Source organism: Rhincodon typus, chromosome 6, assembly GCF_021869965.1.
Source record: "Rhincodon typus isolate 14 chromosome 6, sRhiTyp1.1, whole genome shotgun sequence".
Lineage (NCBI taxonomy): Eukaryota > Metazoa > Chordata > Chondrichthyes > Orectolobiformes > Rhincodontidae > Rhincodon > Rhincodon typus.
The window spans coordinates 41,386,261-41,504,912 of record NC_063337.1 but is presented as its reverse complement, the minus strand read 5'-3'; the positions used below and the strand labels follow the sequence as shown (position 1 = coordinate 41,504,912).

Sequence of the window (118,652 nt, the reverse complement as noted above, 5' to 3'; positions counted from 1 at the left end):
GGATGGGATGCTCTGTGGGTCGGTGTGGACTTGTTGGGCCAAAGGCCCTGGTTCCACACTGTAGGGACTCTATGATTTATCATTCTATTATCTATAATGAACTCAATCTCACCTCATAAGGCAATTGTGACAATTGTGGTGAACCACTCTTGCAATCCTTCTATGGCAATTATAGCCTTCCCCAAAAAGAGGACCAAAACTGTACACAATACTCAATGTGATGTTTCACCAAGGTCCTATACAACTGCAGCTTTACTCCTATATTCAAATCCACTTACGATGAAGGCCAACAGACTGTTATCGACCAGACCAAAGCTCCTCAAAATATATTAAGAAGATAGCCTAGGCCCTATTTTTATTATTTTAAAGGTAAGTGTAAGGTACTGCATTCCAGATGCAATTCAATTGGTCAAACTACTTGACGTTAAGCAAAACATACAATTTTTACACTATTTTTGAAATACAGGCAATATAAAAAGGAAAGAAAAGAATTGGCTTAACTGTAGTTCCATTGAAATGCTTAACAAAATCATATATATGTTAACTACTACTAATTATCCATTCCAATATGGTAAAAAATCCCATAAACACACCCTTGGCAAAGGTAAATTCAGTAACATAGACTGTCTCACATGCAATTCTAGCAGCAAGAAGAGAACCCCAACTTTTAACTATAACAAAGAAAGGAGTAAGAGTTTCCACATCCAGCATCAAGACTCCAGCAACTGTTGAAAGCTAAAACTAAAAATCCTGGCTTTGTGGGAGCTTGACCCCACCCATTCACCCACCTGCTTCCTTTGTTCTAACTTATAGAAAAAAATCAAGGCCTCACAAGCTGTTTTACTTTATTGGCTTTGAGCAGACGGCTCAATACCTCTGTCTCAAATTTTCTTCATAAAAATAATGAGGACAAAATACACCTCTTAAAGCTATAGTATTGTCACACAACCTTCTGCATTTTTAATTGCTTACTGCATCTGCATACTGACATATGAACATGGACACCCAGGTGCCTTTGAACAAACACAATTCATAGCTACTCACCGTTTAAAAAATATTCTAACTTTCTATTTCTTTTGACAAAAGTGAACAGTTGCATGCTTATTCTCATTATATTCCATCTGCCACATTCTTGCCCATCATTTAGTCTGCCCACGTCTTTGCGAAGCCTCCTTGCATCTTCTTCACAACTTATATTCTCACCCAATTTGGCATGTTCAGCAAATTTAGAAATATTACAATTGACATAAAAGATAGTCATGAATATGCAGGAATGTAGAGTTAAGGTTAAAATCAGATCAGCCATGATCTTATTGATTGGCAGAGCAGCCTCAAAGGGCCTAGTGGTCTTCTCTTTTTTCTTGTTGATCTGTCTTTATATCCAAGTAGTTAACATAAAATGTAAACAGCTATGGATCTAGCACTAAACCTTGCAGTTATCCATCTGTATCAACCTGCCGTCCTGATAATGATCCATTTATTCCTACTCTTTGCTTTCTGTATGCTAATCAACTACCAATACATTTTTATACATTTACCTCAATCCTATGTGCTCTAATTTCACTTACTAAACTCTCTTTGGAACCTCTCAAAGGCCTTCTGAAAATCCCAACACATCACAGTGGCTGGTTCTCCTGTACCTGTGCTACAAGTAATAACCTCAGAACACTCCAGTAAGTATACCAAACATGATTTTCATAAATCCATGTTGACTCTGCCCATTCTTCTATTTCTTTCTAACCGTCCATTTATCACATCTTTTATAATAGATTCTTATATTTTTTTCAACTATTAATCTTAAACTATCAGGTCTGTCAATCTTCATTCTCCCTCTTCCTTCCTTCTGAAATAGGATGGTTATGTTTGTACTTTTAGCCTGAAACAATCTTCCCAGAGCCTATCTGAATTTTGAAGCGTAATCACAATGCATCCACTATCTCTATAGTCACTTCCCTCAATCCCAGGGGATTATCAATCCAGTTAACAAAGTTTCAAAGATGATCTCTTTAATTATACTAGGTTCTTTTTGTTCCTCATTTTCACAAGTTCTTAGGTTACCTGGCATTTCTGGGAGATTTTCTGTATCTGCTCCCATGAGTAGAGAGATGAAGAAACTTCAATTTCTCTGCCGTTTCCTTGTTCTCTATTAAAAATTCTCTGTCCCTACCTGTATTGGGCTCATTTCTGTCACACCTTATCTTTCCAGAAAAGTTATTATAGTATGCCTTTGCTTCTTTGCTTGTTTGCATTCACATTCTCTTTTCCCTTTCTAAATCAATTTCTTGATCCTTTTTTCTGGGCTCTAATTTGCTCCCAACCCAAAGACTAACCACTTTTCTGGCATACTTTTCAACCACTTCCTTTGATTTAAAGCAATGTTTGTTAACATTCCTTAACCACAGCTGATTTACCCTTTGGGTGTTTTGTGCCTTAGCATGTATATCTTTGTAAACAGTGTAATATTTCATTAAACTCTAATCACATTGCTTTATATCGCTTTATCATTATCAACCTGCCATAAGTACTTCTGGCTTTCATTAGATGTGCACAAAAGTACACTTTTCAACATGGTGTCCGGTGTGCTCTGTATTGGACATATATCTGATTTCATTTTCAAGCATTAGGAGGCCAATTAGCACCTAAGAAATGAGTATTAAAGAGCCCAATTCCTTCCACCCATGTCTTTTGTTGGTCTCTTTTTCAGAATGCCTTGTGCAACTTACACACAGATCTGAAGTTCTCAGCAGTTCTAATTTAGTTTTTTAAAATTTGGAGCTGCAATACATTCTTTCTAGCTATAGAGTGATAGAGTCATACAGCACAGAAACAGACCTTCAGTCCAACTCATCCACTCCGACCAGAAATCCCAATCTGACCTAGTTCCTTTTACCAGCATTTGGCCCATATCCCTCTAAACCCTTCCTATCCATAAGCCCATTGAGATGCCTTTTAAATGTTGTAATTGTACCCGCCTCCACCACCTCCTCTGGTAATTTATTCTGTAGATGGATCACCCTCTGTGTGAAAAAGTTACCCTCACAGGTCTTTTTTAAATCTTTCCCCTCTTACCTTAAACCTATGCCATCTAGTCTTGGACTCTGCCACTCTATGATAAAGACCTTTGTTATTCACCCTATCCACGCCCCTCTTGATTTTATACACCTCTATGAGTTCACCCCTCAGCCTCCGATGCTCTAGGGAAAAGAGCCCCAGCCTATTCAGCCTCTCCCAATCCTGACCTCCAGCCCTGGCAACATCTTCCCATGAACTATACTGGTTTCAAATTATTCCTCAAAGATATTGGCAAGGGTGTAGTTGGTTTTGCTTTTCAGTCTTACAAGATCTCCATCTGGTATCATGTCTTGCCTTAATTTCAATAACAACTTGCTCATCTATCATGCCTTTAGCATAAAAATAGCCCAAGATGCTTTACAGAAGAGTAATCAGATGAAAACAGATGTTGTCAAAGAAGGAAATATTAGGACAGATAACTAAATGCTTGTCAAAGAATTGTGTGTAAAAGGAAGAAAAGAAATTTACAGTGGAAATTCCAGACCAGAGGATGGAAATGATTAATGGCAGCAGCACCAATAAGGGTGCAAGGAGCAAGATGCTGAAGAAGCAAGAAGGGAAAGAATTGTTGGATCAAAGGAGGTTGGGGAAATAGGGACAGATGAGTCCGTGGATAGATTTAAACTTTTGGATAAGAATTTTAAAATAGAAATTTTGGTGGAGTAGAGCCAATGTTGATCATTTAGTGTAGGTCATAGGTCAATGTTGACACTTCATTGTAACTGTGCTTAGCTAGCATCTAATATTGCAGCTGGGTCATGAAACATGGAGCAGCGCTGCAGAGGATAGCCTTGCTTATGACAGCCACATTTATCAATCTCATGGTTTGCATATAATGTTTTATTTTTCTTATTTTACTTATATAGCTCCAAGACCAACTGTTGAAGAGCAGTGAAATGCAAGCAGAAATAACAGAACTCAACAGGAAAAATGAACAGTTACAGATAGTTATTGAAGAACTTCAGAGCGTAAATGGACAATTTTCCACAAATAATTTAGATAGAGATGTCCGAATGCATGAGTTCAAAACTAAAAATGCTAACCTGAAGAAAAGGAATACAAAGATGCAATCTACAGTCACAGATCTGATTAAAAAATCTTACAAGATGTGGAACCATGTGGCTGATGTGCAGGAGTCAATTACTGATTTGAAAATTGCAGTACATGAGGTAAAGGAAGATAATAGCAAATTGCAATCAATGATTTCTGAATTGCATTTGAACAGTGAACAGCTTCAATCAGTTGTTATGGAGTTGCAGGGCAATATCAGTCCAATGGAAGCAGCTATTCGAGAAAAGCTTTCTAAACTAGTGGTTGCCGGAACCGAAGATAAGCAACTTCACCTCAAAATCTTGCACTTACAAGAACAGAATGATCAGCTGAAAACTATGATAACGGAGTTAGATAAGAAGCAAGGCTGTCAAGAAGCTTTAAATTTGCAAATGCAGGATAATGTCACTCAGGTTAAAGACATAATGGAAAAATTACATGAAGAAAGTAAACAAATGCAAACCATAATCACAGAACTTGATGATAAAAAACACCAACTAGAGGTTTTCATTGCAGCACTACAGGAAAATAATTTCAAACTGAATGCAGCTATTCCCCACAACGGTCAGTTTTTTGCATTTTCAGAACAGCAGGCCAATTTGACAGAAGAGAATTTGAAGTTAGAACATGAGAACTGGGAATTGCAATCCACAATATCAGAACTTTGCAAAAGTAAGCAGCAGCTTGAAGCTTCTCTTTCAATGGTCAAAGAAAAAATCTCTAAACTTGAAGCAACTGAGCTTGACAATAAAAAGCTTCAACTCATAATCTTAGAATTTCAAAACAAAAATAATGAATGTACAACCAATATCATCAAACTTGAAGACAAGAATATGAATCTACAAAAATGTTACAATGACCTTCAGGACTATAAAAATGAATTGTTAACAACAATTTCAGAATTACAAAGTAAGGTATTGAAGTTAGAAGGTGTTGAATTACAAAACAGACAATTCCAAGTCCTAGTCAAAGAATTACAGGGTAAAAATGCACAGTTAAACATCAAAATCTATGAACTTTTGGGAGAAAATAACTGTTTAAAAGAATATATTTCACAAGTTCAATGTAATGTAACTCACCATTGGACTGCTAATGTTGACTTGAAAGAAGATGTGAGATCCCATGTGGTAACAGCTGAAAATAAAAGGAGGAAACACCAGTTTGGAAGTTCACCATCAGAGTTGCAACCAGTATTAAGTCTCTTAAAGATTACTGATGCCATGAAGCAGAGACTTTGTACCTCAGTCTCACGGGTGCACGAAAACATTTTTGTAGCTCAAGCAAGCATTTTCAAACTGCATGGAAGAATCAACCATCTTCTCAAGATTGTTGTGGAATTACAGGAAAATAGCCATCAATTTATTTGTATTATTCCAGAATTGCAAGACAAGATTTGTATTTCTGACATAAGGAAATCACAAAGCCAGCACCTAGGAATCTATCATGAGAAAACAAATTATAATGAAGAAACGATCTTTATTCCAGAACTCAAAGCCATAGTTGAGTCATCAACTGCCGGGTTATCACCTTCTGGAGAGAGTTCTCTTATACAAGTAATCCTTAGAGTGATACTGGTGAGCAAAGAAATTAAGATCGCTATTGAGAATATTATGGTTGAGACCAAAGAACTTCAGACTTCATTTTTTGATTTAGAGAGCAAGTTCAGTGAAATACATTTACACAAGGACAGCTTATTAAATGCAGAGGAGTGCACTCTTCAGGAAATTATTCAGCAGATGAAGCAATATAAATTTGTACTTGAGAAACTTGAAGAAGAAAATATTCTACTGAAACAAAAAGTATCTAAACTGGACAAAAGACTTGCTGAGGAAATGTCCTTCTCTAATAAAGCAGAAGTTCAAATCGAGAAGCAGCGGCAGATATCTAACTCTGCAATTTCAAAATTGCACGAGTCAATAAAGGGCCTTCTGAGTAGTAATATGAAACTCGAAGAAACAATTATTTGGTCTCTGGAACGGAATGGAGTATTAGATGTCAAACTTGCCACCCTTAAAAATATTCTCACAGAGGAAGAATTTCACTTTAGTGAGAAAGAAGCCAAGATAAGTCACCAGTGGAAGATGTACATCAATCAGGTTAACAGAATGCAGGGTCTGTTATCAGAAATGTTTACAGAAAATATAGCTCTTAAGGAAACAATTAAGATTTTTGACCAGGAAAATGTCCAGCTACAAATCACAATATCTGAACTGCAGTCCAAGTTAAAATCAGAAAAGTTAATTCTGGGTGTTCAGCAGGGTGACTGGCTGGGTACAAATTATTGTGGCAGTAGTCTGCAAGAGAAATGTCCAAAACTGCAAAAAAAATGCATCAAATTCATAAAAAACATGGAGAAAATTGAGGAAGATAAAGAACCTCCTCAGGATACAATGAACATACCAGAGACAAATGTCACCACAGAGAATGAGTGCTTTGATGAAAAATGTACCCAAATGAACAGTCAACAAAAGATACTAGATTGTGATGAGAATAATCACCCAGAGCACATAATGGAGGAACTTCCAGACAACAATAATACAGTTTGTGAGCCTCAGATTCCCATTGCAAAAGCAAAGGAAATGATTGATCATGTAAACTCTGAAATAAAAGTCAGATTTACAGGTGAAATGCCATGCTGCATTGGAAATGATATACCAGATATAACTAATCAGTCCACATTAACAAGCTTTAAGAATAATCATCTGTTGGAAATACCAGATGAAATGATAGAGAGAAACAAACATCTTCAGGCATACATTGAAAATCTTATGGAAGAAAAATGCCTGCTGACAGCTATGGTGTCTGAACTGGAAAATAAAGTGAGAGATGTACAACAGCATATTAATGAAAGTGAGGTACAGAAGCAAATTCCAATTTGGGAGTGCATTCCATCAATTAATGGTCCTCAGGAAAGAGAATGCAAACAGCTGTTAGACCAGAAAAGTACATTTATGTTTCAAGGTAATGACAAACCCTCCCCAGATGTTATTGTTGTTGATTTGAAGAAAAGGATTGCAAGAGAAAAATTTCGTTCTAATACACTCACCATTCAAATGGAGTCCCAAAGAAAACAATATAATGCAGAAATAGAACGCCTTCAAAACAATGTTAAAGATATTCAGGAAAAGAATAAAGAGCTAAAAGAGACTGTTATAAAACACGAGGAGGAAAATAAATTGTTAGAGATTGGGCTAGCTGAGAAAGAAAAGATGCTTTCTATGGATCAAATGCATAACTGTGAAATACAAGCTCAAATGAAATATCAAATTCAGTTACTTGAAAATCAGAAATGCCAGTTAGAAGGTTTGTTTGATGATCTATTTGATGAAAGTGGAACTCAAAATGTTGATGTGGATGAATCATTATCACAAGTCATAGTTGATGAAATATGTAGTGATCTTAAACAGCAACACTGTTTCAGTGAATTTAAACTTAAAAATAATGTTGAGCCTGCTGGAGGAGTTTATAAAAGGACCAAACTTCAAGGAGAAACTAAAGTACTGGAAGAGAAAAATAGACTGTATGAGTTGGTTGTTGAAGGGTGTAGGTTAGAAAAAGAATCCCTTACGGAGTCTCTTGCAAAGTTTAAACACCTGTTTAGAAAACAGCAAATGTACTGGAGAGAAAATGTGGCAGATCTAGCTGATCAGTTAAAGGAATCTAATACAAAAGTGCAACAGCTTCAAGAAAAGCTAAATGTACTGACACAAAATAATGCAAGACCTGAGGACGTTACTTATAAATCTGGAGAGCGCATCTTTTCTCCTCAAGTCAATAGCATACGTAATTCAGAAGGCCAATATAGTAAGTCAGAGCAAATGGAATATGAGAACCACTCAGGTGACATAACACACCCAGATAGCTCCAGAGAACAGTCCAAAAATTGCCCAGAGAATAAAAGATGTTCAAATTCATATCTTCAGATAGCTGAAGAAAGGAATGATAGCAAAACCTTAGATCTAAAGAACATTCAACAGCATGAAACAATTGAGGAACTACAGAAAGGTAGTGAAACAAAACACGATATCACAGAGAACCCTGAAAGAGAGAAAAACATGCTTGAACTAAATGTGATTCACCTCAAGAAAATGCTAGATGTTGAGCAATGCACATCCAGTAAAATGAAAGCTTATCTGAAAAGCAAATGCAAGTCATTAGCAGATCAAAATAATGGTCTCCAGGAAATTATCGCAGAACTGCTGGAGGAAAATGCAACTTTTCAAGTTTCAATTGATAATCTGGAGAAAGAAAAAGAGCTATTGACGTTTAAAATCTCTGAGTTGAAAGATGAAATGAAATTGAATCAGGGATGCTGCACCATCAAAACAGTGCAAAAGGTTTTATCAAAAACCATTGACCTGCAAGATAAGTTAAAGGGATGTGAGAACAGTAACATGAATTTCCAAGGTACTACTCAGAAACTGGACAGTGAGGTGATGCTTGCTAAAGTTGTAGTTTCAAACTTTGAGAAACAAAACGAATATCAGAATTATCAACTAAAGGATGGAGACATTGTAAACAACCATGAAGCAGGTCAAGAACTTCAGAACAGCAACACAAAATTTCAAGAAACTAGTGTTAGTGAAAATGATAAAATTCTGTTGGATGAGACAGCCAGTGGTTTGCAAGATAAAGTAACTGATGAGCAAAATTTCAGCACTGGGAATTCTCAGACTGAGGCCCATTATTCTGGAAACATTTGCCAACAAGAATCGAATGAGAATTTACTAAAACATTCTCATTTAACCCTTGAAAATCTTGCAGAAGAGAAGTTGGAAATCATAGACTCTCAAATCAATGATGACCCTACAGAAGGAAAGTTGTATTTAAATGAAAATGTAGTTCAACCAGGTAGTCAAAAAGATATAACACAGGAGAGGAAAGAAATGAGTGAGAGTATTTCAGGAGAAATAAGTGTTCCAGCAGTGGCCATGCTTAAAATAGAAAGATTAAATTCAGATGAGCAACTGCACTCCCAAAAACCTGAGTGGTTAGCAGTAGACAGTACCCCTCAGCATGAAACACTAAACAAAGCAATTAGTAACAGGCAAGACACTGTCAGTCAGATGTATCAACAGGCCACAAAGCAAAAGGATTTTTTAGCTCCTGCTGTCATGAGTACAGTTGACGAGAAAGATCTTAACCCAAGTTATGCTATGTCTCAATGTGACATCGACTGGAATAGTGCTGATGTTGAATTAAAGAACAACTGGCTACCCAAAATAGCTGACTCCCTTGGCAATATGGAAGATCTAGAGCTCATACATAATGTTAAAATGAAGAAAGAACCACAGCTGGCTGCAGAATCCAAACTGCAGGCCAAAGTAGAAGAACCTTCTGATGGTGAAAAAGCAGCACGTATTTGTGTTTACAGGGCCCCAATAGGACACACTGAGGACATCCATCATCAAAAACAGGCCCTATCAAAGTTGAAGAGAATGCCGGAAATCAATGAGCTTAGCAACAATCATCAGGAACAGAAAAAATTGCAGAAAGTAACTCCCTCTGTTCAAGAGATAGAACATTCAGAGGAAGAAGTGAAAAACACATGGTACATTAATCAAAGGTAGGAAATATATCAATCTGAAAGGTTTACAGGTTTTAAAAGAATCTGCAATTTATCTTTGATAAAGAGATAACAAGGTGTAGACCTGGATAAACACAACAGGCCAAGCAGCATCAGAGGAGCAGGAAAGCTGATGTTTTGGGTCTGGACCCTTCTTCCATTTCTGAAGAAGGGTCCAGACCCGAAACTGCTCCTCTGATGCTGCTTGGCCTGCTGTGTTCATCCAGCTTTACACCTTGTTATCTCAGATTCTCCAGCATCGGCAGTTCCTACTATCTCTGATGCAATTTATCTTTAACATCTTTACTATAACAGCGAGCCAAATTCTTAAACTTTCCCTTCATGTTAAATTTATTATATCCCATTCAGCAACAACATTGTAAAATTTGTATTCTTGCCCATCTGTAAATATTGTTCAATATAAACAATGTTCTAATCCATTTTTTAGAAAATCAGAGGGATTATTTTGAAAAATCTTCCATTTGGATGTAATTTTTTTAGAAATACTAAGTGAATATGTTGATAAGTCTTCAATTTGAATGTAAATTTATATCTACATGAGTATGTAATTATTACTGAAATCATATTTCACAAAATTATTCTTAAGACCTAAAGAATTTTTTACCAAATGGTATTACCAATACCAGTAACTCAATTTACCAATGTTCTACAATTGCATGCCACCTCATGAAAAATGTTTTACTGCTTATATGTTATTCTGAATGGTGAATTCACAACATTCAGAAATACATTAGAACTATAAATGTTGTTGTACAATTGTCTGTAGCAAGAGGTCAATACCAATGTGTTGGTTTTATTTTTAAAATTTATGCAGCTTATCTGCTGAATCAGCGACTAGTGAGTTTAATAGATCTAAACCAACTGGCAGCGAACAACTTACTGAAGATTCTGAACTCCAGAACGATTACAAAGATGTGAAGGTAAAATTAGAACCAGTGTCTACCAAAGCAGGTCAATAGGAAATCCTTTTTTTCAACGATTTACAATTGCCTGAAGATGCTGATATTTATACATAAGATCATTAATGATTCTGTACAAATTGTTGGATAATGAGATTTGGATAAATCATGATGATATGACTGATTAAATGACTCTGACACCAGTAAGAGAGTAGACATTAGTCTCAATTGAGTATGTGAAGGGAGAAGTGCTAGATCCTTCACAAGAGAGCCAGGAGTTGCATATGGTAACCTACCATTTAGAGATGTAAATAAAGGAGGGTTAGAGTACGTAAGGAGTTGAAGAGCTTTACACAGTGATAAGGAGCCAGCAGTTCCCACAGGCTTGTAAATACCCATAGCCCAAAGACTCTCCAGACTGGCATCTCAATGTGCAGGTAACAGTAGCTTAAAGCACAAGATAAAATGCAAATCAATTGCCTTATCTCTACTAAATGTAAGAATGTTTTTATGGAGGCCAATTATATTCCTTTTTATTTTTGCTTCATTTTGGACTGGCATTTAAATTGCTGGAAATGAAAACAGTGATCAAAAGGTTCTCATGAAGAGAAAAGTTACAAGGACTGGTAGAAACCAACAGCTAACTGCATCTACATTTATTTCCTCCAAATTCTCAACCAGCAGTCAGTGGATTAAAATGCTAAGTGATAACTTCAACTCTCACCATAAATAAGGCAATGTTGTAATGCTTCAAGTATTTGGTGCTCATTTGCACTGTGCTAGCAAATGTTTGGATGTGGTTTTGTGCCCACAGTTCTTTGCAGTTTCACCAGCACTAGCACTTACAGCTGTGCTGGCCACTTACATCTCATTCAATTTCTATCATTCTAGGAGTAAAATAGCTCACTATTGGACAGAAGGAGGCAAAGTGCGTGGTAGGCTATCTACCATTTGGCTCCTAACCCCCTATGAGGAGAGGAACCTGACCCTGACTGCCCTAAGTTGCTGTCTGACCATGCCCTGGTCTCTGAACTGATATTTAAGGCTGCTCTTGACTTACCCCGGACTGAAGGCTGTCTGTCTCTTGACTTGGCTGTGATCCACTGACAACGATGACAAGCTTCCTGCATCTGCACAGAATAACAAGGCAAGACAGAAGTACACACCCCCTCCTCCTGGACACCACCCCAAGGCCTCCTACCCTCCCTCGACCTCTTCATCTCCAACTGCCATCGAGACATCAATCGCCTCAACCTCTCCACCCCTCTCACCCACTCCAACCTCTCCCCCACAGAACGTGCAGCCCTCCGCTCCAATCCCAACCTCACCATAAAACCCGCGGACAAGGGAGGTGCAGTTGTAGTATGGCGCACTGACCTCTACATCGCCGAGGCCGGACGCCAACTCTCCGACACCTCCCCCTACCGCCCCCTTGATCATGACCCCACCCCTGAGCACCAAACCATCATCTCGCAAACCATCCACAACCTCATCACCTCAGGTGACCTCCCACCCACGGCCTCCAACCTCATCGTTCCCCAACCTCGCACTGCCCGCTTCTATCTCCTTCCCAAAATCCACAAACCTGAATGCCCTGGTCGACCCATTGTCTCCGCCTGCTCCTGCCCCACCGAACTTATCTCCAACTATCTCGACTCCATTTTCTCCCCCTTGGTCCAGGAACTCCCTACCTATGTCCGTGACACCACCCACGCCCTCCACCTCCTCCAGAACTTCCAATTCCCCGGTCCCCAACACCTCATCTTTACCATGGACGTCCAGTCCCTCTACACCTGCATTCCCCATGCAGATGGCCTTAAGGCCCTCCGCTTCTTCCTGTCCCGCAGGCCCGACCAGTCCCCCTCCACTGACACCCTCATCCGCTTAGCCGAACTCGTCCTCACACTCAACAACTTCTCTTTCAATTCCTCCCACTTCCTACAGACAAAGGGGGTAGCCATGGGTACCCGCATGGGCCCAAGCTACGCCTGCCTCTTTGTAGGTTACGTGGAACAATCCCTCTTCCGTACCTACACCGGCCCTAAACCCCACCTCTTCCTCCGTTACATTGATGACTGTATCGGCGCCGCCTCGTGCTCTCACGAGGAGCTCGAACAGTTCATACACTTCACTAACACCTTCCACCCCAACCTTAAATTTACCTGGACCATCTCTAACACCTCTCTCCCCTTCCTGGACCTCTCTGTCTCCATATCGGGCAACCACCTCGAAACCGATATTCATTTCAAGCCCACCGACTCCCACAGCTACCTAGAATACTCCTCCTCCCACCCACCTTCCTGCAAAAATGCTATCCCCTATTCCCAATTCCTTCGCCTCCGCCGCATCTGCTCCCAGGATGAGGCATTCCACTCCCGTACATCTCAGTTGTCCTCGTTTTTCAAGGACCGTAACTTCCCCTCCTCGGTGGTCGAGAATGCCCTCAACCGTGTCTCCCACATCTCCCGCACCTCATCCCTCACACCCCGTCCACGCAATAAAAACCAAAAAAGAATCCCCCTCGTCCTCACGTACCACCCCACCAACCTCCGGATCCAACGCATCATCCTCCGACACTTCCGCCATCTGCAATCCGACCCCACCACCAAAGACATCTTTCCCTCCCCACCTTTATCTGCTTTCCGGAGGGACAACTCTCTCCGTGACTCCCTTGTCCGCTCCACACTCCCCTCCAGCTCCACCACACCCGGCACTTTTCCCTGCAACCGCAGGAAGTGCTACACCTGCCCCCATACCTCCTCCCTCACCCCCATCCCAGGCCCCAAGAAGACTTTCCACATCAAGCAGATGTTCACCTGCACATCTGCCAATGTGGTATACTGCATCCGCTGTACCCGGTGTGGCTTCCTCTACATCGGGGAAACCAAGCGGAGACTCGGGGACCGCTTTGCAGAACACCTACGCTCGGTTCGCAACAAACAACTGCACCTCCCAGTCGCGAACCATTTCAACTCCCCCTCCCATTCCTCAGACGACATGTCCATCCTGGGCCTCCTGCAGTGCCACAACGATGCCACCCGAAGGTTGCAGGAACAGCAACTCATATTCCGCTTGGGAACCCTGCAGCCCAATGGTATCAATGTGGATTTCACAAGTTTCAAAATCTCCCCTCCCCCCACCGCATCCCAAAACCAGTCCAACTCGTCCCTGCCTCCCTAACCTGTTCTTCCTCCCACCTATCCCCTCCTCCCACCCCAAGCCGCACCTCCATCTCCTACCGACCAACCTCATCCCGCCCCCTTGACCTGTCCGTCCTCCCTGGACTGACCTATCCCCTTCCTAACTCCCTACCTACACTCACCTTTCCTGGCCCCATCCCCGCCTCTTCGACCTGTTTGTTTCCTCTCCACCTATCCTCTCCTCTATCCCTCTTCTATCCGCCTCCCACTCTCTCCCTATTTATTTCAAAACCCCCTTCCCCTCCCCCTTTTATGATGAAGGGTCTAGGCCCGAAACGTCAGCCTCTCTGCTCCTATGATGCTGCTTGGCCTGCTGTGTTCATCCAGCCCTGCACCTTGTTGTCTAAGACAGAAGTACAGTGAGCTTTGCCTTGCCATTTAGGCTAGGGATTCAAAGCACAAAAAGGCAAGGCAAGATGCTGTGAGCATCCGGGTAGCCTCAAAGTAAGTGAGTACTGAGAGAACAAGAGAGCAGCCCTGAGATTCAGCCTCGTTCAGTTCATGAGCTGGAATCCTGTCTCTGTGTACTGTGTCCTTGCAGCAACATTTCAATGCTAGTTGCCAGTGTGCTACAAAGTGCAGCTCAAAATGCAAATGTAAGTGGACCTGACATGTACCATGATGCTGTGAGAGGCTGGCAGGTGTCAGGTGCCAGCATCCGTGGCCATGGGATGCATGTGGCAGGTGCCTGGAGTGTGCCCTGAGATGCTATCGCTAAGTGTCCAAGATGGCAGTCCAGAGGAGAAAGTAGCAAACTGGAGTTGCCAGCTATCTATTCTGACTTTCATGTCAGGCTTTCTTGGCATCTACTTTCCTCGCAGTGGGTGGTAGAATAGGAAATGACATATTAAAGATGTGATATGCTCAGTTAATGAAGGCCAATAACAAGCTATAATCTCCATTAACAGGCAACTGGCCATAGCCTAGTGTGAATATTCACTCAACGTCTGGAAATTAGTTATAAAATGGAGCTAGTTGTTCCCAGCATGGAGAATGGCCTTGCTGGACTTCTCACATGATTCTCCCAGATTTCATGCCACGGCCAACACAGTTACAAGATTCCATCCCATGGGATTTTCCTATTCCTTAGTTCATGTTGGTTCATTACTCCTTGGAACACTGAACAGGTTAGTTATTCATCTTTTTAGAATAGAATTGGTTGTCCTGGTCGAATGAGAACTGGGGGAACTTTGAATGATCATTCTCCTAAAGGATCATGTCTCAGTCCTCAGAGTCTCAAGTACCGAGTTTAGTGGTGGAATTCTAAAACCCACCCTGTGTCAAAGTAAAGGCCATCTGAAGGACCAATCTAACCCGCCAAGCAACATAAAAACCTTAACAGAAGTAGAAATGATGAGTATAGCTGTTCACACTTACCCGCACTCTTGGTCAGAAAGTGGTTCATGCCAAAATATTTGTTAACTACAGCAAATCAGTGATGAAAGATACTAATTGAAATGGGGCACATGGATAAAAGGCAAATGAATTTGAAAGATGGCATCATTAAGAATTAGTGTAAGAATTTTTAATAATGCAGCTCAAGATGAATATCTGAAAGAGTATAAAATAATAACAATGCTGCTTGATAACTGAAACAAGACTTACTGATCCTCCGACACCTTTTCTTTATAAAATACCCATTAGGAAACAGTCAAGAAACAAGAAACTGCTCTTGTACTCAAGACAAAATGTAAGTAAGTGACATGGCATTTGGATGTATATATGTAAGTGGCAAAGGCTTGTTCCTATAGTTGGGCACACAAAACACAAACTGATATTGCTTTTCTCACCCAAAACACAGTTCCAGAAGCATCCTAGAATCTCCAAAGCTTATTTTCTCTACCACAAACTGTTTTCTTAACTCTGTCTGCCTCTTCTTCCCTCATCTGCAACAAGTGTGAACACCTTATGGATTTGTTTCTCACTAAGATTGGGACTATCTATTCAGCTATCTCTTCTGTTACCCTCCTTTCCCCTAGCCCTATAATCAGGACGATTATACTCAGCCATTGCCATGAACTTGGATCTGTCTGTAGTTTTTCATCTCCACTCATGCTTCTTTCAAGCCCAGCTTTGTTAACATTCAATGTTAACATATGTCAAGTAAGCCCACTTTTTTTTAGTGTAGTATATGGAACAGATACTATTAATGGCCAGTGTGAGTGATCTCAGGAAATATCAACAGCATTAGTGCCTTTAAGGTAATAAAAATTACTGAGGCACCGAAGAAGAGCATTGATCACAAGCTACACAATGAGTTTTTAAACCAAATTCTAAAGCTTTGTTGCTTAGATGAGGTTAAAGAACAACTTAAAAGCATAAAGAGATGTAAAGAGATGGAGGACTATAGGGAGAAAATTTCAGTATTTCAGGTCTAGGCAGTTCAAGGCATGGCACCCAATGATGGACTGATTAAAGTTGAGAATGCTTAAGAAACCAATACTGGCATGGCACAGAGATTTAGGGGAAGAGGGTTAATGGAAATTACAGAGATGGGAAAGGGCCAAACTATTGGAGGCTCCATTGTGCACTATTATTTTGCCTATATCAAAGGTACCTGTCATTAATAAAACTTCATGATGTTTCTACTATCAAATTCTTTGTAAATGGTCTGGAAATAGTTGCTGTTTATCCCAAAACTACTTCCTCAAACAGACTGTTTGTTTTTTCTGCAACCTCTTTCATGGACAGACCCTACCAACCACTATCTTTCTATAGCCCAACTAATAATGGATAGCTTGACCTGTGTTTATTACTCCATACCTGAAGATGCATCGCTAATAACATTACTAAGTATTTTTTTACAGAAGCATTTTACATACCAGAAGAAAGGCTATGCATTCTTCTCATGACACTTCAAAGCCAAACCCAATTATCTTGGAAGGCCTGATGCTCAAGAAATGTAGACCTTTGACTGTTAATCTTTCAGCTCTCTGCAAAGCATAACAATCTTGCCAATGGTATCCACTTTCTATTTCTTCAACTTTACTTGCTCTAAATCCACCCAACTTCCTTTTCTGGCCCCCATGTTAACTGATATTGTTAATGGTTCCTTCTCCTAATTCATTGCTTCTGTCCTCTCCAAATCTGCAGTCATCACCTATACAACCACAGCCCCCTCCAAAAACGTACACAATCCTTGACTTCTCTGTATGTGAAAACTATCATCCTATCTCACACCTCCCTTTCCTCTTAAGTACTTTTAATTCTTATTTAAAAGACCCAAGAATAAGATGCAGTCTACATTGAGCAATATTTTAAGCAAGAGTAAGATCAAATATAATTTGTGTTGTTGGTTACACAATATATAGTACTTACAACTAATTACTACAATCTATTCTAATAATTTGTAGATACCTGTGAAGGCATTGTAAAATGAGGAATAATATAATTGGTTTCTATCGGCCAGCAATGAGCACTTGAATTTCTACAATAAAATGAACTAACGCAATTCAATAATACTGTTTCAGACTTATCTGTTTTATTTACTAATAGTTATAACCTCAGCATGTATAATGATCAAAAAGAAGTTTTAGTCAATTACAAATGCTGAAATCAAATGCTAAAATACTGGGGCATGAAATTCATAGCTGTAACAACACCTATTGTGATGCGACAGAAGCTGACTACACTCCTGGGGTGAGCACTAGGCTGCCTCTGATGCAGCATGTGAACGGCACCCTCTTTAATAGGGTGCTCCCAGGGACTTCTCTTATATGCACTGGAAGCAATAGAACTCACATCACATAGCCCAACTGGTTGATGAGATCTCCATTGTCCTAATTGGGCCACACAAGTCCTGTCAAAAAACATTTTAACTCATTCACTTAAAATTCAAGCACTCAGCTGTAGGAAGGACCCAAAACTAGTATTATTTAAATGGTCAGGCAAACAACTTATGGGTAAAGTGAATTTGAGGAGCTTCTGCTTTGACAAAGTGTGTGGATGTACTCTGAGGTTAGTTTGGTGTAAGTTCCAAAGAGCTGATGCTTACCATCAGGGAAAACAGAAAAAAACAAACGTGCGCAAGTTATGGGGACTGTGGCAGCACCTCTTTGCCTGCAGCACAACGATGAAATGCAGTAGAGCATGCAAAGAGGGAAAGCTCTGTTAAGCAGTAGGAGGAGGGATCACAAAAAGCTAGCATTCAAGTTCAATACATAATGGGGAAGGCAAATGGAATTTTGGTCTTTATATCAAAGGGATTAGAAAACAAAAATGGGAGGTCTTGCTAAAACTTTACAAGCCAATAGTCAGCCCATAGCTGGAATACTGTGAACAATTTTGGCCCCTTATCTAAGAAAAGATATATTAGCATTGTATGTAGACCAGAGAAGATTCATTGGGTTGATTCAGGTATGGAGCATTATTTTAAGAAGGGAGGTTGACTAGATTAGGCCTGTACTCATTGGAGTTTAGGAGAATGAAAGGATACCTTACTGGAATATATAAGGTTCTTAGGGTACTTGACAGGGTAGATGAGGAGAGGTGGTTTTCTTTTGTGGAAGTATCTAGGAGAAGGCGTAATCTCAGCATAAACAGTTGACCATTGAATCAGAAATGAAAATAATTTTTTCTCTCACAGCGTAGTGAATCTGTTGAGTTCTTTACTGCAGAGAGCTGTTGAATATATTCAAGTCTGAGATAAACATATATTGAATCAGTTAGGGAATCAAATGTTATAGCGAAAAGGCAGGAAAGTGGAGTTGAAGATTATTGAATTAGCATAATCTCATTGAATGGTGGAGCAGACTCGATGGGTCGAGCGCCCCACTTCTGCTCTTAGGTCTTATGATCTTACAGAAAGCAAGGAGGTGGTATCGTGGATTCCATGTGACTGGAAAGTTTGTCAGAGAGGGGTGTATTTGGCTCCATGTTCAGCAGACATTTCCCTTAACCAGCATGCACCTAAACATTTCCACTGTTGCGTCCATCTGGGAGGCTCCATCACAATGTTTACTTGACCAGCAACCAACACTAACAACCACCAACAGAAATAGTCACAAAATACCGTGTACAACAAATCCAATTGTGCAAACAACAATGAAACTGCTTATCCCTTAGTGCCTGTGTTTTGGGTGCTTTTGCCTGTCCTGTTCTATCTATAGATTTCTACCTGGTGTGTATGGCTGGTGGAAGATTGCTTACGTTCATCAAACGAAACCACGGATAGCCTGGCAGGATGGCATAGAGCAGCTCCAATTGTCTAGTTTAACTTGCATCCCCTTGGCATGGACAATGGAGCAATGGCATTAGTAAGAACACAATGCTGACATATTTGCAACAATCTTCAGACAGACATGTTGAATGGTTGATTCAATTCATTTTCCTCTGTAGGTCTCCAGCTTCACAGATGTCAGTCTTCAGCCAATTTGATTCACTCCATGTGATGTGAAGAAACAGTTGAAGGCACCAGATACTGCAAAAACTATAGGCCCTGACAACATTCCAGAAATAGTACTAAAAGACATGTGCTCCAGAAAGTGCTGCGCTTCCTACTCAAGTTGTTTCAGTACAGTTCTAACACCTGACAATATGTAAAGTTGCCCTGGCATGTCCTGTACACAAAAGCAGGACAAGTCCAATCCAGCCAATTACTGCCCCATCAGTTTGTCAGTAAAGTGACAGAAGGTGTTATCAACAGCACTATGTGGCAGCACTTGCTCAGCAATAACATGCTCACTGATGTGCGTTTGGGTTCCGCCATGGCCTCTCAGTTCCTGACCTGATTACAGTCTTGGTTCAAATATGGATAAAAGAACTCCAGAGGTGAATTAGGAGTGAATGCATTTGGCATTAAGATTATTTTTGACTGAGTTTGTCATCAAAAAGCCATAGCAAAAGTAGAGTAATTAGAAATCCAGGGGTGAACTTTGCACTGTTTGGAGCCATACCCAGCATGGAAGAAGATGGTTGTAGTTGTTGGCAATTCGTCATCTCAGCTCCAGGGTATCTCTACAGGAGATCCTCAAGGTAGCGTCCTAGGCCAAACCACCTTCTGCTGGTTCATCAATGACCTTCCTTCTATCATAAGGTGAGAATTGGAGATGTTCACAGATGATTGCTCAATGTTCAGCACTATTCATGACACTTCAGATACTGAAACAATTTATATCCAAATACGGAAACATTTGGACAATCTCCCATCTTGGGCTGACAAGTGGCAAATAACTTTCATGTCAGACAGGTATCAGACATCTCCAGTAAAAGAGAATCTAACAATCTCCTCTTGACATTCAGTGGCATTACCAAGGCTGAATGCCTGAATATCAACATCATGGGGGTTACCATTGACCAGAAACTCAACTGATTCACCATATAAATACTGTAGCTGCAAGAGGATCAGATGCTAGGAAACCTGCAGGAGTAACTCACTCCCTGACTCCCCAAAGCCACCACCAACACGGTACAAGTCAGGAATGTGATGGAATACTCCCCACTTGCCTGGATGAGTGCAGCTCCAACAAGTCTCAAGAAGCTTGACTCCATCCAGGACAAAGCAGCTAGCTTAGCATCACATTCACAAACGTTGAGTCATTCTACTACCGAGACTCAGTAGCAGCATTGTGTAGTATCCACAAGATGCACCACGGAAATATTTTGCTCTTCCAGGGTAAAAATCCTGGAATCCTCTCTCCTACAGTACTGTCACCAAATGGTTGGATCAGTATTACAGTGTGCAGTGAGATCCACAGCATTGGTTTGCAGCATTATGCACCTGCATGTTAACAAGCATGGATTCCATTGTCTGTCAGATGAGACATAAACCCGAGATCTTGTCAGTTCGCTCAGTTGGATGTAAAAGTTCCCTTAGCAACAAAAAAAGAGCAGGGAAGTTATCGCAGAGGCCTGGCCATTATTTGCCCCTTAATCAACATCACAAAAAACAGATTATTTAGTCATTAGTGCTTTGCCTTTACTGGGACATTGCAGAGTCACCAAGCCAAGGGAGTTGTAGTGGCACCATCCACTCTCAGGATGAAATTTAAAAAAAAAATATTCAGGGGATATTGGCATCATTGATTGGGCCATCATTTATTGCCCATCCCTTGTTACCCTTGTGAAGGTGGGCATGAGCTGCCTTCTTGAACCACTGCCATCCATTTGGTGACAGTACAGTAGGAGAGGATTCCAGGATTTTTACCCAGTCAATACTGAAGGAACAGCAAAATAATTCCAAATCAGGATGGTGAGAGGTTGGAAGGGAACTTGCAAGTGTTGGTATTTCCTTTTTCTGCTGCCCTTGTCCTGCAAATTGCAAGGGTTTGCTGCATGCACATTAGCTCTCCTACATTACACTGTGGTGTGCACAATCTCCCCTTTCCTCTGCCTGGCTGCAGCTCACTCATGTCTGAAGACAAATCCATATGAAGATTCTGACTATATACTACCCTGAAAGGTAAACACAGTGTCAGTATCCACATTGGTGGTTGCAAGTGTCAGATCAACTGATGGTGCCTTTTCTGCACTGGTGTGGTATTGACATTCTTCCTCCTCCTGGTACTACTCTGGTTGCCCAGGCAGCAGCTCTTGGGTATCTGAAAGCATAGATAAAGAAGGCGAGGGCTAAAATGAAGGAATGGAATCAGGAGGAAACCAGGAGGTGTTTGGTCATACCACCCTGCCGTATCTCAGGATGGATCAGAAGGAAGTTGAGATGGACATTTGTCAGGACCTTAATGTCATCTTTGGTGGACAAGATCACATTGCTTTAGTTTATCCTCCATTGTGCTGTGAGCCTCTACCACAGTCCTAAGTGAGATTGACTTCAAACAGGTCTAACAACTCAAAACTTGGCATCCATGTGGCATTGTGGGCAATCAACAGCAGCAGAATTGCATTCAACCACAATTTTTAATCTCATGGCCCAGTGTATCCAACGATCTACCATTCATATTAGGCTGGAGATAAAGAGGACATGCCAGGATCTGTCCCAGGCATACCTAAAAATGAGGTGCCAACATGGTAATGTTACAACACAGGATTACGCACACCAAGAAGTGTAACGAGTATATAATAGGGCTATGCAAAATCCACGATCAATGGATCAGATCTAAGCTCTGCAGTCTGCCACATCCGGTCATAAATAGTGTTAAGCAACTAACAAAAGGTGGGAGATTTCCAAAGATGGTGTAGACCTGAAATAAGTGTAAAAGACAAGGCTGAAATATTTTTATCCATTTTCAATCAGCAGTGCCAATCCATCTCAACCTCCTGTTGAGGTCCTCAGTGTCACAGATTCCAGTCTCCAACCAATTGACTCACTCCATATGATATGAAGAAACAGCTGAAGACATTGGGTACTACAAAGAGACTATGGGCCCTGACAACAGTCCAGTGATAGCACTGAGAAATTGTGCTCCAGAATCTGCCATGCCTATTGCCAAGATATTCTATTACAGCTACAACATTGGCACCAACCAAGAATGTAAAAAGTTGCCCAGGCATGACTTGCATATAAAAAGCCAGTAAAATCCAACTCAGCCAATTACCACCCTATCAATCTACTCTCAATCAACATCTAGGCTTGCAATGTCAAGTGACAAGTAATTTTCATGCCACATAAATGTCAGGCAACGAACATCTCCCGCATGAGAGAATCTAACCATCTCCCCCACATATTTAATGGCATTGCTATCAGTGAATTTCCCACTCTAAATATTTGGTGGGTTACCATTGACCAAAAATTGACTGGAACAGTGATATAAGTACTGTACCTACTAGAACAAGTCAGAGGATAGGAATTTGTCGCAAGTAACTGACCAGCGCCTATCCACCATCTACAAGGCACAAGTCAGGAATATAATGGAATACTCCCCATTTGCCTTCATCAGTGCTGTTCTAACAATGAAGCTTGACACCATCCAGGACAATACTGCTCACATGACTGGAACGCCTTCCACCTTCAACATTCACTCCCTTCACCACTGACGCACATCAGCATTGTGTGTACCATCTACAGGGTACACTGCAGAAATCCACCAATTCTGTATCCATGATCACTTCCATCCAGAAGGACAAGGGCAGCAGTTACCACCTGCAAGTTCTCTCCAAGCCATTCACCATTCAGACTTGGTAATGTATCGAAATTCTTTCAGTGTCACTGGGTCAAAATCCTTGAATTCCCAACATGACAGCATTGTGGGTCAACCTACAGCACACACATTGCAGCAGTTCAAGGTGGCAACTCATCATCACCTTCTCCAGAGAACTTAGAGATTGGCAATAAATGGTAGCCCAGCTAGAGATGTCCACATCCCATGAATAAATAAAAATTATTAAAACTTTTACCTGGTCCCATGACCCTCAGCACCATTCGCTCCATCTGGTTGATGGACAGAGTCATGGTGGCTCAATTTCTCGCTCTTGATCTGACCTTCTCCTGCGTGAGAGAATGGTTTGTGATGGTGTGACATGGTGATAGGGTGATGTCCATGCCAGAGAGGAATCTAATGGGAGGTGTGCAGATGAGATGTAGGTATGAGGCTGGAATGATTAAAAGGTGCTTGAGGGTGAGATGTATGTTTTGAGTGTTACTGAATGCTGCTGGTGAGTGAAAGGCTGATGGTACACAAAGCAGTCTGCAAAGGTTGGTGCTTTAGTGAGCACAAGTAAAGATATATTCACTGATTTTGATAATGTGTTTGAAATGATTACTCTTCTTCTGTTGCTGCTGCCATTACTTTGGGATTTTACCTACATTGCACCTGCTCCCACTCCTTTCGGAGGATCAGACATGAGGACCAACTAAACCCCACCAGAAACATGGCTCCTTTCCTTGAAAGGTTCCATGGGTAGTATCTCCAGGGTGGCATCAGTGAATCATGCAGCCCTCTACCCGGGTTAATGCTCCATCTCTTATCACTTCCAATCTTCAAATTTGACTTTTTTAACATTCTTCACTTGACCAGTGCATCTTTCCTTTAAGTGGGAAGGGATAGTTTAAGAGCTGGAAACTAGCTGGAACATGTTCTTTCTTTGTCCTTAAGTCCCTATTAGAAGCATAGAAAATAGGAGCAGGTGTAAGCCATTCGGCCCTTCAAGCCTGCTCTGCCATTCAATGTGATCATAGCTGATCATCTGATTCTGTATCCTGTTCCTACCTTTTGCTCATAACCTTTGATCTCTTTAGTAGTAAGAACTATATCTAATTTCTTCTTGAAAACATTCAATGCTTTGGCCTCAACCGTTTTCTGTGGCAAAGAATTCCACAGGCTCACCACTCTTTGGGAGAAGAAAATCTCATCTCAGCTCTAAATGATCTATCCTATGTCCTCAATGTTCTCAATAGTTCCTGTTTAAATATTTCCCATTGTAGACCATCAGTTCTACCTGCCAATTTTTACTTCTATTTAATCTGGGGTGGTTCCTTTTTATCTCATAATAATTTGCCTTTGTTCAGTCAAGTACACTTTTTTTTCCTTTTCTTTTCAAATAATGATCTAAATATGTGATAGTTTCAGATTACCAACTTATTTTGCATCATTCTTCACACAGAGTTTCTTTCTCTGTTTAAATTGCAACATATTGATTGAAAATATTCTTCAGCATACTGCAAAAACTCCCATTCCCACAAACAATTTACCTTTTCAGGAACACTTAAAACTTTTACAAAAATATCTTTATTGTTAATGCAGATCTCTCTATTTTTTTGAATTTAATACTCCCCTGGTAGTAAACCTAGTCATCTTCCAAATACAGATCTCAATATAAAAAGGAATTCTCTTTGGACTCAATCTCCACTTAAATCATTATATTTGCTCACAATAATATGGAGACCTGAATTGTCTTGCAAATTCATACTCACTTAGTCTATACTAGTTTAGAATTTCTGTTCAGGCCAAAATTGTTTTCTTGCCTTCTCTTAGCAAAACACTATGATCGTATCTTACCTAGCCAGTGTTTTGCAGCTCAATATAAGCATATATCATTTATACTTAATAGTTTTAAAATCTGGATAGTCATTTAATGTAATAATAAAATGCTGATACGTTGAAAATAATACAAATTTATTATTGTACATTGAAATATGTACATGAATGTATTAATTTTTTGAAATGTTCATGGTCATTGTTGTTGGGTTGATGGTTGGTCCAGTCATGATGGGTGATCCATTTTGCCAAAGGAACCAGATTATAATAGCATGAAATAAATTCATTTTCTAAAATATGTTCTTGCACGTTTGTAGCTGCCCTGCTTGAGAATGCCAACAACAGTTTGAATTCACTGACATCTGAAGAAATAACTGACAAAGAAATGAAAGAGAAGGAAACTTACTTATCTACCCCATCTGTATGGATGAAATGCGTGGTTCAGTAATCTAAAGCTACATTCTGATGCTGCTGCAAAATCCTTACCAAGAAACTACCAAGATAATCCCCAGGTCAAAGACACTATTCATATGACAGGTTATTTATTCAGATGTGTACCAATAGATTTCTTCATCTGTTTAATCTACCATGCTTTAAAAAGAAACAGCCACATGTTTAATGTTTTTTATCTTTACGTCAATTGACATTTGAAATGAATTTCAATTTAGAAGGGTGTTTACTTCCTGTAACATTTGCAGCTGTAGAAGAATTAAAAGATTCACTGTTGGTAACTCACATCATAGAAGCGAATATGCTTGTTGTACGAATTATGAAATGTTTCTTTTTTATGTGTCTGCTATTTTTTACCCCATTTTCTTTCTCTCTTTCCAAGAACACAAATCACTCCTGATTTGAACCGAGATTGTCTGAAATGCAGCCTTATGGGACACTGATGCTGATCTTATTTAATTTTAGACTAACAAGTCACCGTTTGAAAAAGGGCAGTTGGGATATGTCCACTTACAAAAAATGCAACACTTTCCACAGGGTGCTTGATTGGGGCAGCATGACTAAGAACTGATATGATCTTCATAAAACGAGACAAGCATGGTGAGGTGACCAGCAAAACTGGGTCTGGATTGTGCAGCTTTTTTTGCTTCATAGTCAATCATTTGAACATTCATTTTACCACCTCAGCCACCAATTCTCAATCTGCAGTGAAACATTTAAATTGTATGCATTCTGACTTCGAATGCTTGTGAAATGCCTATTTAATCACCATAGATTAAGTGTGCTGTTGTTCACTCAGCAGTAGCACACCTTTCAAGGTGGAGATGATTCAGGGTGCTAACATTAAAAGGAACAGAAAAATATTTTAGACACATATAAGGTGTAAAAGGATAATTTAAAGAATGGTGGGCCATTTAGGCATAAAATACAAAATCTTACAGAGGCAGAGAATATGGCATGCGACATATAACAAGGTACTTTTGCATTCATACAAAAAGGGAATGATGTTAAGTTGCAGGAAGTAGTGATATCAAATAGAGCAAAAAATAGAGAGGAATTTTTTATTCGTTCATGGGATGTGGATGTCGCTGGCTGGGCTAGCATTTGTTGCTAATCCCTAGTTATCCCAGAGGGCAAAGTCAACTACTTTATTATAGGTCAGGAGCCACAAGTACGCCAGACCAGGTAGGGATGGTAAACTTTCTTCCCTAAAGGACATTAGTGAACCAGATGGGCTTTTACACGATCAACAATGGCTACATGATTCCGATTACAGTAGCTTTTTATTCCAAATTTTCAAAATTGAATTTAAGTTTCACCATTTGCCATGGTAGGATTCAAATCCATGTCCCCAGAACATTAGCCTGGGGCCCTGAACTAATAGTCTAATGACATTACTACCATATCCCACAATTAATAATTGCTATACTAGTAATTGCTAAATTAGCCTTCATCTCTCAAGTTTAACAAGTCACCCATCCCAGGTGAAATGTATCCTATGCTTTTGAGGGAAGCTTGGTAAAACATTTGGAATTTGGAATTATACCTCCTAAATATGTCTCCAACCTCTGCAGTTCAACGGGCCTAGTTCAGATGAGGCTGAACAATTGGAAGTGCAAGTGTCAGCAAAAGAAGGAAAGCAATGCAGCGATGTGACTGGAGGAGTGGCGAGCACAAGACGGACAAGCTATTCCCCCAATCACGTGCCATAATGTGGAGACCTAGCTGTCTCATGTTCACTGGCCCAGCTCCTCCAATCACCCAGAGATAGCAAGAAAGGGCGCGAACACAATCCCCCACTACCACAAATTTTGCAGTTGAGTATCCCACATTTGGGGACATTGCAGGCATCAGCACACCCAAAGTGCATGGGATAGCCTCATCCTGGGAGAACCACCTTGTTCATCATGATATCTCCCCTGTCAGGTAAGTGTACGCATCGAGGTTCAGAAGTTCACCTGCACATCCATCAACTTGGTCTACTGTATCCGCTGCTCCAAATGTGGCCTCCTCTACATCGCTGAGACCAAGTGCAGACTCAGAGACCATTTTGTAAAGCATCTGTGCTCTGTTCACGACAAATGGTAACACTTTCCGGTTGCCAACAATTGTAATTCCCTCTCCACTCCCTGGGTGACATGTCCATCCTGGGCCTCCTCCAGTGCCACAATGATACCACTCACAAACTGGAGGAGCAGCACCTTATATTCTGCCTCGGGAGCCTACAACCCAATGGCCTAAACATGGAATTCACCAGTTTTAAAATCTCCCCAGCCCGGCCTCATCCCATATCCAACCCTCCTTCTCATCCCCACCTCCTTGACCTGACACAACCTGTCCATCTTCTCTCCCACCTATCCACCCCACCCATCCCACTGACCAATTCTGACCACTCCCTACCTGCATCCCACCTACCTTCCCCAGCCCCACCCCTCCTCTCTATTTATTTCTGAGCTCCCTTCCCCCTCCCCATTTCTGAAGAAGGGTCCCGACCGAAACGTCAACTTTCCTGCTCCTCTGATGCTGCCTGGCCTGCTGTGCTTCTCCAGCTCCATACTGTGTTATCTCCTTCAATCACACATTCCCTCCCTTCCACATTTGCTGGTCCTCTAGGATCTATAATTGGAGGAGCAGCAAGGGCAGCAAGGAGAGAGCCAGCGATGGGAAGTCAAAGAGCAGTTATTCTGGACAGTCCTGCTGTTGCCAAGCAGTGGACATTTGGCCACTCCAAGACAAATCACCTCAGACAGAAGCTCGGCAACTATCCAACCCCTTCAACATCCTCTGTAATGCCAAAATCAATAAATAAAACAGTGAAAGATGATCCAAAATGTAGAACTGGGGGTTAGAATAGGAGTCAGGATTGGGGTGAGGGTCTGTACCAGGCCAGGATTGAGGTGAGGATTGTAACAAGCCACCTTTGGGATGGTGCTTTATACTGGATTGGTGTAGGGATCTGTACTGGGATTGAGGTGGGGATTTGTATTGGGACAGGATTGGGGTTAAGGCACAGCACCTGGGTTGGAGTAGAGGTTTTTAACAGAGTAGCTGTTGTTCTGGATGTGCAAGGATCTCTGTGTTGAGAGTGGGAACCACAGCCCAGGAGTATCTGAAATCTTTCTTTTGCTTAAGCAAATCCTGTGCACATTCTTTTAAGCTCAGGCCTCACGATATTTAAAATTGTAAATGAAGGATGATTATATGGTTGTGGAATATGGCTACCCCCAATCCAACATTGTTGCATCAAGCTGAAACTTGAATATATTGATTGTTGGCTGCAGTATAGCTCCAATGAATTGGTCAAGATCAGTCAGAGATAAACAATTTTAAACCTGGCAACAATATGAAACCATTGTGGATAATTTGCTAGGCTTCAGGATCTTGACTGCTACATTTTATGTAAACAAATCTGTGGTGGCGGTGAATAATGAGGCAATGATAAATGAAAAGAGAAATGATCAAACATGCAGAAATTCATTTGGGTTGTTACTAATTTACTTTAATTGTTTCTTAGGTCTCTCTGATTTCTGTTTCAAATGTGTTAAATTGTTGACATTTGAGATAAATCTGATCTTAGTTTATTGTTGTAATTTGGTTTTATATTTAAAATTCAAATTTGAGAGAAAAAAGAACTAGGAACTCATGTTAGCTGCTTTGAATGACTGGCACTGATTCACCTTGACTGTGTAGGTGACAAACAGTGACTTTTCAGATGGCAGCTTTAGCTCATGTGTGGTGACACCTTGTCCCATTACTGAAGCTTGGCTGCCTTATGATGAACATACTCCACCCTGCTCATGTTCTGCTCTTAGTACAGCACATCATCCTGTATTATACCAAATAACTGCATGAACTGCTGAAATGTTAAAAAGCTGAAATAACATGTTGATTTGAGACAAGCGCATTGGTCCAGTCTTGATGGAATAGAAGGTAAAGAAAGGGAAGACTATTTTCTCTATCCACTTTAGTCTAATAAGGAGCAGTGGTTGGTGGAGATGGTAAGAGTGGTTGATATTTCAGTCACGGCGATACTAAGCCAGGTTAAAACCCCTGGGTCCTTCAGCTGAAGCTCCCAGTTCTGTTAACAATAAGGCAGAGGTGGCTGTGGTTTGAGCTCCATTCCAAGGTCAGGCCCAATGTTCAAGCTGCCTGCTCCTTATAGAAGGGCTTATTTACCAACTCTACAGCTGAGCCTTACCAAACAGTTTAAAGATGTTAGAAATACTTACACCTCATGTGAGGGTTCAGCGTTTGTTGTGGAATTCAGGGAAGTTTTAAGAATCTGACTGAACAAAAGTCAAAAATTGGTCAAACCATTACATTAATTCCTGGATTCTTTTCGTCTTCAGTTCTTGCTTTGGCAAAGAGACCATTTTGGTACTTCTGACATTTACTTATCTGCCAGAGGAAGTGGTAGACAGTACAGTTACAACATTTAAAAGACATTTGGACAAGTACATGAACAGGAAAGGTTTAGAGGGATATGGACCAAACGCAGACAAGTAGGACCAGTTTAGATTGCAAAACTTGGTCAGCATGGACATGTTGGACTGAAGAGTCTGTTTCTGTGCTATATGACTCTATGGGTAACTCTATGGGTAATAATACAGAAGTTTGAAGTGGCCTAGAAACATTTAAGTTTCACTACAGATCAAAGAAAGTTCTATAATATTTCAGACCTACATGATGCAACAACTTTGCTACTTTGTGCCATAATGTGTGCAGAGTTGTTGCAATTATATCACAGTAAAATCTTTCAGAGCTTTTTGTCCTCAGCAACTCATGCCTAAATCCTGTCAAACCTGTATGTTCACTCCACTTGTTTCTCTCTGGCAAGAGAAATCCTCAGTGATTTCCCTTATACAGCAATACATGGCACACTATGAAATGTTGTGAATAGCTGAAACAGCAACCAGAAAGGAGCTGGAGATATGGAAGCTCATCTCCAGTGTTACCTTCATAACTACTGGCAAGACACTCTGAGGCCAGTGTTGTGGCTGAAGTAGTTGGAAGATTTCACTTTTGTCAAGTGTGGATATGTCAAATATTAGTTATCACAGGTTCAGGCAGGGGAATGGCTCCCTGAACTTTCGGGATTGATATGGCCTCCCGCTTAAAATTAGAGGGCATAAGTTTAAGGTGGGAGGGGAAAGATTTAAAAAGGACCTGAGGGGTAACGCAGAGGTGTGGTGCATGTCTGGAACAAGCTGCCAGAAGAAGTTGTGGACGCCGGTACAATTACAACATTTAAAAGGCATTTGGATGGATGTACGAATAAGAAGGGTGAGAGGGATATGGGCCAAATGCTGGTAAATGGGACTACGTCAGATTGGGAATGTTTGGTCGGCGCAGACGATTTGGATCGAAGGGCCTGTTTCCATGCTATGTGACTCTACGATTCTGCTCCTTCTCTTTTCTCTTCTAGAAACCTGTCTTGGTTTGAGTAACCACTCCTCATTCTCCTCGTCATGCTCAATGTGTATTTGACAATGACAATGGAGTATTGTGTGAGGTCCCACGGGAACAGCACATTTCTGCAGAAACCTTAAAATCAGCGAAAATGTACTTCAGTCCCCACCATCTTTCTCCCCGTAGATTTATGAAACTTCAGTTAATTATAAAAAGCGCCCAAAATGTGTAGAATTGCAGCAGAAGCTAGATAAAATGATCCAGCAACAAAGCTGTATGTTGATAATTCCTTTCAATGGAAGGATTCAGTCATGTCTTTGAAGCTGTGTTCAGCTGTGGGAGGATAAGTGAGGGCATCATGTGGAGTTCCAATGCAACAGCATTGGCATCAATCAGTGTTACATGTTGACTGGCATCAATGTACATTCTGCCTGTTGCTAATTAACCACATGTGTCCTAACCCTACCAGATGAATGGCACCAGTCCACATCACATCAAAGGTGTGCTCTGCCCTCACCATTTGGAGACTTTGAGGGGCCTTGTATTGACCAAAACAAATAGGCACCAACAAGATGAATGTAACTCCCTATATGTTTATGAAATGTTTTAGAGTTCAGTTCAAAGAGACATTTGCAACAGTGGCCAGAGCTAATGATGTGGCATGAACTACAGAACAGTATAAATTGGAAAGTTAGGGAAACAGAGGAATAAAGTGTTGAGTAGTCAGGAGACTGCAGGTGGTTCAGGTATGAAGAAAGAGTAATTGATCTGAGAAATAAGACTCTTAATTTAGCAACTCTGGTGAGATCATTATGTTGGCTTTGCAGGCATTCCCTGGGATCCAAGGTCTAAGCATTGCTTCCTCAGCAACCTCTTCTGGGACTGTTGCCTGGTTACCTTGGAGACTTTCTGTCCCTCCGTCCATGGGTAAAAAGGAATCTCCCAACCCCACCATTCCCATCATCTAACACTCCACTACAGCTCCTGATGCTACATCACAGAGTATGGGTGCTTTTTCTGAACCATTTACAGGCATTTCATCACTTGCCCACTTTCCCTGTTAACTGTAACCAGGTCCTGCAAGCTTTAATTAATGTGTGTTGTCTCTACTTGTAAAAAGGGAATTATATTTTGGCTCATAGATTTGCCTCAGAAGCAGTGTACAGTATGTCTCAGTGAGTACTGGTTTCAATCTGTGGTTGCAGTTCATTATAGAAGAACTGAGAAATCATTTTCAAAATTCAACATTTACAAAGAGGTAGCTGAGCAAGAAGATTCTTGATTGTTTTGATATGTCATGGAAAATATGAAGATTTACAATCATTATAACATACTATTAGCATAAAATTGCCTATGTTAACTGACGATTCTCACTTCGATAACCTCAAAACCATCATAGGAAAGCAAAGTGGTATATCATCTTAAATGCACTAAATTTTCTGCTGTTCTATAGAATGCAAATGTTTTTCGTAATTTGGTTCGAGTTTTGAAAAGAAAACTGAATTTTCGAAGGACATTTTATGCACTGTTGCTTCTCAGGGTTGTAAACATTATATGCATTTAAACTAATGTGATGGTGCCCCCTAGAGGAACTGCTTCAATAGAGAAGGATTGGTACGTATTATATCATATTACTTTAATCAAACTTGACATTGCCCAAGTGGCATATTTTGGCCTGTATTTCCCTCTCTTATCTAATTATCAGAATAATAGCTTTGCCCAGTTCCCATGGGCAGAAATTCTGGATTTTAAAGCAACCATGTTACTTGCAGCTTGCTGTGTAGAATCACAAGGAGTTTGTTCGGTTGCTGGTAGGAGTTACCGTAGTCCAGGGTACTACTGCCCAAGGAAGCCTGACATCCCCTTCCCATGCAACTCCCAAACCTCCAAGGCTCAGAATCCTCCCTCTCCTCATGTTTCATTTCCACTATGCTCCACCTCTCTTGCCACCCCTCCCCAACACCCAAGTTTCTGGACCCTCCCTCCCTTGTTGCCCTCATCCTCACCAGGCTCTGAACCCTCCCTCCCTTGGTGGCCGTGGAGCTGGGGACCCCTGGTTGCGGGGAAAGTGTGGGTTCAGCATGTTACCCAGCATTGACGGCAGCATTGGCGAGGTGGGCCCAGCAGCAAAGGGATGGTCACTGGGTTCACTAGGCTGGTTTTGGGTATGGAGGGACAGTCTTATGATGGGAAGTTGAGTATGTTTGGCCTGTACCCACTGGAATTTAGAGGAATGAGAAACACCTTATTGAAGCAACACGGATTCTTAGGGAGCTTGATTGGGGGAGAGCTAGGACTAGAGGGAAAAATCTCAATATAAGGTGTCATACTTTTAAGACAGAGATGAGGCAGAATTTCTTCTCTCAGGGTATTGAAGCTGTTGACTTCTTTACCGGAAGGGCTGTCGAGGCTGGGCCATTATGTATATTCAAGACTGAGATAGACAGATTTTTTAATCAGTAAAGAGTTAGGGGGAAAAGGCAGAAAAGTGGAGTTGAGGATTATCAAATCAGTCGTGATCTCATTGAAAGGCAGAGCAGACTCGATGGATGAGATGGCCTGCAACTGCTCCTACATTTTATGGTCTTATCATCATGAATGAGTGCAATCAAATACCGCTGAGGATGAAATGATGATATTTTCTGGGAGATAGTGGCCTCAAGGCACTGTTGCATTTGAGGTTAAGTGGGAATGCATGGCCATTACTACAAACTCAAACAGCCCACAAATGGCCAGTTACTTACATTCTCTAGCAACACCACCCCCTTGTCCAGTGGCAACCAATCAGGCTCTGGTTGTTCCCATATAGGCAAAACAGACAGAATCTGTGAGGAGTTGCTGCTCCAATCACAGTGTGTTTCTTGCCTATACTTGCAACTGATTGGTTCATCAATGTGCCTGTCACCTTGAGATCTGAGGGAGCCAGCCTATGATTAGAGTAGCAGCAGGAAATTAATTGATTGTTGTTGGCCAAGCCCAGGCGAATCAGTGGGGATTGAGTCAGGTCCTGGCCCAGGAGTTGGAGGTGCATTGAGCTGAGTTCAGGTCTTGACAAGAGTGATGCATTGTACAGAGAATGGGCAGGGAGAAGGGATGTGCCTTGAACCATCCAAGTGATGAATATTGTAATGAGCTGACTACATACTAGGACAGGAAATAGTGCATTGAGCTGACTCCAGGAGAAGCAGTGGGGGAAGAATGTTGAGTTGAGTCCTGAGAAAGAGACATTGAGCCAGAAGGGGGCCTAGGGAAGGATGAAACTCTAACTCTGAGCCGAGCAGTGGTGAGAGATATATTGACCTGAGTTCAGGGAAGGGGGGCTACATTGAACAGAGAATGAAACTTGGGGGTTATTGTGAACTGGTCCCAGGTTTGCAGTCTGCTGCTGCAGGTGGGGTAGTGTGTTAGGAGGAGTTTGGAAGGGGTAAGGGAAAGCAAGAGGCTGTAAAAGGGGATGGAAGGAATTATGAAGCATGCAAGGGAGAATACATGAGAGGATACTTCAAAACGGATGAAGGAAAGAAGTCTGAAAGGGATGGAAAAAGAGGGATCTACAAAGTGGAGGCCAAGAGGATGCTGCAAGGGGATGGGAGTGGGAAGAAGAAGGCTAAAATAGAGGGAGAACAATTTTAAGCCTGTCAACAAAAGACTACTCAACTAACTGAGAGCTAGGAAATCTTGAAATCACTGAGGGAATTAATCCGTTAAAAATAAATGTGGAATCCCTAGCTTAAGGCTACATAAGTTCAGGATCTACTATATATGGGAAAATGTAATGAGTGCCATTGTGATGAACACTAAGTGAATCGCTGAGTTTAAATATGAGTTTTAGATCTGTGATGTGGTAAATAGGGCAGTAACTGCCTGGTTAAAATGTCCCAACTTTATTCATAAGCAATGGAAACATGTTAGTTATGACTTCTTCAGTCTGTGGAAGGTTTGTTAGGTGGACTTTTGTGTGTAGAAGAATCCATCAGTTATATGGGGGAAAAGAATTCATTGCTAACTTTTGCATACTGCCATGTATCAATTTAAATACACTTGTGTGTCAGAAATTTGTGCTTTTGTTGTGTGTTAAGATTTTAAATTAATAGAGTTGTGAATCGAAGCTTTGAGTGTTACTAATTCTGATTCTGTGCAAGTCTAAATACCCTCCATGTCAACACAAGTACAAAAGGTGATTACCTCACGACTGTATCACTTAATGAACAAGTGCTGTGAAATAACTTCACCAAGACTGGTATCCCAATGACAAGTCACCCTTTATTTTCATGTGCATAATACTTGACACCAATCTGGCTTCCTCAGAGCCAGCTGTCAGAATGACAGCAGAACTGCTGACTCCCCTGTTAATATCTGTCAGCCAGGGCTCCCTGATTGGACCATTAACAGTCCCAATCAAAGAACTTCTCTTCTGTGAGGTTCACCTGGCTGATCTCATTACAATTGCTGCATACTATACTGTTGAATTCTTAAGGACCCAAAGCACATCAAGCAGCTGCTGGATGGAGCCTGTCAAAGGTTAAAAGTTGGGGACAGGGTTTGGAAGCAGGAGAAGAATGTGGATTCATGATTTTGCACCCCTGGCCCTGCTCTTTCTTCTGAACCCTCAAGCAACTACTGCCAGTCTCACTCCTTTTGTAAAATATTCCAACAGTTATTGTAATATTACAGTACGCAAATTATCGGTGCCACAGTTTTTCATCGTAAGGTGCATTAATGGTCTATTTGAGTGCTTCCGGTCGAGTTGCACACTTTGCTATTATGCATAAAATTGCTGTAAAAGAAAGACAAACCTGGGCCTAATTTGAACTGTTTGAGAGAATAAATTTTCAGTGTGCAAAATTGGCCTCCCAAGATGGTGGTGTGGATTTAACCTTCAAAATAGTGAAGCGATGCTTGGTGAGGGGTGGTTAACATCTGAAAAATCTGCCCTCTGACCCAAGCATACTTCCAAACCACCCCATTTCAGTTTTAACTGACGATGGAAAATGGATAGGCAGTTTATACTACTTCAAGGAGATGAGTAGGAATTTTAAGTACTATAATGAGGCTGAACTCAGGACTGCTGGGTTTCCAGGAAACATGGTGAATTCAGATGATGAGTGAATAAATAGCTTCCTCCTAGATCTACATGCCTACCCAAGGAGCCTCTCCATGAGACACCAGTCTTACACACCCCCCTCCCACCCTCACTCTGGCCCCTCAACTGCCCTTCCTCACTCCGAAGCCTCCAGTCCCAACAGATTCTCCCCTCTTGCCTCAAACCATCGATTCTCCACCCACTATCCTGAAGGGATCTGACACTATCATCACCACTGCCAAATGTCAACCACATCTAACATTATGTCATCACCCAACTCAAGGTCCCTGGAATGCATAGCTCATCCAATTAGACCTCCCCCACTTCCTGATTCACCCTCACCCACTCCTGCCCATTGAGACCCTGAAAAACATTGAGCAGCCCTAACATCTGATCTGTCTAAACTCAAACCAATGCCTGAACAAAACGGAAATTTATCTCCTACTAAGCCAGTAAACGGTAATATTTACATGGAGAGACTGCTGGGAGCAAGGGTTCTATTTTTGAACTGGAACACGATTTGTTTTTTCTGTACTGTAAACATTTGCACAATGTAAAAGATAGTTACCTTATGAGGTTGTTGACTTGCTCTTTGCCAAAACTTTGAATAGTTGCCTTATGTTTATTTTAAAAAAAGGAAGCCTGTTTACTCTTAAGGAATTTTAATTGTATCTGCATGTAAAGAAACAGAAGAAATGAATTTAAAAACACTACAAGCAGTTCTTAAGGATCCTTACAGCTGTACTTCTGTAACCACAGGGTAGTCCATGGAGGTAAAGTGAATGGTAGGTTCTTGGGTATTGATGTAATTTACTCGAACAGAGTCATCAAATCCACTAGCTGCCGTTTGATGTTGAATCTGGACTTCAGCTACGTGTGACGGAGTGGTGTTGTAAAGAACAAATCCAACCATAATGATTGCAAATGCCAGGATATACAGCACTGAAAACTAATAACAAGAAAAGGATTGAAAATTCAACTATTCCAAGGCTTTTCAATTGTTACATATTATTTCAAGTAAATCATACTGACGTTAAACTCCCCAGATATCTTAAACTTCAAATTTTCACCTTAATAGCACATGGAAGCATAGAAACAAATAGGGAACAGGAGCCAGCCATTCAGTCTTTTGTGCCCTCTCTGCCATTCAACATGATCTCAAAACCATTATCCCCCTCACATTGTTGGCAGTTTTAGCTTCTAGAAATCTATTTCTTTCTTAACTATATTCAGTGAACTTCATCATCTTCTGTGTGGTAGACAATGCCACAGGTTCACCATTGTCTGAGTGAGGAAATCTCTCAGCACCTCAGTCGGAAATGGCCTACTGCATATCTTTAGACTGTGACCCTTTGTTTTGGTTCCCTCAGCTGGGGAAACATCAATTCTGCATCGGTCCATCCAGCCCTGTCGGAATTTTATACATTTCAATGAGTTACCCTCTCATTCTTCCAAACACAGAGATAATACAGGCCTGGTCAATCCAATCTCTCCTCATGCAGCAAACCTCTCATTCCCAGAACATTTGCTGTACCCCATCTTATGGTAAGTACATGTTTTCTTGGGGAAGAAGACCAAAACTGCAAACAACAATCCAGATGTGGTCTTATCGAGGCATTTTACAGCTGCAGTAAAACTTTTGTTTCTGTACTCACGCCCTCCTGCAACGAATAATGCACCATACCATTTGCCCTACTAACTGCTTGCTGTACCTACATGCTTGCTTTCAGTGACCAGTAACAAGGATACCCATGTCCCTTTGTACAACAACATTTCTCAATCCATCACTACTTAAATAACATTCTGCTATTCTGTTTTTCCTACCAAAATAGACAACATCACGTTTATCCAAGTCATACTTCATCTGCTATGTATCTACCCACTCACTGAACTTGCCAGTGAGTGAGCAAATAGATAGCAGATACATTCCTTTTGGACAAATGAATACAACAGGAAAAGTGACCTAACCATTGTTAACAAAATAAATTAAGGATAGTATTAGAAACAAAGAGGAGTGATATAAAGTTGCTAGAAAATGTAGCAAGCTGCTGACTGGGAGAGGTTTAAAAGTCAATAAAGGAGGACCAAGAGATGATTATGAGGGTAAGCTTGCAAGGAATGCAAAAATAGACAGTAGGAGCTTAAGTATGTAAACAGAAAAGAAAGATTAATGAAAACAAATGTAAGCCTATTACAATTTTAATTAGGCCCTCTTTACATCCTCTCACTACTGACATTCCTAGGTAGTTTTCTGTCAAGCACACTTGGAAACATTACGCTTGATTACCTCATCCAAATAATTGATGTAAATTGTGAATATCCGGAGCCCAAGGACTAATCCCTACGATACCCAAGTTGTTACTGCTTTGCATTCTTAAAATGATCCATTTATTCCCCCAGTCTGTGTTTCCTGTCTGCTACCAATTCCCAGTCCATGCCAATATATTATCATCAATCACATGCTTTAATTTTGTGCAGTAACCTACTTTCATCAAAAACTTTTTGAAACTCCAAATACACCACATCATTGGTTCACCCTTACCTATTCTATGAGTTACCTCCTCAAAACACTCCAATTGTTTTATCAAACACCATTTCCCTTTCATAATCCAATTGAATTTGTATCATACTGTTGCTATTTTCTAAGCAGCCTGTAATCACATTCTTCATAATATACTCGAGCATTTTGCCTATTACCAATGTTAGGCTAACCAGTCTATAATTCATGATTTTCTCCCTACCTTCTTTTCAAACAGTGGAGTTACATTTGCCACCCTTCAATCTGCTGGGACAATTCCAGAATCTGTAGAATTTTGGAAGATAACGAACAATGTGTCCATGATTTCCATGGGCACTCCTTTAGTACCCTGGCATGTAGATTATAAGGCCCCGGGGATTTATCAGCTTTAAGTCCCATTAATTTCTCCAGCATTTTTTATATGAATTCTAATTTTTAGGCCACTTTTGAAGTAGCATTCAAATCTGTCTCCCTGCTGTAGGAACTTGAAAGGGTTCAGGAAAGATTTATAAGGAAGTTGCCAGGGTTGCAGAGTTTGAGCTATACAGAGAGGCTGAATAGGCTGGAGCTATTTTCCCTGGAGCAGTGGAGGCTGAGGGGTGACCTTCTAGAGGTTTATAAAATCATGAGGGCCACAGATAGAGTAAATAGCCAAAGAATGTCCCAGGGTAGGGGAGTCCAAAACTAGAGGGTGCAGGCTTATGGTGAGAGGGGAAAGATATAAAAGGGACCTAAGGGGCAACTTTTTCACACAGAGGGTGGTGCGTGTATGGAATGAGCTGCCAGAGGAAGTGGTGGAGGCTGGTACAATTACAACATTTCAAAGGCATCTGGGTGGGTATATGAATAGGAAGGATTGGAGGGATATGGGCCAAATGCTGGTAATGGGACTAGATAAATTTAGGATATCTGGTCAGCATGGACAGGTTGGACAGAAGGATCTGTTTCCATGTTGTATATCTCTATGACCCTATGTACAGCTCTATGACTACGTGACTCTAATTTACTTCAGTTTTCCTCCTATCCAAAACGCCTTTGCTTTCTTAGCACTTCTGGTAAGTTATTCATGATTTCTTTTCTGAAGACAGGACAAAAGCAATTACATAATTGTTCTGCCATTTCCTTGTGCTCCATTATCAATTCTTATTTTTCAGACTGTAAGGGGTCTACATTTGTCTTCACTAACCTTTTTGTTTTAATCTTCTTGTCCACTTTTATCTGCCTTGAAATTTTCTCTTGTGCTTTTTTTGCACTTAAGATCTGGATGTGCCAGTGTTGGACTGGGGTGGACAAAGTCAAAAATCACACGACACCAAGTTATAGTCCGGCAGGTTTATTTGAAATCACAAGCTTTCAGAGCGCTGCTCTTCTGTCAGGTGCAGTGAGAGGAGAGCACACAGACACACAGTTAATAGGCAGAGAGATGAAGGGCAGAGAGATCAAAGGATCATACAACTGGTGTGAGTGGAGTGAACCAACCTAAAATGGCTGGCTGACTGTCTCATGTTCAGTCTTTAATCATTCACACATACCTGCATTTGAGAAAATGGAGAAGCAGGGTATGGAGAACTCTGTTAGAAAGCAGACTCAAGTTTCAATTGATTAAGATGCAAATTCCAGAATCTGTTTCAAGTCACTGCCCCGAGATAATTAAAGGTTTCGTCAATGTCTGCCTAATTTGCAAAACTTCAAACAGGCAGGTCAGACTCTGGTCAGACACCGAATTGTAGGTGTGAGGCCTTGCCCAGAATCTGTCTCAGAGTTCTAACCTGGAATCAAGCTGGTTTTGTTCCAAAAGCAGGAATTTATAAAATGCCACTCTGACTGACTGTTACTACAAATTATGTGTTTCTTGAACAAAATAGAATGTATCTGCAAATAAGCAAACTTCTTGGATGAAATGATACACCCCATAGGTTGAGATGTATGTGAATATGTGTGCGTGCTTGTGTGTTTGTACAAACATGCGGGTACTTGTGAGAGAGTAATAAGTAATCCAAAACTGTACAAACTAATGAAGATAGAGAAATCATAACAATTTATCAAGGTGATGCTGTCAAAACAGGACAATAAGGAAGATTTTACAGATACAGAACAGTGTGGTGGTGTCACCTGTAGCATGATATGAACCCAAGATCATGGTTGAGGCCATCTTCCTGGGTGCTGAACTTGGCTATCAGTCTTGGCTCGGTGATTTTGTGTTGTTGCGTATCTCGAAGTCCGCTTTGGAGGACGCTTACCCAATTGGAGCCTGAATGCCCTTGACCACTGAAGTGTTCCTCGGCTGGGAGGGAACAATCCCATCTGGTGGTAGGAATGCATTTTGGTGGTAGCGATCATATCTCTGTTACTTTTACAATAATCATGGAAAAGGATAGGTACATACAGCAGGGTAAGGTTTATAATTGGGGGAACGGTAATTAAAATTCTGTTAGGCAAGAACTGGGTAACATAAAATGGGAACAGATGCTGTCAGGGAAGAGCACTATAGAAATGTGGAGATTGTTTAAGGAATGCATACTGTGTGTGCTCGATATGTTTGTCCCTAGCAGGCAGGGAAGATGCGGTCGAGTGAGGGAGACTTGGTTCTCAAGAGAGGTCGAACGACTGGTTAAGAGGAAGAAGGATGCTTATGTAAGGTTTAGGAAACAAGGAACGGAAAAGACTCTAGAGGGATACAAGTTATCCAGGAAGGAGCTAAAGAAAGACCTCAGAAGAGCTAGAAGGGAGCATGAGAAAACATTGGCAGATAGGATCAAGGAAAACTCCAAGGCTTTTTACACGTACGTGAGGAATAAGAGAATTACCAGAGAAAGGGTTGGGCCGATCAAGGATTGTAAAGGGAATTTGTGCACGGAGCCTAAAGAGATAGGAGAGGTCCTTAATGAATACTTTTCTTCGGTATTCACAACTGAGAGGGACCTAGTTGTAGGGGAGGACAGTGTGAAACAGGCTGGTAGGCTAGAGGAGATAGATGTTAGTAAGGAAGATGTACTAGGAATTTTGAGGAACTTGAAGATGGATAAGTCCCCCGGGCCTGATGTGATTTATCCAAGGATTCTATGCGAAGTGAGGGAAGAGATTGCAGGGCCTTTGGCGATGATCTTTTCGTCCTCACTGTCCACGGATATAGTGCCGGAAGATTGGAGAGAGGCAATAGTCATTCCCTTGTTCAAAAAAGGGAATAGGGATAACCCCGGAAATTACAGGCCAGTTAGTCTTACGTCAGTGGTGGGCAAATTATTGGAAAGGGGTCTGAGAGATAGGATTTATGATCACTTGGAAAGGCACAGTTTGATTCGTGATAGTCAGCTTGGATTTGTGAGGGGTAGATCATGCCTCACAAACCTTATTGAATTCTTTGAAGAGGTGACCAAACACGTGGACGAAGGTAGTGCAGCGGATGTGGTATACATGGATTTAAGTAAGGCATTTGATAAGGTTCCCCATGGTAGGCTCATGCAGAAGGTAAGGAGGCATGGGATAGGGGGAAATGTGGCAGATTGGATTCAGAATTGGCTGACCCTTAGAAGACAAAGGAGTGGATGGAAAATATTCAACATGGTGCTCAGTTCCAAGTGGTGTACCACAAGGATCTGTTCTGGGTCCTCTTCTATTTGTGATTTTTGTAAATGATTTGGATGTAGGAGTGGAAGGGTGGATTAGTAAGTTCGCGGACAATACGAAGGTGGGTCAAGTTGTGGATAGTGCGGAGGGCTGTTCTAGGTTACAAAGGGACATTGATAGGATGCAGAGCTGGGCTGAGAAGTGCCTGAAAAGTGTGAGGTGATTCATTTTGAAAGGACAAACTTGAAAGCAGAATACAGGGTTAACGGAAAGATTCTTAGCAGTGTGGAGAAGCAGAGGGATCTTGGGGTTCATGTCCACAGTTCCCTGAAAGCTGCCACCCAGGTGGATAGAGTTGTTAAGAAGGCGTATGGTGTGTTAGCTTTCATTAATAGAGGGATTGAGTTCAAGAGCTGTGAAGTTATGCTCCAGCTATACAAAAGCCTGGTTTGGCCACATCTGGAGTATTGTGTCCAGTTCTGGTTGCCTCATTACAGGAAAAATGAGGAAGCATTGGAAAAGGTGCAGAGATTTACCAGGATGTTGCCTGGAATGGAGGGAAGGTCTTACGAGGAAAAGTTGAGAGAGCTGGGGCTTTTCTCTTTAGAATGACGAAGGATGAGAGGTGACTTGAATGAGGTGTACAAAATGATCAGAGGTATAGATAGAGTGGACAGCCAGAGACATTTTCCTAGGGTGGAGGTAGCTATTATGAGGGGGCATAGTTTTAAAGTGAGTGGAAGTAGATATAGGGGAGACGTCAGAGGTAGGTTCTTTACTCAGAGAGTGGTCGGGACGTGGAATGCATTGCTGGAGAGGGTAGTGGAGTCAGCCTCATTAGGGGCATTTAAGCAGCTATTAGATAGGCATATGGATGATAGTATAATGTAGGGGTGGAGGTTAGATAGACCTTAGGATTAGTGTAAAAGTTCGGCACAACATTGTGGGCCGAAGGGCCTGTAATGTGCTGCACTGTTCTATGTTCTATGATTGTTGCACAGTGTCCATTCATCTGTTGTCCTAGCAGCTACATGGTTTCACCAACAAAGGCTGCAAAGAACATGGCATAGTTTCTCCACTCCAGGGAAGTACTGGATGACGAAGGGTACTCTCACCACTTGTATGATCCTTTGATCTCTCTGCCCTTCATCTCTCTGCCTATAAACTCTGTGCTGTCCTATCACTGCACCTGATGGAGGGGCTGCACTCCGAGAGCTTGTGTTTTCAAGTAAACTTGTTGGACTATAACCTGGTGTTGTGTTATTTTTGACTTTTTCCGCACTTAATTAACGGTCGTAGTCCTCTGCTGAATTGTAAATTGATCCAAGTCCTCAAGCTTGCTACTTTTTTCTATTGAATTCTTATGACCAAAATGAATGTATAACCGAGATTCAACTGAGCACAAGAGATACAAATTCTGAAATTCTGTATCTGATTTCCAAGAGCTGTATGAGATAAGATTTTCTCGATATAAGGACCCAACTCGAATGTCTTAAATTCAGAAATGTATTTCTTGGCAGTTTGCGGTCTGAGACACTTTTCAGATAGCGTGTTTTTTTAATGTAGAAGCATGAGAATGATTAAATATGTAGCTATGGTAACTGTTGTGCAATGCTATCCACCCACAAATAGACACAGCTGGGAACAGATTCAAGAATTAACCTTCAATAGTTAGCTTAAAAAAGAAACAAGGAAGAATTTTAATGGTAACCTTTCATATTAGTTGACTGGTTGACATAAAGTGGTGTATTAGATCACAGAAGGAGGTTGATGTTAATCACAGTAGTGACTTGATATTTTTCTTTTGGTTTCCATAGCATCCTCCTACACTCTGCTACTGGGAGACACCAACCTTTGCACCATTCTGTAATTATCTAACCAAGAAAATAGCCTGAAATCTTTTATTGGAGATGTAGAATAATACAAGCATTTCAGTGTTGTGCTTTGTATTCTTTAATTATCAATACTATTGCCAAGCACCTTGGAACAACTACATGATACTTTAACAAAAAAAGTTAAAGATCGATCAAATTTAAGTTTTTTATCCAAATATGTAGGACTAGCAAAACTGTGGGTGCATTGAAGTTAAGTTGACTAATGAACACAGAATACTGATTGCAATTATGCTGCATAATGATGTTGCGACAGTATGAATTATTATTTTACAATTATTGAACCTTCAGTTACTACTTCATTAAGAGTTCGCAAATGAACGCAGGTAAATTTCAAAGGAAGTAATGTGTATGGACATCAGTGTTACTGATCAAGTTATGAAATATCAAAAATAAATACATTTTTCATATTTGTCTCAAATTTATTTTTGTCTCCTCCAATAGTTCTCTACTTGCGTTTTGTCAGTGTCTTGCATGTGATGCCCCCTCAATAACTATCAAGGACCCAACACTGGCAATCATCGAATCCCTACAGTGTGGAAGCAGGCTGTTTAGCCCATCAAATCCAACCTACCCTATCCCTGTAACCCAACATTTCCCATGGCTAATCCACCTGCTCATCCCTGGACACAATAGCAATTTAGCATGGCCAATCCACCTAAACTCCACAACTTTGGACATTGGGAGGAAACCAGAGCACCTGGAGAAAACCCACACAGACAGATGGAGAATGTGCAAACTCCACACAGCCAGTCACCCAAGGGTGGAATTGAACCCAGGTGCCTGGTGCTGTGAGGCAGCAGTGCTAACCACAGGAGTGCAAGTCTGAGGACTGAACGAAGACATTCTCCCACCTATTGGAATTGCATTCTGGTAATGTCAATTTATGCAAAACTTGGGAGGAATGAAATTCAAGTGGTCTGAGGTGAAGAATTATTGTTAGTAAACCGCAATTTGATAGTGGCTGATGAAATGAATTCCCACAATACAGAAAATGGAAATTCAAGGACTAAACTTTGATTTGGATTTATGCTTTTTGCTTCTCCTCAAGAACATTGTTCAAAACTGGAAAGAAGAATAATTCAAGTTACTAGCAACCACATAGTCTATTAACTGTGGTGGACTTTTGTAGGATCTATAAATTGCGTTAAAATTGATGAGAAATTTTAAATACAAGGTTTAATTCAAGGACCGCCTACAGATTTGTTAAAGCAAAGTCTTGTTTGCTAAATAAGAACACATGAAATAGAAGCAGGAGTAAGGCATTCAGCATCTGAGTTTGCTCCATCATTTAATGAGATCTTTGACGGCAACACCATTTTTCTGCACTATCCCCATTTCCCTGTTTTTAATACGCAGAAATCTATCAATCTCTGTCTTGAACATGCAATGACTGAGCTTCCTCAGCCCTCTGAGAGGAAAATTCTGAAGTTTCACCACCTTCTGTTTGAAGAAATTCATCCTCATCTCAGTCCTAAAAGGCTGCCCCTTATTTTGAGGCTGTGTCTTCTGGTTCTAGACTCCCCTGGTCAGGAGAATCATCCTTCCCACAAATATCCTGTCAATCCCTGTAAAAATTGTGCATGTTTGAGATCCTATCTCTTTTGTTATTTGTACATGAGCTGTGGGTGTCACTGACTAAGCCAGAATTTATTTCTGCATCACCCCAAAAATAACCAGTTACCAGAAGAAACAAAAGATGACTTTGCAACTTCCAACCCATTGTTGGTATTTGGTTGTCCTTTAGAATGTGGTGGTGAGCTGCCTTCTTGAACTGCTGTATTCCTTGGGGAGCAGGGTCATCCACAGTGCTATTAGGGAGGGAGTTCAGGATCTTGACCCAGTGACACTGAAGGACCAGTGATTTAGTTCCATCAGGATGTGTGTGCCTAGGACAGAAACTTGCAGGTGCTGTTGCTTCCAATCATCTGCTGCCCTTGTCCTTCTAGGTGGTAGAAGTCATGGGTTTCGAAGGTGTTGTCTAAGAAGCCTTTGTGCTGCTAGTGTAGTGCATCTTGTAGATAACACATACTGCTGCTACTGAGGGTTGGTGTTGGGGGGACTGAATGTTTGTGGAAGTGGTGCCAGTCAAACAGGCTGCTTTGTCCTGGACAGTATCAAGGATATGAAGGATATCCAGGTCTTGCTGCACATGGACATGGAATGCTTCAGTATCTGAGGAGCCATGATTGAGACAGAACATGGTGCTATCATCACTGAACATCCTCACTTCTGACTTTATGATGAAAGGAATGGTCACTGATAAAACAGCTGTAGATCATTGGGCCTAGGACACTGTCCTGAGAAACTCCTGCAGTAATGACCTGTGACTGTGATGATTCGTTCTGTGGAGACTGGAAGTAGACCCAGACTATTTACACCTTCCTCAAAGGACAACGCCCTCATTCCAGGGATCTGTTTGGAGAACCTTCATTGTACTTTCTCTATGCCAAGTATGTCTTTTCATGGGTAAGGAGACCAAAACCTCACACAATTCTCCAGGTGTGGCCTCAGTAAGGCTCTATATAATGCAATAGACATTTGAAGAGTACCCTGATTGGATAAACGAAAGATGTTTATATTTTGGCTTTCAAAGCTGTCTCACAAGGAAATACTCAGGTCTGTGATCCCACAGGAAACCTTGTTTGACAGACAAGAAACAATTAGATAATTTAAGGTGGATGTGTAGTTTGGGGGAGAGTTTTAAGGGTCAGTATAGGGCCAGCTTTCGTTCTCAGTATACAGAGATGGTTTAGACTTGAGTATTGGGAATACAATTGTGAAAATGATGTAGAACAACAGAGATCTATGGTTTAAATACACAATTCTATGAAGGTGAGAGCACATATTGAAAAATTTATTTTCTAAAGTACCAATCATATTTTGACTTTTAACATGAAGCGTAGGATACAGGAATGATAAAATTGCACAACACCTCAATTAACCTGTACTTAGAAAATTGTGAGCAGTTTTGGGTACCTGTCATAGAAAGAACACATACAACCAAAACACAGGTAAAACCAGGGTGACAAACTAGTCATAAAAATACTTGAAATACAGGGACAATTTGCAATGATACTAAGAGTGAATGCTAAAAGTGTGTTTCATAAATATTATTTTAATTAGAAAAGATCATGTTAGAGCTGTGTATTCTGAAGTCTTTCCTACTCGATATCGAGGCTTGAAAATTGTTGTAACCTCTCAGCAAGAACTCAGAGTGGGGTAGGAGGCCTGTGAGATTAGGGGGCTTGTTAAAATGGGAGCACATGTGCTATAACTTATCAGAGCTCCATGACTGCTATGGTTGCCTCAGAACTCAGGAGCGCAAAAAGTTCAACTCACGACCCCACTTAGGGTCCCAATCCCATTTTGGGAAGTCCGGCATTAGAGTGAATAGGGAAGCACTATTTCTGCTGGCTGGGGAGTCATTAAAAAGGAATCACCAATTTAAAACTATTATTACCAATGAGAACAAGAGGATTTTTTTATAGAAATGCTACTGCATGAATTCTTTGGATTTGGAGTTGTTGTATCTATGCAGGTCAATTTGATAAATATTCACAACAAAGGAAGAGAAAGTGCTATACACAAGTGTAGGGCAGTGACTCAGACATGACGGAGGAGGTAGGCTGTTTACTTTACCATACTGGCTCTCCTCCTGCAAATCATTTAAAGGAGGTCCTTCATGCTTCAAGATATTTGAAGAACAGTTAAAAATTATTGAACTCTATGACAATAGTATTGACCTTTCTTCAATACAGGAGAACATTTTCCTGAAAATCATTGACATTTCTTGGGCAAAGAACATTAGCATGAATTTGAATAAGTGTCCATGCTGACACTAATTAGGTTTGATATCACTGATGTGCAAATCTAGAAAGTTAATGAAAACTGACAGACTTCAAAGGATGCTGCTGGAGTTCCTCTAAAGTTGATAGCTTGAAAGAAACTATGAATATAGTCCAATGCAGATACAGTCAAAGAGCTAAGCTGAATATGGCAGGACAAGGGTTTATTTTAGCCCAAGCAGCAGGCATACACAACATTTCATCACTTTTATTGTTGTGTAAGTGCTGAAAGTCTGCATATTATGTGGATGTGCTTCCAGGAACATTTTGATTTTTAATACCTGATATGATGCATATATTGATATTTTGGAGGTTACTGTGAAACTGAACCTCGATATAACTGCTTTAAATTACAATTAAAATATGCCATAATTCCAACTCCTCTTATTTTGTTTCTGAACTTTGCCATTCCACAGTACTAGCAATTATTAAATAATACCAGCTCATGTACTCACAGAAAAGAACATCTTCCTTATTTCAAAACTTAACCATTGTAACCAGTATTAAACCACACAGACTTCATGGCCACTTTGAAAGATTCCTTTCAGGAAAATAACAACAAGGTTTTAGAAACTGCCCTTTTTCAGCTTTATCGTCATTTCATCTTTCAAGAGCAAAACTAAAATGAACAAAGCTGTAACTCAAAGTCTGAGAAACCATTAACTCATTTGAAATTCTTCTGCTTCACCTTTGTATGCACCAGATCATGGGAAAAAGCAATGTCTGATTTGATTCAAGTGTACTCTTCAACAATCTTGATTCTCAAAGGATCCAGCCCCAACTTCCAAATGATCTGATTGGATTATGCTTTCAACCTCCACTGCTGGTCAAAAGCTATTTTTTCTTGTTAAACACTAACAAGTTGCCACTTGAATGGACAATCATTACCAATGTACTTTAAGGCTGTAACGAAGGATTCAACAATTTCATCATTTATATACAGCCTTTGGTCACATCATCCAGAAGCACAAATTTCACAATTTCTGTTCAATCCGGTCCAATGTTCAGGTTTTGGATTAAAGCTTTGATCTCAATATTTAACGCTTATAAAACTCTCAGTCACTTTTAACCAAAAAGACCATCACCCCAGATACCAAAGCAAAGTTCCAATCTAAATGTTACAAAAAAAATCTACATAAGACCAACAGCTAACATATTCCAGGAGAGTTAAGTCCAACTCTGCCACATTTTCCTTAACTTGAAACAGACAAAAGTGAATCCGTCTTTGTCAGCTCCTTTCAGTTTAAAGTCCTTAGGATGTTCATGAGGCATAAGGTCTTAACCTAAGACCACAGTCGTTTAGTTAGTGCCTTGAATCATAACAACCTGTCTGCCTTTGGTGCCGTTAGTTTGTGATAGAGACTGTCATTAGATCTTCTCTCCCCCTAGCATCTTACTTATCTGTTATCTTTAGGATGTTTGTAGTGTCCTCCACTTTGAAGGCTGAAGCAAAATATTGGTTTAAGTTATCTGCCATTTTCTTGTTCCCAGTTATTAATTCCTCAGTCATGTCCTCCAAGGGTCCAACTTTTAGCGACTCTGTTTCATCCACTGACTTGCCCTTTAGTCTATTTTTACATTTTCTTCATACCTGTCAAACTGCCTTTATTTAAGCTGAAGACAATGGTTTGAGACTCTAGTTGCTATCCCTCAAACTGAATTCAAACTTCTACAATATTGTTATCGCTACCTCCTAGAGTATCCTTAACCATGCGATCTCTTATTAATCCTACTTCATTACACATTACTTGATCTAAACAGCCCCTTCCTGGGTAAGTTCTGGAATGTGCTGCTCTAAGAAACAAGATGCATTCTACAAATTTGACTTCCATGTTACCCTTCATAATTTGTCAGCCAACAAACAGATTAAGATCACCCATGACAATTGTAGTGCCCATCTTACACATCTTCATTATTTCTTGATTCATCCAACAGTGAGGTTACTCTTAGGGGGCCTAATAGATGACTCCAACACATGATTTCTTTCCCTTTCTAATCCGTATTTCCACATTTAATTTTATCCACTCATGGGACATGTGTGTCATTGGCTGGGCCAGCATTTATTATCCATCCCTAACTACCCTTGAGAATGTGGTAGTGAGCTGCTTTCTTGAACCACTGCAATCCATGTACTGTAGGTTAGACCTACAAAGTCATTACAAGGGAGTTCCAGGATTTTAACCTAAATAGATTCCCTATCATGATCCATTGTATCTGTATCACTCCTCACCACTGCACTGATATCTTTGTTTATTAACATAGCTGCCACACCTCCTTTTACTTCATGCCTGTTCTTGTGGAACATCAAATATCCTTGAATACTGAGTTCCCAGTCTTGCTCACCCTGCAGCCATATCTCCATAATAGCTAATAAGTCATATTCATTTACTTATTTTTGTGCAATCAACTCATCCATCCTGTTACAAATGCTTTGTGCATTCAGAAAAAGAATCTTAACCTTGACTTTTTACCTTTATTGCACTGATTTTAATTTCTTCTGCACTCTTCTGCATTAATTTTCTACACTTTCTGTCACACTTTGATTATCATTTACCTCTTTACTACCTTCCATTTCTGCTCTCATTTTTCCTTTTGAATTTTTAAAAACTCCCTTCATTTGAACTCTCCATTAATTATTTTAAGGCCCTATCTACAGCCCTAGTTATATGATTCATCAGGACACTGGTGCCAACATGGTTTAAATGGAGCCTGTTCCAACAGAACAGCTCTTTCTTTTCCCAGTACTGGTGCTAATCCCCAGTGAATCTGAATCAGAACCCATTTCTCCCATACTAATCCTTCAGCCATGCATTTACCTCCCTAATCTTATTTACCTCACAGTGATTTGCACGTGGGTCAAGTAGCAATCCTGAGATTACTAACTTTGTGATTCTGCTTATTAATTTAGCCCTGAGCCTCTCGTAATCCCTCATTAGAACCTCTTTCCTAGTTCTATTTATGTAATTGCTACCTATGTGGACCATGACAACTGGATCTTTCCTTTCCCACTCCAAGTTTCACACAAGCCCAGGAGAGAGATCCTTAACCTTGGACACAAAAAAATCCTACCAATCACCTACCTGTTTTCTGTGTTATCATACGCAGCCTTGTAAGTTAGAAACAAGTCGGCGGGAATCTCTGTTGCCAGTTTTTATCTTTTGCCTTTCTCACAGTCTTTCTCGCGCAGGTCCACTCTTTTCTTTAAGAAGCTGCCTGTCCGACTCTCTACAGCACTGCTTCTGAAGTCGCTGTCTACACTCTCTCCAGCTCTTTATAAAGCTGTTGTATCCATGCTGTCTTGTACTGTTTCTCTCGAGGACTGTTTCAGAAGCTGCTTTCCACACTGTCCAGTACTTTTTCAGAAGTCACTGTCCTCTCTCTCTCCCTCTCTCTCGTTCTCTCTCTTTCTCCTTTGGTATTTAAGAAGCTATTGTCCCCATTCACTCCCGCTCTTTATGAAGCTGCCATATCTGCTCTTTCTCACACTCCTTTTGAAGCTGCAGTCTCCTCTCTCTCTAGCAATGTTTCAGAAGCTGCTATCCTCACATTGTTTATGACGCTGCTAACACTGCTTTCTCTCCCACTCTTTCAGAACCTGCTGTTCCCATGCTTTCTCTAGCACTGTTCAGAAGCTGCTAGCCCTGCACTTTCATGCTGTTTCAGAAGCTCTTTCCCTGTGCTGTCTCCTGTCCTTTATGAAGCTGCTGTCTCTGCTTTCTAGCACTGTTTGAGAAGTTACTGCCTCCATATTGTCACTCTTTATGAAGCTGCCACTCCTGCTCTCTCTCTCACTCTTTCAGAAGCTGCAGTTTTGACTCTCTCCTGAGCTGTTTCACACGAAAGTCCAGTTCACATGGAAAGTAAATAGCCCTTAAATAATCAGAGGAATGTGTAACATACAAAATGAAATAAAATTGGAATATGCTCCTATGTCTACGACTGAATTTACTAATTCAGTTTTTCTTGGATGGTTACTCACCTTGTAATGGAATAAGAAAATCCCAAAGAAGATGCTGTAGAGGTCTGCAGTTAGGATTGCAAGATTGACTGAGGTGGCACTGCTGATCTTAATCACAAGTGGCAGGAAGCTATACCATCCAAACATGCAAACAGCAAATGCAGTGAACAATAATACTGGAACAAAAAGAATAAAATATGTTTATCAAACCATGTTTATCTCAGATCATGAAATTGTCAATCATGTTTTTAAAATGTAGTCAGACTAGATGCACTTATTTAAGAAGTTTAGAATGGTATCATTCCTTATTTACATTGTTCTTCGCATTTCAAAACAACTATCAATTGGTTGTCTTATCAGTAGATTGGTGAGAGTTTATGTACTCATCACAATTTCCATCAGATTCTATATAATGGTACAAACGTTGCTGTTTGGTAGTTTAATTTGGAGTTTATTGCATATTTTACTCGTCTTTATGTTAGAATATTGCTGGAAATGTACAAAATACTTCAGTGCCAACTTTTACTACTATATTAGAAATTTAGATGTGATGTTAGACCATTAATGGTCAGAACATCTTGCTATGAATTTCCAATTTTCATTGTCAATAGTCAAGGCTAATGGACAACATTTACCACTGCATTGTATTACATTTTCCAATTCGAAACACAGTCTTTTGGTTGTTAGTATTGATTTTACAGCTATTGTCTGCCCTGTTGTTGATTCACCAAACAAAATATTGAGATCAACTAATGCATTCTTACTTCCAAGGTATTTGGTACTCTCTGTTCTCTCCAAGGTAGACAGAACAAACACTTGGTGAGACACATTTTGGTGCAAACTGGTAAGTTGTTTCATTTTGCCATAAAGGCGGCAGATCTAGTTAGACTCCATGAATTCAATCAATGCAACTTATCTTTTACATTACAGTTTCTGTCCATAAAGCTTTTCCTTTAAAAACCTGACTGGCTTTGTTTCTTTATTCAAAGCCAAAAACAGCTTGCCAAACACTTTCAAAACAGTGTGTGAATCAATAAATGTAGAGTGTTAGTTATTAATGAGACAGGTTATCAAACTGATAATTGTCAACATTCTGCTAACAGGGAATGTGCCACATCGGGAACCTGAATGTTATTTCTCAAATGCAGCAGTCATTTTCCTGAAGTAAGTGACAATTGTTTTGAGAATATTTATCGCAGGCAAGTGACAATTATTTGATAATAGGAAAAAATGATGAAGAACTTGCCTTCTCTTTGATTTTGAACTTGGTTCAAGAAGCAATTCTGTCCTATAAACTGAGACAGCCTAATCCTATGAAATCAGCCCTGTCTATATTACAGAATGGACTCCAAACTGAAAATCATGGTTCGAGGCTGTATTTTGTCTGTTCAATCTATCTAATGACCATGGAAATTCTGAATAGAACAGTGATGGAACGATCAAATCATTTGGCAGGCAAATATCCTTAACTTGATGACTCCTAGAATATATGATATCAATGGTTATAATCATATTTGCTACTGTGACTACTGCTTGAGCTGGAGCTGCTTTGAGTCAGTTAGCTCAGTCGGCTGGACAGCTGGTTTGCAGTGTACGGTGACCCTCAGGTTAAACCACTACCAGTTGCCTCTCTGATGCAACAGCAGCCCAAATATCCTCTTGAACTATGGTGACTTTACTTTCACCTTTTACCTGGAGCTGTCAAAGAGAAAATATTTTGTTTTAAATGAGGCAGGTAGGAAAATAACTCTTAAAGTGGATCTTAAAGTGTGACTGCCACAATTGTTAATGTACTATCACACTGTGAAAAAAACATTTGAACCATTCCAATCTTCCTAAAGAGGAAAGAAGCTCAGTTGTTGATGAAAATAAATTTACAATCCACATGCAGTTAGTGTAAAAAGAATGAAGCTCTTATTTTGATTTGTCTATGTGTTTTCTTCCTAGCTTTGACAGTTTAGAATAAAACTATAAATGCCATGTATTCCTGAAAAAAGATAATTTGTTTGTTGAGTCAAGCGTTAGTTTCTCCTCATAAATAGTGATTTTAATGTTTCAGTCTTTTAATGCAAAATTTGGATACATTCACAGTAAACTGAGCTATGTAAATTCTTGAAATTTGTTGTAATAAGTATAACAGGGAATGGGCATTAATGATGGTATTAATGTAAGTTTTGCACTCTGATTCCATTTAGAGTCATACAGTCGCATAGTTATACAGCAGGGAAATACTCTTTGGTCCAACTTGTCCATGCCAACCAGATATCCTACATAAATATAGTCCTATTTACCAGCATTTGGCCCATATCCTTCTAAACCATTCCTATTCATATACCCATCCAGATGCCTTTGAAATGTTGTAATTGTACCAGCCTCCACCACTTGCTCTGGCAGCTCATTCCTTATATGCACCACCCTCCACATGAAAAAAGTTGCCTCTCAGGTCCCCTTGAAATCTTTCTCCTCTCACCTTAAACCTATGCCCTCGAGTTGTGGACTCCTCTACCCTGGGACAAAGACTTTGGCTATTCACCCAATCTATGCCCCTCATGATTTTATAAACCTCTATAAGGTCACCCCTCAGCCTCCAATGCTCCAGGGAAAATAGCTCCAGCCTATTCAGCCTCTCCCTATAGCTCAAACTCTCCAACCCGGGCAACATATTTGTAAATCTTTGCTGACCCTTTCAGGTTTAACAATATCCTTTCTACAGCAGAGAGACCAGAACTGCACGCAGTATTCCAAAAGTGGCCTAACCAGTGTCCTGTACAGCTGCTACATGACCTCCCAAATCCTATACTCAATGCACTGACCAACAAAGGCAAGCATACCAAATACCTTCTTCACTATCCTATCTACCTGCGACTCTGCCTTCAAGGAACTATGAACCTGCACCCCAAGGTGTCTTTGTTCGACAACACTCCCCAGGACCCTAACATTAAGTGTATAAGTCCTGCCCTGATTTGCTTTACCAAAATGCAACACCTCACATTTATCTAAATTAAACTCCATCTGCCAATCCTCAGCCCATTGGCCCGTCTCATCAAGGTCCTTCGTACTCTGAGATAATCTTCTTCACTGTCCACTATTCACTAATTTTGATGTCATCTGCAAACTTACTAACTATTCCTCCAATATTCACATCCAAATCATTGATGTAAATGACAAAAAATAGTGGAACCAGCATTGACCCTTACAGCACACCGTTGGTCACAGGCCTCCAGTCTGAAAAACAACCCTCCACCACCACCCTCTGTCTTCTACCTTCAAGCCAGTTCTCTTTCCAAATGGCTAGGTCTCCTCGGATCCCATGGGATCTAATCTCGCTAGCCAGTTTACAATGCAGAGCCTTGTTGAATGCCTTGCTGAAGGCCATACAGAAAAAATCCACCATTTTGCTTTCATCAATCTTCTTGTGACTTCTTCAAAAAATTCAATCAAGTTAGTGAGACACGATTTCCTACTCACAAAGCTATGTCCACTATCCCCAATAGGTCCTTGCCTTTCCAAATACATGTAAATCTTGTCCCTTAGAATCCCCTGCAACAAATTCCCAACCACTGATGTCAGGCTTACCGGTCTAGAGTTCACTGGCTTTTCCTTACCATCTTTCTTTAATAATGGCACCACATTAGCCACCTTCCAGTCTTCCAACACCACACTTGTGGCTATCGATGACACAAATATCTCAGCAAGGGACCCAGCAATCACTTGCCTAGCTTCCCACAAAGTTCTAGGACACACCTGATCAGGTCCCAGGGATTTATCCACCTTTACACGTTTTAAGACGTTCAGCACCACTTCCTGTGTCATAGCAACACCATCCAAGATATTACTACTGTATTTGCTTTTCCAAGTTCTCCAGCTTCCATATGCTTCTCCACAGTAAATACTGATGTGAAATACTTGTTTAGTATCTGATAATTTCTTGCAGTTCCAAACATAGACGGCCTTGTTGATCTTTAAGGGACCCTATTCTCTCCCTTGTTACTCTTTTGCATTTTTGTAGAAACTCTTTGGATTCTCCTTAACCATAATTGCCAAAGCTATCTCATATCCCTTTTGTGCCCTCCTGATTTCCCTCTTGGCTTTAAAGCCCTCAAGGAATTCACTTGAACTCTGCTGTCCATACCTGCCATATGTCTCCTTCTTTTCCTTGACCAGAGCCTCAATTTCTCTAGTCATTCAGCATTCCCCTCACCTACCAGCCTTGCCCTTCACACTAACAGGAACATACTGTCTCTGGACTCTTGTTATCTCATTTTAAAGGCCCCCAATTTTCCAATCATCTCTTTACCTGCGAATAGCCTCCCAATCAACTTTTGAAAGTTATTGCCTAATACCATCAAAATTGGCCTTACTCCAATTTAGAACTTTAACTTTTAGATCAGGTCTATCCTTTTCCATCACTATTTTAAAACTAATATAATTATGTTCACTTGCCCCAAAGTGCTCCCCCACTGATACCTGCCTTATTTCCCAAAAGAAGTTCAGGTATTGCACCTTCTCAAGTCGGTACATCCACATTCTGAATAAGAAAATATTTTTGTACATAATTAAAAAATTCCTCGCCATCCTAGCCCTTAACACTATGGTATTCCCAGACTTATATTTGGTAAGTTAAAATCCCCTACCACTACAAATCTATCAATCTAACAAACATCTGAGATCTCCTTAGAAATTTTTTTCTCAGTATCCCACTGACTACTGGGGGGCTTATAGTACAATCCCAATAAAGTGACCATCCCTTTCTTATTTCTCAGTTCCTCCCAAATAACTTCACTGGAAATTTCCCAGGAATATCCTCCATAAGTACAGCCATAATGTTATCCCCAACCAAAAACACCACTCCCCCTCCTCTCTTGCCCCCCTCCTTTCTACCCTTCCTATGGCATCTACATCTTGCAACATCAAACTGCCAGTCCTTCTCTTCCCTGAGCCATGTTTCTGTAATAGCTATGATTATCCCATTCTCCCAACCACACCCTGAGTTCTGCCTTATATGTCAGGCCTCCAGCATTGAAATAAATGCAATTTAATTGATCAGCCTTACCTCATTCTCTGCCTTGCTTTTGCCTGCCTTGACTATTTGACTTGTTCCTGTTCTCGACCGTACCAGCCTCAGGCTAATCTCTTTTGTCACTATCTCTTTGGATCCCCACTTACCAGTTTAAAGCCTCCCAAGTAGCACTAGCAAATCTCCCCACCAGGATGTTGATCCCCTTCCAATTCCGGCACAACCCGTCCTCCTTATACAGGTCACTTCTAATCCAGAAGAGATTCCAATGATCCAAAAATGCCAATCTCTGCCCCCTGCACTAGCTCCTCAGCCATGCATTCATCTGCTCAATCCACCTATTCCTACTCTCACTAGCATGTGACACTGGGAGAATCCAGATTTTACTACCTTTGAGGACCTAGTTTATAACATCCTGCCTAATTTCCTACATTGTCTCTTCAGAACCTTGTCCTTTCTCTTCCTGTGTCATTGGTACCAACATGTACAATGACCTTCTGTTGGTCACTCTCCCCTTTTGAGAATATTCTGCTGCTTTTCTGAGACATCCTTGACCATGGCACTAGGGAGGCAACACACCATCCTGATGTCACGTTATATGATGTCAGAAATATCTATCTGTGTCCCTGACTAGAGAGTTCCCTACCACCATTGATCGCTTGGAACCTGTCATACCCCTCATTACAGTAGAGCCAGTCTCAGAACCAGAAACTTGGCTGCCAGTGCTATATTTCCCTGTAAGCCCATCATCCCCTAAATTTTCTAAAACAGCATATCTGTTTGAGAGGGGGATAGCCACAGGATACTCCTGCACTACCTGCCTACCTCTCCTACTTTTTCCTAAAGGTAAACCATCTACCTGACTGTATTTGCGGTTTTTCTACCTTCCTGAAACTGTCATCTATCACACCTCCTAGCTCCCGTAAATTCCTCATTGCCTCTAACTGCTGCTCCAACCGACCCATGCAATCCAATAGGATTCGCACCCAAACACACTTCCTGCAGACGTAAACAGCAGGAACATTGAAATTCTCCCTAATCTCCCACATCAGACAGGAAGAGCACATTGTTTTACTAAAGGACATCTCTGCACCTTAATCTACAAACCCAGAAAATAGCAGAGTCTTACTGCTCTAAAAACAATGCTCCAGTATAACTTACTACCTATGTTTTATATTTTTAAAAATTAATCAAGACAGATCTCAGTAAAACATAAAAATAAAACCTTTACCCTACTCCCTATTATAGACTTATGAAAAAAAAGTTTGAGATTTATAAGTTCTATATGTCTTTAAAACAAACACTTAACTGCTGACACTCCTAGCTGTCATTAGCTCCAATAATAAGGTCTCACCAAGGTCAGCTGTGACATTTCACTGTTTGTCTTTCTTGGACCGACTTCTAAATCCCAGAGATGCTGTACTTTCAAGTCAGTCAACTGTGAAAGTTCACTGCTTGGTTTTTTGATGAACGCTACAGCCATCCTCTCACGTGGTTTCTCCCGAGACTCTTTCTCTCTCTCTTTCCTCCAGTTTTAAAGTATCATTATTTTTGATTTTTGTTTAAAAGTTCTAAAAACAAAGCTAAACCTTATAAAAACCATAATTACTGCTCCAAGAACTCAAGGAAACCAGCTCAAGCACTGAAAAAAGCCTCAAAACGAACAATTCTTGGAGCCACAATGATCTCTTGGCAGGGACACACTCTTAACTCAGGGCAAAAGCTCTTCTTGGTGAGAAAACTATTGAAGCCGAAAATTAAATGTAGAGTAGAGGTCTCCTTTAACTTTTGTGCTACTCATCGGTGAGGACAAACATCAAGAGCTCTGATGCTTTTTGTTGTCAAATAACCTGCAGAAACTCATTGGCTAAGCTTCAATTATCTCCTCTAGTGTGAAGTATTTGAAGGCTACCTACAGACCTATATGTTGTTTGTTGCTCATATCATCTGAAAACACAACATCATGTGCATACTGGTGATGCCCAGTAATACCTCATTCCAACCTCTCTCAAATCCTCCACTGTCTCTGATATGTCACACTGTTTAACTACCATCTGGATGAACAGAAATTTCCTCCAATTAATTATTGGAAACGCCAAAGCAATTGTCTTTGCTCATCGTCCTTTGGTCACTGATCACTGTTTCCATTCAATGTAATTGTCTGAAGCTAAGACAGACCTTTTACAACCTTGCTAGGGTATTTGACCATAAGATGAGCCTCTGACCCACATATCACCCAGACTGCTTATTTTTGCCTCTGCAACACTGTTCAACTTTGATGCCTGATGCATCTGCTTAAACTTGTGATCATCCAAATATCAACTACCTGAGTCTTAACTCATGCCAAGTCTCATTTTAAAATCGCTGTCTTCGTTTTCAAATTCCTCCATGGCATCTCCCCTTCCCATCTATGAAAATCACCTCCAACTTTAATTGCGCATTTACAATTTTAATCACTCCAATTTTACTTTCAACAGCTTTAAGCTCCAGACTTCCCTCCCGAGTCTTCTAATTTTAGGATCCTTCTTAAAATGTAAGTCTTTGACCAAACACTTGGTCATCTATCTGATATCTCCTTCTGTAAATGAATGTGAAAAAAAATATTTTGCTAAATGCCTTGAGACATTTGGCTATGTTAAGGGAACAACATAAAGTTGTTGTTGTTGAATAGATGCTTACCGACTTGCCAGCTCCAATTAATGTTTGCAATTGCATTACGTTCCAGAATACTTCTATAACATAAGAAAATGAAAAACATGATCTAAAAATAATAAATATTAAGCATACAAGTCATTCATCATTTTTTCACAAAACAATCTTTTTATTTCAGCCTCTTTTCCCTCTCATATGCTTTTTAAAATATTGATTTTTATTCTTTAAACGAAAATAGTAATGCCATATAACTCCATGTCTGACATCACATACATTGGTTACTCAATCACCTACATCATTCAGAATATTTTTCAATTACACCATTAAATAACCCAAACCTAACTCAGCAGAATCAACCTGAATGAATTCCACTCCCAATTAAATTATATTTAACATTAAATGTAAAGGTATAAATTAGTTAAGAGATTCTCTGTTGTGATTTATGGTCTTAATCACTCATATTGTTCTCCATTGCTCAATATATGCCTGATATTTCACTGGCTGTTATGTGGCAACACAAGTAAATTACAAGCATATTGAAATATTGTAATAATACTTGTATATTTTCATTGTTTAGGCTGAGCTGTCACAATGAAGGTGATAGTAAGAGTGGCATTCACAATCAACATGAGCAACTCATAGTGTCATTCAGCCATACAGCATGGAAACAGAGCCTTCAGTCCAACTTGTCCATGCTGACCAGGTTTCCCAAACTAAACTAATCCCTTTTGCCAGTGTTTGGCCCATATTCCTCTAAACCTTTCCTATTCATGTACTTGTCCAAATGTCTTTTAAATGTTGTAACTGCACCTGCATCTACCACTTCTTCTGGCAGTTCATTTCATATATGAACCACCCTCTGTATGAAAAAGTTGCTCCTCAGGTGCAAATTAAATTTTCCCCTCTCACCTTAAAACTACGCCCTCCAGGTTTCACCTTATCTATGCCCCTCACAATTTTATAAACCTCTATAAGGTCACCCCTCAACCTCCTACATTCCAGCAAAGGACTCCCAGCCTGTCCAGCCTCTCCTTATAAATCTTTTATGCACCCTCTCCAATTTAATTATGTTATTAGTAGCTCAATCAACAATATTGAGTTAGGCTTATTTTTCAGTTTAACTTAAAACTAAAAGTTAGATTTTAAGTTGTTCCCTAAGAGTAGTTCTTGACCAGGACACTTCTGAATTATTAAAAAAACTTGCTTGAATTGAAATAAATTTATTTGGGCTCAGCCTGACACATGGGCAGTTTGCTTGACAGTGATTCATAACTTGTTGTACATTACAAGATCCCCTAATTCTCCTGAGGAAACAAGCTTTACCTTAATGATAAATTGGGCAGCATGATGGTTCAGTGGTTAGCACTGCTGCCTTACAACACCAGGGACCAAGGATTCAATTCTCACCCTCGAGTGACTGTCTGTGTGGAGTTTGTGTGTTCTCCCTGTGCCTGTGTGGGTTTCCTCTGGGTGCTCCAGTTTCTTCCCACAGTCCAAAGATGTGCAGGTTAAGTGGATCGGCCATGCTAAATTGCCCATAGTGTCCATGAATGTGCAGGCTAGGTGGATTAGCCATGGTTAATGTGGGATTACAGGGTTGGAGTAGGGGGGAGTGGGATAGTTTTTGGAGGGGGGTGTGCACTCAATAGGCTGAATGGCCTGTTCCCACACTGTAGGGATTCTATGAAAAATGATAAACAAATGTTGGACACTACAGGAATAATTTAGTCTTAAGATTATGACATCCTACAGTCAAATCAAAATACATTTTTAATTAATTAATAATTTTTCTTTTCATTTCATCTGTTGCTAGTCAAATAATGTCATGGGAGGTATTTTTAGTGTTCTACATGGAAAATATTGATTGAAAAGGAGCTAAACATGAACTAAAATTGTGCCAATTAACTCAGCTTCCTGTTGTACCAATAACATTAAAACACAGTTAATATTAGACACAATATAGAAAAACAATGCCATTCCTTACAACTGTATACCACTAAAGAAGGTTGCAAATAAGCCAAGCATTCCGAGGAACTCCTCACGGCTAAAGTTTTTCACAACAAATTCTTCACAAACATTAGAAACTCCATAAAGTGCGGCACCGCCCAGGACCAGAAAGTCTCCCAGCAACTTATTGCTACCTATTTGAAAAAAAAACAAAATCATCAATAATACTGCATTTTATAACAAAATAGAACTGTATTCTTTATTTGAGTAACAAAAATGTTTAAATGCATGTTGATGAATATTTGAGACAAATCTCCATGGAAACTAATCGATCCATGGTCAGTAAAGCAACATTTTTAAAAAGTAGCTGCTCTATATTCTAGTCAGAAGTGATATTGAGGTTTATAGAGATATTCATTGCTCTGCCAGAGAGACTGGAAAGAAAACTAATGTTTCCTAAAGTGTGGTAGGGAAATTCATGATAAAAATAAAGATACATTAACTCTGGATGGACTACATCTGATTTGCCAAGTGGTAATTTTAGGCCCTGGGTTTCTTATATTGCAAACATATGAAAAGTGTGGGGTAAACAGTGGCTCACAATGCTGTAATCCCAGCATTGCGTGACAGCTTACTCCAGAGGCCAAACACTTATTTTCCCATCAACTGAAACTAGTTTGAGATATTTTCTAATCTACCTGTTCAGAGATGTCATTTCACATCTCTGGAGCAGATGGGATATGAACCCAGGTCTCTTAGCTCAAAGCTATGAACACTACCACTGAACTACAATTTCTATGCTTACATATACTTATGTCCCTAATACTCCCAAAACCTGTTCAATTTGAATAGTCTATCAGCTTAGATGAAGTCTAATTCTTTCATAGAGTCATAGAGTTATACAACACAGAAAAAGACCCTTCGGTCCAATCAGTCCTTGCCAAACATAATCCTGAAGTAAACTATTCCCACCTGCCTGCTCTTGGCCCATATCCCTCCAAACCTTTCCCATTCATGTACGTATCCAAATGTCTTTTAAACATTGTAATTGTGCCCACATCCACCACTTCCTCAGGAAGTTCATTCCACATGTGAACCACCCTCTGTCTAAAAAACTTGCCCCTCAAAAAATTCTCTCCTCTCACTTTAAAAAAGTATTCCCTAGTCTTGACATCCTCCATCCTAGGGAAAATACACCTACCAGTAACCCAATCAATACCCATCATGATTATATAAACTTCAATCAGGCATCTCTCAACCTCCTATGTCCCAGTGAAAAAAGTCCCAGCCTATCCAGCCTTTGTTTATAACTCATACCTGGCAACGTCCTGTAAATCTCTTCTAAACTCTCTCAGCTTAATAATATTCTTCCTATAACTGGACGACCAAAACTGGACACGATACTCCAGAAGAGGCTTCACCAATGTCCTGTACAATCTCAACATGACTTCCCAATTCCTATACTCAGGACTTCAATCAAAACTCCATAAGTTTTTCTAAATTAGCAAGCCCGAACTCTGTTAAGTTAGATATCAATCTAGAGTCTTCTCATTGGCATATTTGAAGAAGACTGATTGGAAGAATATTTCCAAAGATGTTAACATTGACCTCTGCAGCCCTGGTTAATAACACTTGCAAGATTCAAAAACAGAGCATAAACTCAGTTCCGATATGGCCAAAATCATGTGATAGTAAAAGCAAATATTGATGCTTTAAACTGAGCTTTAAATGTCTGGCTATGTCACAATCATCTTGTAGTGTAGTCCTATTAGATTATTCAATGTAATTGGTGGAAGCTATATGCTACATAACATTTCCATCATAGACTAGAAAGAAATGAAGGAGGAGAGATGATCACATGCCAGGACAGGTAGGAGACACTGGAATGACCCTTTAGATGTCACACGCATTCAAAGAAGCCATATTCACCTAACTCCTAGAGCCAACTCTAAAACTATGTTGTTTGCATAGGTACACAATGCAAAGCCTGCAAACTCTTTCATCAATATTGTCCTCCACACTACAGCAACTACCATGGGCGGAAATTTTCAGATTTCTTCTCTGCAAAGTTAAAAATAAACTGTCTAGATAGATTGATGATAAAACATATCTCAGGCTATAAATTTAAAATGTATGTTTATTGGAGTGTTTGACAGCATGTGATTTATGCACCCTCATGTATATCCTTGTGCTTTTGTTATCCATTTCCTTGTTAGAGTAGTTGAGGTTCAAGTCATTTTGGATTAAGCTGTCCCTGTATTTCTTTGTGCTGGCCTTGAGACAATGTTTAAAATGGTTGCTGCATGTCTGTTGCTGTGTTCATTGTCTCATCCTGCTCACTTTCTGGTACATGTTCTGGCAGTTAAGAAATAGGCTGAAAGTGATGCTATGTGTGTCTCAGCAGGCATAAGCATTCAGATGTGCTGCAGTCTATAGTGAGATATTCCCTTGAGCAGAAGACATTTTGTTCCTGAAATTTTTGCTACGGCTGTAGAATTCTACAGCAAAGCCATGCTGTAGGTGGATTCCAATTGCAAAGAGCAGAATTAACAGGTATAGGGGAGCTCCACCTTGGTCACTAGCAGATCTTCAAAGACCTTATACACAGTATCAGATGACTCCCAAATGTTAAACTCTTGTACCAACATTCTTTTACTTGAATAATTTGCATGCAGTTGTAGGCAATCAATTACAGTTTGAATGGAGAGAGGGTCTAGGCCCAAAACATCAGCTTTCCTGCTCCTCTGATGCAGCTTGGCCTGCTGTGTTCATCCAGCTCTACACCTTGTTACCTCAGATTCTCCAGCACCTGCAGTTCCTACTATCTGTGGAACAGTTTGAATGGAAACATTTTTGGGCGCTTATATGCACAAGCGCACGATAGGGAAAATTGAATAACTTTAGTTTCTAAAATTTTCAGATGCCTTTTATTCATCTGCTTCTTTGAATATTGCAAGGTGCTAGTGGCATTCTCAATTATCACTATCTCCTTTGGAGACTGCTTTCCAAAAGAAAGGTGATTTGAACTGCTGAGCAGACCAGTTCATCATTAGTGCATCTTTTCCACAGTTCTCGTTCAGCAAGCTATACAATATTTCAACAGATGCAGCTTCATCACTATTCAATGTACACTTCTTTTAATTCTGCAGCAAGGAAAAATCAGGCTGTAGTCCTTGAAATTCCTGTGCTTGCGCAGAGAATGTCAATTATGGCCAAAGACTTGTGTTTGGTCTCTTAGTATTCCTTCAAAAATGCTCAGCGTTGTCTGTAGGCTGAACATATTATTCTAATTTTTGTGAAGCCACATTTCAAATTTTGTTTTGGTAATTTTGGCTGCCTAATTCCAACAGGGCATTTGTTTATCACAACTTAAGAAAGCAAAATAAAGTTAAGGATAAGAATTGGCCTGATTGTACTCGAAACCGTGTACCATTCAAGAAAAATCACCTACATTCATTTAGGGTTAAATTTTCACAGTGCCTGTACAAAATAGTCAATGGCAAGAAGTTTAAGAAAGTAGTGAGAATGAAAAATGAGACTTCTTATGACAAGAAAGATGTTGGTCAGATTTTCCCTTAATGTTTCAGTGACTAGTTGACAGCCTCACTCCTGAGCAAGGGGGTAGCATTTCAGTCCTCCAATTCTCTGTCATTACCCCCTGTATCCGAAATGGATTGGAATACGATTGTCAACATCCCTGCAATTTCAACCTTACATCCCTCAGCTAGGATGCATCTCACCTGGACTGGATGCTGTGTCCATCTTTAATTCAGCCTGCCTTCCTCATACATCCTTTTATGTTTTATCTCATTCAGTAACATAGCAAACTTATTTACTGCATCTTTGGAAAAGTTCTCTTCCTTGGCAAACATTGACACAGGCCTTTTGCCTCCACCAATACATTTATTTTCGTCCCTATTTGGTCCCATGGGTCCCATAACAAGCCTTTATGTTAATATGCATGAAAGTCCCTTTTTTATTTTAGCCATCAATCTGTTCTCATTTTATCCCTTTGCCCCTCCTATTTCCTCTTTCCGTTCTCCCTTGTACTTTCGACATGTAAGCCTGATTTATCAAGTTGACATCTGTCAATTGCCAAGAGATATGCAGAGATCAGGAACAGCATCCCAGCAGTTGCTGCTGAACTTTTTCAAGTGTTAAAGGGGTAGAAATCACCTCTTATAAAAAGTAGGTGTTCATTTCTAGAATAATCTCCTGGACAAATTTTGATCACCTGGATTGGTCTGAGAGGAATTTTCCAGTATTTTCTTCTACCAAATTGACCTGAGCTTTTAATCTGTTTTTGAATGGTCTGGAGTTCATTTGTTGTTTTGGCAGGGTATCATAATTGTGTGAGACCCGTTTGATTGATGGGACAGTCTTTTCCTACGTATCATTATATGTGAATACTCCTCCAAAGCTGCCGGACAGCAATTACCCTAGGTTAAAATAATGTGGACATGCTGGAGTTTAGCAATAAAATGTGTCAGTTTCCTTAGGAGAGTAACTAAATTCAATAGAGTTCATGATCAAGTACATTATACATTGTTTCTGTGCTGAATGTCCTTTTCTCTGTCTATGCTTTGCTAAAGCTCATGCAACACTCTGAAGACTCTGAGTGTTAAAAACATTTCATACAATTCCAAATCCAGTCAGGTCCCCAGCACCAAGTCTTACCTGATCCTTGTTGTTTTGATGCTAGGACATCCGCACCAACCATAATTCCAACGCCCAACAAGCACATTAAAACAGCCACAAAGTGGATGATTTTGTATCTTGATCGCAAGATAAACCATGATAGAAGCATCACCACAGGAATGACAAAACAGTCTAGGAACTGAAAATGTACAACAAACACATCTCAACATGTAATTCATTTATATTTACCTACAGTATGAGTAGACTAGAAATTCAGTTCTGTAGCGCCATGTTTTGAGGACTAGAGACCCTGGTTTGTGTCCAAAATTACATTCAATGCACTCACAATTTTAGTGTGGGATGCACTGAATCAAGTTTTGATAAAGGTCTAACAGAAGCATCCTGTACCCATATCAGAGGCTAACACGAAAATATACGAACAAAGTTCCTAACCTCCCGCTTCTGCTTCCTATTCCAAAAAGGTTTTCTGCCTGAGGCAGCTAGCACCAGTGGTTGCCTCAAGAAAACCAGTGCTAAGCAGCATCAAATGAAAGGAAGGTTAGCACTTACCTTAACGACCCTGGTTCCCAGTCCCAAGATCTCAGGCATTACGCATAACTCCATCCTCAAGCCTCTCTCCCCACTCTGATCAACTTCACACAGCCCGAACCTCCAAACCCTTCTAATAAAGCTCCCAACTCCTTAACAATACTGCATACCCCTGAACTGTCCCCACACCTGAGCACACTCCAAGGTCCCCAACAATGCTGCAATACCATAGGTCATTCTATTCTGACCTCTTAGTATCGTCACCCTACCCCAGTGCATTTGAGTTCCGGACATTCCACCATCAGATGTGGGCGATCTTACCCAATCATATAAGTGAACATTGACCTGAACTTATGCAGACTCCCACCACTGCACATTTGACATTGTAACAACTACCAAAGCTCAAAACCCCAGCTCCTAGCACTTCCCAATGCAAGTATGACTGTTAAAGTAGGCATTCAAAAGTAGGCACTGCTGAATTTCTGGCCAGTGTATTTTAATCTGTTTTACCCATTTATTCTTTCAAGTACTTATTGAGTCAGATTAAAATTATGTATAAACCAATGGCAAGAAATATTGATTACACAAATTGGAAGGTACAACATTTCTTCATCTTGTTTCATAATCTCTATCATTCAAATTCAAAGAACAGTGTAGAAACTAAACATGCTTTAATCTTTGTTGCAGGTAACCTTTTCCTGTGAGTTGCATGTTTACCAGTTTTCCATCAAATTCATCTGGTTTATGGCCAACATAAGCCATTTTTCTGGTGAGAATCATTTGCTGGTTTTGGCTTTCCAATGGTGTAGGAACATGAGGCTCAGGACAATTACTGTCATTTCTGACATTCTTGAAGCAGCCAAAAGCACTGGCATCAAGGCCACGAATATCCGAAACCAACTCCACTGGATTGCCCATGTGCTTAGGGGTTCCTGAGTTTGACTACCAAATCAAATCTGCTTCACCCAGCTCAAGGAAGGCACTCCAACAAGAGGAGGGCAAGGGAAGTGATTCAAAGCCCTCTTGAAGGCTTCCTACAAGAAAAGTAACCAACTTGGAGGAAGCTCTTGTATGAAGGGACTCAATTCTTCGAGAACACCTGTCGGCAAGAGCAAGTACAGAAACGGAACCAGAGAAAGGAATGCCAACTATTTCCAGGCCTTACACAACATCCACCTCCTGAAAACACCTGTCAAATGTGTGGTTTGAGGATCAGGCTCAGCAGCTATGCGATGACCCATGGAACCTATGACTAGTGACACGGAATTTCCAAGGTGGGCAATCTTACTCATTAGCGAGTGATTGTCAAAGACACGGACGAATGGACATTTTGGAGGGAGATATGCTGTCCCCAAGATCAGCTGTGGGAGGGATTGAATAGGAAGAAAATCTATCCTCTAGCTAGTGCATAGGGCAAGAAGATTGATGAGAATGTAGAATAAGACAATTAATGTTGCTGCTCGCAATTAACCTCTAAAGTGCCTTGATGTACCCTTCAGGGGATTCTGAGAAAGTCCCGAAAGGAAGGCATAGGTTTATCCAAGGGGTGTCCAACACAGAACAGTGAGAAGACAACAGGAATGTTGAGTTTTGAAGGGTTGGTGTAGGGAATAGGAAAGATAGAACCTGAGAGTTGACAAATGAAAGGAGATTTTTTGATAGAGAGAAGGATTTGGAGCTCTTGGAGAAAAGCAGCAAATAAAGAATAAACATAAAAGTAGAGTAATGGGTCTGGATCCAGGACTTCAGCCAGAAAATATATGCAGTTGAATGCATAGATAGCTCAAATTACAGAGGCTTGGCTTCATAAGCAATTGATACATAAAATCTACTTTTTTTTATGATTCACTCAAGGGATGTGGGCATCACTGGCTAGGCTAATCTTTATTACCTATGCCTATTTGCTCAGAGGGCAGTTAAGAGTCAATTACATTGCTGTGGGTCTGGAGTCACATGTAGGCCAGAGCAAGTAAGGATGGCAGTTTCCTCTCCCCAAAGGACATAAGTGAACCAGGTGGGTTTTTCCTGACAATAAAGTCATGGTCATCATTAGTCTCTTAATTCCAGGTTTTTTATTGAATTCAGATTCCACCATCTGCCCTGGTTGGATTTGAACCCAGGTTACCAGAACATTACCTGGGTCATCTGGATTAACAGTCCAGCAATAATACCACTAGGCCATCATCTTCCCATTGACCTACCTATAAATGTATACCATTGCCTCCCATGTATCTGTATATAAATATATAGCAGATGTGGGAAGAAAAGGGCCAAGGAATGTTCTAAAGCAAAGATATCGAATTGGAAGAGGGTCAATTTCAATGGGGTGAGAATAGATCTGGCCCAGGCAAACTACAATCAAAGATTGGCAAGCAAACTGTAACAGAATAGTAGGCTGCGTTAAAGAAGAGATGGTTTGAGTGCAATTAAAATATATTTCCATGAGGGTGAAAGTTAAGGCAAGCAAAACCAGACCTCTTTGAATAATGAAAGAATGAAATGAAGCAGAGAAAAAGGACACATGTGACCATGGTCAAGTTGATAATGCGTGAGGACGAGGTTGACTACAGAAGGTTCAAAGGAGAAATGGAGAAATGTTAATACAAGAAGCGAGGAAAGAATGAAAAAAGGCTGGCAGCTTATATAAAAGAGAATCTAAAAGTCTTCTTTTGGCATATAAATATTAAAAAAGAATAAGAGAATGCTTGGGGCCAGAAGGAGATCCTTACATGCAGGTAACAGACATAGTTGAGGAACTAAGACATGTTGGGCCAAAGGGCCTGTTCTTGTGCTGTACTGTTCTATCTTGCTTCTAAATGAGTGCTTTATGTCTATCTTTATCAGGAAACAAGATGTTGCTGAATTCATAGTGAAAGAGACACTGGACAAACTAAAGTTGATAAAGAGGGATTGTTAGTAAAACTGGCTAGACTTAAAGTTGATAGATCATTGAGATGCATCTAAAGGTCCTGAGGGAAGTAAGAGATGAAATTGCTGAGGTACTGCCTATAATTTTCCATAATTCTCCATAGATACTGGAAGGTTGCCAGAGCACTGAAGAATTGAAAATATTACATCATTGTTCAAAAAGGTTATAGGAATAAACTATCTTCGTGGTCAGAACTAATTTTGAAATAATAATCCAAGAAAAAAATTAACAGACACTTGGATAAGAATGGACTGATCAAGGCAAGCCAGCACGAGCAAGGATTAAAGGCAAATCAAATTTAACTATCTTGAATTAGATTTTTAATGAGGTAGAGAGGGTTGATGAGGAGTAATGCAGTTGATAGACTTTGAAAAGGTATTCAATAAACTGTCACATAATAGAGTTGCCAGAAAAGTTGAAGCTGAATGGAATAAAAAGGGTAATGTCAGTGTGAATACAAAGTTGGCTGGGTGACAATGAATAGTGGTGAATGTTGTTTTTCATACTGGTGAAATGTTTACAGTGTAGTTCAGCAGAGATCAGTGCAAGGAGCCTGGCTTTTTTTCTGATGTATATTAATGTTTAACAATGGCAGCATATCAAAATTGACTGTTGACAAAAAAAGGAAGTATTGTGAACTGTGAGAAAGCTAGTGATGGATACCATAGACAGGTTGAATGGGCAGACAGGTGGAGGCAAATTGAATTTAATGCAGAGATGTTTGAAGAGATACATTTTGGTAGCAAGGAAAAGGAGAGGCAATATAAAAAGAAAGGATTCAACTTGAAAGGAATCATAGGAGCAGAGAAACTGGGAGATGAGAGGGTATATATGCACAAATAGTTAAAGTTGGCATGGCAAGTTGAGCAAGCATTTTAAAAGGCATACAGCATCCTGAGTTTATAAATATGTGCACAATATAGAAGCAAGGAAGTTATGATGAACCTTTTAAAAAACAATGGTTTGACATCAACTGAAGTTTTACTTCTAATTCTGGGTGTCACATTTTAGGAACCATTAGAGAGGATGCAGAAAGATTTAAGAAAATGGTTCCAGGGACTTCAGTTACACGGGTAGATTGGAGAAGCTGAGCTGTTCTCCTCAAAGAAGTGAAGGTTGAGGAGTTTGGATGGAGCTACTGAAACTATTAGGAACAGATCCCATATGGGGGAAACTTTTTTCCATTTGCAGGATCAGGAAGCAGAGGACATGGTGTAAGGTGAATGGCGAAAGAAACAACAGCCACATGAGAGAAAAAACATTGTTTTTAATGCAGTGAAAGGTTAGGACCTGACAAGCACTGTCTGAGATTGTTGGGGAGGCAGATTCAATCATGATTTTCAAAAGGAACTGGATAACTACCTGAAGAGGAAAGCTTCACAGGAGTGTAGGAAAAAGGCTGTGGGGTGTGACTGGACAATTTGCTTTAGCAGATTTGGGCTGCACAGCTTTCTTCTGGGCTATATGCCTTCCATGATTCTAGCTATTGGTTTAATTTATCAGTGTGTGCACAATATGGTACAGAAACACAGCGGAGAAAAATTACAGAGACAATCCCCGCTCAGGAATGCATTTGCTGATCTCATCCAGGGTAATATTCTAATACTCAGCATTACCAAAATAGAAGAGGACAAAAAAACTACATCAGATCTCCCACATTTGATTGTTGTCTAATAATCGTATATATATACATATATCTCCCATATATTATAGATAATTTTTGGAACTTGGATCTCAAAGCAGTGGCATATCGGAATTGGTTACTTTTCTGGAGAGTTTTCTCTTAAAACAAGACAAAGTAAGGTAGTCCTTGTAGGACTGTGGCCAGATCTGGCATTGCTCAGCAAGCAAATGGCTATAGACCTCTGTGGTGTTACTGGTAAATTGTTTATACTGCAGTGATTTATGACATTGAAGGCCATTAGCTTGTTTTCAGTCAAAAATAATCAAGGATTGATTTTAGTTTAGAAATCCCAAAGATTAAAAGCTTTTAGGCTAGTTTAAAGGAGACTGGTGTCAGAAGCAAGTGTAAATTCTCTCCTTATAAGTCTGGTATGAGATGTCTGAGGTGACGCTGAAGAGACAAGATCAAGCAAAATATTTTGTCTTCCTAATCCTCACAGGAAGAATCCTCAGTGAGTTTGACAGAGATCATGCTAAGCCAAAAACAATCTTCAAGTAGCAGAACTAAGGAAGTGAACATGTTGGTGTCACCAATAATACCATTATTGACATCAAATGAGAACGGCCAAACCAATCAATGTGTTGAAATAAAATGTTCGTATACTTCAGCACAAATCTACGGGTGGATTGAGAATAAAATTAAAAACCAGCTGACACAGCTTGAAGGTGTCATTCGTACAACTCCATAGAAGTCATCACTGGGAATGAACAACCAATGCTCAGTGATTCAAAATATTGTGAGGAAGAAGTTGCCTCTTTGTGCAGGAAAATGTCTTCTACGAAATCCAGGAGAACAAAGGTCCTCTAGTTTACAGGCACCTACAGACCTCAGACTGTTAGAAAGGGAATCAAGGACAATGGTTTTCCACCCAGCAAACTACAAGTCTTCCAATTCTGAAGGGAATGTATTCCAGGGAATGGTGGTGCTACCAAATCACCAGAACTTTAAAGTAAAATACAGGGATTAGGGAGGTGGGACAGTAAAAGTAATTATATACACAAATGTTTAATATTAATAATGAGCAGAAAAGCTTGTGGGAGACATTGCATAAGGGTCTGAAATGGTTCATACCAAGGATTGCCATAAGCGCTACCTATTATGATGTCATTTTCACTCTTGGACAAATCAGCTTAAGATCTCAATGGAGTGAGATCTAACATGTGGTCCTCCTCAAAGTCTCTGCACCAATGTCTATCGTATCATTGCAACTAGTTGCTACTATGCAATAAACTGTCTTGTTAACTACAAGAGACACTTCTAGTTAGACCAGAAAATAGTTTTCCTGTAGACCATACTAAACCAAGCAGACCCTGTGGTTTCCTACACTTAAATAGGATGGTGACAGCAACTTTCATCCTGAGAACCAAATCTATCAGTGAAGTGAGCTGGCATGGGATGCCCATGCAATATTGGTGAAACCTTGTCTGGAGTACTGTGTAAAGTTTAAGTTTCCTTATTTTAAAGATGATATTTGCATTAGAAGCAGTTCTGAGAAGGTTCACACAACTCATTTCTAGGATGAAGGGCCTATCTTTTGAATATCATATCCATTGGAATTTAGAATAATGAGTTGGTCTGAAACATGTACAGTCTTAGGGGCACCTGAGCGGGGGATACTCATGGCATATTTCCTCTTATAGGGGAGACTGGGACCAGGACCATTGCTTAAGAATAAGACATTTCCCATTTAAGACAGAGTTGAGGATGTTTCTTTTTCTCTGTATATTATTAGTATGTGGAATTCTCTTCCCCAGAAAGGAATTGAGGTTATGGATATTGAATATATTCAATGCTGAAGCGGATAGACGCTTGTTTGGCAAGGAGTTTGGCAAGGGTAATGAGGACAGACAGGAAAGTGGAGTTGACACTATAACTAAATCAGCCATGTTCTTGCTCAATGGCAGTGTAGGTTTGAAGGACCAAATGCCTACAGCTGCTCCTAAGTCTTACGTTCCCAGTTATGACGTCTTTCACCAGTGAAACCTCCTGCTGCCTTGAGTCAAACCAAAATGTTGTCCAGCTGGGTGAGGTGCAAATGGATGTTGTGACTAATCAAACCGTACCAGACCTGAATTCAAAATTAGAACAGAACTTACAAAGTTAAGAGTAAGAATTAGTTATTTGCTAAATTCTTCCCATCTACTCATTGGAAAATATAGGATATAACTGTCTTAATCAGGTGCATAAGATTAAGCACATACCTGAACACTTGTTAATGTGGTATACTGGTAAGCTTTGACTACCAAGTAATTTGCTTCAACATCAATTAATCCCAGCAGGAGATACTTCCACCACTTTGTCTTCAGTATTTGTAATAAATTGTCATTACCTAATTCAAAGTAAAATCAAGTTAGCATTTCAGTTTTGGCCACAGTTGTGTTCATGTTATTCTGTTTATTCAGCTAATTCTAAGTATTTCAAACAGATCCTTGTTTTTGTTCACCACATACCCTGTCTGAATGCCAATATTCCCACGTAAACCAGGCACAATAGGAGGTAGTTGATAAAACTCTGAAGTACTGGGGTGTTCACAGCAAAGTCATCTGCCAAATATTGACTGCTGATTGCAGTTCCGCACAATAACATGGATAATCCCTGACCAAGGAATAATATCTTTAAAAGGTTCCTAAAAAGATTAAGAATTCAAATTAGTACACTAACATTGCCATTTTGGAGCATGCCTGAAAACTGAGTATTGAAAGGAAGAGAATGAATTCAAGCAAGTTAAATCATACCCCCAATTTGAAAGAAGGAGTTAAATAAGCCTAAAGGTATTGATAGCTCTCTGATTGGAGTTATTTTTATTTATTTGTTCATAGGATTTGCATGTCACTGGATAGGCCAGCATTTATAGCACATCCCTAATTTTTCAGGGGGCAGTGAGAGTCAATCACATTGTTGTGACTTAGATTCGCATGTAGGCTAGACCAGATAAGAATTTTGCTTTAATTCATTCAGGAGGTATGGGTTTCACTAGCTGAGAGAGCACCTTATGCCCATCACTAATTATCCTTGAATGTGGTGATGAGCTACCTTCTGTAATCCATTTAGTGTAGGTACACCTATAGTTCTGTTATTAAGGGAGTTCCAAGATCTTGACCCAGCGGCAGTGAGGGAATGGAATATATTTCCACGTCAGGATGATGAGTGACTTGGAGAGGTACCTACAGGTGGTGATATTCCCATGTGTCTAATTCTCTTGTCCTTCTAAATGATATTGATCACAGATTTGGAAGAAGCTGTCTAAGGGACTTTGGTGAACTTCTGTGGCACAATTTGTAGATAGTACATACTGCTGCTGCTGAACATTGGTGGTGGAGGAGTGATATTTGTGGATATCATGCAAATCAAATAGGCTGTTTTATCCTGGATGGTGTCAAATTTCTCGAGCGCTGTTGGAGCTGCACTCATCCAGACAAATAGGAAGTGGTTCATAACCCCATTGATTTGTATCTCTTAGATGGTGGACAGCCTTTGGGGTGTATGGAGTGAGTTACATGTTGCAAGATTTCTACTCTCTGACCTGCTCTCGTAGCCACAGTATTTAAATGATTATTCCAGTTTAATTTCAGAATGAAAGATGGTCCTTTCCAAGAGGATATTGGTGAACAAGATAAGTTGTTATGATATTTGACAACATTTACAAGGTCACCATTAAGCTAGTTTCTTATTCCAGATTTTTATTGAATTCAAATTTCATCATGTGCCATGGTTCAATCCCATGTCCCCAGAATATTACCTTGGGCTAAAAGAAAAATACTGTGGACACTGGAGACCTTAAACAGACACAGAGAATGCTAGAGAAACTCAACGGGTTTGGCATTTTCTGTGGAGGGAGGAACAGAGTTAACATTTCGAGTCCGGTATGACCCTTCTTCAGATCTGAGCCTGGTGGTAGATTACTAATGCAGTGCCATTACCATTTCATCATCACCCTCCTCAAAGTGAGCACGTCAGACATTTTTGCAATGCACTGTTACTTTGCTCCTCTTAAGGAAGTTTCTTCTACTTTTAAAAGGAACAGCAAATCTCTGGACTTTGGTCTTCTTTATACATAATTTGGTTATGAACTTTTGGTCACTTGAGACTGAATATGTGCATTAGAAGCTGGAGTAGACCATTCAGTCCCTTGAGCCTGCGATACCATTGGAAAATCTCATTGTGGTCTCAACTCTATCCCCAATATCTATTGACACAGTGTGACCTTTGACAGATGACCTCATAATTTTGACATAAGTTATGTACTAAATTAGTGCCATTGGACAGTTCAAAGGAAACAAGATGCAGAAAATAGAAGTGAGAGACACCTTTGCCCACAACAGCTCAGGAAAAAGGTGAGTTACATCAGAAAGCAGATTTCTAAATTGCAGGTTTCTAAATATCAGGAGGTGATCAATGCCTTGCTCAAGAGATCAGTCAGATGGATCTAGCAGCTTTGGGACTATTGCTAAATTCCTCAAAGTACAAGGTCATTGACAGCACCGAGTGATCATTAATGCTCGACCAAACCAGTAACAGGAAGGACTTTCATTCCAACCAGTGTCCATCAATGAAAGTGGCTCCTTTAGATGTGTGCCTGGGTCCTGGAAGCAACCGCGATGCCCACAAAAAGCAGATAGTGTCAGAACAGTTCCAATCTATACCCCACCTACCACCCCATTCACTTACAGTGATGGGTCAATAGTGATAATATCTACTTGATGAAGCCTTGGCTACTTGTGTCTGTGAGAAACACTTGGATGAAGCAGATGAAAGGTCCTGTATCTGTCACTTGCCGACCTGGCCAACCATTGAGCTTGCCATTGAGCTGCTGAAGCTGAGGCTTAACTTTCTAGATCGATGTGCTGAAATCTTCAGTATTTCCCAATCAGGATCTCTCATATCATGATTGCCTGCTGTGCTTTGTACAATCTAGCATGCAGATGGGGAGGCTTTGTACCAGGAGGACACTATTGACTGTCATTGCTTATCCAATTAGAAGGACGTGAAGGAGGGGCACTGTAGGAGGAACATTAGAATGTGTCCCTTTGAATTAGAGGCTTGGGATATGGGAGACATTCAAGGGAGGTTCAAGAAACCTCCTTCAAACGCACTTCTGCAAGCATGATGCCATTAAAATGACTGAATAATGAAGACTTGTCATCACACTTTATAACTCTCTCTCAACTGGCACCCAAATTATGTATGCACACTGGTGTTTGAAGTTGATAGGTCTGCTGAAGATGGGGTTCTGCTGCTTGGACCAGACTAATAGGGCTAATGGACCAGACTATAATGTGTCGCATAATCCTGGCATATTGTGCTCTATGCAACTGGAGCAGGCAAAAAGGACATGTCATAGATGCTGATAGACAGCAAAAGCAAGAGCAGTTTTCTGAGGAAGAGGATGAGGATATTGAGAAGGAGGAACATCATCTTGTACATAATACATTGCAGCAGAGTCAGGTTACAAGCCAGACAGGATTTAATTGACACCCAGTTCCAGTGGTTGACAACTGGTTGCAGTGATCATTCACTGATTCAAAAATTATTTGTGCTCTACGTGCAAGTTGTTTCTTTGTTATTCGAGAGGTACATACAATTTCTGTTTGCTTGATTTCTGTAGTTTTTCGGTTTTGCAAATAAAGGTGAATATTTTGAAATAATGTCCAAAATCGAACAATAATAAGATGCTGGGCTACAATGTGCATTGAGGAAAAAGTAGCAGTGACTTAGAGGGTTATAAAATAGGATGTGGCTAAGGAATATAAGCTGTGTGGTCTGGCAGTGTTTTTGTAGCAATAGTTGTAGGAATGTCCAGATCCACGTGCAAGGAAGTGTCAGACATGCCATCTACGTGCCGTGTGGTTTGTGGCTGTTGTGCCAGGGATACCAGTGCCAACCTTGAACCCCAGAAATACACCTGGTCAAGCTCTGGCAGTCTGGAATTGCCATTGAGCATTGAGGAAAAAGAAATGCACTAGACCTTCTGGTTCCCCTTTATCCACTCTACTTGTTACCTGCTCAAAGGGGAGAGAAGTATGTTGGACACCAACCTTTTTGCAGCTCTGCATTCAGAATTGGGGAGTGATCCATATTCTCCACTAGCCCCATCCAGGATACCATAGGCAGATGCAAGTGTTTTTTCTTGCTGTTCCTCTGGAAGAGAAGTTTATACCTCCCCCACTTAAGCATAGAGGAGAACATTGCGGGGGGGACACCCCTGAACCATGGGGCCACACAATATCTTCCCTAAGGCATGCTTCCTCCATCCTCCTAGTCGTCTCTTTGACTCTCTCAGTCAACCACAAACCTTCTTCTGGATTGCACAATGGTCAGTATCTTGGGTAGCTGGATTTTACAATGATCAGCCTTCGGCTTGAATGAATCCTGGAGTGCTGTTGCATCATTTGTAATATACAAGGTGTTGTACTGAATGAAGGCTGGCAAGTCTTTAAGAAATGCCACCAGCACCTGACCCATATCAAGTGGCACTGAAAGTCCTCATGAACTACTCCATGTTAGCATTGGAGGGACCCCGCACCTCTTTTAGCAACTTTCTCTGTAATTAAAAGACTTCAAAAGTTGTGTATAAAACAAATTAGCTGGAACATGAAAAACATAAATTTCATCAACACTGTTCAAAGTTTAATTCCAGTATAATCAAATCAAAATGTAATAGTTAATTTAGTAGAATTATGTTCTCAGATAGTGAAAAGAGTTCCTCTAAGAAAGTCAAAACAGTGTCAATGATAAATCAGAATCTAACGGTGATTTGGTCTTACTCCAGAATCTAAAGGTGATTTGGTCTTACTTTAGTGTCATCAACTCTCATGTCCAGAGCTCAAATGTCTACTCAAAACTGAAGAGAGGAAGAAATTAAACATTGGAAACTAGTGTTTATTTTCCACAATCAGAATACAGTGTGAGCATGCAGGTGCAGCAGTAAAGAAGGCAAACTGTATGTTGGCATTCACAGTGGGAGGATTTGAGTACAGGAACAGGGATGTTTTGCTGCAATTAAATGGGGCATTGGTGAGGCCACACCTAGAATATTGTGCGCAGTTTTGGTCTCCTTATCTGAGGAAGAATGCTCTTGTTATAGAGGGAGTGCAGTGAAAGTTTCCTAAACTGATTCCTGGGATGGCAGGACTTACATATGAGAAAAGATCGAGTCAGTTATGACTGTATTCACTGGAGTTTAGAAGAATGAGGAGGAATCTTTTGGAACCTATTAAATTCTAACAGAACCAGACAAGTTAGATGCTGGAAGGATGATCCTGATGGTGAGGGAGTCCAAAACGAAGGATCACAGTTTAAGGATAAGGGGTAAACCTTTTAGGGCTGAGATGAGGAGAAATTTCTTCACCAAGAGAGTGGTCAGCCTGTGGATTTCACTACTGCAGAAAGTTGAGGCCAAAACTTTGTGTTTTCCAGAAGAGGGTAGATATAACTCTTGTGGCTAAAAGGAACAATGGATAAGTGGGGGGTGATGCATGGGGTATGATTAGGATATTGAATTTGATGATCAGCTGTGATCATAATGAATGGGTAGGAGGTTGGGAGCATTTTTTAGAGGCCTATTAGATGAAGATTTTTGCAAGCTATTAGTAGGACTCCTTGCAATGGGGCTTAAAATATTTTTTCCAGTAATAGCTGTACTTTTGTGTTTGTGTTTTCTCTGTAGAGCTCAATATTTCAGTTGATTATATTGTTAATGCTTTTATTCATTCTTGAACTCTTTGACAGAGTCCACATCATCAAAGATGGCCATTGCCTCACCATGTGCCTTCTATAATAATATGTGTATTAGCATTATGTAGAAAACATAGAAAATATGGACAGCAAATTTATCTTACTATGAGAAAGCTAAGAAAACAAACTCTGGCTACTCAACAAGTTGTGAAGCCTTGTCTGACTCAATCTCTATTGACCCATTTCATTCAGGTCCTCGACAGACAGTATCTCTGTATGGATGGTAAGCACCTCTGTAGTATCCTCAATTTTTAGCTAATCCAATCCAATTTACTTGTCTAACCTTACATTCACCTTTTAGATTTTCTCATTAGGTTCCTCATGACCTTTGGCTCTAACATAATCTGGCCACAACGTCCATTATACACCATTCACATTGGATCAGGCAACTTCATTCTATGCCACACAGAGTCTATAAATGGCCTTAACAATTGTACAATTATTACAAAATTTATTAAGGGTGGGAGAATAATCACTTTCATTTTCCCCAATGGTCTATCCAAAAATTCTTCTTTGGTAATAGAACATAGAACAGTACAGCACAGCACAGGCCATTCCGCCCACGATGTTGTGTCAAACTTTTACACTAATCATAAGGTCTATCTAACCTCCACCCCTACCTTATACTATCATCCATATGCCTATCTAATAGCCGCTTACATGCCCCTAATGACGCCGACTCCACTACCCTCTCCAGCAATGCATTCCACACCCCTACCACTCTCTGAATAAAGAACCTACCTCTGACATCTTCCTGATATCTACCTCCTTTCACTTTAAAACTATGTCCCCTCGTAATAGCTACCTCCACCCTAGGAAAATGTCTCTGGCTGTCCAATCTATCTATACCTCTGATCATTTTATACATCTCTATCAAGTCACCCCTCATCCTTCATCATTCTAAAAAGAAAAGCCCTAGCTCTCTCAACCTTTCCTCATAAGACCTTCCCTCCATTCCAGGCAACATCCTGGTAAATCTCCTCTGCACCTTTTCCAACGCCTCCACATCTTTCCTGTAATGAGGCAACCAGAACTGGACTCAATACTCCAGATGTGGCCGAACCAGGCTTTTGTATAGCTGGAGCATAACTTCACAGCTCTTGAACTCAATCCCTCTATTAATGAAAGCTAACACACCATACGCCTTCTTAACAACTTTATTCACCTGGGCGGCAACTTAATAGGCCTTGAAGTTTGCTTTCACCCCTTGTTCCATAGGTTGAGAAATAGAGCTGGTGTTAGGAAAATCATCTTAACATTGTCCCTGAGGTCTCTGACCTAAACAACCCAAGTAGTCACTGATGGTAGCAAAATTTAGGGGTGACAAAGAACTGAATGAACTAGTCTTAAAACTACATGAATAAGCAAACAGATTTCTGCAACAGGACTGAAAAATCTAGATTTAGATATGCATCCATATAGACTGACATACACAATAGATTTCCATCTGTTTACATTGCAATATTTCCCAAAGTTTCATATTTATATTCCTCATTCTGTTTATGCAACAGTTTCACAAACTTATGCATCTACATGAGCATTCCAAAACACTGAGCCAATAAATAGTATCAAAGAATGTAATTTAATCTAGCCCATGCTGTCGTAGAAATCATTGATTGTACAAATTGCATACAAAATAATGAGACACTAGATCATGTAGTGAGGCTAAATAATTGATATCAAGACTGCATTATGGCATCCAGGAACCCTAGGAAAACTAGAGTCAATGGGAACCAGGGGAAAATTCTCTGCTGGTTGGAGTCACTCCCAGTACAAAAGAAAACAGTTTTTGGAGGCCAATCATTTCAGCGCAAGGACATTACTCCAGCAGTTCCTCAGAATAATATCTGAGGCTTATCCATTTTCAACAGCTTTATCAAAGGCCTTTCCTCTACCGTTAATTCAGAAGTGGGGATGTTTGCTGATGGTTGCACAATTTCAGCACCATCTGCAACTTCTCAGATATGAAAACAGCAAGATCTGGAAAATATATAGATTTGAGCTAACAGGTGGCAAGTAATATTTGTGCCATGCATGTGTAAGGCAATGACTATTTCCAGCAAGAGAGAATCAATCATCACCTTTCGATATTCAATGACATTTCCACTACTATCAACATCCTGGGGTTTACCGGTGCAGAAACTGAACTGGACTAGTCATATATGTACTTTGGCTACAAGAGCTAGTAAAATGCTGGGAATTCTGTAGTGAATAACTTGTCTAATTCTCTTCAATGCCTGTTTACAGAACGCAAGGCACATGTCAGGATAGTGATGGAATACTTTCCACTTGCTTAGATGAGAGCAACTTTAGCAATATTCAAGAAACTTATCTATTACAAAGCAGCCTTCTTGATTGTCACCCCATCTAAAATAATCAACATTCACTCCCTCCATTACCAATGCACAATGGCAACAATGTGTGTACTATCTCCAAGAAGCACTGCAGGAACTCACCAAGGCTACTTAGAGAGTAGTAGATACATGGGAATACCAACAGCTGTAAGTTTCCTTCCAATCCACAAAACAACTCTGACTTGGAACTATAACTCTGTTCCTTCACTGTTGTCAGATCAAACTCCTGAAACTCTTCTTCCAACAACACTGTAGTTGTTCCTACACCCCGAGCATTGGGATGGCCAGGAGCATTGTCCAGAAGAAGTGATGTTTTGTTGGCAAAAATTTTGTGAAACAATAATCCATGACATCTAAATTTGAGCCTTGATCTGAGTCTATTTCTTTGGGTAATCCAAAAATTGAATTAACTTTTCCATTACCTTTTCTTGCAGTAATTTTCCCAAAAAGTACTGCTTCTGGAAATCATGTGGGAACATCCATAATCATTAAATGATATTGGTTCCCATTCCTGGTTTTGGGTAGACACAGTCTATTAAGATCCAGTTAAACAGATCTTCAAATGCTGGTATCAGAGTTAAAGGTGCAGATCTAATTGAGGGTTGGAGTTTCCCCACTACCTGACATGTATGCATGTCTGGCAAATCTGACTCCACCTTTTTGTGATCCTGGTCAGTAAGAATGTTTTAAATATTTAGCCTGTATTTTTCTAGTGTCGATGTGACTTGGATATTGGAATTTCATGAGCCACTTGTAAGACTTTGTTGTGATATTCAGATGGAGTAAACACTTGATAGACCACTGCCCATCCCGCATCAGTTTATATGTGAGATGGTTTCCATTTCCTCATTATTACCTTGTGTCTCAAATAATAACACTCAGGTATTGTTTCTGATTCAATTTCTGAGCAGGCTGTCAGTTTTAACTACTTCAATTCCAAATCAGTTTGCTGCATTTCTATGAAAAAGCTGGGGTGAATATATTAGCTTCATTCCTTTTATCTTAATCCTTTTTAGTTACATTTTCAAAAGTTGTATCTAATATTGTAATCTCTAATTCATCTCCCTGTTTCATAGACTCTTTTTCTTCCTGTCTAATTTTATGGGCCTGAGATCTTGTCACAACACAATCAGGAGACAATCCAGGCTGTTCCCCCTGTAACTTTTCCAGTTTCTTTTACCTCCATTGCTAGCTCCTCCACCTTTTGGTGAGGCCAATATTCTTAAATATGCAGGTCATTTCTCAAAATAAGGTTAATTCCTTCCATCGGAATTTATTCTACTAGTCCCACTTCAACTTCTCCATTTACGAAGTTACTCTTTAATAGAAATCTGTATAATGAGACTGCTTTGCAACCTCCATTCATGCCTCCAAATAATATTTCCCCTTTCATTAACCCCTCTGGAAGATAAATAGTACCTTCAGCCAGCATCAGTGATTGAGTTGCTTCAGTCCTTCAGTTTTCTCATTGGTTTACCTCCTTGATTCAAAACTTAAGGAAATACCTTGCATTTTGAGATAAAATACTTAGAACCGATAGCAATCTGATTACACTAGGGAGCCATCTCTCCTTTCTTAGTACGTTTTAGGGAAAGATATGCTTTTTGTATTACCACTACAATTTCAACTTTCTTCCCAATGCCCCCTTTACTAATAATTCCTTAGTCTACAGTAGTTTCCTATTTAATTTCCAGAAATTGACTTTGGTGTGTTCAGTTTTATTACAATGGAAACATGTAACTTTCCTTGCATCACATATTTGTTCTGACCATTCTCCTCTTTTTAACTTTGGCGGCCTTCTATCTGTTCTCTAAAATTAGTACCTCTTCTATGCCTCTTTGCAGTAAGCTGTTTCATGGCCTACTCAAGTTTTCTAAGTTCCCTTTCTCTTTGGAGTTCAAGTTTTCTTAATTCACGCTTCCCTTCATTTTTCTGCAATTTTTTTCTTTCTTCTCACTTCCCTTCTTTTCTGTTTTTGTCTCTCCTCAAGTTTCTTTGTCTTCTGTTTTTCCTCCTAACTCAAGAGTTGCATTTTTCTTTCTCTGTCTAAGTCCAGTTGTTTTCATTTCTATCCGTACCTCATCCAATTCCAACTGTGATGCCTCTAATGTCAGGTTTCCTTTCTTCTTATTCTAAATGTTGGATAATCTCTTAACAATACTCAAAGCAAACTTAAAATTCTGTGCTATAAACTTTGCCATAACACAGCAGAATCACACATGTCGGAACTGTAGAATTTGTAACAAGATCAGCCAGGTGGACCCATAGAATATGTGTTCCCTGATTGGGGCTTGTAATTTGGTCCAATCAGGAGCGCTGGCTGACAGATATAAACAGGAATGTCAGATGTTCTGCTCATTCTGAGAGTTGGCTGTGAGGAAGCTGATTGATGTAAATAAAGGGTGACTTGGTGATGGGATACCAGCATCTGTGGCGTTATTTCAGTAGTGACAGGAGAAAAAATAGTGCTCCTGAAGAAATTTGCATGCAACAGTCATCATTGAGTTGGGATAAGCATTTCTAGCATCATGCCTTTATTTGAGAAAATTGACTCATTCGGTCCTGCCGTCGAAGACTGGGCCTAGTATGTGGAAAGAATGTATTATTTTTTCTGGGAAAATGACATGGGGCAGATGAAAAGCAACGAGTAATTCTCCTGACAGCTTGTGGACCCGGAGCTTTTTCAGTTATTAGGAGCCTAATGTTTCCTGAGGCACCAGATACTAAAACGTTTCAAATATTGATGGATTCAGTTAAGGCATATTACAACCCCAAGCTTCCTCTAATTCTGAGATGCTATCAATTTTACACTGCAGTTCAAGAACCAGGACAATCCGTGTTGGGATTTTTGATGAGGTTAAGATGACTGGCAGAGGCATGTGACTTTGGTTTAACTCTTAATGAGATGCTGAAAGACCATTTGGTATGTGGGATTAATGATGTAACCATGCAAAAGCACCAAATAGCTGAAGCCCAACTGGACTTCAAACAGGCGCTACAACTGTCTGCGTCATTGTGGCTGTTAACCTGGTCCATTCAGGGAGCCCTGGCTGACAGATATAAACAGGGGTGTCAGACATTCTGCTCACTCTGAGAGATGGCTCTGAGGAAACTGGACCAATGTCAAGTACTATGCACGTGTAAATAAAGGGTGAATTGGTGAGGAGTTTTTTCAAGAACCACATTATAGCCAATATTTCAAAAAGAAACTTACTGATTCCTCTTAAATTCAGTTATTTCAAATCCTACTAAGAGCCAACAATTATTACGACCCAAGTCAATATTGATACTAGACAAGCCAGATCCCAGACTAAAATCTGGCTTGATAGATCATATTTTGTTTTGTTCTGTTGCAATTAGGTAACCTTTCACTGAAACACAATCAGGCAAAGCTGCTGGCTTGGTTTTAACAATAGAAAATAATTTTATCATGTCAATCTGGGTTGCACATGGCTCAGTGGTTAACATTGCTGCCTCACAGCGCCAGGGACCTGGGTTCAATTCCACCTTCAGGCAACTGTAATTGTGGAGTTTGCAAATTCTCCCCATGTCTGCGTGGGTTCTCTGATTTCTTCCCAAAGTCCAAAGATGTGCAGATTACTCGGGGATAGCAAGAACTGCAGAGGCTGGAGTCAGAGTCAATACAGTGTGGAGCTGGAGGAACACAGCAGGTTAGGCAGCATCTGAGGAGCAGGAAAGTTGACGTTTCAGGTTTACAACTTTCATCAGGACTGTCCTGCTGTGTTCCTCCAGATCCACACTGTATTGATGTGCAGGTTAGGTGGATTAGTCAGGTTAAATGCCCATAGTGTCCAGGGATGAGCAGGCTAGGTGGATTAGCCATGGGAAATGCAAGGTTACAGGGATTGGGTAAGGGGGTGAGTCCAGATGGGATGCTTTTTGGAGAGTCAGTATGGACTGAATGGCCTGTTTCCACACTGTAGGGATTCTATGATTCTATGAAAAGAAATACAGATAAAATATGATAAACTAAACTATTTACATATAACCCAAGTTTTAATGTTTTGAAAAACATGGTAAAATATAATCCCAAAAGTATCCATTTATAGCCTCTCAAAAAACAACAGAGAGAATTTCTTTCTTTATCACATCTACAGAGTTTAACTTAAGTAATGTTTCAATTCCCAGTCCTAAGAATCTGAGAGCCTGTTCCTTGAGTCTCATGCAAGAGCGTTTGTGTGAAGGATTGTAATGATTTAACGTGTAAGAATTTCTTAAGCCATGATTTGCTTTGAAAGAAAAGGTCTGAAAATGGGAATTTGTTTACATTGGGAGAGTATTTACGAATGAACAAAGTAAATAGGGTAGTGTTTACATGCAGCTTAGCCTTTTTCAGCTTCAAATAACCCTTTCAGGGTTTTTATCAAACATTCTATTCTGGAACTTTCAAACCAATTTCCTTACATTGAGATAACCTATCTCTCAACAGTCCTCAACTAACTTTTGGAGAATGTGTTTTACATTTTCAGCTTCAACCATAACTTCTACAAACCTGAAACCTAAATGTTTTCTTCACATTATGGATGTTTTGCATATGCCATAAAATTAATTACAGATCTTCTAACTGAAGCCTAGTGCAGTACAATGTTTACTTTGCTTGATTATAAATACTCTCCCAATGTAAACAAATTCCCAGTAGCCTTCAAGTACTAAAATTGTCACACAACTGTTTTTAACAAATCATGGCTTAAGAAAACTGTACAAGTTAATCATTAAAACTCTTTTCGCTCATATAGACCAAATCCCACATGCCACTAATTCCAAACCCAAACTCTAAAATAAAAGATACTAACATGTACATAAATCACACACTTAGCAACAACAGTAAGATCAATAATTGTGATCTAACACTTCAAGAGTCCCAGCTATATCATGTTTATATCTAATTTCTGTTGATGTATAACTTGTTTTCACTGTCTGTTTATATATAGTTATTAAGCTTCAAGCCATTGACAATTTCCCCAAGCAAGTTGATGGTGAGAGACTAGGTGATGGTGGTATCATTGAAAGTTGGGGGTGGTTGTGCTATTTCTTTTTGGAGATGTTCATTGTTTACTATAAGCCTGGAAAAAATATTACCTGCCAGAAGTCAGCTCAGCTTGATGTTGGCTGCTTAATTCTGTGAATTGTGAATGGAATTAAATACCATAGCATTATCACTAAACATGACAGAATATCTGTATTGGATTGACCATGTCCATCAGACGGATGCTGACCTTACACCCCAAGACCTACTATATAAAGAACTGTTTACTGGGTCACTACCTCCTGGGCATCCACATCTCTGCTACAAGGACAACTGCAAGTGATATCTGGGGAATGTTGTCAAACAGAGAGACCTAGGGGTTCAGGTACATAGTTCCCTAAAAGTGGCATCACAGGTAGACAGGATGGTGAAGAAGGCATTCAGCATGCTTGCCTTCATTAGTCAGAGCATTGAGTATAGCAGTTGGGACATCATGTTGTGGCTGTACAGGACATCGGTGAGGCCACTTTTGGAGTATTATGTATAGTTCTGGTCACCCTGCTATAGAAAGGATATTATAAAATTGGAAAGGAGACAGAAAACATTTACAAGGATGTTACTGGGACGAGAGGGTTTGAGTTGAGAGGCTGAATAGGCCAGGACTATTTCCCCTGGAGTGAAGGGGTTGAGGGGTAACCTTACTGAGGTTTATAAAATCGTGAGGGACATAGATAAGGCGAATAGCAAAGGACTTTTCCCTGGGGCAGAGGAATTCAAAACTGGACAGTATAGTTTTAAGGTGAAAGGGGAAAGATTTAAAAGGGACCTGACGGGCAACTTTTTCACACAGAGGAGGGCACGAATATGGAAAGAACTGCCTGAGGAAGTGGTAGATGCAGGTGCAGTTACAATATTTAAAAAAAAACATTTGAACAAGTACATGGATAGGAAAGGTTTAGAGGGATTTGGGGCAAATGCAGGCAATTGGGATTAGTTTAGTTTGGGAAACCTGGTCAGCATGGATGAATTGGACTGAAGGTTCTGTTTCCGTGCTGTATGGCTCTATGACTCTATGAGAGATGAAGACGGCAGTCATTAACACAGAAAACTAGGAAAACAGTTACTGACAGCTGTGACCTTTGAAGGGTGACAATTTGAAATGACATTACAAGCAGTGAGCAAGATGAAAAGCTTGAGTGGCTGAGAAGGAGGCTGGAGAAAATAAGAACCAGTGAACCTTGCACCTTTTCAGTTCACTCTCTTCCTCTGCAGCAAGTATAGCAGAGACTGCCCTGTCAGAATGGGGTCTCTGAGCGTCTCCACACAATGCTTAAAACAGAGTGGACAATCACAGCTCAATCTATCGTTTTACAAGACTGAACAGAATGAATGATAAATGACTTAAAGTAGGTATATTTTAGGTTAAACAGTCAAAATGTTAATTATGTTATGATTATCATAATAACAGATGCAGTTCACCTTTGTCTGAAACTTTCTAATGCATGAAAAGCTGATGGCTTCACTGTTATTGTTCTGAAAGCTAAATTAGATTTTATCAGCAGATGATATTAAACTTCTACTTGCTTACCATGTAAAATATTCCCTTGCTTTGGATTTTTCCATCAAATTGGAGAAAAAGATCTTGATTTTGCTGGGCGTTTGATTTATTCCCTCATCGCTGTCCATTACTCAAGGTGGAAGTACATAGAAAACCAGAGGAGATCAAAATGAAAGAGCATAAGAAACTGACCTGGCTCATTTATTAATACTTACTGTTTGCTAAGAAGCTTACTGAATGATTAACCCTCTTAATGAACAATTAAATAAGATAGTGTGCCAGTTCACCCATTCAGCAAAGCTCTAATGAAGGATGAAAGTGGAATGACTAAACATACTGATTAATAGTGCAGAAAATAAACTGACGTCATTGAGCAATAGCTTTCATAAGAATGTGTTGAATTGTGGTAATGTGCTTTTGTGCTCCTTGATTCGATTTTTAAATGAAAATTTGTAATTTCAGAATGTATTCCCTAATTAGGTCAGCTGATTAAGGTTTTCTTTAAATTTCATTTAAATGTTAGAAGATTAAGTTGATGCTATAAAAATTTAGTCAATAAGTTAACTTTCATGGGAGTTTTATGACCTGCAAATATTAGATGCAATTTATAAATAATATCTTTTGGAGGTTTAGCTGACCTTAAACAATGCTTTGTATCAGTTACAGCAGATTTTATGGCAGTTTCACAATGTTACGCAGAGGTAAGCTGATTGCTTGGTTTAATGTTTGCCAGAAGGCACATGACATGCTGTAAAAATGTAATACTTGTACTGCTAGAAACCAATGTCCCAAAGGCTATAAATATGGTACTGATATGGATAAACACTTGACCTTTATGTAACCCTAGTATCAAGTACTCCCTTCAAGAAGTTTGTATTAAATAAATACACCTATCAATAATCATGAGCCAATACTTCAGCAATAAGAGCAACTGTGACAAAAGAAATCTACTGGAACTCAGAATTTTGATGTTAATGGACAAAACATTTAAAAACAAACTAATCTCTGAAGACAGAACGTATCCATACCAATATGTGAGAAAGGGTGAAATTTGAAAAGACACAACAATTAACATCAGAAAATCAATTGATATTGAAGTAGAAGGAAAGTAGTTTTTGCGATATCACTTTTTGAGGAAATATCCTAAAGAACAAGTAACCATTACACAGTCTAGCTTGCAACATGTAGTGTGAGGAAATGCATCTATGCTTCCTTGTAACAATAGTTGCTGAACCTTTACAATAAATTGATCTTCTGAGTAATCCTGTAACATAACTTTAAATTTTCATCATGGCAACGTCCCATGCTACCTCCATATTACATCTGGTTAACACAAACTTACCAATCTTATACAAGGCTTGAGAAACCTTTGGAATGCTGGGAGCACAGATTGCGATCTCTCTTTTTTTGTAAAAATACTCAAAGCCTGAAGAACCATAGAAAATAGAAACAAGAGTAGGCCATTCAAAGTGAGTTATTTTCTCCCACAAGCTGCTGCAAGCTGTTGCCTTTAATCAGTAACTAAGAGACATTGCTGAGCTCAAAATTGATGAGCTGGAATCCGAAATCCAAACACTGCGGCACATCCAGGAGGGGGAGAAATACCTGGATACTGTGTTCCAGGAGACAGTCACACTTGGTAGATTAACTAATGTTAATTCGATCGGTGGGTAGGGACAGCAGTGTGTGACTGCGAGTGAGGCAGGTAGAGGGACCCTGCAGACAGGAACACAGGAGCCGCAGCCGACTTGACATTGTCCCACAGGTATGAGGCACTTGCTCCCTGCGTGGATAAGGAACAGTGCTGCAGGAAGGATGAGTCAACTGACCATGGCACCATGGTCCAGGAGGCCATTCAAGAGGGGGGAGCAAAAAGACAGATTGTAGTTGTAGGGGATTCCATCATCGGGGGATAGACAGTATCCTTCGCGAGCAGGATAGAGAATCCCGCATGGTGTGTTGCCTGCCTGGTGCCAGGGTGCGAGACATCTCCGACCGGCTTGAGGGGATACTAGAGAGGGAGGGGAAAGATCCAGTTGTTGTGGTCCACGTAGGTACCAACAACATAGGCAGGACTAGGAAAAAAGACCTGTTTCGGGATTATGAAAAGCTAGGAACAAAATTAAAAAACAGGTCTTCAAGGGTCATAATGTCTGGACTGCTGCCCGAGCCACGTGCAAATTGGCATAGGGAGGTGAGGATCAGAGAGGTAAACACGTGGCTAAAAGAGTGGTGTGGGAAAGAGGGTTTCCTTTTCATGGGGCACTGGCATCAGTTCTGGGACAGGAGGGATCTATACGGCTGGGATGGACTCCACCTGAACAGGGCCGGGTCCAGTGTTCTGGCGAAAAGGGTAAATAGGGTGGTTAATAGGACTTTAAACTAGTAATTAGGGGGGAAGGGAGGAGTGAGTGTACAGGGAGTATAACAATTAATGTAAGGCAAAGCAGCAGGTTAGCAGGTGACGAGGAAGCTTCAACTCCATTGAAAATTAGGAAAAATGTTAACGGGAAGGAGAACTCAAGAGCTATTAGTAATGGTGGTAATAGGACCCAAAAAGAAGGTGCAAAAACTGGCATAAGGGCACTTTATCTGAATGCTCGGAGCATTCAAAACAAGGTGGATGAGTTGACGGTGCAAATCATGGCAATTGGGTATGATTTAGTGGCCATTACAGAGACATGGTTACAGGATGGTCATGACTGGGAGTTAAATATCCAGGGGTATCAAACTGTTTGGAAGGACAGACAGGAAGGTAAGGGAGGCGGTGTTGCTCTGATTTTTAAGGATGATATCAGGGCGGTAGTGAGAGATGATATAGGTTCTACTGAACAAAACGTTGAATCCATTTGGGTGGAAATTAGAAATGGCAGGGAGAAGAAGTCACTGATATGTGTGGTCTATAGGCCACCAAATAATGACATCGTGGTGGGGTGTGCAATAAACATAGAAATAGCTAATGCATGTAAAAATGGTACAGCAATTATCATGGGGGATTTTAATCTACATATCGATTGGTCAAACCAGGTCGGTCATGGCAGCCTTGAGGAGGGGTTCATAGAATTCATCTGCAATAATTTCCTTGAACAATATGTAATGGAACCTACAAGGGAGCAAACTATCCTAGATCTAGTCCTGTGTAATGAGACAGGAATAATTAATGATCTCACAGTTAGGGATCCTCTCGGAAGGAGCGATCACAGTATGGTCGAATTTAAAATACAGATGGAGCGTGAGCAGGTTAAATCCAGTACCTATGTCCTGTGTTTAAACAAAGGAGACTATGAAGGAATGAGGGAGGAGTTAGCTAAGGTAGAATGGGAGCAAAAACTTTATGGTGGGTCAATTGAGGAACAGTGGAGGACTTTCAAAATGATTTTTCACAGTGCTCAGCAGAAGTATATTCCAGTGATAAGGAAGAACTGTAGGAAAAGAGAGAGCCAGCCATGGATGTCTAAGGAAATAAAGGAAAGTATCAGATTGAAAAAAAACACATACAAAAAAGCAAAGAGTAGTGGGAAACTAGTAGACTGGGAAAGCCACAAAAAAAGTTATAAAGAAAAGTAAGATAGATTATGAGAGTAAACTAGCTCAGAATATAAAAACAGGCAGCAAAAGTTTCTATAAATATGTAAATCGTAAAAGAGTGGTGAAGGTAAACATTGGTCCTTTAGAGGATGAGAAGGCCAATTTAATAACTGGGAATGAGGAAATAGCCGAGACATTAAACGGTTATTTTGTGTCGGTCTTCACAGTGGAAGACACAAATAACATGCCGAAAACTGATGCAAGAAGGTTATAGCAGGTGAGGGCCTAGAAACTACCATTATCACTATGGAGGCAGTGCTGGCCAAGCTAATGGGGCTAAAGGTAGACAAGTCTCCTGGCCCTGATGAAATGCATCCCAGGGTACTAAAAGTGGTGATGGGGAAAATAGCAAATGCACTAGTAATTATTTACCAAAATTCACTGGACTCTGGGGTGGTTCCCGCAGATTGGAAAACAGCCAATGTGACACCACTGTTTAAAAAAGGAAGTAGACAAAAAGCAGGTAACTATAGGCCAGTTAGCTTAACTTCGGTAGTGGGGAAAATGCTTGAATCTATCATAAAGGAAGAAATAGCAAGACATCTGGATATAAATTGTCCCATTGGGAACACCCAGCATGGGTTCATGAAGAGTAGGTCATGTTTAACTCATTTGGTGGAATTCTTTGAGGACATTACTTGCATGGTGGACAATGGGGAACCTGCGGATGTGGTGTATCTGGATTTCCAGAAGGCATTTGACAAGGTGCCACACCAAAGGCTGCTACATAAGATAAAGTTGCATGGTATTACAGGTAATGTATTGGCATGGATAGAGGATTGGTTGACCAGTAGAAAGCAAAGAGTAGGGGTAAATGGGTGTTTTTCTGGTTGGCGGTCAGTGGCTAGTGGTGTGCCTCAGGGATCAGTGTTGGGACCTCAATTGTTTACAATTTACATAGATGATTTGGAGTTGGGGACTAAGTGTGGTGTGTCAAAATTTGCAGATGACACTAAGGTGAGTGGTAGAGCAAAGTGTGCAGAAGACACTGAAAGTCTGCAGAGGGATGTAGATAGTCTAAGTGAGTGGGCAAAGGTCTGGCAGATGGAGTACAATGTTGATAAGTGTGAGGTCATCCATTTTGGTAGGAATAACAGCAAGATGGACTATGTTTTAAATGGTAAAAAATTGCAGCATGCTGCTGTGCAGAGGGACTTGGGTGTCCTTGTGCATGAATCGCTAAAAGTAGGATTGCAGGTGTAGCAGGTAATTAAAAAGGCAAATGGAATTTTGTCTGCCATTGCTCGAGGGATGGAGTTTAAAAACAGGGAGGCTATGCTGCAGCTGTATAGGGTCCTGGTGAGGCCACACCTGGAGTACTGTGTGCAGTTTTGGTCTCCTTACTTGAGAAGGGATATACTAGCACTGGAGGGGGTGCAGAGGAGATTCACTCGGTTGATTCCAGAGTTGAGAGGGTTGGATTATGGGGAGAGACTGAGTAGACTGGGATTATACTCATTGGAATTCAGAAGAATGAGGGGAGATCTTATAGAAACATATAAGATTATGAAGGGAATAGATAAGGTGGAGGCAGGGAGGTTGTTTCCGCTAGCAGGTGAAGCCAGGACTAGAGGGCATCGCCTCAAAATAAAGGGAAGCAGATGTAGGACTGAGGTCAGGAGGAACTTCTTCACCCAAAGGGTTGTGAATCTGTGGAATTCCCTGCCCAGTGAAGCAGTTGAAGCTACCTCGCTGAATGTTTTTAAGGCAAGGCTAGATAAATTTTTGAACAGTAAAGGAATTAAGGGTTATGGTGAGTGGGCGGGTAAGTGGAGCTGAGTCTCAAAAAGATCAGCCATGATCTTAATGAATGGCGGAGCAGGCTCGAGGGGCCAGATGGCCTACTCCTGCTCCTAGTTCTTATGCTCTTATGTTCTTATTGCAGTTTCCTGCCAAGAAGTGAAAGAACTTAGAGAGAGGAGATTGAAAAATAGAAAGGCCTGGTAAGCTAAAATGAACAACTCAATAAACTCTATGGACTGATGGCACTGAATTGTGTTTCCTAGCTTCTTTTCCCTCCACCCATAAAACCACTTTTTTTGCTTAACTGTGTCAGAGTGTTTGTGTGTGTGCAGGGGTTTTAAAAGAAGGTTAGGGTTTTAACTATTAGAACCATACGTTGATAGTTCATTGCTGTTTACTTATGGTTATAATTTATTTACTTGTAGTAAATAGTCATTCGTGTTAAGTACAGGAACTTGGCCAGTGTTTTCTCTTAACTTGATTCCCTCAGGTAAATCAGGGACTGCATGTGCTTTGAGTAAATCATTAACTTTTGTGGTAACCCAGGAGTAGAGGAGCCTGAGAATTAGCATACTTTCCCAAGTGGTTCGTAACATGTGGAACAAAAATTTTAAAAACTTGTACAAATCAAGGTTGCATTTGGAAGAAGACAAAATAATAGAACACATCACTAAAGTGTGAAGAATATAGACCTCAGTTATGACTAGTTTGTAGAAAGGGACTCACCACCAGATTCGTTGTGTCAGAAGTAAAATTGACAGAATATCACTGATGACGAGACAACAAGACCATCCGCATCCAGAGGACAAGTGATATGAATGAACAAATAACCATTCCAACATAATGGTGATTTATAATCAATCACTAAAATCATAACTATTTAGTAAAACTGCAATTTTCCATTGTCCGGAGAACTATCATTGAGTAAAGAATAATGAACTGTTCTGACTTTTACAGGTTTAGGTTCTTGCCTTCAATATTCTCAGGAACAGTCATTCCCATAAGTGCTTGGAGTATCCTACACAAAGGGTACACCCAAACTGCCAAATAATTACCTATTTGATAGCATAATCCCAAGGCATAACAATTGTATACTATGATGTGAAATAGAATATATTTTATTCATCATCATAGAATCCCTACAATGTGGAAACAGGCCATACAGCCCAAAGAGTCCACACTGACCCTCCAAGCAGCATCCCACCCAGATCCATTTCCCTACCCTATCCCTGTAACCCTACATTTCCCATGGCTAGCACACCTAACCTACACATCCCTGGACACTACTGGGCAAATTAACATGGCCAATCCACCTAACCTGCACATCTTTGGACTGTGAGAGGAAACCAGAGCATCAGGTGGAAACCCACACAGACACAGAGAGAACATGCAAACTCCACACAGATAGTCACATGAGGGTAGAATTGAACTCAGGTCCCTGGTGCTAAACATTGAGCCACCGTGCACCCCTTTTTAAATCAATGCGAGTATCACAGAGCCTTCATTTTACGGCATCATCACAGAATCCCTGCAAAAATACAGTGCGCTGAACAGAGAAACACTGACAGGGGCAGTAAACGCGCACTGTAACTTGGAACTCTCAAATAGCAGAGGATGTCTTCGATTCATCAACCTCTGATTTATTCGTCCAGTGTGCTCCCGCTGCACCACTCTGCTCGCTTGAGTGATATTCATACTTCAGCTTGAACTGGTTCCATCACTCAAATGAGATTATAGTTGATCTGTTAACTAATGCCCCATACACAGCATTTTCTTATATTCCAAAACACCTTGATTAACACTTTATCAATCTTAGGTTTAATATTACAATTTAACCTTGGATCATCTGTTGTTTGTGGAAGGTAGTACCAAACCTCTACAATTCTTTGTGTGGAGAAGTGTTTGTTATCTTCATTCCTGAAAGTTTTGGTTCTAATGTTCAGACTTTGTCCCTAATTCTAGACCAATAAAATCTTTGATGACATGGAATGAGTGGAGTGTTATGTTGTAGTGGTGGTAAACACAGACTATCACTATTTCACTTGCACCATCTGATTTTGCGAGCTTCCTAAACTAAAATGGTTTTAGATGGGGCAAAAGAAAAGGACCTAAGATTGTGGGAATGATCACCTGATTGAGACACGTTCAGGAAACTGATTTAGAATATAGGCATGATGAAAAAGAATGAGGAGCAAGGAGGCAGCATGAGCAGTGGCGAATTGGTAATGTCACTGAACCGGTCATCCAGAGCTCCAGGCTAATGTTCTAAGCTTATGACTTTGAACACAGCATGGCAGATGAAATTTGAATTCAATAAAAAAGTGTCTCAAATAGATAGTCTCTGGCTACTGTATAACTGTTCTCAATTGTCATAAAAAACCCATCTGATTCACTAGTACCCTTTAGAGGACAAAATCAGCCATCCTTACATGGCCTAGCCGATTTGTGAGCCCAGACCAAAGGAATGTGATTGATTTTTAACTGCCATTTGAAATGGCTGAGCAAGGCAAAGGAATGGGCACAAATGACAGCCCTTCCAATAACACCCTCATCCCATTTTAGTATTTTTAAAATCTACTGCTTAAGACAGAGATACCTGGACATGCTGGAGAATCAATGTTCAAGAGATTGCCAGTCTCGAGCCAGATGGTCACTTGAGATCTGTGTCATTATGGAATATTTCACATCTGCAGCCCTTTCAGTGGATGTCAACATTGCTTGGCTTTCAACTTCTTCACTTCTAGCTCCTTGCAAGGATCAGCTGTGGTCTTTGATGGCATTTTATAAATGGTAGTTATCACTGCATCTCGCAGGTCACTGGTACTGAACCTGACATGACTTCCAGACACATGTGACATCGCAGACGTAGATGACAGCGTTTTGTTTCCAGCTCTAAATTCCCAAATGTACAGGACAGCATGACCATACCTATGAAGACACCAACTGCCCAGTTAGTGAAATTAATGAACAGGATTTCACTTTCTCAACATTCAATTGGTTGTTGAATTGTTATTTCCCTAGTGTGCACTCACTTTCCTAGCTGCTGCTTTGAGTCCTCCATCCTGTGACATTCTGGGAAGTATCAGATCTTCAATCCCCTCACATGGATGGATTTCAGGATTATCTCTTGAAGAAACAGCTATTTAACATTTTATGTGATCCAGAGATAGAGTACAGGGTAATTAAAACTACAGCCCTGTATTCACAAGGACCTAGCACTGAATGGGCCATAAGGCTAATGAAGATGTGGTTCCAGTGCAGGACCAGTCAGATGATGCCTAAAATGCACCCTTCAAGGGTCTTATACATCATAGTGGTCTGCAGTGCTCATCATGACATGGCACTCTTGAGACGTGTGAACCTTATAGTGGATGAATCAGGAATGACACAGTTCATCAGAGGAAAAGGACGAGCAGGCGGTGGAAGAGGATGAAGAATTTAAAGAACAGCAGCATTATGGTGCTACAGGGTGGTGCCTGGACAGAATACTGTCCTGCAAAGTATCACCAAGGTGCAATCGATGTCATTATTTTGGATGAGCCCTTCTAACTCAGGGGGACAAGAATGGTTTGAAACTTACCTTGAAATGTCTCTGAGAACATTTCCATTGAAGATGGAGCCTTGAATAAACCCACTCCTACTGCCAATTGAGGGAGAAGATCTGTCCAGAGCCTCAATGTCACTCTTCAATAATCCTCGTTCCACTTCACAACAGCTGCTCTCATTTCTAGTCACGCTATTAAAGCATGGAAGGCTATACATGTAAGGTCAGGTGTCAGTGACTACAGTGTGTTCAAAAAGTGAAGGCATGAACAGTCATGGGTTAGGTAAACCTTGCAGTGATCCACTCCATACTCTTCCTGACATGGTTGCCTCATTCTTGATGACTTCTATTTGGTGCTCCCATTGCGGACTCATATACAGTAATGCGGCCTGCTTTCTTGCCTCCGCTTGAATCAGGGATGCCCCTAGTGGTCATCCTTATTGCAGATGTGCCAGCGGAAGCACATCGAGAAGCAGCTCTACTGATGTCAGTGCAAGGTTGTCTCAGTCATTGGGTACTCCTGCAAAGGTGGTCCCTCAATCAGAGGGATCATGGAGGCTGATGATTGATGATGATGGTATCCTTGAGGGTGGCATCCTCCTCAGTGACTGTTTCAGCCATAGGTTGATGTTCCAGATGGCAGAGAGAGGCACCAGATGGTTTTCATTCTAAGCACTGATCAATGCAGGCTACAGGGAGTGGCATACATTCTGTGCAGGTCTATCTGATGCTACTGTATCCACTTTGAGTATTTTTGTCTGTGTGGTTAATTCATTGCATGTGACAAGATAAATATCTAAATGACAACGCACTCTCATCAGTGTGTACCAATTTTCTATTGACTTATGTTTGCTGATTGGAGATAATATTTATTGGTTTACTGCTGAATTTATTCTCTAAAACAAAATATGATCTATTACATGAACAATCAAATCCAAGGATTATAACATTCAAGGCTATGGGTCTGGTGTGGGAACGTGGGACTAGTGCAGGTAGCAATGTATTTTTGGCTGTACAGACTCAATGAGCTGAAGGCCCCTCCTGTACTGTGTGGTTCTATGACTCATTGCCCTTTGTGGCTCCCCGTGAAGTGCCAGTCTCACAATGGTGAAGTTCATATGCTCAACATCCTGAGTCATTGTGGAGTACATGAGCTGAATGAACTCCTCCATTCTCAGCCCATGACCCCACATGTCTCAGGGCACTCTGACATGCAGATAAACATCAGTTTTTGCACGCCCAAGAGGAACCTCCTTTCCTGTAACTCTTGTAAACCCAGCTGAACATAGCTGTGTCTGTCTCCATGGTACATTGCTTGCAACTGTCATTGGCTTGGTCACCTCTTAATTTTGTATTGACCTGTTGACAGAGAAATCACATGTCCGGATTTATTGCTGTTGGGAGTTGTGGGTGGTTTGAAAAGGTCAGTTGGGATATGGCCTGCAAAAAAGAAGTTACCTATCACATTTTATTGCACCCTTTTAAGAAACCCCTTCCAAGAGTCTAGCATGAGAGCTGAAAAAAATAGATGTAACAATTCTCCTGAGATGTGACAGGAAGCCTTCCTCAACTATGGGGAGGCAATGGCCTAGTGGTATTATTGCTAGACTGTTCATCCAGAGACCAAGATAATGTTCTGGGGATCCAGTTTCAAATTCCACCATGGCAGATCGTGGAATTTGAATACAATAAAATATCTGCAATTAAGAATCTAATGATGATCATGAATCCATTGGTGATTGTCAGGAAAAACCCATCTGGTTCACTAATATCCTTTAAGGAAGGAAACTGCCCTCCTTACCTGGTCTGGCCTACATGTGACTTCAGACCCACAGCAATGTGGTTGACTCTTAATTGCCCTCTGGGCCATTAAGGATGGGCAATAAATGCTTTCTAGCCAGTGACGCCTTCATCCTGTGAAGGAATAAAGGAAAAAAATACTGCTTCTGAAAAGATCCCAGTGACAACCCTTTACCTACAATAATTAACAATTATTTGCCCAAATTGGCTGGTTTGCAACGTAGAATGAATGGCATGGATTCAATTCCCACAATGTCTGAGGTTACCATGAAGGACTCTGCACAATGACCCGAGGTGTAGTGATCCCTAGTTGCCTCTCTAATGAGAGAGCACTGTTATGGTCCAGTAGGACAATGGCGATAATCAGCTTTGCACTTTTGTTTAATATGTCTTGTTTTTAAAACAAATCAAAAATTTTGTTGTTTATTAAAAAGCTTGATTGATTGATTTTGTTTTGTATTCTGAAACTAATATAGATAGATTGCCATATTAATAACTGGTAAAACATTTAAAATTTATATTGTGACCATGGATTGGCAGAACTAGAGAAAAACAGTACTTTCCTTCAATCTTAGTTGTAACACGAGAAATGTATCACAAAATGTCAATGTGCAGGTCTGGCAAGTGATTAAAAGTGATATGGATTATTGGCATTTATCAAAGGGTAACAACCTAAAAGTAGGGAAGTATCTTGCAGTTGTAGAGGGTCTTGGTGAGAAAATGTATGGTATACTGTGGACATTTTTGAAATCTTTATTTGAAAAAGGATATAATTGCATTGGAAACAATTCAAAGAAGGTATATTCAATTCATTCCTGGGATGAAGGGCTTACCTTATGGAGACAGTTTGATGAAATTGGGCATATATCCATTGGAGTTTTAATGAATAAGATGTGATGTTATTGCAACATAAAATCCTGAAAGGCCTGAAAATGGTGAATATTGCAAGGACTTTCGTGGGAGAGACAAGAACAAGGGGACAATTTTTTTTTGAAAAAATAAATCTTCCTTTTAAAACAGTGATGCAGTGAACGTTTTTGTCTGAGGGTTATAACTATCTGAATTCCTTTTCCCCAGAAACCAGTGTTAGGTTAGATTTATTTAACAATGTGTTAGGTAGATTTTTGATAGATAAGGGAGTTAAGGTCTATGAGGGGCGGACAAAAATGTAAAATTTAGATTACAAGCAAGTCAGCCATTATGTTATTGAATGACATAGCAAGGTTAAAGTGCCCAAAGTGGCCTACTTCTGATCGTAAGTCCTGATTCTAACTCCCAAGTACAGATCAATATATCAAAAGGAGGCCCAATACAAATCCCTCTGGATCATCATTAATTACATTTTTCTAATCTGAAAAAATCTCTGTCTCCACATTTTTCAGGCTGCACCAACCATTTGTCTCATATTCCTCTTAATTATTGAACTATTTTGTCGGCCCTGACTTTCACATTCATGTAAGGACGTACTCAGAGATAGTAAGAACTGCTGATGCTGGAGTCACTTTCTTGCTCCTCTGATGCTGCCTGGCCTGCTGTGTTCCTCCAGCTCCACACTATTATGTAAGGACTTACTTGCATCTTTCTGATATTTGTTAATTTTATTTTTTCCTCACATTTGTTAATTGTATTTAATTTTATTATCTGTCTGTGAGTACTTTAGCTCATTCTAACTTGCTTTGGTTTGACGTGAGTACTTGTCTTTAGCACTTCTTTTATTATATAATTTTCTGAAACTAGTTATATTATAGCCACTATTTCCAAAATGTTGCACTACTTTTAGGTTGCCTACTTCATCACTTAAATCAGATTAAATACTGTTACTTTCATTATTGGAATAAAAGTATATTGCTTAAGACAGGCCAGAGCAAAACATATTAAATTTTATACCAAAACATTTGCTTAGCCTCGTCTATTTCAGATAGTTAATATCTGTAATAAAAAACTTTTATTGTTAATAAATTGAGCCCTCATCCATCTGAAGATGTCAGCTTCAATTTCTTTTCAACTCTTCAGCTGACTATTATCAATCCCAGTGTTGTCAGTACTTTGGACTTCAAACTGCTTATGTATTAAAAACACTTTGCCCAAGTGCTCTTGACAGTGAGGCAGACAGAAAAACACAGATTTTGGTTTGCAAATTCATTAACAAATATTCCTTATTATAACACCACGTGAGGATTTCTCAAATTCCCATAATATTTACTCGCTATCCAGCTCCTTCTATCTGAGAAAGGATATTACCTGCAACAATTACTGAGGAGAGAATCATGGATGCTAAGCAAATAAGGGAAACAAAGGGATGTTTTGGACCGCATACACATTACCAGAAAGGAGGTTTTTGCAGCCTTAAAGCATATTAAGATGGATAAATCCCATGAACCTGATCAAGTTCATCCGCGGACATTATGGGAGGCTGGGGAAGAAATTGCAGAGGCTCTTGCAGAGATTTTTGCTTCATCTTTAGCCATGGGTGAAGTTCTGGAAGACTGGAAGGTGGCTGATGTTGTTCCATTGTTTAAGAAATGTAGCAAAGACAAACCAGGGAACAACAGGCCAGTGAGCCTGACATCAGTGGTAGGCAAGTTATTGGAGAGGATACTGAGGGACAGGATCAACCAACATTTGGATAGTCACGGTGTGATTAGGAATAGTCAGCATGGATTTGTGCGTGGTAAGTCATGTCTGACAAATCCTTAAGAGTTTTTGAAGAGGTAACCAAGAGAATAGATGAGGGTGGGGCAGTGGATGTTGCCTATATGGACTTTAGTAAAGCCTTTGACAAGGTCCCACATGGCAGGCTAGTCATGAAAATTAGGTCACATGGGTTCCAGGGAAAGCTAGCTAATTGGATTCAAGCTTGGCTCAATGGTAGGAAGCAGAGGGTGATGATTGAAGGTTGTTTCTTGGACTAGAAGCTTGTGACTAGTGGTGTGCCACAGGGGTTGGTGCTGGGACCTTTGTTATTTGTTATTTACATAAATGATCTGGATGTGAATGTACAAGGCATGATTTGCAAGTTTGAAGATGACACAAAATTAGTAGGTATTGTTGTTAGCTAAGAAAGTTATCAAAAATTACAGAGGGATCTTGATCAGATGGGGAAGTGGGCTGAGGATTGGCAAATGCAATTCAATACAGATAAGTGTGAGGTGTTGCATTTTGGAAAGACAAACCAAGGTAGGACTAATACAGTAAATGGTAAGGTCCTGAAGAGTGTTGTGGAACAGAGGGTCCTAGGAGTAAAAATACATAGTTAGTTGAAAGCGGCATCACAGGTGGACAGGGTGGTGAAGAAGGCATTTAGCATGCTGGCCTTAATCGGTTGAAGCATTGAGTATAGGAGTTGGGATGTAATGTTACAGTTGTAGAAGTCTTTGGTGTGACTGCACTTGGAGAATTGTGTGCAGTTTTGGTCACCCTGCCGTAGGAAAGACATAGTTAAACTGGAAAATGTGCAAAGAAGATTTATGACGATGTTGCCAGGACAAGTAGACCTGAGTTATAGGGAGAGATTGGCCAGGATAGAACTTTATTCCTTGGAACATAGGAGAATGAGGAATGAATTTATTGAGGTATATAAAATCATGACGGACGTAGTTAGGATGAATGCATATGCATATATGGGGAATTGAAAACTAGAGGAAATAAGTTTAAGGTGAGAGGGGATAGATTTAAGAAGGACCTGAGGGGCAACTTCTTCATGCAGAGAGTGGCGCATATATGGACTGGGCTGCCAGAGAAAGTGATTGAGGCAGGTACAATAGCAACATTTAAACAAACATTTGGATAGGTATATGGATGAAAGAGGTTTACAGGGATATGGACCAAATGCAGGAAGTTGGAACTAGCTGAGTGGGCACTATGATCAGCATGGACCATTTTGGGCTGAAGGGCCTGTTTCCATGCTATATTCCTCTATGACTCTAATCCATGTGTTGAGTTGGGTCATAGGAATCTCCGTCTTCTCCAACACAGGGCTGACTCTCTTCCACAAAGGTGGGTCTCACAGGTCATCTCTTTCCTGATGGTTGGAGCTGCACTGTTGGGCCAAAAAGAGTCACAGAGTCATAGAGTCACAGAGCCGTACAGCACGGAAACAGAATCTTCAGTCCAACTTATCCATGCCGACCAGCTTTCTTAAACTAATCTAGACCTGTTTAGAGATAGCGAGAACTGCAGATGCTGGAGTCAGAGTCTAACACAGTGTGGAGCTGGAGGAACACATCAGGCCAGGCAGCATCAGTGGAGCAGGAAAGTTGACGTTTCAGGGCAGGACCCTTCTTCAGAATTGGGGAGGGGGAAGACAGCTGGGAAATAAATAGAAGGAGGAGGGGTGGGGCTGGGGAAAGGTAGGTGTGGAATGGTGATATGTGGATGCGGGTATGGAGTGTGGGGATTGGTCAGTGGTATGAGTGGGGTGGATAGGTGGGAGAGAAGGTGGACAGGTTGTGTCAGGTCAAGGAAGCGGACATGAGAGGGAGGTTTGGACGTGGGATGAGATCAGGGGTGGGGAGATTTCAAAACTGGTGAATTCTATGTTCAGGCCATTGGGCTGTAGGCTCCTGAGGCAGAATATGAGGTGTTGCTCCTTCAGTTTGCGAGTGGCGTCATTGTGACACTGGAGGAGGCCCAGGATTGACATGTCACCCAGGGAGTGGGAGAGGGAGTTAAAATGGTCAGTGACCGGAAGGTGTTGTTGATTATCACATACAGAGCACAGAAGCTCCACGAAATGGTCCCCGAGTCTGTGCTTGGGTCTCACCGATGTAGAGGAGGCCATATCAGAAGCAATGGCTCCAACTTGGTCTATTGTATCCATTGCTCCCAATGTGGCCTCCTCTACATCGCTGAGACCAAGCGCAGACTTGGGGACCATTTCATGCAGCATCTGCGCTCTGTACACGATAATCGACAACACCTTCCAGTTGCCAACAATTTTAACTTCCCCTCCACTTCACTTGATCTCAGCTGTCTATACCTGACATATGCTTCCTTTCTTTTCTTGACCAGAGCTTCAATATCTCCAGTCATCCAGTGTTCCCTGCTCCTGGCAGCCTTGCCCTTCACACTAACAGGAACATGCTGTCCCTGAACTCTCATAATCTCATTCTTGAAAGCCTCTCACTTGCCGGACATCCCTTTACTTGTGAACAGGCTCCTCCATTCAACTTTTGAAAATTCCTGTCTAATACCAACCAAATCAGCCTTGCCCAATTTAGAACTTTAACTTGTGGATGAGGCCTATCTTTTTCCATAACTATTTCAGAATTATGGTCACTGTTCCCAAAGTGTTCTCCACTAACACCTCATCACTTGCCCTGTCTTATTTCCCAAGAGAAGGTAAAGTTTTGCCTCATCTCTAGTAGGGCAATCTACATATTCATTGCGAAAAGTTTTTGAACACACTCAACGAATTCTTCCCTATCCAAGCCCTTAACACTATGGAAATCCCAGTCTATGTTTGGAAAGTTAAAATCCACTACTATTATAACATCATTATTCTTCCAATTATCTGCAATTTCCCCATATATCTGCTCCTCAATTTCTTATGGACTTCTGGGGGTCCTATCATTATGACACCATCGAAGTCATCATCCCCTTTTTATTTCTCAGTTCCATCCATATAGTTTCACTGGACGATCCCCTAGAAATGTTCTCTCTAAGTACTGCCATGATGTTTTCTCTAATTGAAAACACTACTTCACCTTCTCTCTTGTCTCCCTTTCTGACCTTCCTATAGCATCTGTACCCCAGAAAAATGGGGTCCCAGTCCTGTACCTTACTCAGCCATGTTTCTGTAGTAGCTATGATATCCCAGTCACATGTTCCCATTCATGCCCTGAGCGCATCAGCCTTATTTGTCAGGCCTCTTGCATTCAAACAAATGCAGTTTAATTCATCAGTCTCCCCTCATTCTCTGCCATTCTCTTGCCTGCTTGCTCTCTTTAGCTTCTGTACTAGCCTCAACCTTCTCTCTTGTCTCAATATTGCTTAGAGCACCCCCTCCTTCCAGACTAGTTTAAACCCTCCTGAGTAGTTCGAGCAAATCTCCCTACCAGGATATGGTCCCTCTTCCAGATCAGGTGTAACCTGTCCCTCTTATACAGGTCAGGTCTGCCGAGAAGAGATCCCAATGATCCAAAAATCTGAATCTCTGCCCTCTGCACCAGCTTCTCAACCATGCGTCTCTCTGCCCTATCCTCCTAATCCTACTCAACATATGGCACCAAGAGTAATCCAGAGATTACTACCCTTGATGTCTTGCTTTTTAACCTCCTGCCTAACTCCTAATATTCGCTCTAGAGGACCTCATTGCTTTTTCTACTTACGACATTGATACCAATATGTATAATGACCTCTGGCTGCTCACACTCCCCTTTCAGAATTTGCTGCAACAGCTCTGAGATGTCCTTAACCCTGGCACCAGTGAGGCAACACACCATCCTGGAATCTCGCTCGCAGCTGTAGAAACACCTATTTGTGCCCTGATTAGACAGTCCCCTAACACAATTGTTCACTTGGACTTTGTCATATCCTGCTTTACAGCAGACCCAGTTGTGGTGCCAAAGACCTGGCTACTGCTACTGTTTTCCCCTGAGAGCTAATCCCCTCAACAGTATCCAAAACCGTATACTTGTTTGAGAGTGAGATAGCCATAGAAGACTCCTGCACTACCTGCCTACCTCTCCTAGCAATCACCCATCTACCTGACTGTACCTGCAATGCGACCATCTCCCTGAAGCTACTATTTATCACACATTCTATGCTTCCTGTATGCTACTCAGTGCTTCCAACTGCTGTTCCAATCGATCCATGTAGTCTGAGAGGAGCTGCAGCCAGACACACTTCCTGCAGACCAGGGACAGCCAGCTGCTCGCTTATTTCCCACATCTGACAGCAGGAGCACACCAGTTCACTGACTGCCATCCCTGCCCCTTTAACAACTAGCATACCTAGGGGGAGAAAAGTCTTACCTTACCTTTATCTTGTTGCTGCTCGCTCTCCTCAACAAAGCCTGGTATTCATGCAGGCCCACTCTTAAATCAAACCAGCAGTACCTCAACTACAAAGCAGTCTCTTGCAAAAATGGCCAGAACAAGAGCAAACAACGCCTTCCTTCCCCATTTGCCTATACGCCCACACTTAGCTCAGCTCCCAGTGTTTGCACTCTCTTGCCAGTCACACTCTGTGCTGGGAACACTTTAGACCTAGCTTTTATAGTATAAGGCCTGCCCAGCTACAACAGCCAGATCTAACCAGTTTACTTAATTATCTTAACTAATTGCTACAGCCCTGGGAGAGCTTGTTTAAACATTCCTTAGGTCCATAAGAAAAAAACAACCTTTAAAATCTAGCCTTCCCTTACCCACAGTTTTAGATTTTAAGAATACAAAATATTAAGACTTATACTCTTAAACTCCCACACTTAGCTCAATTCCCAGCATTTGGAGTCTTCACTGAGTCATCACTGAGTCTTCACTGAGAATCTTTGCTGAGGGGAGTGGAATCTAGGCATGTGTGCTTTTCCCACCCTCCCCTCAGACCTTCTAGAATAGTCCGTGGTCCTTGGCTAAGATGTCAATAGCTGGATTCAAATCATCTAATGGAGTCCTTAACTGTTGCCATTCCAGAAGGTGTAATGTGTATGTCCTCAGGCAGTCACAATGCCAGAATGTCTGATCTACACTTCTTCAAAAGACAATCCTCGGGCTGGTTGTAACTGGTTCCCCTGAACCTTTGCAAAGTCTTTGTAGCCAATAGCTGCTGGCTGTCGTTAAATTTAATGTGCAGTCATGTCTGATGTCTCCAGCTCAGGCTCAATTTAGAAAGTCCAATTTTGGGCCTGTCATTCCTTGACAGCGGGGTTACATTTTTTTATCTCAACTCAATCCTAAAGGATTCTGTTTAGTTCATTTTTATTTGAATTCATATGACGTTGTGTTATGATGCTGTTTCATTCAAGATTGTTACCCATTTCTTGTTATTCATTTTCCCTTGCTTACATCCCAAACATTTTGTATTGCTCTCTCAGATCCATTTCAAATAATTGTTTTCAATGAAACAAGACAATAAAAAGATACGATTCATAAACCTAGGAAATCTAAATTAAAATGCAAGTATTTTAACGAACATTGCGACCCTGAACCTTTGTAGTTTTCTGCAATAACCTTGACTCCTTATGAGGTACCTCTAGGCCTTCCATTCCGATTCTATTCAATTGTGTGAAAAGTGTTTTGTTAACCCCCATGGGATTTTTGGACAATATACGAAACAATATAGTCAAAATGGAGAACTATGACATAATAGCAATACTGTTATTTTTTTCCTGCTTAACCTATTTTATCTTTTCTGCTTATTTGTTAACTGGTCATTTAATTTCCTTCCAAGTTATCTGTTCTTCATTATCATAACATATTATCTAGGCTGATTTGCCAGTGATGCACTGAAGAAGACCTACATCATCAAAAGTTCTAGCCTTCAGGTGAGATGTTAAATCAAGTTTTTGTTGACAATATTCACTGTAAATCCTGCCACCAGGAGGGTCCTTAAAATTAGAAATGTGAGGGATACCCTTGTACAAATTTGTAATACATTGCAATTTTAAAATGTTAATTTGCATGTCAACTGCTAATAATTATTGTCACACTTTCACCAGAAGATACAGCTCATGCAAGAGACCAACAGCTTAGACAATACAATCAACTCTTGAATTGTACTGGCTTCTTTTTTGTCAGGTGATTTCTAAATTTATAAAGCTTTGTTTAGACATGCTGATCCCATGATGTCATGAATGCCATGATAGGGGGAGGCGATGGCCTAGTGGTAGTATCACTGGACTGTTAATCCAGAGACCCAGATAATGTTCTGGGACCTGGGTTCGATTCCTGCCACGGCAGGTGGTGGAAATTGAATTCAATAATAATCTGGAATTAAGAATCTAATGATGACCATGAATCCATTGTCGATTGTCAGGAAAAACCCATCTGGTTCACTAATGCCCTTTCGGGAAGGAAACTGCCATCCTTACCTGGTCTGGTCTACATGTGACTCCAGACCCACAACAATGTGGTTGACTCTCAACTGCCCTCTGGGCATTTAGGGATAAGCAATAAATGCTGCCTGGCCAGCAACGCCCTCATCCTGTGAATGAATAAAAAAAAGTGACAGACTCCAAGTTTGAGTAAGGTCATTAATTGCTTTCTGTTGGTCCTCTAGACTGAAGAGTCTGATGATGGATTGGCCATGTATGTCCACAGAACTGACAGGTCATGCTATTGTTGGTGTGAGACTTCAGCTGCTGTGTCAACTTTGGCATGCTGGGTGTTGCAGCTTTGGTGTATTTGATTCTTGAAGCCATGCTGTGCCAGATTTTGGTGCTTGCTGCTACAAGGACATGGTCAGCTACAGAAGTCTGGTCTACAATCATAAGTTTGTCAGTTTCTTTTATTAGTTGTCCTTCTATCACTTGTGATCACAATTCACAGCTAAAGCATCTCCAAGGAATGCGGCTTTAGTGGAGGGACTGTGCATGCTGCTGCCCCCGTTCTCTGATATAACAAGGTGTAGAGCTGGATGAACACAGCAGGCCAAACAGCATCATAGGAGCAGGAAAGCTGACGTTTCGGGCCTAGACCCTTCTTCAGAATTGGGGGAGGGGAAGGGGGTTCTGAAATAAATAGGGAGAGAGGGGGAGGCGGATAGAAGATGGATAAAGGAGAAGATAGGTGGAGAGGAGACAGACCGGTCAAAGAGGTGGGGATGGAGCCAGTAAAGGTGAGTGTAGGTGGGGAGATAGGGAGGGGATAGGTCAGTCCAGGGAGGACGGACAGGTCAAGGGGGCGGGATGAGGTTAGTCGGTAGGAGATGGGGGTGGGGCTTGAGGTGGGAGGAGGGGATAGGTGGGAGGAAGGACAGGTTAGGGAGGCAGACGAGTTGGGCTGGTTTTGGGATGCGGTAGGGGGTGGGGAGATTTTGAAGCTTGTGAAGTCCACATTGATACCATTGGGCTGCAGGGTTCCCGTGCAGAATATGAGTTGCTGTTCCTGCAACCTTTGCGTGGCATCATTGTGGCACTGTAGGAGGCCCAGGATGGACATGTCGTCTGCGGAATGGGAGGGGGAGTTGAAATGGTTCGTGACTGGGAGATGCAGTTGTTTAGTGTGAACCGAGCATAGGTGTTCTGCAAAGTGGTCCCCAAGCCTCCGCTTGGTTTCCCCGATGTAGAGGAGGCCACAACGGGAACAGCGGATGCAGTATACCACATTAGCAGATGTGCAGGTGAACATCTGCTTGATGTGGAAAGTCTTCTTGGGGCCTGGGATGGGGGTGAGGGGGGAGGTGTAGGGGCAGGTGTAGCACTTCCTGCGGTTGCAGGGAAAAGTGCCGGCTGAGGTGGGGCTGGAGGGGAGTGCGGAGCGGACAAGGGAGTCACGGAGAGAGTGGTCCCTCCGGAAAGCAGATAAGGATGGGGAGGGAAAGATGTCTTTGGTGGTGGGGTCAGATTGCAGATGGCGGAAGTGTCGGAGGATGATGCATTGGATCCGGAGGTTGGTGGGGTGGTACGTGAGGACGAGGGGTATTCTCTCTCTGGTGCAGTTGCATGATGCAAAGGCAAAAAGAATCCATCCAGACAGCTTGGCAGTTCCTGGAGAGGGCCAGCATAGTGTGTTTCTTTGGTTTTGCTATTTTCTGGAGTCTGCACTGTTTTATCATTATGCTGTATCTGCCAAAAGTACCAAATACATTTTAAGTATCACCTTCCATGCTACAATGAACCTTTCCAACATCTGACCTTCCGTAAAACACGGGTTAGCAGCATTCACCATGGAAAGGGGTAGATACTTATGGAAATTAGATATTGTCAATCCGAACATGCCATCTAATCAAAGATTAGGCTCCTCTATAATAACGTGACATTAGCTAGGGTCCACCTGGTAAACACGATGAGATTTGCCTCACAAGCTTAAACACTCGCAAGTATTTTATGTTCATTTAAGTTTTTTAGTTACTGTATAATATTTGCATAATTTTAGGGCAGGAGGAGGGGAAACTTTGTTGAAGTTTTCCTTGTAAGCTATATACTAGAAATTGTTCACTATGAATTATTCTGGGCTATTTAAATGTTGCTTTAAACTGGGTTAAAGTGGGAGAAAGCTGGAATTTGACTGGTATGGGTGTAGGATTCTTGATTAACTGTCGTATGACCCTTTACCACATTCTTAAATGGATAGTGTTGTATACAATAGTGACATTATTTTTATGATATTCATATTATAATGTGGTGTCTGGATGTATATATGTGCGTGTGCCTGAGAACGTTCATTCTTTAAATAAAATCTGAAGAGCCCTTGGCCAGAGAAATGAACACGTCCTATTGAGCTCAGCATCAGCCCAGGAGCTCCTGTTCTCTCCTGTGTCCTATTAGTGGTTACAGCCGCCCTGCCTCGGCTTTCTGAGTTGGGATTGGAGCTTCTCCATGTCAATCACCGCTTCCCCTTTGCCGGATTTGGTTTTCCGGTACTAGCTCTGAAGCTGAGTTTGCAGCATTTTGCAAACTGTACTGTGTTGGGTCGGAGGGGGCGGGAGAAGGAAATTCTACTGCATTCATAGTTTGGAAATGCGTGCGTGTGTGCTTTATTCAGACCCCTATTTTATTCAGTTTCCTTTTATTTGGTTGAGATAGCGGTTTGCAATTTTTATTCGGACCTTGTAAAAGGGGTCGGGGTTATAGGTTGGTGGTAAAAGTTATGTCATGGAAGCTATTTGGATCTATCAGTTCCGTCTGATAGTGATCGGGGACTCGACCGTGGGGAAGTCCTGCCTCCTCCGGAGATTCACTGACGGCAAATTCAACGACGTGTCTGACCCCACGGTTGGTGTGGATTTCTTCGCCAGGCTGGTGGAGATCGAGCCGGGAAAGAGGATCAAATTACAGCTGTGGGACACCGCGGGGCAGGAGAGGTTCAGGTACGCGGCGGCGTGTTTATTTGTTGTGGGTTTGAGTGTAAATCAAAGTGCGGAAATTAAATGTCAGCCGAGGACTGGCGGGGCAGGGTGGAGGTTGAGATTTGCTGGACTCTTGTTCCAGGGAGATGTCCTTGCTTTGCATTATTTCCAATGACGGCTGGAAATGATATAACTTCTTTATTGTCAGGCTCACAAAACGTTCGCTACTCTTGTTTAAAAAAAACTGATTCCGCTTCTGGGCTAATACTTCCAGCCCAGGAGGCTTGTGTTTTAGCTTTGCCTGTGGTACATTTGCTCTCAGTTTGGAGCTGTTTCTGACATCTGCGAGAGAGGGGCTCACTACCTTCAGTTTCCCGTTAGCTAGTTTCAAAACCCAGTAGCTGTCGGTTGAATTGCGTTCATAATATATTTCCAACTCGTTTCTGTTTGGATCTGACTGACCATTGCTAATAGGAAGGAATCTACAGTGTTTGGAAGAATGAAGCTAAAAGGCAAATTTGTGACAAAGTTAAATGTAAAGTCTTTTAAGGCATATGGCGTGCCCATTCCGAAATGTAAATTAGCATTCTGGAGTATTGAGTCAACACTGGCCAGGTTGAAAAACATGACACTAAACATGGAAATAGAAGTAGGCCATTCAGTCCCTCCAGTCTTTTCAGTAAGATCCGTTCTGTATCTTGTTTGTCTGCTTTGGCTTTTCTATAACAAGTTAGTGTGCTGTAATCAAAACTTAGAATGGCATCGCATAATTGTGCATTAACGTTAGTTTATATGAACAACAGATGTAACTAGTGACATTTGACAGTAACATATAGATGATTCTTACCATGATGACTGCACTTCCTCTAAAACAGGCCTAGGTTCCTGAGTCATCAAACAAAATCTAAAAACTAGGAAATAAGAGTAAGAATAAGAAATAGGGCATTTCACCGAGGAAGCTTTCTATATCATTCACTATGATTATAGCTGATCCTTTATCTCAATGCCACATTCACAGACTCTCTCCACACCCCTTAATGCCTTTAGTGTTTAAAAATTTTTTTTTCATTTCTTAAATGTATTCAGAGACTTGGAGCCTTATGTGATAGAAACTCCCACAGTTTCACCAACTTCTGAGTTCAAAACTCTCTCTCTCTCTCTCTCTCGCGCGCTCTCTCTCTCTCTCTTCCCCGCCCGCCATACACTAGAGGCAACATCATCCTTGCATCTAGTCTGTCCAGCCCTGTGTGAATGTTCTGAAATCCCCTCTCAAACACCAGTACATGCAGGTCTACTTGTCTCCATTTTTTGTTCATTCAACAATTCTGCTTTCCCAGGAACCAGTCTGGTGAATCTCCACTGCCCTTTCTCTATGGCAAAAACACCCATCCTTAGATAATGAGATCAAAACTGTACATAGTACTCCCCAATGTGGAATTACCAAGGCTCTTACAGCTGCAGTAAGACTTCCTTTCTCCTATATTCAAGTCTTCTGGTGCTAAAGGCCAACATACCATTTACCTTCCAACTGCTGCTTTCACTGGCTGAGGTATAGGACATTCATATCAACATTTCCCAATCTATTACCATTTAAATAATACTCTGCCATTCTACTTTGCCTACCAAAGTAAATAACTTCACACTTATTTACATTATATGGTAATTACCATGAGTTTGCTAAGTCCTCAACTTGTCTAAATCACTTGAATTTCTTTTACATTCACCTCACCACTTACAATCCAATTTAGTTTCGTGTCATCAGCAAAGTTGGACGTATAACATTTGATTCCCTCATCCAGATCATTGATATGTTATCATCAGCTGGGACCCTAGCATTGATTCCTGCAGTACCCCTCTAGACACCAGTTTGCACTCGAAAGAAGACCCATATCTTCCTAATCTCCGTTTCCTGTTAACCCATTTTCAGTCCATTCCAGTATATTACCTCCAATCCCATATGTTTAAAATTTGCATACCTATCTCTTATGTGGGACTTTACGATCAGGACTTTGAAAATCCAAATGCACAATATCCATGGTTCTCCTATGTCTACTGTATGTTTTATTATCTAGTTATATTTTCACAACATCTCTTGGAGGTTTCTCGAACATTACTTCCCTTTCATGAATTGGTGTTGACTTTGTCTAATTCAATTAATATTTTCTGAGTGCCCTGTTATCACATCCTTTGTATTAGACTCTAGCCTTTATCATTTACTGATGTTAGGTTAACTGGTCTGTAATTCTCCGCTATCTTCTTTTTATAAGTAATGGGATTACATTTGGCACCTTCCAATATGTCTGGCTATTCTAAAATCTGCACAAGTCAGAAAGATGACAAATGCATCCATTATTTCCATGGTCACTTATTTTATGACACTGCATGTAGATTATTACTTCCTGAGAATTTATCAGCTTTCAGTCCCATTAATTTCTCCAGTATTTGTTTTTTACTAATGCTAATTTGCTTCAGTTTCTCCTCCTCACTACATCCCTAGCATTTCTGGAAAGTTATTGTTGTTTTCTTCCTTGAAGACAGGTTTAAAGTGTCTACTTAATTGCTCTGCTGGTTCCTTGTTCTCCATTATCAATTCTCCAGTTTCTGACTGTAAAGGGCCGACATTTGTCTTCACTAATCTTTCTCTTTTTGCATATTTACAGAAGCTTTTACAGTCACTTTTATGCCCCTTGCAAGCTCACTCTTGCAGTCTATTTTTCCCATTTTAACCACTATCTTACTTCTCCGGAATTAGATGCTTAATTTACCACTTCTCATTGCATTGAACCAAATCTAGGATAGTTTGTTCCACAATGTGTTGTTCGAAAGGAAATCTTGAATCCACCACAGTATTATTGCCAATATTGTTTACTTAGTCTATGTGTAGAATAAAGTCACCCATGATTACTATGCATCCTTGTTGCGTTGTTCTTCAATTTCCTGTTTAATGATATCCCCTACCTTACTGTTTGGAGGCCTGCAAACAGTTCCCACTATTGCCTTCTGCCCCATATTGCTACTTAGCTCCACCAGACTGTCTGTACATCTAGATTTTTTTGAGTCAATATCCTTTCTCACTATTGCGCTGATTTTATCCTTTACTAATGATGTCACCCCACATTGTTTTCCATTTTTACGATTCTTTTGGAATAGAGACTCTCACTCCCAGCCTTTGTCACCCTGTAGCCATGTCTCCATAATTGCGATTGTGTCATACCCGCTTACAACTGTTTACATTATTAATTCATCTATCTTATTGCAAAAGCTCTGTGCATTCAGATTTGAAACCTTTATTCTTGACTTTTTAATGTTTAAATTCTTTTGTACTATGTCTATATTTGCTGCTAGCCCTTGTTTTCTCTACCTCCCACCTTTGCTTTCTAATTTTCTATCTTTCATTTCCATCTTTGTTTCCCTTACTCTTGTATCCCTGCTCAGATTCCCACAGTCCTACCACTCTAGTTTAAACCCGACACTCACCATCTAGCGAACTCCCCTGAGAAGACATTCGTCTTGGACCTGCTGGGATGTGACCCATTTGACTTGTACAGATCTTATCTTCCCCAGAATATATTCCAATGTCTCAGAAATCGAAATCTAAATCCTTCCCCCTACATCATCTCTCCAGACATGCATTAATTGAAACCATTCTCATATTCCTGATTTCACTAGCATGTGCACTGGGGTAATACTGAGATTACTACCTTTTGTTCTTTGCAACTTATTTCCTAGTTGCCTGTATTCTGCTTGTATGATCTCCTGTCTCTTTTCACCAGTGTCTTTGGTACCAACATGGAGCACAACCATAACTTCTAGCTATTCACCCTCCCTCCTACACCTGCTCAATGGTATCCCTGACCCTAGTTAACTAAGCGCCTGGTGCTTTTACTCATTTTAATGGTCACCCATTCTCTTTCTGCCTGCTCACACTTTACCTGCAGTATGGCTTCTTCATTTTGCATGCTATCTACGAAGAGCTTAGCCTTGCAATGCTTCACAGTGATTTCAGCTGCTGCTTAGATACGAAATGTGCAATTCAAGTAGCTGTAGCTGGAGAAACTTTCTGCACATGTGATCACCCTGGGTACTGGAAGTGTAACTAATTTCTCTCATTGCAGAGGAAGAACATTCTACATGGCCAAGCTGTCCTGCCACTTAAATTGCTCTGTTGTGTTTACTTCCTCCTTTGTTGATTATTAGAACAAACTTTTGTGTAGTACTAACATCACTTTTAGTGAAATTATTGGTATTAATTTATTTTAATATTCTAAAGGTGCGGAGAAGAACTACGGAATTGAATCTTTGACTACTTGCACTTTTCTTTCATTTAATCTGTTGTACATTGCAATTCCATGTTCTTTGACCGAAAATGTATTTCCTCTCATTTGTCTGCATTAAATTGTATAATCCCTGCCACCTATTAGCCCATTGTGCAAACTGTCTGTCACCTTGAATATTTTTACAGTTCTCGCTGATCACCAATTCCTCTGCTTTGCTCCATCAGTAAGTAGCAAAATTGTGTTCTATACCCTTCCATTTTTTTCTATGCATCCACAAAAGTGGACCCTCCTGTGCACACCCCTGCCAGCTCTTGTCCAGTCCCTTTACTTTGTTATTTCTTGTGAATTGTACTGATGAGTGCAAGACAAAAAGCTTCAACAAAATATGTCTTCTTTAGCAATTATCAAGTTCTGCTGTACCAAAGCACAATTTGTAAGAATATATTTACTACGGTTGAGTCTTCTGTACTTCGAAAATCTTTGGCAGTAGGACTGTTTTGGAGTCCCAGCTCCATTTGCAGCAGCAATATGCCTCCTGAGGTAGTTTTACAGGATGTACCTAATATTGAGCCAGCTCTAGCGTTGCTGTCCGATTAGGGACAACAAACAGAATGCAGAGACAAGTGCTGACCTGCAGACTTCATTGTGCATTTAGTGAGTACGCTGCTGGTGTACATGGAATGTGAGAGGACTGGACAGAATGGAGCATTGAAACAACTGGAGGCAATGGTCATAACTTTCTCAACACCTGAACTCCTCCTTTCTTACTGCATACTCCATGCAATTTGAAGGAAATTTCTAGCCTTTTCCTGTAGGCTTTCCAATGATTCAAGGTAGTAGAAATAATTAATTTGTTGTGGCACCCAACATCTGCTGTATGCACTTCCTGTTTCCTGACAAGTTTCATCAGAGCAGGGGCCTCTTTGATGATGGTAAAATCTCATTTGTGGTGAAAAATTGCTGTTAGTTGGCGACTGATAAGCCTTAATTAGCTCCCCACTGCTACAGGGTGAAATGCCATCTTCACACTGGAACCGCCACTCAGAAAAGCACAAGGTGGCAGGAAATCTTTAGTAAACTCACACAACTTCTTTCTCCAAGACTTTCTGGCTACAATTGTGCTTCCAAATCCCTCACTATGGTCTATGTTTACTATGAAAGAGGTAACACAAACTCATCTTGCACAATTTCTTGACTTTTTCTTTATGCCATTGCATCCCTTCAATTGTTTAATAGAATACACAAGGAAGGGAACACTGAGAAAAATCTGTCTTGCTAAATTTCTCCGTAGCTGAATTATTACACTGTTTCACTGCTGCAGCTTTACACCTTTCACGTTCTCCTTTTTCCCCACTGATTTGATATACAGAAATTTTAAATGTTCCTAAGTAAACTAGTGCAACTTTTTCATCAATGATCTTAACTTTAAATTGCGGCTTTTGCTTCTCCATTTCTGTTTTTATTTATTCTCTTTTTCCTTGCACAGCAGCCACTAGGTATTACAGCATTTTTCTTTCTGGAAAATATCATTCAATTGCTTAAACTTGTTCTACTTGTTCTTAAAACCTTTATATTTGTTGTGGGCAGGGTTCTGGCTATAATAGACAGATCTTGTCTCATGACAGATTTAATTTTGTCCCTTCTTGGGTTTGCTGTAGAAGTGCGTCTTAAGTACTTTCACCAGTAACTCATAGTATAAGTCTATCACCATGCCTTGCAAAATACTGAGCTACATAATTCTCTAATTTACCCATTATTCAGACATTCAAAACAAACAACTTTATTGTTTCCACAATACACGTCATCAAAGCTGACCAAGTCTTGCCTCCCATCTCAGAATCATACAGAGCAGAAGAGGCCCTTCAGCCCATTAAGTCTGTGCCACGACAACTACACTAAATGTAACTAGTCCCACTTTCTAGCACTTGGCCCATAGCCTTAAATGTTCTGGCTTGCTAACCTGTTGGATAAGTCTTATTTTTTAAGGTAGAATCCATTTAAATAGAGCTAGTGCAACCCATGGGACATTTTGCATTGTAATAAAATCCTTCACAAATTTTTTTTTTTGCTTTTTCTATAACAGTCATATTAAGTACCCAGTCTTGATCAAATTTCGGCAGTAAATTCATATTTGCTAATCTTTCTAACTCACCAATTTTGTTTTGAATGCCTCATACATAGAATTCGTGAATTGAAAGAAGTAAGGAAGGGTAATCTAGAATTAGTGTTATATCACATATTGAGTGTATTTTTTTATTTCTCTGCAAGTAACCTTGGCTACATTTGACTTCATGCTTATACTGGATGCTCAAGGGGGGAATCATTTTCAAGAATGGATGTCTTTTCCTTGTTGACCATAAAATGTTATCTGTTTACTCTAAGTTGGATATCCAAACCTCACAACTCTGGTTGCATACCAAGGAAACTTGAGTAGATTTTTTTTCCCTATTTATTTTCATATAGCTTTAATACTAACAGATTTTAATGTACTAGTTTTAAGATATACTGAGAAAACACTGCAAGATAGTATTGCAACACTCTTTTAACTTAAACCGATTGGTAAAGCTAGAAGCAATGTGTAATATCCATTTTGTTTGTTATTGACAAATCATTTCTAACCTACAATACAGAGAAGTCCAGGTTACATATTTGACACTAACTTGTGGATTTTAATGGGAAAATCGCAAAGGTGGCTTCTCTTTTGTATCATTTTCTTTATTGTCATCTTCCTGCTCGATGCAAGGCTATCCAATATTTTATGACTATCTAGTTGTTTGGACTGAAGCTCTAGGCCTTTTCACAATATATTATTGTTTCCTAGCATTGCTTTTCCTGAATTAAGCTTTGTTGTGAGAAAATTTTTAACACGTGCTGTCAAAACAACAGATTGCCTTTTCATAATGTAAGAATGTCCAACTCTCACACTACTGCTGAAATAAAATGACTGCATTTTTAAGATTTGTCATTAGGTCTTAATTCTTTAGGGGTAATAATACCACACCCAGCTTATTTATTTGTGTTCTTATCTACACAGTACAATGTCCTTGGCTCTGAAATTCATAGAAATATAGATTCACAGATCAAAAGGAGACAATGTGCCCCATTGCGACTTACTGCTGAGAAAAGGAGCCATTTGGCCTTATCCATACTTGTAGTTTTTGGTTCATTATCTTATAGATTACAGCACCTCCAGTGTCTATCCAAGGCTTTTTTAAAAATATAACACAAATTTCAGCCTCTGTCACCCTTTTTGAAGTCGAGGGTTCCAGACCCCCTCCGTGCTCTGGGTGAAAAATGCCGTCCTAACTTCCAAGTCTGCCAGTTGCAATCATCCTTTTCTAATATTATCAGCATTATTAAGTTGTAAAGACATGATTGTCAACCAATTCTCTCTGCTTTTGTTCTGGCCTTATTTGTTCACATAAAACTCTAAAACATATCAATAATCACACACAACACTTTCATAATATCTGAATATTTCAAATATCCATACTGAATTTCAGGTTAAACAAATAAAAAAAAGTAAAAGCACAAATTTGACTGAGTTGTCTGAGTTTTGTGGCCTGTAGTGGCATTTGGTTTTTAGGGAACAGTATGGACCAAACCAGAATGGAGTGGAATTGGATACCTGGTGGGGCATATAATAGGAGGTAATTGTGCCAGTGCTTGAAATAGTTTCTATTTTATGGCGTCTTAGTTAACTTACTGGTGGATATGTTGTGCCAGCAAGGAATTGATGCCTGTGGAACAGGTTTGGGGAACATTGAGAAGAGCAGAAAAAGCTTTTGGTTTGGACAATGCCTTCAAAAACCAAGTCCACTGAAGGCAACTTTAGGCTCATGTTAATCTAAATTAATGTAATTCCCCTTTGACCACGTAGGGGTAGGCCTGCGATTTTACTAAGTTCACGCACATGCACTTTTATAGGAGAAACCAAATTGACCATCAAGAGAAAAAACATTGCTTGTTTTTGTTTAGCTTCCTCCCTAATTTAGGAGTACTCCATGCCAACTATAGAGTTGCAACAAGTCAGCAAATTGCTGATCCTGGGTTTTTTTTTTAAGAACTCGGACAACAATTGCGCATGTCATTTAGGAAGGGCTGTACTACGTAGGAAGGAAGGAAACAACTGCTTTTGCAAAACCCCTAGTATGTGGTTATAAACAGAAATAGGAAGATGCAAAATGGAGAGAACTGATTTTTGAAAAAGTATATAAATGCTATTATCTACCATAATCCAACCCATTTCCACTCCTGTGAATAACACAACGATGAATAATTGAGAATCCTAATTTTTCCTT

General features: G+C 40.5%; 2 protein-coding genes and 1 non-coding gene across 3 annotated transcripts in view; 1 reads left to right on the top strand and 2 right to left on the bottom strand.

Annotated features, from left to right (window-relative positions):
* Nucleotides 1-26,900: 26,900 nt before the first annotated feature.
* LOC125483409 lies at nt 26,901-27,063 on the bottom strand. The gene has a single exon (XR_007262366.1). It is a non-coding gene; the product is annotated as a U1 spliceosomal RNA (small nuclear RNA).
* Nucleotides 27,064-36,266: 9,203 nt separating this feature from the next.
* On the bottom strand, nt 36,267-88,835 carry LOC109927219 (solute carrier family 35 member F2). The gene is made up of 9 exons (XM_020527173.2): nt 88,796-88,835; nt 87,484-87,583; nt 73,271-73,446; nt 73,022-73,149; nt 65,698-65,857; nt 61,058-61,214; nt 59,101-59,153; nt 51,426-51,580; nt 36,267-36,570 (listed from the first exon to the last, which is right to left on the bottom strand). Exons 2-9 carry the CDS (start codon nt 87,579-87,581, stop codon nt 36,355-36,357), a joined length of 1,143 nt encoding a protein of 380 aa, XP_020382762.1. The 5' UTR covers nt 87,582-87,583; nt 88,796-88,835; the 3' UTR covers nt 36,267-36,354.
* Nucleotides 88,836-109,705: 20,870 nt separating this feature from the next.
* The window catches only part of LOC109927221 (ras-related protein Rab-39A), a 14,128-nt gene continuing 5,181 nt past the window's right edge, over nt 109,706-118,652 (top strand). Inside the window, exon 1 of the mRNA XM_020527174.2 lies at nt 109,706-110,095. Within this exon, the coding sequence (XP_020382763.1) occupies nt 109,881-110,095 (215 nt within the window). The 5' untranslated portion in view covers nt 109,706-109,880. The remainder of the gene's footprint in view (nt 110,096-118,652) is intronic.

What these genes read in the sequence shown, in the direction of transcription:
- LOC109927219 (XM_020527173.2), bottom strand. Translation starts at nt 87,581, where the DNA reads ATGGACAGCGATGAGGGAATAAATCAAACGCCCAGCAAAATCAAGATC. An exon ending in GCAAGGGAATATTTTACATG is followed by an intron (nt 73,447 to 87,483) that starts GTAAGCAAGTAG and finishes TAATCTTTTTAG; the next exon opens with GAACCTTTTAAAGATATTAT. An exon ending in AATATTGGCATTCAGACAGG is followed by an intron (nt 73,150 to 73,270) that starts GTATGTGGTGAA and finishes ACTTTGAATTAG; the next exon opens with GTAATGACAATTTATTACAA.